The 119,926-nt window shown below is 34.6% G+C and overlaps 4 protein-coding genes and 2 long non-coding RNA genes across 8 annotated transcripts; 3 read left to right on the top strand and 3 right to left on the bottom strand.

Moving 5' to 3' along the window:
- Nucleotides 1-15,234: 15,234 nt before the first annotated feature.
- Nucleotides 15,235-60,009, top strand: LOC127878940 (heat shock 70 kDa protein 12A-like). The gene is made up of 16 exons (XM_052425503.1): nt 15,235-15,254; nt 16,365-16,407; nt 16,675-17,088; nt 18,740-18,889; nt 19,697-19,846; nt 21,172-21,321; nt 22,134-22,283; nt 23,095-23,244; nt 25,156-25,306; nt 54,689-54,837; nt 55,006-55,085; nt 55,597-55,735; nt 55,982-56,129; nt 56,562-56,696; nt 56,821-57,029; nt 57,689-60,009. Exons 3-16 carry the CDS (start codon nt 16,876-16,878, stop codon nt 58,400-58,402), a joined length of 2,688 nt encoding a protein of 895 aa, XP_052281463.1. The 5' UTR covers nt 15,235-15,254; nt 16,365-16,407; nt 16,675-16,875; the 3' UTR covers nt 58,403-60,009.
- LOC127878941 (heat shock 70 kDa protein 12A-like) lies at nt 26,454-32,818 on the top strand. Its single transcript, XM_052425505.1, has 5 exons — nt 26,454-27,074; nt 28,241-28,388; nt 29,108-29,242; nt 29,357-29,565; nt 30,057-32,818. Exons 1-5 carry the CDS (start codon nt 26,940-26,942, stop codon nt 30,768-30,770), a joined length of 1,341 nt encoding a protein of 446 aa, XP_052281465.1. The 5' UTR covers nt 26,454-26,939; the 3' UTR covers nt 30,771-32,818.
- Nucleotides 60,010-61,266: 1,257 nt separating the features above from the next.
- On the bottom strand, nt 61,267-87,031 carry LOC127877906 (Na(+)/H(+) exchanger protein 7-like). Its single transcript, XM_052424225.1, has 24 exons — nt 86,887-87,031; nt 85,129-85,499; nt 81,387-81,428; nt 80,543-80,611; nt 78,030-78,111; nt 77,421-77,448; nt 75,958-76,067; nt 75,544-75,619; nt 75,053-75,123; nt 74,621-74,732; nt 73,646-73,727; nt 73,019-73,114; nt 72,320-72,441; nt 72,115-72,197; nt 71,594-71,722; nt 71,072-71,164; nt 69,905-69,973; nt 68,956-69,065; nt 67,771-67,830; nt 67,053-67,129; nt 66,248-66,351; nt 64,996-65,010; nt 64,039-64,239; nt 61,267-62,867 (listed from the first exon to the last, which is right to left on the bottom strand). Exons 1-24 carry the CDS (start codon nt 86,908-86,910, stop codon nt 62,769-62,771), a joined length of 2,325 nt encoding a protein of 774 aa, XP_052280185.1. The 5' UTR covers nt 86,911-87,031; the 3' UTR covers nt 61,267-62,768.
- Nucleotides 87,032-88,177: 1,146 nt separating this feature from the next.
- LOC127879468 (uncharacterized) lies at nt 88,178-90,810 on the top strand. Its single transcript, XR_008049109.1, has 3 exons — nt 88,178-88,622; nt 89,608-89,737; nt 90,492-90,810. It is a non-coding gene; the product is annotated as an uncharacterized LOC127879468 (long non-coding RNA).
- A 1,806-nt stretch (nt 90,811-92,616) lies between these two features.
- On the bottom strand, nt 92,617-96,410 carry LOC127879467 (uncharacterized). Of its 3 annotated transcripts, none has more exons than XR_008049108.1 (4): nt 96,290-96,410; nt 94,888-94,975; nt 93,441-93,574; nt 92,617-92,875 (listed from the first exon to the last, which is right to left on the bottom strand). It is a non-coding gene; the product is annotated as an uncharacterized LOC127879467 (long non-coding RNA). The 3 variants fall into 3 exon arrangements; XR_008049106.1 differs by lacking the exon at nt 96,290-96,410 and adding an exon at nt 96,078-96,191; XR_008049107.1 differs by lacking the exon at nt 96,290-96,410 and adding an exon at nt 96,123-96,165.
- A 7,784-nt stretch (nt 96,411-104,194) lies between these two features.
- On the bottom strand, nt 104,195-112,137 carry LOC127879998 (uncharacterized). Its single transcript, XM_052427173.1, has 5 exons — nt 112,059-112,137; nt 111,451-111,513; nt 111,126-111,200; nt 110,823-110,903; nt 104,195-110,463 (listed from the first exon to the last, which is right to left on the bottom strand). The coding sequence occupies exon 5, from the start codon at nt 108,337-108,339 to the stop codon at nt 106,924-106,926; it is 1,416 nt and encodes a 471-aa protein (XP_052283133.1). The 5' UTR covers nt 108,340-110,463; nt 110,823-110,903; nt 111,126-111,200; nt 111,451-111,513; nt 112,059-112,137; the 3' UTR covers nt 104,195-106,923.
- Between the last annotated feature and the right edge of the window lie 7,789 nt (nt 112,138-119,926).

Raw genomic sequence — 119,926 nt, 5'->3', positions numbered from 1 at the left:
ATAATAAGTATGTCGTTAATAAGCGGAGTTTCATCGAGAACGTCCTGTTCTGAGCAATTCAGCATGAAAAAACAGGCGAGCGTTCAAAAAGTGAAAGTGTATGTGGGGTAAAACTTAACTGAATGGAACTGCGTCACGAATTCCCATTATTTTTAAGTTGTCCGTTATCAAAAACAATGGCGCGCGAAACTAACCGAATGAGTACGATCCTGACTCAGATAATCCGTGATACAAAACAAGATGTGTAGATGCTAAAAAGGTTGCAGAATGTTAGTATTTAAACATTTTTACACAAATGGTACTTGTTTAAGGGTCTGTATGATGTAATTGATCTTCGTGTGGCACGTTTTTTAAAAACATTATAGTATTGGGAAATGTTTATGGATCTTTTAAGAAAGACACTTGGTGTCCTGGTTCAACATCCGTGCGCTACATACCAGCTTAACATTCGTTATGTCTATTGAAAGCTGATTCTAAGTTAATGCTTATCTTGCTACCATTCTTACCTTTAGAGAAAGCAAATTGTGATTCAGCTCAACATCCAAGAGCAACATACCAGATAAACATGCGTACTATTTAATGTCAACGAAAGCTGATGTTGCTTAACATGCCATGCAACATATTTGGCTCAATACCCTCTCGCGACATACTAGACAAGCTTTCGTTATCTTTATTGAGAGGGTATTCTGACTAAATTCTTGCCTTGCCAAGCATCCCTTATTGACTTTTCATCTCACCATCGTTTTAACAAGTTGAGGTTAATAAATATCTTTCCAGTATCCCTGTGTGAAATTTCAGATATCAATATATGATCCATGCAAGTTGTGTTCTAAACCCATTTGATTCATTGATGTGTATTAAAAAGCTCTGGAATTTGTTTGGCCAGTGTCCGTTGCGTTCAAATTTACAAAGATCTTAAAGTAACTAATTGAATTTAGTTGATTTAAAAAAAAAAGAGAAACAAGCAACTTATTTAAACGATCAAAGTGTTATTGTTGTTAAAAAAACGGATTATTTTCAGTTATTTTTAAAGACGAAACAATATTTTTTAATTTAACAGGATTCGATGATCATGTTACTTTTTAGGATTACCTAATACTAGTTCTTCATCATTAAGGTAGAGTTTGGTCATTCAATTTGCTCTGCGTCTCCACATCAGATATAACAAAAACAGGTTGTATTTTCAGGTATTAATTAAATTAAAAAAATATATATTCACGCTTCAAGATATTGTAACTTGAATCATAAAACCTTGCGTTGTGCCATTTTATACCGTCTAATCATTATTATTAATTTTATCGTCCTCATCAATCATTAGATTTTTATCGTTTGATAAATGTTTTAACGCAACTTTCATCATTCGTTTAACCTCTTGACCATGTGAGCTGTATATCATCTGGCAATTGGAAAAAAATAATCAGAAGTAATTTTGCAGGGGCATAGATTAACATCTAAAGCTGCATCGAGAGCATTCACATCCTACAGAACAGTTACAATCGATGATTTTAATAGTTCTACATGTGCAACATTGTTTTGAGTTACGATTGGAATTTATTGGTCGTTTTCCTGTTTCCATTGCCATTTTGTCGGCATCATATAATGTGCCCATTCCATTAATACCATGATTTGATAATATACGCGTTGGCTACGGAATACCGTTGCATGCGCTGTTGGTGGAAGTCGCTCAGTTGTGACGGATGATTCGGCTGTGGCCACTTTCTCTGTAAAAAAACGTTATGGCTTAGTGATTCTAAGAAATGATAGGGCTTGCCACCAAAGAGATCCACATTCAAGCAGTTGCCAAGATTTTATATTTCCTCTAGAGACTTGCTTTGAAGGAGGAAGGAACGGGCCCATGACTTCATAATAGAAACAGGTTTTATTAATTCCGAAAGATTGACTTCTTTCCAATCCCAAAAACTTTCAAGTAGAACACATGAACTCATTACACAATTTATCTCATAACAGTTCTTTAAAAGGTTAAAATTAAACATATGTGTGTTCCTTCGACTGTTTCTTTACATAAGAGCGGAAGAAGATGGTCTTTTATGCCGGTTCGGAATAATGCAGGAATAAGACGTGCCTGTTCAGTGCAATACTGTTCCAACTCTATTTTCTAAAATTGTACATAAATTAAAAAAAACTTGCTTTTATGTATGCTCTTTGAGATCTAACACATATTTTGTCTAATATCACCACAAAATATCATTTTAATATGTAATTACACATATATGAAATCACATTACAAATTATAAAAAAAGACATAAATCATTATTGGAGTTAGAACAGTGTTCCAACAATAAATTGTAGCAATCAGGAATTTTGGTTTTGTGCAACACTGTTCTAACTTAAATTAGCTTGTTTGGTATTAACATTTCAGCGCAAAACTGCTTCTTGGTTAGGTTTTTGTAGTCTTCTTGAAAACATGGGATTTTTTATGAAAAAACATAATCTAAATAATAAAATCAAAAGTCAAAACATTAAATTATAACAATACTGTAAACATTTTATATCCTTCACTATTAAAGGGATCTTTTCACGCTTTGGTAAATTGACAAAATTGAAAAAAGTTGTTTCAGATTCGCAAATTTTCGTTTTAGTTATGATATTTGTGAGGAAACAGTAATACTGAACATTTACCATGGTCTAATATAGCCATTATATGCATCTTTTGACGATTTTAAAACCTATAAATAATAAAGCGTTGCAACGCGAAACGATTGAATAATTTGGAGAGTTCTGTTTTTGTCGTTAAATTTTGTGAAACTACGAAGATTGCTTATATACGGTATAAAATACATTCTATGTGTACACGGCGGAATAGCTCAGTAGGATAAAGCGTTTTTACTTCAGGACTCTGGCAGGACTCCAGGGATCACTGGTTCGAAACCTGGTCCGGGCAATGTTATTTTCCTTTTTTTAATTTTATTCTTGATTTTTTACTGGAGCTTTTACGATCCAATGTTTACATTTATCGATATAAAGCATTTAATGAATAAGTTAAAAAATGCCAAAATCTGTGAAAAGGCCCCTTTAATAACATGAAGTTGTTTCTATTTGAATTTCATTTATCATATTCGTATTATTAATTATTTTCTTCATATATCTTTAACATTGTTTTATATGAATTTGGAATAAGAGATCAAACTTGCAATGAGCATCATTGTGGTGATTTTCTAAAACAGGATTGTTCATTTCATGTTCTTAATGTTTATTTTGTATTATTCTAGCTATACGTTGAGTACAATAAAAGCATTTCAATGACTTTGTCATTTAAATTGTCGGTAGTTTTTATCAGTTTGATTGTATTTAAAACTGTGTTCATGCTTGAATGGACACAGCTATATCTATTAAGGATTATAAAACTGCATTCATGAAACATCCAGTTTTGAAGTATAATCAATTTATATTACACCAGTCTATGTGTATGTATATATTTTACTGACATTTTATGTTATGATTGATTTATTATTCAAACTTCAAATAAAATTGTGTTATTTCATTCCTTTAGTTTGAATCATTCTTATAGATTCCTCCAATACAGTATTCTGAATATGATTTAGAAGCATGTCTGTAAATATATTGATCGGACAACACACCTTTGACCTTCAAGCTTTTATAGTCTGAAGTGATTCAATCATGTTCAACAATCAATGCTGGTGAAAAATGATTGAACCTAAAAAATATATATTTGCCAAGTGAAATGAAAATGTTTGGTTTTATAAAATACCTGGACAAGCATAATAATATTTCAAGAAACTTATAATTACGTTGAACAAATATGATTGCTAGTTTCATGAACATCAAAATTCTGTCAAAGTGACCAAAAGACATGATGACTCAATATTCAGACAAATGAAAGTCACTGAATTTGGTAAAATAACATAATAACTCCAGAATTGCGGATTGAAAAAAATGTGTAAGAAGATAAATTTCCCCAAATACTGTTTCCAGAAATTAAGACACAAAATGATATAATAGTAACCAATTGCATTTAGATATATTTGTACATATCATCATCTGCTGATGGTTAGCATTTTTTATACTGAAGTATAATATAATTGAACTAAAATAAACAAGAGATTGCCAAGCAATATGTTCCCTACCGGTGAAACTCCACCATTGTCAGTTTTTTTTATTTGTTGCCATAGCAACCAGAATTTTTGACGAAGGAACAAAATGAAATGACGTGCATAATTTCCATATTGCTATCTATCCATGTTTCAAGTTCCATGAAAAAAAGAAGAACTTTTAAAGTTATCGCAGGATCCAGAAAAGTGTGACGGACTGACTGACAGACAGACTGACTGACAGACAGACAGACAGACGGAGTGCAAACCATAAGTCCCCTCCGGTTTATTGGACATAATGATATTGATACTTGTTCTTGAATCGTTGTCTTAAAAAATGATAAAATATGGTTCAATACATTTGCAGCCTGCTTATAACACACTGAGTGTGAACAGGGCATGTTGCCTTAGATAACTGAATTCTGAATTGGTATTATCGTAATTACTTTAAGTCTTCGGACACTAACTTTTCGGACACCCAAATGTTTAGCCACAATTATTATTGATCGTAACTCTAAATTGTCTGACACTTTATGTTGATATGCCATTTTACCAGAATTGTGTTCCGGTGCGCTTATCGGATGACACTTCAATCATGCGTGTTTACAACCAGATTAAGGTCATTAAACTTGGCAGACAATTGCCTATAGGCAATTATGTCAATTTCAATTGGGGCATTGAGTAAATAAAACATATAAAAATTGTAATTTATTCTATATGGAGAGGTATTTTAAAAGCATGTTTTGCTTTTCGTTTTAACGATTGATGCTATACATTTTGCATACCGAATTAATCATCAATTAAAGTTTTTTTTAGAGTGTCTCTAAATGTTCAAACATCTGTATTTTTTTTCTCTTAAAATTTAGACACTTATACTTTGAGTATATTTTTTTATTTGATTTGTTTTGAACACAAAAAAATAATTATCATTTTTAAGTTTCAGAAAACGTAGAATTATTAGGGTTTTGACAAAACACTTTTTAACAAAAGGAGATAACAATTTTAATAACTGAACTGAGATCACACACCTTTTTTAGCGGATTGTTTAAACAATTTAAGTTAAATGTTAAATTTTACAAACAAAAAAAGCAAGCTTTATATTTGGTCACTTTTTATTATCAATAACTTAAACCTTATTTCAAATTAATTTGTAAGTCACACATTTTATTTTGCATATATCAAATATATTTTCTCTGAGGAATTCAAAGATATATGAAGCAATGCCTGGACAATTTTAGCGGAAAACCCATGCATAATGATTAACACAATTGCAGAAGCACCATGATGATATGGCTAGTTGCCTTGAGCACCCGATATTTTTAATGTAAAATTTAAGTGGCAGTATTGCACTGAAAATGTAAGTGATTATGGTCATTTTCTTATGTGATAACTTGAGTTGGAACACTGTTGCACTGATTATAACAGCCCAACTGAGTTAGAACAAAATGCCAACTGGCCCTTTTTGGCCCGAAATTTAAGTATTTTGAATACTGTGTATCTATTAAAACAAGTTACAAAAATGTCATTGTGTACTGTTGACCACTATTTTGTACGAACTTTAGTACAAGCCTAAACGACAAGATCGTCCTTCCGCTTCACTATAGCTTTATTTATCCCCTTCACCCCCTTCCACTTCCAAATAGAAATCCAATCATACTTGGAAATCTCAATCTCCTACTTGCCAATTGGACACAGATCCTGCTTGGCTGTGTAAGCACTAAAAATTCAATCATTTCTGAAAAAAAGACACAAATTAATTGCTTACTGCCCTGATTAAAAACACTGAGATATACACAGAATAGGCCAAATATACTGACACTGTTGACACAAGCTTTAGACGAACAACATGTTTTAGGCAGCATTTAGCAAACGCAGGACTGATATGTTTTAACAATGGGGACCCGTACTTAAATGGTGTCGTTTATAACGCTCATGCTTCAATACCGAAATGGATAGTTTTATTAAAGCGTCCTTATCTCAAATTGATTTTGCTGTGTTATTGACTGTTTCAATTTTGTCTGCTATTTTCTATTCAAATCAAAGGGTGTACTTATCATTAAGGGAGGAAACTTTTTCAAAACTTCTTTTATAAGCCATAGGCTCAGTCTCAAACACGACACATATGCTTAGACACAAATAGAGCAATAGAGTAAGAATCTAACAATTCTTCAACAATATGTGATGTCTGAGAAAAATAAGTTTGTACCAGTGATACTTAAGGTTTTAGAGGGTTACATTGAAATTTTATGTCAGTTAGGCTTATGAGCCTCTTCAGCCGATTAAAACCAGGTTATAGGTAAAGGCCCAATTAGTCCCATTTAGTCTATTTACGCTGAAACGTTTGTCGCCTGGTTGTGTGATGTTGAAAAACATATTGGGCTTACCATACAATGGCTCACTTCTCAATCATCACGTTTAAATCAGTAGGTATGCACTTGTGGTCATTGTGTTAGCGGCCATTTGGACGGCCTGTTGATTTTTATTGGTTTGTAACAGACTAACATAATTTTTAATTATCTTATTGTGTCCTCCACCGAAACTTACGTATAGCCACCAAAATCTTCAAAATTGAGTGGATAGTCACACAGTAATCATCATTAAAAGGTTTTTGCGGCCATCTTGGACGCTTTCTTGAAAACAAATTCTGGTGGTCAGATTTTGGTAAACTTTTGATATGTTATAGAAAAACCCCAACCCTACGAGGATCAGTTAAAATACGTTTTGTAGTAAGTTTTTTTAAATAAATTGACTAAACTAGAAATTGAGCCCAGAATAAAATTGAGAAGCGTAAAAAGATCAAGATATTAGCCACACAAGTTTTTGAATAAAACAGGAACACACAGAAATAAAGCGAAATACCTTAACTAGCAAGATGCGGCTAACATAGGTCAGACTGTTCCATTCGCTTTAGTCACATTAAAGTTATCATCATTTTTTCTACTTGGCCCATACTGTAAACAAAGATTTTCTTCACTCCATTCAGTAAATGACTGAAACAGAAACTCCGTATTGATCAAATACGCCTTTACACTTGTTAAATAAATAATATGTGTTGTCTGTTTTTAAATAACCCATGGTACGATGAATGGAAGCGTAGTGATTAAAAAACGGACTGCGATTCCCGAATGATTCGATGAACCGCATCGTTTCTATCGGCTTTAGGTTACTTGCTAACAAACTTTGACCTAGAATGATTTCGATTCATTCATGGATTTAAACTGATTATAAAATGTCTGTTAAACTGTACATTCTATTTCCTATGAAACTCTGCTCATAATTGTCCGCTTCAGCTGTTCCAGTGATTAATAGTACTCCTTTTCAACAAACTTGTATAATGCAAGTTAAAGATTAAATAGTGCAGCTCAAAAAAGAAAACTGGAAACATTCATATAATAGAAATGCTATTTATTAAGAACTATATACATCAAAACAATGGCAACAGGCATTACTTAAAGTGCACAGTGTATGGTTTTACCAATGCATCTTCAACACAAACCTTGAACACAGGCTTGCAATGATGAACTAGATAGATCTATCGTAGATATACAGAGAAGCATGAATCACAATACACCACGTTTAACATATGGCTTTTAAACTTTTAGATATAAAAAAGTGTGTGTTTTGTGAAAAAAAAAATTATCCTCATGTATTAAAAGCTTTGAGGCTGTAGCGTAGTGGAAAATGTGTCAGCTTAGTGGTCTCGGTATCGAGATAACTGGTTCTACCCAGCAAAACAAGTTGATTGATCGTGTAATTCACATAAAGCTTGCTTAATATGTTGATAATATTAAAAATAATCAATGTACTGTGATGTGTCAAATCAATTTCGATTGACAGGGTTATCAATATATACTTAGAAAGAAAGACATCCGACTTGTTTTCCAATTGAAATATTTCTTTTATACATGTATCGCTCAGGGTCATTATTATTTTATTTCACAAACTTTCGTCGCCTAGTTTATAATTATGTTTCCACTATATAAACAGGCCATTTTGTAGCCAATCCAACAGAGTTTGTCGCCACTAAAAAGCCATTTTTGTAACAATTCATACATCACAGTCTATACTTAGATTGCAGCTGTATAGTTACGAGTTGAATATAGAAAAACATTATGTTATATAATCAATAGTTTTATTTATAATTTCCAATAACACATTCAACAAATATAAATATATCGGTAATTATATTAACGTTATTATTTGGAAGTCATCCTCTTTCAAGGCGTAGCCGGAAATTCTGATTTTGAACTAGCGTATAAAACTCTTATCATTTAGCAACAAAGTACAGCAAATGTATTAATTGCACAATAAAACAGTAAATTATATTAATGCATTTAAGAAACAAGATATTTGCTACTGTTAAGTAATTACACTGCCTTATTAAAAATGATCCCAACATAGTTGTCAAGGTACTGAGTGCTTTTACTTACTTGTGGTAAGTTTTTATTTATAGAATGCACTTTATTTGCAGGCACTGATTGACATAAATGAACAGATACATGAAGAAGATCTTTTATCGCCATCATGTCAATTGCCTTGAAATCTTTAATTTCACAACCTGTTGACGTTTATACATTTAATCCTTATAACACCATATATGGTTTTTGTTTAAATACCCAGACTAATAAAGAATCTTCCCAGTGCTATGCAAGTTAGCATACGTTCCATGCAAGTATATTAAAATAACCAATAAACAAATCACTATGGCTAAAACTGTATTCCTTAGTTCAGGAATCTCTTCTCATTTTTTCTGGAAACCAAAGCCTTAAGTGATGCCAATGGCTTGGCAAAATTTGAAACATGATAAAGAGGTTGTGTGAATGTCTTATTTTTTCATTTGCACAATCTGAAAGAGTTTGCTATGCTATTTTGTACGAAAATGATGTTATCATTTAGGGCTTCTTACCCTCTCTAATTTTCTGCAAGTAATCGAATTTTCAGGTAGAATCCAAAAATAGTATATTAAGGTTTTCTGAGGCATACTCTTTATGTGTAACATATCGTCAACTTTGCATGTTAATGAGATTAGGAAAGAGCGAGCAGACGAAGTGTAAACCAGTTGAAAATAAGTTACAATTCTGAAAATTTAAAGCGGGATATTTTGAAAGGGGCCGTTTCACGTTTTGGTAAATTGACAAAATACAAAAATGTTTAAGATTCGTAAATTTTCGTTGTAGTTATAATATTTGTGAAGAAACAGTTATACTGAACATTTACCATGCTCTAAAATAACCATTTTAAGCAATTCTTTACAATTTAAAAACCTGAAAATTTTAAAGCGTTGCACCGCGAATAGATTGAATAATTTTGAGAGTTCTGTTGTTGTTGTTGGTGTTGTTGTTATATTTTGTGAAACTACGAAGATTGCTTATATAAAAAATAAAATACATCACTGATTGTATGAGCACGGATGACCGGGTGGTTTAAGCGATAGACTTTTACTCCAGGGGTCAGTGGTTTGAGCCCACTTGAGGTTTACGTTTTTTCTTTCTTTAATTTTATTCTCGTTTTTTTTTCTGGAGCATTTAGATCCAATGTTTACATTTATTAATATAAAACATGTAATGAAAAACATCAATACATGCCAAAATCTGTGAAAAAATCCCCTTAAACTTTCATTAATAAACGTGTTTCTGATGGAATATAACGAGAACTTGCGAGAATATTGCTCATTGATACGGGTAAAACTGCTTTCTGCGAGGAAATGGAAATCGGGTCACGAACTTAGAAACGTTAACAACACGCATGGACGCATTTGAAATACCGCGGGTATAGCAATACCGCGAGAAAAGAGATGTCGACTAAAAAGTTAAAAGTTTAAAACTTATCATTTTTTAACAAGTGTTTATTGATGTATAAAGATAAAAATAACAATATGATATGGAATAGATCGAAGCAAATAATTTATTAAGAAAACGGAATAACGGAAATATATTTTCGTCATGTTTACCAAAATTGTGTTTGCAAAACTTATCTCGGTGTGTAGTGAAGCAGTCTATGGATTGTTGCATTAAAACAGGGAAATGGAAATTGAAAGCATACCGTACTTGAGCAAATATCGTTTGTTTGGCAAGGAAAACCATACAATGCAAGAACATTGAGTACGATGCGTTATAAAAATGATTTTCTCGTCACATTTCATACTTGAGGTATGCATAAACATGTTATATAGCATTTGTCTAGGTGGTAATGTTTCTAAAAAGGTCAAGTAAAGTGTATCGCGAAATTATATGACGCGGGGAAAAAATATGTTCCATAGGTATGTCTTATTTTATGTCAGAAAACTCAAACGTTTGGTCGATCAACGCATGCAGCTGCGCTGCGGGCTCTTCTCTTCATCTTTCCTTGAACATTGACAAAGTAGCATGTTTGCCTATTTTTGTATTGTATTGTGTCAACCTGAACCTTTTTACAAGCACAAAAGATAGTACATGGAAGTCGCGTTTTATAAAATAAGCACAGTCGTGCTTAACATTTCTATCGCTTGTACATACACATTTTATCATTAAAGCACATTTGGTAGTAACAGCTAAAGCATACACATAATGGTACTGTCACGGATCAAAGGGTGCCTGACGCTACGTCCTTTTTCTAACTATAATCACATGAATTCTGGGGGTTTGCAACTTATACGTGTTCCCATATACAGGCCTGTATGTGGTCACTCTTTATAATCGTAAAATGTATCCGTGGTTGGTGGCAAGCTTTCTATCGATGGGATAGGTTTTGTCCTCTAATTTACATTTCCTCTGTATCAGGCTTTCTATAGCATGCTTTCGACACACCTGGTCGGTTCCTTCACAACCTCCTTCTTACAAGCTTTCATATAGCCTAACAGGCTGAAAGTTTCCTGCGTTCAGAATATTAAAGCCACACACCATGAAATGAAATACATAATAATCAATACATATAGATGCAATTGGAAAGTGTGCATTGTCATTTAATCTATAGCCTAGTTAGCAAGTTTTTTTTTCCTTATAAAACCGAAACCAGGATTTCTATACGTATACGTCCATTACGACAATCGCGATTATTTTTAAGTTTTAAAGCGCAAAAAAGACGGATTTTTACCTTGTTACCACCAGATTTATTCTATTTGGCTTAGATAAAATTAATTCTATAGCCTAGTTAGCAAGTCATTATCCCCACGCTTTTTGAAAAGCGTGGTGATCTTGTGGTTATCTCCGCCGTCTGTCCGTCCGTCCGTCCGCCCTGACCACTATCTCCTCCTACACTATAAGCACTAGAACCTTGAAACTTACACACATGGTAGCTATGAGCATATGTGCGACCCTGCACTATTTGGAATTTTGAATTGACCCCGTCCGTCCGTCCGTCTGTCCGTCCGTCCTGGCCACTATCTCCTCCTACACTATAAGCACTAGAAGCATGAAACTTACACACATGGTACATGTAGCTATATGCATATGTGCGACCCTGCACTCTTGAAATTTTGATCTGACCCCTGGGTCAAAAGTTATGGGAGTTGGGTGGGTCCGGGTCAGAGATTTTCACTAAATTTTTATGCCCCCGGTATGGTGGGTTCGCCCTAACTTGTGCAATATTGAAGATAGCAACTTGATATTTGGCATGCATGTGTATCTCATGTAGCTGCACATTTTTAATCTTGAAAGGTAAAGGTCATCTTGCAAGGTCAAAGGTCAAAAAAACAAATACAAGGGAAGTAATAAGCTTTAAAGGGAGGTAAGGAATGAACCTGCCAAATGATTTTTTTTAAATAAATCAAAGCGGCGCAGGAGGGGGCATTGTGTTTTTGGCAAACATATCTCTTGTTTTATGTTATTTAACATTAACTTCTTCATTTGAACACCGATTCACTTCCAATAGATACTGAACATCTCTTATACAATACGGTCAATCTCAACTATGCATGGCCTCATTACCACCCCTGGGGTGCCCCATGGGTCAAACATGCTGCGTGGGGATACGCGTCGGACTCTGCCGCGCCATTTCTAGTTGAGTGTATGCAATAGCAGTTAATGGAAATGACGTTCGACCTTTTATATTATGCAAATCAAACGGCCATTAAAAATACAAACGTAGATATAATTTCATTTAAAGTGTCTACAGGGGCAGGATTTTGCTTCTACATGCGCTAGATTTAGCTTCTTTGGGGGTGAATTTTATTATCCCCACGCTTTTTGAAAAGCGTGTGGATATTGTGGCTATCTCCGACGTCCGTCTGTCTGTCCGTCCGTCCTGGCCACTATCTCCTCCTACACTATAAGCACTAGAACCTTGAAACTTACACACATGGTAGCTATAAGCAAATGTGCAACCCTGCACTATTTGGAATTTTGATCTGACCCCCGTCCGTCCGTTCGTCTGTCCGTCCGTCCTGGCCACTATCTTCTCCTACACTATAAGCACTAGAATATGAAACTAACACACATGGTACATGTAGCTATGAGCATATGTGCGACCCTGCACTATTTGGAATTTTGATCTGACCCCTGGGTCAAAAGTTATGGGGGTTGGGGTGGTGCCGGGTCAGAGATTTTCACTCATTTGTATTCTCCCGGTATGGTGCATCGGCCATATCTTTTGCTATATTGAAGAACTTGATATTTGGCATGCATGTGTATCTCATAGAGCTGCATAATTTTGAGTGATGAAAGGTCAAGGTCAAGGTCATCCTTCAAGGTCAAAGGTAAAAAAAAATCAAAGGGAAGTAATAAGCTTTAAAGGGAGCTAATTAATGAACCTGCCAAATGTTAATATTTTATTTTATTTATTTTATAACCGAAAGTAGGATTTCTATACGTTTACGTCCATTTCGACAAACGCGACTATTTTTAAGTATTAAAGCGCAAAAAATACGGATTTCTACCTTGTAACCACCAGATATATTCCAATTAGCATAGATAAAATTAAATCTATAGCCTAGTAAGCAAATAATTGATTACTTTTCCAAATGTACCGCTTTAAACACCGAAAGTAGGATTTCTAGACGTATACGTCCTTTATAACAAACGCGTATATTTTTAAGTTTAAAAGCGCAAAAAGACGGTTTTTTACATTGTAACCACCTGATATATTCTACTTTTTTATATTCTACTTGACATAGATAAAAAAAATCTTATTTATACTTAAATTTACTTTAAGGTTTGTGGCTTTAATAACTTTACCCTTACCAAAATCAATATTGATATGCAAGTGTGTTCTTCTTTAACGTCAACCGTTTACCTTAGCATACTAATTTCAGCTTCTTCATGGGTTGTTTTTTGTCAGCCCGAATGATTATGACATATTTGTATATTTCAGTGGGCGTATTCTGATCTCATTTTACGACCAACTTGTGTGTTAAAGTGCACATTATTTGAAATTATTTTTGCATAAAGCTTATTTAATCAGGGAGCTCAGCTGTTGTTTGTTATCAGTGCCACCTAGACCAACATTATGAGGTGGTAGTGACATGTCACCTATAAGTTTGTACACCCTTGAGAAATTGTATTGTCTATTTAATTTTTGTGCTTAACTTCATGTATTGGTCAATCACTAATTAAATATCACTTTTTTATTCAGTTTTTCTCCAAGATTTATGTTGTCAATGAACTAATGTGAAATTTGGGCCATATGTCAGGAAATGATATACAGCACAGCAAAGCAATCTATTACTGAAAAGGGGATCTGGTAATCAGTGTGACGCTCAGAGACTTCTACATTTTAATTATGTTTAATTGGTTCTGCTCATTCAAGTTAGATATTCTTCTATCATGCTGCAAATATGCAAGCTCAAACTTAAAACCTTGATGAGTTTTGCTTAAAGTGTTGCACCTATTAACAACTTCTAACACATTTCCATATACCATTAAAGTTGTTTCTATGAACAAGTCGCTTAATTGGACATTCCATACCCATCGAACAAGTATCATGACATGCTCACCTTTAAAGAACTTGTCTTCGATACTTTCATAGATTTTGTCCGTTTACAGTTGATCATAGAGGACGTATATTTTGTAGAATGGGTGTGCATCGACAAAGAAGCATGGTAGCATCAGCTTAACTGATGCAAAGTGCAGCAGCAAAGTACCTTCTCTTTCTTCTTGAACATAAAACATTATACGGAACAAGTGGTTAATTGAACAATCCACATTAGTTGAGGCGTACGACTGGCAAATGAAATCTTGTTACGATATATTTCTAGATATTCAAAACCTAAAACCGTACATTCTGTTGATATTTCTTCTCATTTAGGAGTTATGGGACCCCAGCCAATGTTGACCAAACATTGACCAGATATTCCAACCCAATATTTGCCATAAGCGTCCCCATTGACCTCATGAGAGAGTACATACCCCAAGACGTAGTATTACATAATTTAACTTCTCTGGGAATGTTCATATGATATTGATCGCATCTTTTTATAGTTTTAGATTACTTGTACACAGTACACAGAACACAGTACATTTATGACAATAGTGTAACGATAACTCTTTTGCCTTTGCAGAGGTGTCAGTATCGTGTTTTGGTATGCGTGTTTCTCATCCATAAGTGGCAAATAATCTACCTTTGTCTTGGTTCTGGCTGTATGCCCCTGCTCTCGGACAACCGCGTTTCATATCCAATGTAGTCATAACATGACTCTGTAGTTAGTGTATCTTGAAGAAAACCAAAGTCCGTTTACTTTGATTGGTTTACGGACGCAACAAACTTTGCTAGAAACCTTCAGTAGAATCATATTGATGCTGTAAATGTTCATTTTTTACTTGTCGATTCGAGTGTACATTTTTTAAATTCAAGTAAACTTCTTTAACTCTCAGACCCACCGGAATGACACGCATATATACAAAGAAGTTATACCGTAATGGAATATTCGACAGTGAAAATTAATGGACAATTTCAGTTATGTGGTTAGTTTACAACGATTTAACATTGTAACACACACGTTTAAATATTAAGTAGAGGCTTTTTCAGTTTTTCATTTAAAATTCGTTTTCAACGGCACGCAACGAAAAGTGATGAAAACACGTCATTGTAAATGTGATATCGATTATAAATGTACGGGTAACATGACTGCTTATTTTTAATGACTGCAAAGCGATGTACCAGTGCTTGCCTATTTTCAGAAATGAAGACAGTCCTACGAGGAATAGATAATAATATACTTCAACCTAGAGTACGCTTTTTGCGTCATTGAGGTCGTGACTGGGTTTCGGAAAGGTAGGAACTTCGTTATCAACTGCTTTTTGTCATACTACCAAATGCGCGCACGATTTTATAATTAAATGTTAATGCCGTTGATACGCTAGCATGAAATTAAAAAAAAATTCAATCCGTCGTAGGTTGAATATCGAAATAAAGTGTAAAGCATATTTACAAAATTGCAATTTCTTGCTTGAAGAGAATGATTTATAGTAATGTATTTTTGGATAATCATCAGTTTCCGTTTTTGCTAGTATTTAATCAAATCTGTAACAAACTGCAGTTTGTTATTTTTAGTTCAAAATGTTTATTTGTTTTACTAAAATGACGTAGCCTTTGATTTGGTAAAGTAGTTATTTCACACTCTCGTTGTGTCTTACTTTGGGGTGGATAGTTATCGCTCTCCTCGAAGTTCAATATTTACTAGCCCTCTTAAGTAGCTATGATTTAATAATATATAGAGGATATATATTTTGGATTCGATGGAATATCGATTTTATTTCACGAGTGATCATATAAAATAATATTTTCCCGAGTGGCGCAGCCACGAGTGAAAATATGCATTATTTATGATCACGATTAAAAACGATATTCCATCGAATCCAACACAAAAAAAATTATTTTATGCTTTTTTTTTTCACCGTTGATTTACATTGTAAAAGAGTTTAGCTGGATGTTTTCGCTGGATTTATGACGTCATAACGTCGAAAAATTGACGTCATTTCACAGTTAAACAGTGAAAAATATCTGTATTTTTCACTGTTATTTTTCACTGTTTAAAACAGTGACATACCAGTTTTATTTTACTGATATTTCTCTATAAACCACCGAAAAGCATAAAATAAATTTAATATTATATGACATGATATGTTATTCCGTAGTCATCGATGTACCATCGCAAACCATAGTGTTCTTATTACTGTTAAATTAACATGGACTATATTTTATCACGCATTATAATATACTTTTTAGCAAACACTGTGAATTATAAGCAGACATTCGTAACATCACGTTATTAGGTTAAACGTTTAATCAATAAGCACGCTGTCACCGGTGCTTAACTACGCAAATAAAACACACACTATAATCTTCGATCAATAGATAACTTTTGTTCTCAATATTTTACAGATCGAATAACAAATAGACGAAAAGATTGTACATACAATAAGATGTACGGCTAACGAAAAGATGGTATTTGTATAGCGACAAAAATATGTGCTTACATATTGAACATGAATGACAAATTGTCCTATTTAAGATAAAATTTGGTTTTTACTACTATGTGATACAAATATATGCTTCACTAAATTAACGTTGAGTAAATGGTCAACATTATTACTAAATTTAGTTAACATGTAACTAGGTCATTCAATTGAAGGCGACGTGAACATTGTATTCAAATGCACATTTCTCATTAGCGTGTGGGAACAATTTTAAGGGAAGAAAGCGACTTGGACGAAGCAACTGCATCGCAAAGTGATTTGCAGGAGAAGTTAGAATTGCTCGAGTCGTCTCTGTTGGTTACTTTCAGAGTCAGAGTGAAGGTCGTTCATATCCCTTCCTTCGTAAACAATACGCAAAGCATACTTATATATAGAAACGCGCAGAGGTTCATTTGAACGTTCATCAGCCCAATCAAATGGAACGTACAAAGCAACCAAGCAAGCACGAAGAAACTGGAATTGCAAGGTTTACACAAGGCGGGAGAGAGAGAGTACCTGTTCCGTACATTACGGAACTAAAACGACGCTTTGCAAACCAAAGAAAGGAGGAAAAAGATCCATTCTACCTGAGTGTGGATGATACGACTGAAAACAAACAAGGTCCATGCCTTTCGTTTATGACGGAACGGGTATATTGTTTGTTCTTTTACAAAATATATAAGATACGAAATATATCGGCTGTTATAATGAGAATTCATTCGTATTATGACATTGTGGATTTCACATTAATGTGGAACGTGAATCATTAATTAGGGAACATGTAAATTTATTTTGCAAAATACAAAACTGTTTTAATCAAAATAATTTACAAAATATCTAGGCTAGCAATGTCCATAATAAGTTTCAATAATGAAAAAGCGATTTTACGCCCCCGCTCTCATGGAAAGAACAAACAGATTCGCTGATATCTGTCCGTCCGACCGACCGATCGTAGATTAGTTTTGGTTTTGTGTCGCAATTAACTAAACAGTTGTAATCGCTAAGCTAATGGGAGCTGATACACATATCAGCATATTGGCTGGTAATGGAGTATTTTGATATAGTTGTGTTTTTTGTAAAATATGGGAAATGAAGGCTATTTTTTAACAAATACTTTCATTACGAACTAAATTAGCGTATTTACCATATTGTGAATTATTGCAACAAAGTATTTTGCACTTGTAGTCTAGCCGTCTGTCCGTCAATCTGTCCGTCAGATTTTTGAGTGGTGTGTAACTCTATATAAAATAATAGCTTCTAAACTGATGGACATTGTTTTAACTGAATCATCAACATGACAGCAACACCAATAAAGTTTATCACATTGTGAACATTTTCATCCGGGTACACACTTTAATTGCATATCTGCTGAGTATGAGCACAATTTTTATATTAATACTTGACTAAAACGAAATAAGCCACAAGCATATTACTATCAACCGATGGAGTTCATGTGGGATTAGGGCTCAATTGCTATCTTATCAATAGACTTGTGTAGGGGGTGGTCGATTTCGCCATGTTTAATTTGTTAGGATTGTTCTTACAAAACACATTGCTTGATTGAAGAAACTGGAAAAACCGCTGTTTGAAACGACGAAAGAGAGAGAACCTTTTTACGCTTACACGACCGAACGTAAACAAAGCTATTCACACGAGCCGAAGGAGGAAATAGATCCATTTTACCTGAGTGATTATGATACGACTGAGAGCAAAAAGATAAGGGGAAAATAAGATTCATCAGATTACATTTTTAGTATGGTACAAATATTGCACGTGCAGAATTTATTATGCAACTGGTATATTTTAGTTTGCAAAATACAGAAGTGTTTTAATCAAAATAATATACGAAATAAATTGGCTGTTATAATACTTTATAACTTTCTATTGTGAAAATGCCGTGTCTTGCCCACGCTCTAAGGTAAGGTAACTATTAGATTTACCGACGTCCTTACATACGTTCGACCGTTCCTTCGTTAGCTGGATGTTTGAGTCGCGTGTAACTCAAAAAATAAAATTGCGAAGTTGACGGGACTTCGTAAACAAATTCACCAGCTCGTGTTGAGTTATAACTTTTAAAAAAGCAAAACATATAAACTGTTTACATTAATACTTTCCTTTAACGAAATAAGCTACAGGCATATTGATATCAACCGAGAGTGTTAAGGGGGATAAGGGTTCAATCATAATTTAGCTATGATCTCATCCATGAAGTTTTGCGGGTAGGGTGTGATGAATATCGATTTGCCCAAGTTAGACTTGTGTGGATTTTTTACTCCAAAAAGTATAATTGCTTGATTTAAGAAACTGGAAAATCCGATGTTTGGAAAGACGAAAGTGACAGAACCTTCTTACACTTACAAGACGGAACGTAAACAAAGCTATTCACACGAGCGGGATGAGGAAATAGATCCATTTTACCTGAGTGATTACGATGCGACTGAGAACAAAAAGGTAAGGGGAAAGTAAGATTCATTACGATTAGATTAGAATTTTAGTAAAAAGTTTGGCAAAAATATTGCACTTGTAGAATTTATTACGCATCTGGTATAATTTTGTTTTCAAAATATATAAATATTTAAATCAAAATAATCTACGAAATAAATTGTCTGTTAAAATCCTTTATTAGTTTTATTATGAAAATGCCGTTTTATATCCCCGCCCTAAGTAAAGGTAACTATTAAATTCACCGACGTCCGTCCGTACGTCCGACCGTTGCTTCGTTAGATGGATGTTTGTGTCAAGTGTACCTCAAAAATGAAATTGTGAAGTTGACGGGGCTTCGAAAACAAATTTATCAGCTCGCGAAAGTGTGCAACAAAGTATGTTGGTGCATACTTGTAGTCTAGCCGTTCATCCGTCTACGTGTCTGTCTGTCCATCAGATGTCTGCGTCGCTTGTACATGTAGCTCGATCAAGAAGAATAACTGCTGGGGTGGCGAGCCTTGGTTTAATTCAATCGGCAACATTAGAACACCACGGAGAATGATTATCATATTGTGAAAAATTTTAACCAACGTATATACTTTCATGGCATATCTGCTGAGGTACAGCTTTTAGAAAAGCAAAACATGCACACTTTTCACATAATTACTTTCCTTAAACGAAATAAGCCACAAGCATATTACTATCAACCGATAGAGTTCATGTGGGATTAGGGCTCAATTTCTATCTTATCAATAGACTTGTGTAGGGGGTGGTCGATTTCGCCATGTTTAATTTGTGTGGATTGTTCTTACAAAACACATTGCTTGATTGAAGAAACTAACAAATCCGCTGATTGAAACGACGGAAGAGAGAGAACCTTCTTACTCTTACAAGACGGAACGCAAACAAAGCTTTTCATACAGGAGGAAGGTGGAAAAAGATCCATTTTACCAGAGTGGTTATGATACGACTGAAAGCAAAAAGGTAAGGGGAAAATCCGATTCATCACATTAGATTTTTAGTATGGGACCAATATTACACGTGCAGAATATATTACGCAACTGGTATATTGCTGTTTGCAAAATACATAAGATTTTAAATCAAAATAATATAGAAAATAAATTGGCTATTATAATCCTCATTAAGCTTTTATTATGAAAATGCCGTTTTATGCCCCGCTCTAAGTTAAGGTAACTATTAGATTCACCGACGCCCGTCCGTACGTCCGACCGTTCCTTCGTTTGTTGGGTGTTTGTGTCGAGTGTACCTCAAAAATGATATTGTGAAGTTGACGGGGCTTCGTAAACAAATTTATCAGCTCGTGAAAGTGTGCAACAAAGTATTTTGGTGCATACTTGTAGTCTATCCGTTCATCCGTCTACGAGTCTGTCTGTCCGTCAGATGTCTGCGTCGCATGTAGCTCGATCTAAAAGAATAAGCGCTAGGGTGACGAGCCTTGGTTTAATTTAATCACCAACATTAGAACACTACGGGGAATGATTATCACATTGTTAAAATTGTTCACCAAAGTATATACTTTCAATGTATATCTGCTAAGTGATAGCTTTTAGAAAAGCAAAACATCAAAACTTTCTACATGAATACTTTCCTTAAATGAACTAAGCTACAGGCGTATTACTATCAACCGAGAGTGTTCAGGGGGATAAGGGTTAAATCAGATTTGAGCTTTTATCTTATCCATGAAGTTTTCCGGGCAGAGTGTGATGTATATCGATTTGCCCATGTAAGACCTATGTGGATTATTACTCCAAAAGTATGATTGCTTGATTGAATAAACTGGAACAACCGCTATTTGAAACGACGAAAGATAGAGAACCTTCTTACTCTTACAAGACGGAACGTAACCAAGCTATTTACACGAGCGGAAGGAGGAAATATATCCTTTTTACCTGAGTGATTACACGTGCAGAATATATTACGCAACTGGTTTGCAAAATACATCAGTTTTTTTAATCAAAATAATATACATGTACGAAAAAAATTAAGATGAATAATTATCACATTTTTAAAATGTGTCACCAAAGTACATACTTTTATTGTATATCTGCTGAGTTATAGCTTTTAGAAAAGTAAAACATGCCAATTTTTAACATAAATACTTTCCTTAAACGAAATAAGTTACAGGCATATTACTATAAACCGAGAGTGTTCAGGAGGGTTAAGCGTTTAATCAGAATTGAGCTTTAATCTCATCAATGGGGTTTGCGGGAAGTGTGTGATGTATATCGATTTGCCCATGTTAGACCTGTGTTGATTGTTACTCAAAAATAATAATTGCTTGATTTAAGAAACTAACAAATCCGCTGATTGAAACGACGAAAGTGAGAGAACCTCCTTACTCTTACAAGACGGAACGAAAACAAAGCTTTTCATACAGGAGGAAGGTGGAAATAGATCCATTTTACCAGAGTGATTATGATACGACTGAAAGCAAAAAGGTAAGGGGAAATCCGATTCATCACATTAGATTTTTAGTATGGGACAAATATCACACGTGCAGAATACATAACGCAACTGCTATATTTTTGTATGCAAAATACATTAGTTTTTAAATCAAAATAATATACAAAATAATTTGGCTATTATAAACCTCAATAAGCTTCTATTATGAAAATGCCGTTTTATGTCCCGCTCGAAGTTAAGGTAATTATTAGATTCACCGACGCCCGTACGTACGTCCGACCGTTCCTTCGTTAGTTAGATGTTTGTGCCGCGTGTACCTCAAAAAGTGATATTATGAAGTTGAAGGGGCTTTGTAAACAAATTTATCAGCAAGTGAAAGTGTGCAACAAAGTATTTTGGTGCATACTTGTAGTCTGGCCGTTCATCCATCTACGTGTCTGCCTGTCCGTCAGATGTCTGCGTCGCATGTAGCTCGATCTAAAAGATTAATTGCAAGGGTGGCTAGCCTTGGTTTAATTTAATCACCCAAAAAAATAACATTACGAGGAATAATTATCTTCTTTTTTTTTAATTTGTCACCAAAGTACATCCTTTAATTGTATATCTGCTGAGTTATAGCTTTTAGAAAAGCAAAACATACAAACGTTTACAAAAATACTTTCCTTAAACGAAATAAGCTACAGGCGTATTTCTATCAACCGAGAGTTTTCAGGGGGGTAAGCGTTCAATCAGAATTGAGCTTTAATCTTATCTATGAAGTTTTGCGGGAAGGGTGTGATATATATCGATTTGCCCATGTTAGACCTGTGTTCATTGTTACTTAAAAATAATAATTGCTTGATTTAAGAAACTAACAAATCCGCTGATTGAAACGACGAAAGTGAGAGAACCTCCTTACTCTTACAAGACGGAACGAAAACAAAGCTTTTCATACAGGAGGAAGGTGGAAATAGATCCATTTTACCAGAGTGATTATGATACGACTGAAAGCAAAAAGGTAAGGGGAAATCCGATTCGTCAGATTAGATGTTAAGTATGGGACAAATATTAAACGTGCAGAATATATAACGCAACTGCTGTATTTTTGTTTGCAAAATACATTAGTTTTTAAATCAAAATAATATACAAAATAATTTGGCTATAATAAACCTCAATAAGCTTCTATTATGAAAATGCCGTTTTATGTCCCGCTCGAAGGTAAGGTAATTATTAGATTCACCGACGCCCGTACGTACGTCCGACCGTTCCTTCGTTAGTTAGATGTTTGTGTCGCGTGTACCTCAAAAAGTGATATTGTGAAGTTGACGGGGCTTTGTAAACAAATTTATCAGCTAGTGAAAGTGTGCAACAAAGTATTTTGGTGCATTCTTGTAGTATGGCCGTTCATCCATCTACGTGTCTGTCTGTCCGTCAGATGTCTGCGTCGCATGTAGCTCGATCTAAAAGATTAATTGCAAGGGTGGCGAGCTTTGGTTTAATTTAATCACCAAAATAATAACATTACGAGGAATGATTATCAAATTTTTTAAATTTGTCACCAAAGTACATCCTTTTATTGTATATCTGCTGAGTAATAGCTTCTAGAAAAGCAAAACATGCCAATTTTTAACATAAATACTTTCCTTAAACGAATTAAGTTACAGGCATATTACTATAAACCGAGAGTGTTCAGGAGGGTTAAGAGTTTAATCAGAATTGAGCTTTAATCTCATCAATGGAGTTTTGCGGGAAGGGTGTGATGTATATTGATTTGTCCATGTAAGACATATGTGGATTATTACTCCAAAAGTATAATTGCTTTATTAAAGAAACTGGAAAAAACGCTGTTTGAAACGACCAAAGTGACAGAACCTTCTTACTCTTACAAGACGGAACGTAAACAAGGTCATTCACACCCGAGGAAGGAGGAAAAAGATCCGCTTTACCTGAGTGATTATGAAACAACTGAGAGCAAAAAGGTAAGGGGAAAATTAGATTCATTACGACATTAGATAATAGTTTTAGCATGGCACAAATATTGCACGTGAAGAATTTATTACGCAACTGCTATATTTTCGTTTGCAAAAAACATAACTGTTTTAATCAAAATAGTATACGAAATGAATTGGCTGTTATAATCCATAATTAGTTTCTATTATGAAAATGCCGTTTTAAGCCCCCGATCTAAGTTAAGGTTACTATTAGGTTCACCGACGTCTGTCCGCATGTCCGACCGTTCGTTCGTTAGTTTGATGTTAAACTTTGTGTCGCGTGTACCTCAAGAAATGAAATTGCGAAGTTGACGGGACTTCGTGAAACAATTTATTAGCTCGTGAATGTGTGCAATAAAGGTTTATGGTGCATACTTGTAGTCTAGCCGTTCATCCGTCGATATGTCTGTCTGTGCGTCAGATGTTCGGGTCGCATGCAGCTCGATCTAAAAGTATAACCGCTAGGGAGACGAGCCTTGTTACAACATGAAGTGTAATAATGACATGAAATGTAATAAACTTTAGTACATTATTTCAATTGCGTGACAACCTGACTTGCTCCAGCAGCTGGAGTTTCACTTCTTTATATTGTAATAACGCTCAAAATGTAATAAACTTATTTTTTGGTTTAAAATTGCATCTGATCGCAATTTCAAACACAGATATAATAATAATATATAATTATATAATATACGAGGTTTGTTGTTTTGTAAAAAATATTTGTCATCATGATTAATCATACCTCAATTTTAAAATTACAAGCTGCGTAATTGATTGTTTAATGTCACAGTTACTAACATAATCATGAGCAGCTATATGTATTTAGCGATTAATTTCAATATAATCAGTTGGATGACACTTCTCACAGGACGATGCATTCTATTCATAATTCATGTTTAGATCGTATCAGAGGTTGTTATGTGTTCTACTTCGAAAAAGATGTTCTACATTATTTTTTCTTTTATTAACCAAAATAAAAAGTTACACTTAAATCTGATATAGAAAAATTCTATTTCTAAATGACATTATCCAGACAATCCCAAGATGCGCATCCGTCCTCATATTGATTATAAAAAAAAGTGAATATCAAAAAAAGAATTTTATTTATTTTCTGAAAGATATATATGTTGGTCGATGAAAGAAACAAATTCGCTCCTGCAAGAGTTCGACCATGTGTTCTCGACATTATAAGACCACAACGTAACCGCTCGGTCATTTTGTATTTTTCAACTCATGATAACTCATCAACAATATAATATACGTCTATACCTTTTATGTCCGTAGTGTTTATTTCGTGTTTTGTTTTTCATTATACTGTTCTTCTTTTAAACCTGTAGTTACAGTTCGGTATCTCGTTAGTTCTTTGGTCTGTGAACAGGAACTTTAAATTGTCATATTTGACTTTGACTTTTAATTTTTATATATTCAGCAATAATTATTATGATTGTGGTTTAATAAAATTAATTATATAACTATATTATCAATGAATTCATTTGTAGAAAGACTTTTTGCAAATGTTAGCATATCCTGAACGATTATCTGATATCATATAAATTGAACTTTTCCTTACATTCAAAAATATTTTCACAAAAAAATGAATCTATAACTTAAGGTGATATTTTTTTAGTTAATGTGCAATAGTGGGTTTGTACCTAATAATACAGTTTCCGTAAATCAACGTTCAGTGTATTCGGCAGCAGTTTACGGAAGCGTTAATACCTGATTTACTGTATTTTGTTCCGCCTTTAAATTTTTAGATTAAAAATTTAAATATTTGTGAGCATGTTTATTGCTGTATTTAAACGTATTTTGTTTCCCAAACGTTTTATATGAATATTCAAGGTAAAATAAAAAGAATCGAATAAATATGGTTGTGTTATAGAAGTTTGTTTTACATAGGCTTCAAAGCAAGGAGCTTTAATGGTTGCCGCCATAGACTTTGGGACAACCTACTCTGGTTGGGCGTTTTCATTCAAACATGATTACGAAAGGGATCCAACCAAAGTTTCTGCAAAAATATGGAGTGGAGGCCAGCTAACTTCACAAAAAGGTTAACGCATGTTTTGATGTTTTGCATTGATTATTCCAAGTCAGCAATAACAGTTTAAACAATGTTATAAGCTGTGTGTGTTTGCCGTTGTTTGTATTAACCTGCCGGTATAGACACATTCTCACTTGACTTTGCCAACGAAAATTGAATTGATGACAAAACTCTCGCTACTGGGATTGTTCACAGCCGGGTGCTTAATATTTAGTGTTAATTAGTGTTCACCTGTTTGTCATTAAGTATTATGAAGCATTTATTTATAATTATATAATCTATGTATGTGTACGTATATTTGCGCGTGCGCGTGCGCGTGCGCGTGTGCGTACGCGTGTGTTTGCTTGTGCGCGTGCGCGTGCGCAAGCGCGTGCGCGTGCGTTTGTGTGTGTGCGTGCGTGCGTGCGTGCGTGTGTGTGTGTGTGTGTGCGTGCGTGCGTGCGTGCGTGCGTGTGTGTGCGTGAGTGCGTGCGTGCGTGCGTGTGTGTGTGTGTGTGTGCGCGCGTGTGCATGCGTGTGTTTGGTTGTTACTGACTCATGTTACACTTAAAACTGAATGCAACACTATTGTGTTGTACAGGTCCGACGTGTATTCTGATCAGACCAGACGGTGAGACAGTTGAAGCGTTCGCGTTTGGCGCGGAGACTCGCTACAGCGAATTGAGCGAGAACAATGAACACAAGAAATGGTACTACTTCCGAAGGTTTAAAATGGCAATCTGGAAAAAGGTAATTCGTCAGAGAAATCTGTCGAGATACGGATGTGGATCGTTGTAAAAAGCTCTTGATACACGTTTTTCATAAATCAGCGGCAATTTCTTGGTGCGATGAACCGCATTGCAATAATCCACTAGCATTTCACGTTATTGAGCATTTCAAAGCGACGTAGAGAAACTAAACGCTCAGCATAATATGACTGTAACCATTTGTGTTCTTTTTATTTCTAGTCCATTCATAACGACACTATGTTGGAAGACGAAATTGGTCGAAAGCTTCCAGCGTTGAGAGTGTTTTCATTGTCAATCAGGCAGGTTTTGTACATGGCTAAATTTTGTTTGATTAATTATAATGTATCAACGTATATGTGTAATTAAACATAATGCCCATAAAATATACAACAAAGTGAAATTAAACCTACAACAGCAAACATTTTAAATAAATTCCATCGTAACGATGTATACAAAAAATTAGGCGTTTAGTGTGCTTAGAACATGTGTTTGTCCAGATTTGACTTGATCCAATTTCGAACTTGGCATTGGTATTGTCAAGATAAATATTTAATAAAGTTAAGTCAATATTGAATCATACATTCGGCCTCTATAGTCCAAGTTTTTGAAGGATTTTACCATGTGACTCATTTTGGCTTACTTAACTTTAAGATTGAACTTTGTTAAGTCTTAATATAAACATTCTTATCATTCTGAGCCTGTTTTATTACGATAGACAGATTAATGTGGGTCAATAACTGGCTACAAAATATCTTCAAATTTTACATGGTGACCTTGTTTTTAACCGAACTTTTACCAAATTCGGACCTGATTTAGATGTAGATAATATTCTGACTAAGTTATAAACGCGAGTATTTTTTTCGGGTAATCAAAATAAAGCATGTATTTTAATAATTGTATCGTTGTATAGACATATGAAGGAAGATTTGACAAATATTTCTGAAAGTCAAGTAGCAGGATTGAAAGCAGACGACATTCACTGGGTTTTGACTGTGCCTGCTATCTGGAATGATTCAGCAAAACATTTTATGAGACTTGCCGCCGAACAGGTATGTTGTAGACATCTGTACTTGAAATTACAATATTAACACATCTGAATCGTTTATTCATGTATGCATGCCGCATAATAAAACGATCACGATTATTTTCGAAAATTTAATTATTCAAAATTAAAATATTTTGATGCCAATGATTGCCATAAGTCTCATAAAAGATTGGATGGGAACGGCAGTCCGGGATCCACCCGGATCAAGAATCGGAACGATCCGTGAACGTTTTAGGATTTCTGAGCGTCGACGGTCTTCCAACGACCATCATCCCGCATACAACACGGAATGACACGGCATCAACACAGCGCCCACGCGGACTGTCCCAGCTACGTTCTATCACGGACCAATACGGCAGACACACGGATGGCCCCGGATAAACACGGAACAATACGCCATCTACACAATTCATCCAAGACCATTAAGCAATCGATAGGGAGAAACACGACCTGACCCGGACGGACAATTACTCGTATACAATCAGGTTTAGTTTCGTTGATTCCAGCATTCTGCAATCAGATCTCGAAGTTGTAACATCAAACGCTCACGTCTTTCCTCATTGAAACGTGCTTTGTATGTTGATATGACACTTTCTTGCATAGTATGATAGGTACCGCAATGTTATTGCTGACTAAATGCAAGCTATCAGAGGCTTGCTGTAGTTTGACTTCTTCGAATTGATTCTGTCCCTATGCTTGTCAGGATGTCTTAATATATCTGACGGTTTGGGGTTAAAGAATTGTTCCCGGGCTATCCATGACGCACACGGAATACTAAAGCATAAGTATGGTTGTCGCCGGACCTTATACGGCTTTCCTCTGACCGTATACGGCAGCCACATGGACCATTCCGGATGCTTCCATTAGCCTTGATCGTCAACGCGGCGGTTTTTAACTCCCCAAAACTGCCATGTTGGCATCCCGGAGCCTCAGGGACATTCCCGGACTCGCCATGACCTACAAGGATTGATACGGCGCTACACAGCGGCTTCACGGTGCACATGCCGGATCGTGCTGGATATGATCCGTGGTGATCCCGCATATGTATGGGACTTGGGCTATAGGGTTCACAAATTATCGTTATGCATTCTTCTGGAATCTACATTACTGTTTGTTTTTAGTTCAGACTGCAAACCAATCTTGATTATTGTGTATTTCTTATGATTTTAGGCTGGAATTGCATCGGACAAACTTTCCCTTGCATTAGAACCAGAGGCAGCCTCTCTTTACTGCAGACACCTGCGCGTGCAGAGAGAAGGGGGATCAAGTATTTCGACCTTGCGAGTTGGAAAGAAATATTTGGTTTTAGATGCGGGAGGTAATGTGTGCGAGCAGTCGCCTTGTATGAAGAAATTTTTTCAATCAACTTGATACCCATACCTTTATTGAATGACTGTCAGAGAACCTTATTTGGATCCTTTTGGCGAATGTTGCAGATTTTCTTGTCAAGATAATAGATGTTAGCATTTACCTGTAATTCTATATAGACAATATTTGTCAAATGATTTTGTCCAAAGGTTCAAGGAAACAGTGAATGAAAAACTTGTTAAACATCATACGACTTCATGAAAATAATAAGTATGGAGTCATTGTACGTCGTATGCGTGTTTGCTGTTTACAACAAACATATCAATCCTTAAACTACAGAAAAATATTATCAAACGATGAATTCGTGTATCGAAGGAATGTCGAAAATACAGCTAAATGAGTACTGCGAGATGTTATTATTTGTTTGTTGTTGTTGTTGTTGTTGTTGTTGTTGTTGTTGCCGGCGTGATGCGGATGTGAAAGCGTTTTATATGCTAGCCACTGTTTTCTATTGTTGTTTCTTTGAAATCAACGTTCCTGCCTTTATGTTTTATTTATTTACAGCAAGCATTGTTATAAATCACAAATGAATCTGTTGATTGCAACTACGTTGAATTATCAATGAATAAATTACTGCTTTTTATAATTGGAAGATCTTAACTGAAGAAACTAATCGATGAATTTCAATTTCGAGGTACATGTAAATATAATACTAATAAACTTTTGCAGGTGGAACAATTGATATAACGGTCCACGAGGTTTGCGCAGGGGGAAACCTCAAAGAGGTCCACAAGGCTAGTGGCGGTGACTGGGGAGGAACAAAGGTAGATGCAGAGTTTATGGACTTTCTGGGAGAGCTTACAGGTACTTGCAATATATATTTACTTCATTCTGATAAAATTAAATTATTATTATAGTGTTAGATTGAATTATATGACATAGACTTAACTCATGTTATTTTATTGTATGTGTATGCAGATACATCAGTTATGCAGATATTCAAAGAAGACCATATGGAAGATTACATTGAACTTCTTCGTGACTTTGAAATCAAAAAGAGAGCCGTAGATACCACAAATGGTGGTAAAATTACAATTAAAGTACCAGTATCCTTTCTTGAATGCGTGCAAGATACTACGGGACAGTCAATGAAGAACAAACTACAAACAACAGGTTACGGAAAAAGGGTAAGCATTTTGTGATGCTGATCAAGCGTTATTTAAGACACACAATTTTTTTATCGGTAGCCTAAAATGACAATAGACGTAACATCGATTCTCGACTTGAAGGCCATTTGAGTCCGTTGGCTGAATGACTTTGACATTTTTTCAGAAGGCACATCAACAGAGCGTTGTATGATCAATGCTTAAACTGAGCGTTGTATGATCAATGCTTAAACTACAAATTTCGATTTTTGTATAAACCGTGTTGGTAATTTATTTTTATTAGACTATAAGATTATCAATGGTAATTGTTATGCATTAAAATCTGCATCTTGTTTTCACTTGTGCTCGGAAGTTTGTAAAAACATTAATCAAAATAAAGAATGAAAATATGTTTATGTCACACTTTACCTTAGGTAAGATTAAACACGAATACGTATTTGTATAAAAGTTCTTGTAATGATAATTCTTAATATGCTTTGATTGTATTTGATATGATACTTTTGTAATTTTAGATAACCATGGCCGGTGATAAGCTTCGCTTGGATGCAGATATCATGTCTTCCTTCTTTACCACATCTTTATTGAATATTGTGGAGCATTTGTCTGATTTGCTTCAAAAACCGGAATGTAAAGGCGTGGAAGCCATACTGATGGTTGGAGGCTATTCGGAGTCTATACTTCTCCAAGACGCGATCAAACAGCAGTTTCCGCATGTGAAAATCCTCGTGCCACCAGAAGCGGGGCTTGCTGTTCTTAAGGGTGCAGTTATTTATGGCCATTGTCCGTCGGCTATTACAGAGCGTGTTTCAAAGTATACCTACGGTATAAGTACTACAGAAACATTTGACAAGAATAAACATCCATGGTCTAAACGGGAGGTCTTTTCCGATGGAACAATTCGATGTGTAGACGTGTGGTCCGTTATAGTTACAGCTGGCGATAAGCTTGTCGTCGGAGAAGCCCAGAACGAAAGGGAGTACTTTCCTGTTTATGAGGATCAGGAGTTCTTACATCTTCCAATATTTGTTACGAGTGACAAAGATCCTAAGTTTACAACAGATGTTGGTAGCAAAAAGGTTGGCTCTGTTACCGTGCCAGTGTCCGGGAGTGGTACTGATAGATCAGTAGGAGTTCGAATGATTTTCGGCGGAACCGAAATTACAGTTGAATGTGTGGAAAAAGCAACAGGTAAAATCACACAGTTGGATATAGCCTTTCTGATGTAATATGTCATAAGAAAATAACTGTTTAGGGGGGCGGAGTACTTTGATACCGCTTTGACCGTTATGGTTTAATGTAATAGATTTTGCGCGTGTATGAAACATATATCTCAGAAAACTCATCTTTCATACTCGATGTTCAGTCCGGTTTATTCTTGATATTAAGCATCCCGTATGGTTGAATATGCCCATGTTGTCATTCCGCTCCTATGCTTTGTGAATGAGGTAATGAACTGTGATGAACAATAACGTTTTGTATAACGTGTCTTTTATGCTCGTATTATCCTTATTCGATAAAACTGTTAAGTATTCTTATTAAGCGGGTATGCACATTTTGTCGTTCTGTTCAAATTATTTAAGGGAGGTAACCAATAGGACTTGTTTAAAAGCGTTTATACGATTCGCATATTGACAAAGAATTGTCTCCAAGTGAATATTCATAAGTCTATTGTAAGTTTTTTTCATAACAACCTTTACATCCCCAATGGGCAAAGCTCATATCCACTTAAGATATAGACAATTACAATTCAAATCTAGTTTATAGAATATACAGTTTCGAAACCTAAGGAAGTAACGTTATTTAATCTACGTTCCTTTAGTAAATGGATTAAACTAAGACGTTTGCAGAGACAAATTGAACCATTTTATATCAAAGCATATAACATCTAGTATACATATATATTTAACAATTTAAGGCATAGAAGGATTTTGAAATAACAATATATTGGCCAGAGTATAAACTTTTTCGATAAATTGTGGTGTATTAGGCAAATTTCCGACCATTAGGCAAGGGTCACACTTTGAATTCAAAGGTGTTGGTACACTCGTTCACCATTTTAAGTCGCGCCAAAATATATGGCTATCTTTAAGGTTAGAGTCATGGATGACATTTGTTAGTTTTTTTGTCATGTCTGTCAATAAACACTGTTTGAAAATATTGACGCTGTAATTGTCTGTCATTCAAGTAATATTTAAAGAAATTGTTGGTTCGATTGGTTTTGCATAACACATGTATATAGAGTTGTTTGCATTTGTTATCAGTTCGCTCTAGTGAAGCAAGTTTTTATGTCTGACATTTTGCCACTACGCAATGGAAAAACAATTGTCACACATACCTTCAATAGTATAAAGACTTTTTCTTGTTGTCGATGTCTTAATAAAACATAATTATATGCCCTCTTGGTGTTCTTATGTGATGTCTGTGTGTGTCTTTTGAATTATTATTCCAATCTGTGATGTGTTGATGATGATAGTGTTCATGTATGTCTATCGGTTCGTCCTTTCGCCATTCCTATGTTTGTATAGCAACGATACCACATGAAATACACCGAGGCAAATACTCCTTTTTAGTTTTGAGTAATTAATTTTTTATCAAGTAATTAATGAATACAAGCATAGCGAAATGTGTACATGGCATAGTTAATAATGTTATTTAATAAATGTAAAAGCGGGTATTAACGATTGTACACACACATAACTAAAAAAAAAGAATACACTATCCAAAAGAAGTAGTACAACATAATGAGCAAAGGTATAGTTTTATTCTATTGCAAACAATTTTCTGCAGTACAGATAATCCCTTTTGTACAATGTTGGGGAAATCTCCATTAATCTATGCAGATTCGTTCATACATCACATATACACACCTTTAGTTCCTCAACAAATAAATGTGTCGGAATCGGTATTTACTTATTCAAGATACATTTTATTGAAGAAAACTAACAAACATGATAACTAGTACAATAACGATTGCTTATTAATATCAATAACATGCATCGTTCATATTCATAATTATGTTGCGAAGAAAAACTTGATATTAAAATCGTGTATACCCTTTAAAAGATATTAAGAATGTATTGATGTTGAGAAAAGTCATATATTCAATTGTTATGTTAATATAATTAAATATAATATAATTTGAAAAATATATCTTGGCTGTGTACATTTTTATTTGTTATTCAATTTTGCATGAGATGTATGTTAATTAGTTGCAATTATATATGTACATGTTCCATTTAATGATTAAATCACTAAAAATGCTTGCAAATTTAAATTATTCTGGCGAACAACGAAAATAAAGAAATAAAAAAAAAGCTCAATCAAATACATGTTATGTACACCTAGGCGCTTAAAATACAGGATGACACTAATTAAAGATGTACTTCGAAAGTGTATATTATATTGTGTACACTATTGTACGATTGTTCTTCAAGGTGAACAAATAGTCATTTTATGAAGACGTGGTGTGCTTTACAAGTAAAACACACATTTAAATGTTGTAAGAATAGTTTTGCTTCACATCTCATTACGTTTTGTTACCAAGTATTTGATCTTTTATTTAAGCTAGACTATTTTATCAGCAAACGTGATTCAAGAATGTACCAAACGTTCGAAATGCGGCCAAAATCTCACCGAACATTTGCAACGGCTCAACGGCCAACTAAACGGCCATGGACCAGCCAAACAACAGCTACTAGTATATTAAAAAGATGGTGTAGAATCCAACGCGTATTCCTCTAACAGATGAACTTATATCAATTAAATTATTTACGTGTAACTACCGGGTTATGAACACTATTTTACAGAAGAAGGATTAAATATATGCTTTATAAAAAAGGTATGAGAATTCGCTGTATTCATAGTAATATTTGTATAATAGGCTAGACTAATCGTGCTTAACCACAAATGCCAGTGCACTATTCGAAAATGGTCGAAGAATGTAGAATAATATGAATGCACTTCAGACAGAGATGCCCAGCTAGAATGCCTAATCACAATCTACAGTGCAGTGTTTGCTAGTCACCTTGGATAAGTCTGCGTTTCTTACCGGTTCATCTATTTTTGGCTAAGTTATGGACCTTGGACTTAAGAATTTTCTCTCGAATAACCGTTGTCCAGATAAGGTTTTCACGCAACTGTTTCAGTTATTTAGCTGATTGTCTTTTAGTATGTGTCTCTACCTACATGGCATAGAGATGGTTGTGAAATTCGCTCCGGTCCATTGATATTTTACGAAGTTTTGGATCTTGGACTTAGAATTTTTCTCTATTATAACCGGTTTCCGGAGTTTTTACGCAACGCAGTTCAGATGTTGAGCTTATATTTGGTTTGGGAGTCGACATACATGACCGGAAGTTGAAGAGAAAAATTCGTTCCAGTTCGTGTTTTAGCGAAAGTAAGGGTCTCAGACGAAGATTTTTCCCCTATAATAACCGTTTTCCGGAGGGGTTGGGGTTGTAACGCTTTGAAATATAAGGCTGATTTGTGGTATTTGAGTCTACCTACATGACTTACTGATTAAGTTTGCGATTCGGTCTTGTCGATTTCTTTTTGGCGAAGTATTAGGCCTTGGACGAAACAATTTTGGTGTTTGAGTCTACCTTCATGACTTACAGATGAATTGTGAGTTTCGTTCCGGTCATGTATATCTTGCTTTTTTAATAGCCATTTGTTAATATTTGCTTATTTAAGACCCTTTGTACGCATCTAAAAAATCTGTGTTTTTATAAGTGTTCGAAATAGTTGCTGTCGTCTAAAGTTCCATGCATGAAAAGCGTGCGTGTTGCAACATACCAGGTGCTTTACCTAAATAAAAACGTGCAATTCAGTACAGTAAGTATTTTAGGATTAAAATTTAAATTGGAATAAATACACACAATGAGAATGTATTGACCCATTGAAACTAAAAAAAAATTCGTTAATTTACGAACTAAACATTGCAGAATACGGAACGTTAATACAATATTGGCGACGGGTGGTGTAGAGGAGTTACGCGTCAGTACATGAAAATGAAAAAAATGAAATGGAAACACATACAATGAAACATTTAATTTCAGTCGAAAAATATTTACTATTATGTGGTTTGATTGAGAATTTAATACATTGCTCCTTGATACCAATACATTTATTATTATAATTATTTTGTGGTTCACTCTTTGTAAGACGCACATAATTTTCCTTAGCGCCAAATTAGGTATACATTGAATTTCTTTTTTTCGTATTTGGAATCATAAACCTAACCTTTGTAGACAATTAAAAGTAAATAAAATTTGTGTTTGCATGTTTCGTTGCCGTCCGATTTGCCTACGTTAAAAGGTCAAACGTCATGTCCTGTGACTGTAAGTTATATTAAATACGTTCAAAGAGCGAGCAACTGCGGTTCCTTCAGTTAAAGTTCTCTCCTAGATAAACCACAATTTGTTACACAATGCAAAGTTTATCACGTAAAATGGATATCTCATCGATATTGTAAAGAACACACAGCATATGAAGTTTACATATCAATAAAATATATACATTATAAACATAAAATCGAACTTTTAAATCTAAATTTCATTAAGCTCCCGAATGTTTTGTTATCGCCTCGTGACGACCTTGAACCGTTCCGAATCTTAATTGTATCGATACTTAAACCCACTGAAACGTTTCTCCCCTATTCGTGCGGTTAACATACTATACACCACAAATGACGCCTTTTATTTTATTTTCCAACGTGCCATTAACCTGAAACTGAACATTTGAAACATCATTGAGGATTTAAGCAATGACAATTAAGCATACAATAAACAAAACAAAGCATATGGCTTGCTACCTAACCCAAATCAGGGCAATTGGTTAGTTCTCTTTATATATCTTCGCCATTTGTAAAAAATGGGGTATCAAAGTTATTATATTTATATAAAAATAGATGATAACACATTTCAATGTAGAGGTGGTGCAAACAGAAAGATACTGTGTGGATGCAGACATTTCTTTTACCCGAAAGTTTAACTTTTTTTAAGAGTTTGAATGAGTAAATTGTACACGCTTTTTCTTAATAATTATAACAGTTGTTATCAACATTGAATATTCGGGCATGAATCATCACTGAATATATTTTACATAGATATTAAGAATCAAATAAAGATGCATATGTTTGGTGAATGTATACCATGCCGATGAAGAAGAGGCGATTGTGGTTCAAATGTTTCGAAACAACAACAACAACAAATAAATGACAGAAATACATTTCAGTTTCTATTCGTAAAATGTAAGAAATTCGTCGTCCAAATTACATTTCAGGGGGCGGGGGGGGTCAGTACCATTACAAATAAGATTCGGTACGGCCCCAGGTCGTACCGAAGCGATACCAAAAGATTCGGGGGGGGGCCTAATTAAATTTAGTTATTAAAGTTCGATTTTATTTTTATAATCTAAAGATTTCATTAATATGCAAACTTCAAATGCTGTGTGTTCTTCACAATATCGATGAGATGTCCATTTATCATGATAGACGTTTGCATTGTGTAACGAATTGCTGTTAATCCAGGAGAGAACTTAAACAATCAAAGCGCTGAAGGCACTGCAGTTGTTCGATCTGTGAACGTATTTAATATAACTTACAGTCACAGGACATGACGTTCGACTTATTAACGTAGGCAAATCGAACGCCAGAAAACACAAATGTAATTTACTTTTAAATGTCTACAGAGGTGAGGTTGTGGAAAATTATCTAGAAGGAAAATGATTCATTTACAATCTTTCATAATTTTATACAAGACTCACACAAACTCCACTTATGATTAGACAAATGAAAAAAACAATTCAATGTATCTCTAATTTGGTGCTAAGGAAAAGTCTGTGCGTCTAGCAAAGAATGAACCACAACATAATTCTAATAATAAATACATTGGTATCAATGAGCAATGTATTAAATTCTCAATCAAACCACATTCAAAACATATTTAATATTTTTCGCCTGAAATTAAATGTTTCATTTTATGCATTTCCATTTCACTTTTTTTATTTTCATGTACTGACATTAACGCGTAACTACTCTACTCCACCCGTCACCAATATTTTTATGAACATTTCATCTACTGCAATGTTTAATTCGTAAATTAACGAATGTTTTTCTATAGTTTCAATGGGTCGACACTTTCTCATAACGTGTATTTATTCCAATTTAAATGTTTTTATCCTAAAATACTTAATGTACTGAATTGCACGTCTATATTTAGTTACAGCACCTGGTCTGTTGCAACATGCACGCTTTTCATGCATGGAACTTGACAGACGACAGCAACTATTTCGTACGAAGGGATTTTATTCAGCAAATGTTAACAAATGGCTATAAAAACGCGAAATATACATGTACTGAAATTAAATTGCTACCGCGTAGATTCTTTAAACGTTGTTGTTTTCACAACTTACTCGCCATTATTCAGGTGCTCACCATTTGCTTTTAACTTTTCATAAGAAACTATTGTTTACAGTATAAAGGTGTGAGGATGATGCCCAAAATTGTCTTTAATGTACTGTATTAATTACCGTGTTATATAACGTAAATTGTAAAACTGTAACCGACCGACTGATTGACCAACGTCAATAAAAAATAATAGTCGCCAATTAATACCGTCCTCATAAGTTTTCTCGGAACCGATAGGACGGCGAAAATAACAGATTGGCGACTAGAAAGTAACCTGCGAATTTCTCGTGACGCATCTTTGTCAGCACACTTGGCTGTAATGTTGCTTGTAAAATTTACCTCGGCTGCCCGGGTATTAGCCAATGAAATAAGTTTGATCCAAATAGGCCAGTGCATGGTGGCAAATGACACCTTAATGTGCACTGGTAGACAATTTAACGACAAGTCATGTCTGGATTCCCTTAAAAGGACAAGGTTACTCTGCCAAGGGAGCGCTGAAAATAAAGAAGATCTCCTCGCTCCTAGCGCGCTGCGCTGCTTGTATGGCCTCTTTAGACGCCACAAGCTGTCGACTCGAACCCAAGAACGGTTTCCCCAGCACGTTAAGCGTACTGGGTACCGCCGTCTTTCGACACTTTCATTATCTTCATATGGCCACCCTCTCGAAATCCTGGCCTGTATATCTGCCCAAGGTCCGCCACGCCCGTTCTCTACGCTGCCACCGCCGCTGTCCCCGTTCCTCTTTCGGCGATGTAGTGAAACAACTATCTACTTACGGACAATTACCATTCCGCGAAGCGATCCTTCCAAGTTCTGGGAGTCAGCGAAGTCAGCAGGAGAGGACATCCGGGTCGAGGGATGACGGTACTTGATTAACAGAACCCCCTGAGAAAGTTCCCATATTCGACCCTCCTCAGGCGATGTAGTGAAACCACTATCCTCTTACGGAAAATTACTATTCCGCATGGCGATTCTTAGGAGTCTTCAAGGTAACCTTCTGCGAGTGACTCTCCCCGGAGTTATGTTAAACTAATGAATACTATATCATTTATAGAGTTACCTTGATTTTTTGGACAATATTCATTTTCTTTTACATTTTCAACTTTAATCGCGAGTTGACAGATTCAGTTGCCATTGACGCTTTTGTCGATTGGAAACGCTTAAATATAATATCGTTACTTTGAAATAAAATTAGAAAAATATGCTTTAAATAATTTAATTAAACAAAACGATCTAAATTGTTGTTGCTGCTTTTTGTCACTTGTTTGACGCATATTCGCTGTGTACTCAAACCACACGTAAATGCTTGTAAATCAAAATTATAATACGGGAAATCACATCATTTGTGTCCTCAAATTGCTTATTATGAGTTTATGTTTTCACCATCGAAATATATGGTATTCAAATATTTGATTAGCATGCAGTTTTCTTTCGACATGCAGTTTTCTTCCGACACATTCAAAACATACTTTTCTAGCCGCGATATGCGAACAAAGGTCTTATGGCGCATTGGCTAGCGTAGCTAAAGCCCCGTCTGCGGAGTTGCGGCACTGTCTGCGCAGTTGCGCAATGTTTCGTGGTCTCATTATGTATCTCCTGACCTATTGCGAGATGCGCAGGCTGGACCATAGCTACGCTAGCCTATGGCACAATACCCATTTTCGCATGACGCGGATCTATACAAATATCTTTGTTTCTTATAAATGGAACATCTTAGCACAATACTTTTCTATAGGAAATTGAAGTCACACTGTGTTCTTTATAGCGAACTGGCAAATTGCGGTAGTATGTGAGTCTTTCAAGAACGACTACCATACCAACTGAAGAGTGCGGCAAACATTTGTGGTTAGATAATGAAGCGATTCCTTCTTATCATGACACTATATTTTTCGGTAGTTTTTGTTTCTCATCTTGAAAGCAATACTGTGTTATCAACGTTTATCGATAGTCCATGGTGTCTTCCCCGGACGATTTAGTACCGAGTCAAAATGCAACATATTATTTAAACATATATCACACACACAATAATATCCAAAATGATCAACCCAAACAGTTTTGTTGTTTTCTGTTGAGTTTTAGCGAAAGTTGATAAGTTATTTCCGATTGTCAAAGAACTAAAATTATCAGTATTGTGGTGGTGGTGGTGGTGGTGGTGGTGGTGGTGGTGGTGGTGGTGGTGGTGGTGGTGGTGGTGGTGGTGGTGGTGGTGGTGGTGGTGGTGGTGGTGGTGGTGGTGGTGGTGGTGGTGGTGGTGGTGGTGGTGGTGGTGGTGGTGGTGGTTGTGGTGGTGGTGGTGGTGATGGTGGTGTCGGCGGCTGCGGCAGTGGAGGTGGCGGCGGCGGCGGCGGTGGCGGTTGTGGTGGTGGTGGTGACATAGACGAACTGATAGATGAACTGATAGACAAACATTTACACTCACATCAACAACACATAATTAATTTTAACAAAAATACGTAAGGCACAACATTTAATCACATATATAGGTACAGGAATAGGTCCTATAACTATACATTTATTAAAACATTGAAATCAACAGATAGCATAAATATTATTGACAATCTATGTGACAAAAAAGGTTGCCATTCTGTAGTGGCAATATGCCGGTCAACTTACTACAACAGGATGTACTGATGGGGAAATTTACACTTATTTCCAAATTATTCACTGCGTGTAAGGTTAAAACAACGTTTTGGGACAGTTATATCAACAGACCACATCTCATGGTTGAAAAGGAAATAAAACAACATATCATTTTCTAACAGATTGCTTATAGCAACAGCTTATTTTTATAAACAGCCAGAGTATTATTCATATTGTATTATAAAATGCAAACCACTCGACACGATATTTACTAGATGGTATATGATTAGATATTACATTCACCAATATGACTCATGTGTGCCTAGGCAGGGTAGATAAAGTCATTTTACTACCTTATGTTCACGAGTGACGAGGCTACGAGTGAAACTATATATTCTCTTTGATCACGAGAGAATTGAAATCGATATTTCACAAAATCCAACAAAATTTCTTTTTTATTTCATGCTTTTCTCACCGTTTATATACATTGTAAAAGCGTTTAACTGGAGAATTTCGCGGGAATAATGACGTCATGTCGTCAAAAAATGACGTAATTTCACAGTTAAAAGTGAAAATTATCGATAATTTTCACTTTTAATTTTCACTGTTTAAAACAGTTAATGATCAGTTTTAATTCACTGATATTTCTCTATAAACCGCCGAAAAGCATAAAATCAAAGAGTTTAACTGGAGAATTTCGCTGAAATAATGACGTCATTTTGTAAAACAAAAATACGTCATTTCGCAGTAAAATAATTATCAATAATTTTCCCTGTTAATTTTCCTTGTTTTAAAAAGTGAAGTATCAGTTGTAATTCACATATATTTCTATATAAACCACCGGAAATCATTCAATAAAACTCCATATATGCAAATATGCGAAAGGTATAGACGTTGCAAGAAGACTTGAAATTCGCTGTTTTTATACGGATCTCAAATGGCATTCAAAAACATAATCTTTACCTGCCTAGAAATCATTGGAACAGAGCGACATTATGAACATATTGACTTATTAAGGATGGTGTACAGTTTTATCGAATTAGGATAATACGAGCATGAGATTCCACGCACCATGGGCAAATTATAAAAACAGTATTTTATTGGTAATCAAAGTTCATAACCGTCTTGAAAATAAACAAAGAATGGCATGACAATATGCGCATGTTGACCCTCACGAGATAATTCATCAATTATCACAAAATTTAAATATGAGATCTTAAGCCTTTGACGAACGGACGGATGGAATAAACATCTAAAATGATGAATTAGTTTTTCTGGGATATTGGTTTCACACACGCGCACAATCAATTACATCAAAACAGACGGTAAATGCGGCATCAATGTACTCCACACTTTAGTTTCTTTGTGACATATTACATCTGAACGTCTATTATCAACTGCGTGATTTTACCTGTTGCTTTTTCCACACATTCGACAGTAATTTCGGTCCCGCCGAAAATCATTCGAACCCCTACAAATATATCAGTGCCAGTTCCGGACAGTGGGACAGTGAGTGAGCCTATCCGTTTGCTACCAACATATGTTATAAATTGAGGAGATTTGTCACTCGTTACAAATATCGGGAGACCCATTGACGTCTGATCCTTAAAGTATACAGTTCGAGTTGTTAACAATGAGACACACAAGTGAAACAAACTCACTTTTAAATTAAGGCGAAAATCTCCTGACCAATGACGTGTACTTCCTTATAGATGAAAGTAAATAAAACCCAATTCATATGTACGTGTTTATCACACAGGACTGGTGTTCAGATTTTAGATTATTTGTCACTTTAAAATATCTGCTTAGCGTAATACTATAAATAAAAATAGCAATATATTGTCATATATGTGTTACTATGTGCAACATGCATTTATATATACACAATTGGACCATCTTGATTATCGGCTTCATTTATTAGATTGGTATACGCGAAAACTAAAGTGTTGCAATAAATAACAACGAATACATTTAGTTATAACAGGAAGACAATCCGCTTGACAAGACGATGTGTTAAAAGTATGTGTTTAAAGAGAGAATGAGAGACGAGTAAGCAAACAGTTTGATTGCGATTATTTATCTATGCGTCGAAATTATGTGTTGAACAGACTAACAAACTGTAATTGCATGCACAACTCTCGTTTCTTTTTAAACAATTAGTTAGCATGATATTCATAAGATCGTTATAACAGCGATAAGTGGTGCCAAACATAGATTTATTTCGAGTATTGCGTTACTAGGAAATTCAGATATATTATTTCCGCCTAGAGCTTAGTCGGGGCGCCATTGAAGCCGTATTCGGCTTTTGATATGGTACGTATATATTGGTTTTGTTTTACCTTCAAATGTTGACTGCTACTCTCCGTTGTAAATTTGTAGCCAACGTTTCTTCAAAATTGTTTAAGATTATCAGTTTATCAGCGGTACGATGGTATGATTCGATTCTAAGTATTGTTATATTAATGTCCGTCACTCCGTTTTATACCACAGGATATCGAAACTGCATAAATGGAAATTCTTAAAACAAAAAATTACCGGTTTTGAGGAAAAATTGAACAACTATTTATTTATTTCATCCATTAAAGCAATGTAAACTTATATTAGTATGCCACATTTTGTTCTTAAAAAGCTCTTCTTTTCAGAACCATTGACTGCGTTGTATGAGCATGGTATTTCAGTGAAATGCATATAATTTATTAAATTAAATATTATTTTGTTAACATAAACAACTTTACATTTGGCCATTCCGATAGGTTAATATGAATACACAAGTAACTCTTCAAGATGTTTTGCATTTAAAAAGAGAAACAATTTATACATGTTAATGATGCAAACTATTAGTGTTCCATTTATGTATTCAGTTGTATTCGATTCACGGTGATAACCACAACTATTCCGCTCACCGTCTAAATTTTATACTTCTGACAAAAGCTCCGTATCCTTCTGTCAAAAATATGGCCGCAAAATTTTTGGCGAGTCCAGACATCAATAAAAAAAGAAAAGAAGGTAAGTTGGTAATAAAATGATATGCTATCGAACGAAGTTTATATTTTACATCTAATTGCCGTTTATCGCATCAAAATTTGGTCGCTATTAACTTCAAAATAGTGAAAACAGTTTGAGCATGTCGTAAAAGAAGTGACTTTCATGACGCGAAAAATCGTATTTTTGCAGATTTTAAACCCTTTAAATGATTTTTTTTTTGTTAAACAATATTTTATGGTAGAAGAATCAATTTACAATACACTATAGCATGCTTTATTGAATATAACTGTGATTTTTACATTAAAACGTGTTAGCAAGTATGCACCGCTCAACACTTACATTATAGAAATATGAACACCGCTCAATAATGTTCGTAAAAGCACCGCATCTTAATGATTTTTTGGCACCGCTTTATTCTGATCTTTTTTCTTTCAGAAGGAAGAGGCGTTCAAATTTATGTTTAAACAAGCCAAAGAACAAGAAAATGAGACTTTTACTTCCCGGTGCTTGATAGTATGATAAAGCTATTCTAATTCGAAAAGGGGTAGTAGGTTTGGGGTCATAATTGTTAACAAATATAAAGCAAAATATTAAAACAATGTCAAATAATGGCTTCATAATTTGAATCACGATGTTAAACAATGGTACAAGCGGTTTCAAAGCAATATTACAATGTACTTTGAAAATATTTGGTTTTCAATTGTTTTTTTTAATACTTGACGGAAATAACTATATATGATTTGAACCCTTTACATCTCGTTAAAACGGACAGCGCTGTAATGTCTTATCTATGGAGACATGCACTCACAAGCTTCTATAGACAGTCTCAAAATAGTTTTGTTATATAATTGTAACCCCTTTGTTTCTGATATAAGTAGTCGAGAGCATATTTGGTATATATCTTTGGTTTTGACCACAAATACCAAGTTCATATTTCAGTAAATTAACCAATGCAACATCACTTTGTACACTCTATACATAACTAAATTCATTAATTATTTCGGTTAGTTTTACACCAACATTTGCTTATACCTTTCCATAATCGTAGTTGGACATCTTTCTTTTAATATTGATACGGATTATGAATCTGAAAAACAAGAAATAATAGTTATCAATAATGATTGTATTTTACCGCAACAATAGATACATTGAAACATTAGACTTAAACATGTGCCCTCCACGTACTGGAAAGCAAGACAATCAATCCTGGTTAACCTTTTCGGTGCAAGCATGCCATCATTTTCAAGATCAATTCTGGGACATGTAACTTTGATAAATGGAAGATTATAAATTCATCTCACGATGGCTCGTTCTAGCACATCATTTAAAACCATGTGCAGAAGTTAGCGGTGTCACGAATTTCAGTGACACGGAATATAAATACGGTGTTTATAATCAGTGTTGCGCGGTATATCAATATTTATGTAAGTGATGTATGTTTTCAACAAAAAATTAGGCCTTTAACAGATATTGAAACAAACAGGTTTATAATCAGTGTTGCGCGGTATATCAATATTTATGCAAGTGATGTATGTTTTCAACAAAAAATTAGGCCTTTAACAGATATTGAAACAAACAGGTTCGTATGGCATGTTCTTTTTATATATACACTGATTTAAGTCTGTCACATCAGGTCTGACACATCGACAATCATCTGATTATTACATTTTTCTCACAAGTACGAATGGTGTCGAGCGCGACACTACTTTTTGTAAACAGTATTTCAAAGTTATGCTAAATATTTGACGACTGGTATACTTTTAAATAGACGACATATTGTTTCAGAAATTCGATGGAGTGCTTCGCAAGTGGCAACATTTTGCAGTGTCTTATGATAAAATATTTTGTCACCCGGTTACCTTATATTGCTATGTCCGCCATTTTTGTTTCGTCAGAAGGATACGGAGCTTTTGTCACAAGCATAAAATTTCGACGGTGAGCGGAATAGTTGTGGTAATTGCCCTATCACCGAGGTATTTTATTACGGTTTTGCTGGATCGAAATATAGTGCAATGCGGGTTTGCCTTATTAGTGATCTCATTCAATCATTGGGCGGACATTCTTCCACTGTGACCATGATTGTTCTTTTATCAGCAAGATTTTCATACAATGAAATCAAAACATACAAACGATATTGTAGTCAAGTGTGCTGTAATCTCTTTAAGAGTTTTGATTGTTTTGAATTCTTTGTTAAAATGCCCCGAGCTTCAATCTTAATTATTCTAGCATTATTAAAGCAACATAACGATTTTAGCACAAGCTTTCATTCCAATAAATATTTTTTGAATAGGATATGACCGATGCACGGATAGACAGACTGGTGGAGCAGCGTCTGAAGGGCGTCTTTAAAAGTACAGAAACATGTTTTTAAAAAAAGTAATATTAGCCGCGCAGTAATTGCAAAGATAACACTTTTGTAGGAATAAATCTGGTGTTACATCCTAATGTCCTATATACATATAGAAGCCATGCATTTTTACAGGCTATATTCCATAATTGTGAACACTTCCTTGGTGATATCCCATATTCAATTAGTTTGTGTTTGTTAACACTCTTATAACTTTCGCCCCTACACACAATTGGCAAATTACGCATGTCGTCGGATAGATGCGACTGGTTTTGTGTATGCGGTAAATGTCACTTCATAGAACGGGCCACGTCTATGTGGTGCAAATGCAAATTAGCAGCGCATAGACGGTATCAAATACATGAAATCTACACAATTTATGTTACTTTAGCACCGTTAAAGTTACGGAAGATAAAACTATCGCAATTAAACTTCCTTTTAACTCATCTCTCCGTCCGTTAAAGTGTGTTTTTTAACACAACGCCGAAGGATAAGAGAAGCATCGTCTCTTCCATGTGAATGTCTTACTTTTTATTTACCGCTCTTAGTGATGTTGGGCATACGCAAAAGTAAAAAAAGTTTTATCTCTAAATGTATTCGTTGTTTGTTATTGTAATACTTTAGTTTCCGCCAATCTAATAAATCAAGCCGACAATCAAGATGATCCTATTTTGTATACCTGAAAGCACGTTGCACATTATAACAAACATATATGACAATATATTGCTCTAGTAATTTAAAGTATAACGTTAAGAATATGTTATAGCGAAATACTAGAAATGGCGCGGCAGAGGCCGACGCGTATCCCCACGCCGAATGTTTGACCTAGGTGTGCCCCAGGGTTGGTAATGGGGCCATGCATAGCTGAGATTGACCGTATTGTCATAAGAGAAGTTCATCATCAATTAGAAGTGAATTGGTGTAGAAATGAAGAAGTTATAGTAAAAGGCAATTTTGGGTGGGTGTGACATATGTGGGCAGGGCGCCCCAGGGTTGGTAATGGGGCCATGCATAGTTGAGATTGACCGTATTGTCATAAGAGAGGTTCAGTATCAATTTGAAGTGAATCGGTGTAGAAATGAAGAAATTATAGTAAAAGGCAATTTTGGGTGGGTGTGGTCTATGTGGGCGGGGCGCCCCAGGGTTGGTAATGGGGCCATGCATAGTTTGAGATTGACTGTATTGTCATAAGAGAAGTTCAATATCAATTTGAAGTGAATCGGTGTAGAAATGAAGAAATTATAGTAAAGGCAATTTTGGGTGGGTGTGGTCTATGTGGGCGGGGCCCCAGGGTTGGTTATGGGAACATGCATAGTTGAGATTGACCCTAATGTCATAAGAGAAGTTCAGTATCAATTTGAAGTGAATCCGTGTAGAAATGAAAAAATTATAGTAAATGGAATTTTTTGGTGGGTGTGGCCTATGTGGGCGGGCGCCCCAGGGTTGGGATTGGGGCCATGCATAGTTGAGATTGACCCTAATGTCATAACAAAAGTTCAGTATCAATTTGAAGTGAATCCGTGTAGAAATGAAAAAATTATAGTAAATGGAAATTTTTGGTGGGTGTGGCCTATGTGGGCGGGGCGCCCCAGGGTTGGGAATGGGGCCATGCATGGTTGAGATTGACCGTATTGTCATAGGTGAGGTCCAGTATCAATTTGAAGTGAATCGGTTGTAGAAATAAAGAAGTAAATGTAAAATAACCTAAAAAAATGAGTGATAATTTCTGACGCGGCCCCACCCCAACCCCTATAACTTTTGACCCAGGGGTCAGATCAAAATTCCAAATAGTGCAGGGTCGCACATATGCTCATAGCTACCATGTGTGTAAATTTCAAGGTTCTAGTGCTTTTAGTGTAGGAGGAGATAGTGGCCAGGACGGACGGACAGACGGACAGACGGACGGACAGACGGACGGACGGACGGCGGAGATCACCACAATATCCCCACCTTTTTTTCAAAAAGCGTGGGGATAATAATCTAACATCTGAACACGAGCCATGTGTGGTAAACACGTAAACATGAATTGGGTATAATTTACTTTCATCTATAGGGAACTACACATCCTTGTTCGGAAGGTTTTCTCCTTAATTTGAATTTGAGCTTGTTTCACTTTTGTTACTCATTGTTAGCATCTCGAACTTTGTAACTGTATAAGTTTAGTTTAATGTTATCTTAAATGCTTATAAGAGTCCTAAACGTACAACAAACTTTTAAAACTCGAACACAACAATTTATTCCAATTCTAAGTGTTAAAATAGCAAATCGGTAATTAAATTGACAAGTGTTTCAACCACTTATTTATGTTTGCCACGTTAATAAATACATCTAAACTAGTTGGTAAAAACGTAATGTATTTCTTATTTAAAAGTGAATGCTTAATAAACTTATCAATGAACACTTTGCAAGAAAAGAGATACACTTAAATCGAATATAAGATAATTCTCTTTCTACATGAATTTATCTAAACATCCACAAGCTGTGGTTATAAAGTACAAAAAACAAAGTGAATTTCAAAATAAGTATATTTGTATTTAGTAATACATGTTGGTATATGCTAGATCATGTAATTAACATATAACAAGCATAATATGCACTTAAATGGAGTGTTCAACACTAACGGGAGTCCGGTAGTCCGAGACTCGTGGAAATGAGACTTGGACTCCTTGTTTTTGTGTCAAGGAAGTCCGTCGGACTCCTTCAAAATCATCTGTTTATTATAAAAAAAATCTCTTTGTTTATTTATTCGATTCTCTAAATCAAAATGTCTGCATAAATAAATTTTTACTCAGAATAGTTATTGTCGATCACTGTCTATAAAAAATTTCAGTTTCAATCGTTTATTGTCACATTTCAATTGTAATAATTTAATGTTCACCCTCTACATACCGCAGAAGAAAGTTTTTTAATACCTAGTCATGACCTCACACTTCAACCACTGTTTAAGAGCTGTAAGAGTTCTTCTTAACAAGGAAGATTATAGACAACTGGTCTATTGTTAGTGAGAAGTGTTCAATCAAAACCAAGTGATGTTGGAAGCATATAGAAAACAAGAACAATACAATCATTTGTACTATGCACTTGAATAAGTATTTTTCTGTTTTCCTATGAAAACCCCTGTCTGGTCAACAAGTTTGTTGTCAAAAGATGCATTTTGTATACTTATTATTGTATTATTATCATGAAAATGCCTTGTCAATTTAAAAGTGTATGTAAGCGAAAAAAGGAAATTCCATTTAAGAGTATTAATCAAACGACTTGGAACGCAAAGGACCACAGTCTATTAACAAAATCACAGTGCTCGGTCATAGCTTACACACATGTACCTAGCAAGAGTCCATTTTAGATCAAATGAGAACAAGTTGCTTACATTGAGCTTTTGTGATTACATTTTGCCGATTGTTAATAATCGTTCCTGCATTGTCCGTTGTCAAAATGTACATTGTAAACACTCTAGAGAATATATTTATTTCCAACATACACGAAACATTGTAAGAAATCTGTCTTAATGACAATTGGGTAAATTACAAAACTGCATTCAAAAACTAGGTTTCTTTGTCAAATTAAATAAAAAGTTTCTGAACTTTTCAGAAGTTACAGGTTTACCCAATCCTCACACAACTTGATCAGAACGCTTTTTCTAATGGTATATCTACTGAGTTTGAAAACGGTCCAGGTCTACTGAGTGCCAGTAGGCTAAGACATTTTCCTTATAAAACTTTGTGAACTATCTAGAAATAAAATGATTTGCCAAATCATAATGAAACTATCATAAATTGTGCTTATGATATTTTAACTGAATTCGATTTGTTTCAGTCCGTTCCAAAAGACGATTTAAGGTGAAAGTAGTTAAGGAAGGGATTATATAGAGGTCTTTCTTGTTGATCGTTCGGCTCGTCCGAAGTTTTAAAAAGGGGTTTAAAATAATCCCCTGGGTTGAAAAGTGGCCCCTCCCTGAGTGTTTCTTGCATTATATGTTTGGAGCAAACACTTTAAACATTTCTTCTCTTAAACCGTAGGCTTAGAGGTTGGGTTTTTGGCATGTATCATTTAATTCTGGTCATCTACAAAGATTTTTTAATATCGTCCCTTCGATAAAAACTGTCCACCCCAATGATGAAGAAATGTATGAAGACTTACATATTTAAAAAAAATTCTCTCAAAACAATAGGGCAGGGAATTAGTTTTTGTTTAACATAACTGGTCCTGTAACAACTATGTTAAAATCATCCCTCTTGGGTTATAATTGACCCCGCCCTGTGCGATCTGAAACCAAATATGAAAGACGATTTACCAATTTATGGTAAACATGTGTAATTACCCCCCCCCCCCCCTCCTCCCCCCCCCCCCAAAAAAAAAAAAAATACGGTTTATAAAAAGTGTTTTGGACTACATGAAGTATGGTCGGACTCCTTAATTTCAGAAGAAGGGAGTCCAAAGAACTCCTTACTCAGAATAGTTAGCGTCGAAAACTGAAATGGATGCCTATCATAACCAGTAAAATACATACAAAAAATAAAACAATTTGCTCCCGCATAAATTTGATTATGGTTTTTATTCACCATAAGACTTCTTGTAAACCACTTTGTCATTTTGTATCTTTCAACTCATGATAACGTATAAACAATATAATAAACGTATAGACCTTTTATTTATGAAGTGTTGTTTTCGCTTTTTCATTACACTGCTCCTCTTTTGAATCTGTAATTATGATTCGGTATCGAGTCACTTCTTTGATCTGTGAACAGGAACTTCTAATTCTCAGCGTTTACTTTGACCTTTAATTATATCAAGATAGCAAATATGAATAAATTAAATTATATATACATATGTTATCCATGAATTCTTTTGTAGAGCTGTTACGTGTTTTGCAAATGCATGCATGTTTTGTACGATAAATTGATATCATATACATAAAAAATGTATATCAAAATGAAATCTAAATCTAAAGGTGATATTTCTATAATTTTGGTTACTTTCCAACAGTGGATTTGCACATAAAGTACATGTATACATTTTTTTGTAAATTGAAGTTCCATGTATTCGGCAACAATTTACGCAGTCACAAATACCTGATACATTTAATTTAATTTTGCATGTTTATTTTCAGATGTACAATTAAATTTATGGGTAAACATGTTTATCGCCATATTTAAACGCTGTTTTTCTCCAAAACGCTCAGGGTAAATATTAAAGTTTGAAATAAAGGAATCTAACTAATATGGTTGTGGTATTATGTATGTATGTTTTAACATACTTAGGCTGCCAAACAAGACGCTTTAGTGGTTGCAGCCATTGACTTTGGCACTACCTACTCTGGCTGGGCGTTTTCATTCAAACACGATTACGAAAGGGATCCAACCAAAGTTTCTGCAAAAACATGGAGTGGAGGCCAGCTAACTTCACAAAAAGGTTAATGCTTACCATATATATATATACGCTTACCATATATTAAGTCCGATCTTGGTTTAGTGCAATTTTTTATAACATATAATATTTACACAAAGTCCTTAAAGCACACTTTCTATGTGTGTTTTGTAGTTATAAAATTATATCATTCTCGATTCACTACGTTTGATGTCGTTAGTGTCTATGTCAGAGGTGTATCAAGTATTTTGTTGTATTCTTTCTAAGATTGTTACTTAAAAGTTTTGATACTAAAATTTGATTTTCCACCGTTTACTTTCTTCTGTGTTTTATGCTATGCCGTCGTATGTATTTTTCTGACGGTATAGGCCTTGCTTTCCTAACGTACTTAAGATGGATGGGACTTTGGCTTCAGGGTTTAGTAAACATGGCGGCATTATATTTAACATGTTTTTCATTTAATGTTCATAGTGCAATAATTTTTTATTTTACAATATATATATATATTCTATGTATATACAGTTTGTCAATCATTTCCGATATTAAGCAGTTTCGGTTAACATTTATATTAAGTTTAATATATGAAAACAGATTTTATAAATAATTTTAAATTAACTATTTACTTGCGAAGAATGGCTATTTTACTGTATGTTTACGCAATTTTCGCTTTTTGGTTCATTGTTTACTTCCGATCAGGCGCCTATTAAAAAAGGTGCATGCAGACGCTTTATTGTAAAAAAGGCACATTGCAGACGAGAACTTTTGTGAAGTTGATCCATAAATTGACATTAAATGGCCCCTAAGCGAAAAAAGGTAATACACATAGTCTTGTTCTGTTATAAATGTACCGGTAGAAGAAAACACATTTGTAAATGAATTTGCTTTCATGTTGTTAAGGGGTTTGCTCAAACTGATTATTTTAATAAAAGTGTATGTTGAGTAGCAATTCATAATATTTACATTATGTAAAGAAGTGCTTTTTGAAGATATTTTTCACTTTAAAGGGTCTCCTTTTGTTATATCTTATTACTTCAGTTGTACGGAATAACTAAGTTAAATGGGTTAAAGATGTATGTTGTTATTTTTTTATGATTGATTGATTTCATGAAAAGGTACACTTTTTTATAATAATAATTCTAAATTGTTATTATATTTTTTTTTATTTAGATAACATTATGGACTAGCCCACTTGTCACGTCTGCTGATAAGGTGAAGAAGAAATACAAAAAGGTCACAACGCCCAGCAAAGACAAAAGAACAAGAGCACGACGTGCATTATATGATATTGAAACTAAGAAGGTATCTATACGTAAAGCTTCGAATGAACATAAGTTGAGTTATAGTTACCTATTCAGGCAAGTTTCATGGGAGATAGAACTTGAGTCTAAAAATGGACCAGCAACTGTATTTTGAAAGCAGGAAGAAACTGAACTAGCTCAGTATCTCAGTGAAATGGCTAAAAGGGGAATGGGGCAACGACCAGGTGATGTTTAAGATCTAATAAAGATATTGTACGGAAAGAAAGCAGAACAACACTATTTACCAATGGAAGTCCGTCCTATGAATGGTACAAGAAGTTCATGACTAGAAATAAAGACATAGTAGGGTTACGGAAAGAAGTTTTGCTTGAAACTTCCAGAAGCCGATTCACAAGTGAAAGCCTTGACATGTGGTATTCCAGTTTCAGAGACTTCTTAGCTGAAAAAGGTTTTCTTGACCAGCCTGAGAGAATCTGGAATCAAATGGGGAGTAGAGCAGGCTACGTGATTGGGCCAAGCAGGGAGAAATCACAAACACAAGTACCTCTTCATATGTCAGAGTCATCAACAAAGGCACGCTTGACTGTCATGTTTTCTGCTAGTGCAAGTGGTTCCATGATGCCACCTGTTTATGTTTATCCTGACCCTCCACCAAAAGGACTTTATCCATTGAATTGGATATGTGGCCTATACAGAATGGGGATGGATGAACTCAAGTGCATTCATGCAATTCCTTTAGCATTTTTCTACACATATTGTTACACAAAAAAACAGTTGTTTTGTTCATTGATTCAGTTGGCTCACACATCAATCGCATCATATTCACTACGGCACGGGCCACGGGGATCTAATTGTATAGGATAGTGCCAAACGCTTCACACCTTATGCAGTCCCTGGACAAGGGTGTGTTTGGACCACTGAAAAAGACAGTGGTATGCCACCGTTAGGAAACACAATCGAGAACAAACAGAAGTGCTTATAAATAAAACGAACTTTGCAGAAAAGTTAAAACATTGCTTCAACGACTTCTACAAACCAAGTAAAATTGTAAACAGCTTCCGTTCAGCGGGTATCTATAAGAGTATACCAATATAGATAATATATTTGCCTGCTAAGTGTGGATTCCTGAATTGGATTCATTTTTAAAGGCTGCACTTGGAATGACTACTGATGAAAAAATACATTTAAAGCTTGAAGATGTAGCTGGGTTGCCAATCGGTCATGCTCCAATGTCATTGACACCCTTCTTCAGAGGTATTATTGACACAAAGGAGGCAAAGTGTTTTCAGAAGTAAATCGGTGCACCTGTACCTAGCTACCCACCATTGCCAGCTCAGCACGAAGAAGGGGGTGGAGTTGTTCTACCATGCAATTACATCATTTATACCCCATGCAAAGATCACATCAACATTATTTCTGATTTTTTAAAGCAATACCTGAAGGATCTGCAATTGATATTGTCATGGATGCCTAGATGATTTAATGTTTTATTTAATACAAATAATGTTAGTTTTAGTTTTATTTATTCAAAAACAGTACATCAATATCTCTGATTAAATGGTTCATAGCATGAGAAATTTGATGACTCCTTCTAATGACATCTTGCTTAAACTAACTCCCAACTGACATCACTGTGGCTCAGCCAACTCCCATAAAGCTTAAACATACACATTTGTACGTATAGATTTTTATATGTAGAAAGTGTGCCTTTAGTGGTTATTGGCACACTTGGTGAGTTATTTGAAAATAAACACCAAGTGTGCCAATAACCACTAAAGGCACACTTGCTCCATATAATGACCTGTTTATTGCATATGTTCATCATGTGTATAAATATGTCGTGTATATCGGAATTAAATAATAATTAATATCTTGTATATCGTAATTAATAATTAATATCGAAATTAAAACATAATTTAATATAAACGACACGCTTACCTCAATGACAACTTTAAATCAATATTTATAGCAATGAAATTGAAACGAGTTGCACTTACATTTTTGATTATTCCATCTCTTTATCGAAACTTATTTTAAACCACACTATTTTATTGTATTCCTATCGAAGTTTACAATTAGATCTATGCACGATAAACACGCAAAGCGAAATACGTTTTGCATTTGTTCGATGATATAAACAAATATTTTACTGTAAAAAAACAAAACGTCCAACATGTCCGTAAAATCCAGATAGTTTAACTCAAACTAGTGTGTTTCGTCAGAGAAATTACGTCATACAACATACATCATAAGTTGCATGAAAAATAAAGTACGGAAAGCCGGTTTTGAGAACAAAATCGATTCCAAAACCTGTTCATACGCCATTTTGTTTTACCGCTCCGTTCGCCAATTACGTTACGTCAACGCGTGCCGACGATCTGCCGTTGCTTCTTGATAACCGGAAGTTTGAAAATAACCGATTTTGGCACAGTGTGCCAATTACCGTTTATTTGCACACTTGCTCAATACCGAGATTTTCACGAGTTATTCGCGGAAAAACGGCCAATTTTGTTACTTAATATATTAACATATGCAATAATTTCAATTATTGCACTTAACAAACAACAAAGAAACAGAAATTACATTTAAGTAACAGTTTTAACATTTTGCACAAATATAATACATGGAATATAAATACATGTAGAATATAATTGATAAACATATCTCTGTATAGGCCCCTGGGTAAATAAACTGTCCTTGATATAATGATCATTTATATATATATATAATATATATATATATATATATATATATATATATATATATATCAGTACTGGTAAAAATTAAAGACAGTACTTAAAGATAGCAAAATTAGCCTCCAAAAGCATACAAACGCTCTAAAATTTGTGATCTGTCAAAACAGCTGACCATCTGTCAAATCTGACAGTTAAAATACATTTTGAGACGACCCCATTATGAATAATGGAACCACCATTAATAAACCGAAAGTGGTTAAATATGTCATACAAACAAAAGCGTCATTGGCAAAAAACATACGTGCTGGTAATAAACTCTTTGCAGGTTTTGGAAGGATATAGATTTTGTAAATCATCAAATAACATACAAACATTATCTTCATGAAAAAAGATTACATTAGATTTATTGATTAATCGGAACTGGTTGACAAACTGTATGTGAGATTAATGTTATTTACAATAATAAAGAAATGCGAAAAACGTGTTTTGTTTTTTCGTACAGGTCCAACGTGTATTCTGATCAGACCAGACGGTAAGACAGTTGAAGCGTTCGCGTTTGACGCGGAGACTCGCTACAGCGAATTGAGCGAGAACGATGAACACAAGAAATGGTACTACTTTCGAAGGTTCAAAATGGCACTTTGGAAAAAGGTAAATCGTCAGAAATAACCTAACAAAATAATGATGTGGATCGTTGCAGAAAGCTTATTGTTAATGGACATTTGTGAAAGCGACTTAGCAAAAATAAACGCACTGGAAAATATAACTTTGTTAGTTATTGCATTTACAAAAAGACTTGCGTCTTTCATTTATTTCTAGTCCATTCATAAAGACACCCTGTTGAAAGACGAAAGTGGTCGAGAGCTCTCAGCATTGACAGTGTTTTCATTGTCAATAAGGCAAGTTTAAATGGATACATTGTGTTTTATTTATTATACGCTATCTTTGTACATGTATAATGATATAATTTCCTTGACCATAATTATATTCACACAGTGAAACATCAGCTGATTTATACAACAGTAAGGCTAAACTTCATCTTAATCAGGTACAAAAGAGGAGTTCAGTGTTCTTATGAAAATAGTGTTCAAGATTTGACTTGATCCAAATTTGTGCTTGGCATTGATTGAAATATTAAAAAGTAAATATGGCTTTTACAGAAGAACCAAGTTTGGTTTTAGCAATGACCTACTCGGACTCTGTCTAGATAGTGTCAATATAAACATTCTAATCCAGTTGCGTTTCCTAAAAATTAAAGTATGTTTCCAATATTTTTTTGGTGACCTATTATAATCCAAAATTTGAAATTGGTTTAAATATTATTTATATATTCATTCTAACAAAGTGCCCGAGTATTTTCCGGATAATCAAACTAATGAATAAACGGAATTGTGTCTGTTTTCCTATTAGATTTATGAAGGACGATTTAACAAAGATTTCTGTAAGTCAAGTAGTTGGATTGAAACCAGGCGATATTCACTGGGTGTTGACTGTGCCTGCTATATGGAATGATTCAGCAAAACATTTTATGAGACTTGCCGCCGAACAGGTATGCATCTGGATATGAACGCTATGCTCATTTATGAGTTGTTATGCTTATGTATATGTCACATGATGATACGAAAAAGCTTATTTTACAATATGACATGATTCAGTATTAAAATATTTTGATGACAATTTTTTCCATATTGTTCGTGAATTCATTATATATCTTTGTTTGGCATCTGCAATACTGTTTGTTATTTGTTTAGACTACAAACCAAGCTTGATTATTGCTTATTTATTATAATTGAAGGCCGGGATGTCATCGGACAAACTAACCCTTGCATTAGAACCGGAGGCAGCCTCTCTTTACTGCAGACACTTGCCCGTGCAGAGAGAAGGGGAATCTAGTCTTTCGTCTTTTCGAGTTGGAAAAAAATATTTAGTTTTAGATGCAGGAGGCTAGTTCTGTTAATAATCTCCTTTTATAGAGGTTTTTATTAAGTTTGAATACTCATGATATTATTGATGATGCTAAGAAAACCTATTTTAAAAACAAATTTGGGGGTGTTTCAGGTTTTTATGTAGATCAAATACGTGTATCTGCATGTAACACTTACCTGGTATTCTATAAATGTACATGTGTCAACTACCGTTTGCCTTAGTTTGAAGCAAAGAGTGACTAAATACCTAGATAAACATCAAATGACTTAATGCAAATGATAAATATAGTCATCATTATGCGCATATGGGATTGTTATTTACAACAAACATGTCAATTCTAAAACTATACAAATTTATTGTTTCACTTTTTTGTCGAAGTTTTAGACTTTAGAAACCGGTCGAGGAATTTCAAATTCGAGTTAAAACATAAGACAAATATATTATTGCAGGCGGAACTATTGATATAACGGTCCACGAGGTTTGCGCAGGGGGAAACCTAAAAGAGATCCACAAGGCGAGTGGCGGTGACTGGGGAGGAACAAAAGTGGATGTAGCGTTTACGAACTTTCTTGGAGAGCTCACAGGTATTTGTTATATAAATTTACGTAATAATAATACAATAAAAGAATAATAATGTTGTTATTTTATCTTGGATTGTTCTGAGAACAGCGATATTTATTTATGTTATTGTATTGCATGTACATGCAGATAAATCAGTGATGCCGAGGTTCAAAGATGAAAATATGGAAGATTATATTCAGCTTCTTCGTGACTTTGAAATAAAAAAGAGAGCCGTAGATAGCACAAAAGGTGTTAAAACTACAATTAAAGTACCAATATCCTTTTTTGACTGTGTGCAAAATACAACAGGAAGTTCGATGAAGGACATTTTAAAAACATCCGGTTACGGGAAAAAGGTAAGTGTTTGTTAAGTTGATTCAGCGTTATTATAGATACCAAATTTGTCATCGGCAGCCTATAATGACAATCAACGAAGCAACGATACTCGAATTCAATGTCGCTGCGTCCGTTGGTTGAATGACGTTAAAATTAATTACTGATCATTCCAACATAGCGTTTTTATGATCAACGTTTACATTACAGAATTTCGAATTTTGTATGGAGAGGCGGCCTTGTTAATTACTATTAGAATATGATAGTATCTACATGTATTTTAATTGTTTTGCATTACAAGAAACACCTTGTTTTAATTAGTGCTCGGGTGTGTGTAGAAAAAAACAAAATCAGCGTGGTGTAATGGATAAGGTGTCCGCCTAGCGACCTGGAGTTCATGGGTCGATCCCCACTGTGGGAACGTTCGTTAGATCTCCCATAAAACCAAGTACTGGTTCTATGCCCAGGAAACGGACTCGAGAGCATTTCAATAAGCATGAGGCTTTCGATGCAATCAAGCTAAAACAAATAGGTTTAAATTAAAGTAAAAACATCAAAATAAAGAATAAAACTATGTTAATGTCACATTGTATCCGAAGTAAGATTTAACACAAATTTGAATTCGTATGTTTATTTTTAATATGCTATGATTGTATTTGAAATGATTTTAATTTAATTTTAGATAACCATTAAAGGAGATAAGCTTCGCTTGGATGCAGATATTATGCCTTCCTTCTTTACCACATCTTTATTGAATACTGTTGAGCATGTTTCTGATTTGCTTCAAAAACCGGAATGTAAAGGCGTTGAAGACATACTGATGGTAGGAGGCTATTCTGAGTCCATGCTTCTCCAAGACACCATCAAACAGCAGTTTTCGCATATGAAAATCATCGTCCCACCGGATGCGGGGCTTGCTGTCCTTAAGGGTGCAGTGATTTATGGGCATTGTCCGTCGGCAATTACAGAGCGTGTTTCAAAGTATACTTACGGTGTAAGTACCACAAAACTATTTGACGAGGACAAACATCCATTGTCTAAACGAGAGGTATATTCCAATGGAGAAATCCGATGTGTAGACTTGTGGTCCGTTATTGTTACAGCTGGCGATAAGCTTATCGTCGGAGAAGCCCAGAACGAACAGTCTTTCAGCCCTGTTTTTGAGGATCAGAAGTCGATGGATCTTGCGATCTTTGTAACAAGTGACAAAGATCCTAAATTTACAACAGATGTTGGTAGCAAACAGGTTGGCTCTGTCAATGTCCCATTATCCGGACGTGGTACTGACAGATCCGTAGGAGTTCGAATGATTTTTGGCGGAACAGAAATTACTGTTGAATGTGTGGAAAAAGCAACAGGTAGAATCACGCAGTTGAATATAGACTTTCTGATGTAATAAGTAAAAATAAAAAAACTGTCTTAAGGGCGGAGAACATTCATGCCGCTTTGACCGTTTTGATGTAACTGATTTTTCGCGTGTTTGAAACCTATATGCCGGAAAATTCATCCACCATACTCGAAATATATAATTAAGATATAATATCAAAGTGTTTTGATACTTTATAAGAAGCATCCTGTAAGGGTGAGCATGCCCATGTTATCATGCCGCTCCAATGTTGTTGTTTTTTTTTCAAGGAGGTATTGAAAATTGATTAAAAATAATGTTTGTTTTTATAACGTGTCTTGATACGTTAGCTCTCACCCTCTTACTATTCTTATTCGATCAAACTGTTAAGTTTCCTTATTAAGTGGATATGCGAGTATTTTCGTTCTGCTCAAATGATTTTAGGAAGGTAATCAATTAGACTTGTTCAATGCCATGCAAGATCCATATTATAACCAGCACATTCAACGACTTGTGCAGCGTGTATACCATTCGCATATTGGCAAAGAGTTAACATCATGTGATTATTCATAATTCTATTTTAATTTCATTTCCGTACAACCTTTACCGTCTCCCACGGACAAAGCATTATCACTTAAGACATAGACAATTACAATTCAAAACTAATTTACAGAATCTACCGTTTCGACACCAAAGGAAGTAAAATAAGTTGATCTACTTTACTTAGGTATATGAAACATGAATTATTTGAATTATTTTAAGATTGTGTAGACGTTTGCAGAGACATATTGGTACATGCAATATCAAATCATATACCTTATAGCACAATATATGTCGGTTGGTATTCATTTTATCATTAAAGATGAATTAAATTCGGGTGATTATTTTTACAAATAAGCTGTTGCTATAGACATTCTTTTAGAAAATGAGATGTTGTTTCATTTCAATTTCAACGCAATAGATGGGGCATTTTGTTCTCGAAAGTTTACTGAATTTTTACTTCACATGCATTGAAGGATGCATAGTCAAAATAACCATCTATTGGCCCGAGTATAAACCTTTCCGATACAATGTGGTGTACTTGGCGACTAGCTTACCATTAGGCACGGATAACACTTTGAATTAAAAGGTGAACACTTTGTGTCAAAATATTACTTGTTTACTCTTCACAGTGTGCATGCATTAAAAGATTTTTAAATGTTTGGCATACAAGTTCACCAATATAAGTCCGCATGAAAATTATATTTAAGGTGAGAGTTATGGAGGACATTGGTTTGCATTTGACATGTGCGTCAATAAAAACTGTCTGAAGATATGTATGCGTTTATTTTAGAAAATGTTAAGACGATTGGTTATAAATCAAAAATGTATTATCTAACAAGCTCACCCGATGTTTGCAAGTTCAAATGGCTAGCATATTGCCACTACAAAATTGCAAAAAAAAATCACATTTTATAGGGACTATTTATTGTTTTCCACTGCTTTATAAACACAAAGATAAGGCCATATTGCTATACATATGTAATGTATGTGTGTCTTTTGAATTATTATTGCAATGTGTGATGTTTGTGTTGATGTATGCATATCGGTTCGTCCTTCAACCATCCTTTTGTTTGTATAGAAACGATACGGCATGCAATAAACTAATGTGAATACTCGTTTACAGGAATTCGTTTTTGTTATCAAGAAATTTATAAACATAAGCATTAAGAAACTATGCACAATACAAAGTTAATCATGTAATTAAATAAACTGTTAAAGCGGGTTTATACGAACTTACAAAATACAATAAAGATTGATGAATAAACAACTAGAATAAACTTTCAGAAGAAGTATTACCACATAATAAATAAAAACACATAAAAACACCGTTTAGTTATGCAACAAACAAACGTGTCGGAAGCGGTGTTATACTTGATTAATGTTACAATAACGTACTAAGATAGTACTTCATCAAGATTGCGAATTAATAAATTTTATAAAACATTCCTCGTTCATAAAAATGGCATTGCAATCGTTTTTTTTTAAAGATATTAGATTTTATTGATATTTAAACATCATGCACGGTATGTTATAATGGCGAAGATATGTGCATGTGCGATGATATGCGTTAGTATTGTGATATAAATTTGGATTAGTTGTTAGTAATGAGACCACCTTAATTAACCATCGTCAGTTAATTATTAATCGTAACCAGTTTGAATGAGTTTTTAACGCGAAACCTTGAGTGGCGAAAATTGCAACTGGTTAACGATTAAGGAAACGAATCGTACCTCAAAAAAGAGATTTTATTCAAACGGTCACGATCTATGTGTATGTGCTACTTCTCCTTTAGGTAGTTTATGTCTTATTGATGCATGCATTACAATATTATACATCTTAATACACGGTATCTAGTGACGCAACCAAAGGGAAGCACATGATAATATATGAGTCTTAAGTATGTTCGTTATGTGTTTCAATACCACTACTGTATCAGAGTCTAAGTAATCTACATGAGACAAAAGATGCGAAATATTTTAATGAATGTTCCTTATATAACAAGTATACTATGTATCTCTGTCAAGCATCCAAAATTATTCTATATTTTGTGGACCGAAAATGGATGCTATATTGAGACACGTCATAAATCTATATTTAAGTCTCACAGTCAGTTTGTTTAACGAACACTTAGTTTAAAAAAATAAAACGGATATCCGCATCTGTGTTAACAAAGGATGGTAACATAATACAATAACGATGCATTTCCTGCGTGTATCAGTTACATCCTGTATTTCAGCCAAGGTGGCAAGGTCGTACTAGTTCGTTAGGGATATACTATTGCTGTCCTGTATGTGTCAAGTTGACAGTATGTTCAAATCACGCAGTTTAAAAGGTCCACAATATATACTAGAAATAAACCAGTAAACCAGTCGCGCAACTGTGCTTTTTATTATATATAATCTGTTATCTACTTTGGCGTGCTTTACTCATGCAGACAACTAAGAGAAATCTTAACGTTGTTTGATTAATCCTATAAGACAAACGAATGCACGTACACTGTGCACCAACTATACATATCGGAAAAAACATAAATGTTAAATAAATGTAACTGACATTCACAACCGCCATCAGCATCAGTTATTAATACCTGTGTAGTATCGGTAATTTACATTTCCAAAAGTGTTTTGAAATAAAACTGACCATTTTATGAGAAGCATTTATTCAAGCTACAAACGTTCCATACAATAACACAACAAACAGTTAAGTTATGTTTTGCAAATAAAATATTAACATCATTTAATAACACTAGATTTGAGCAGATTGATTTCCGAATATAACAATATGTACAAGCATATCACAACACATCACAAGTTTGTCTTGAATATGTCATATATAGTTATTAGCAATGTAAATAAACCATAATATACAAACATCACAAACATAATAATAATTGATATACAACCATGGTACGAAATGTATACTTAATATATTGTATTAAAGTAGACAAAATGTAAGTCTTAACCGTCGTCGTAATCGATCAGCTGTCGTTCCTCATACAACGGAGCATTAAGAAACCCTTTCACGTATTTCTGTTTTGCTTTTACCTTTTTTATGAATACATGTTATTGCCGTTAATATTGATTGGTTTACCAAGGACTAGACCGTTCTTTTAATGACATAGCAAATTGTTTTATAAATATTTGTCTGTAATGTACACATGAATGATTTAATACTTTTTGTTTGTACATACAGTCTCCAGTTAAACAGCCTGATACTTTACCAGACAGAAAACAGTAATTTATTAACTTAAATAAGTTCGGATGACGTACACTTCGCATATTTGTTTATGGAAACTCATAGGGTAAATATATTATAAATTATATATATATATATATTGTAAACAATTTTAAATGACGTGTCAATACGTTAAATCATTATTCACAATAGTTGAATTTATGTGAAGGGTTATTGTAAAAAAAATAACAAATACAGTTTTGCGTAAGTTATAAAAAAAGTTATCCTTCGTGAATATTACTTCATAAAGATTCAACTTAAATAGAGCTATAAATTATTGACACACAGGCGGTCACACATATCACAATACAGTTTGAACAAACTTTTGAAGTAAACATGAATACGTTCAGTCTACAAATATATTCTGCAATAATTGACCTGAAATCCCGGACACCGAGTGTAGACTATAAGTCACAAAACACTTTTTATATAGTGCTCAATCATTTCTTTTGATTTCTAGATCCACCGTTTGAAACACACTTAAACCGTTATTGGAGAAAACATGATGAATCACGTATATTCAACTTGGTTCCTACACAAAAAACAACCGAGTGTTAGTATTACCTAAATTGTAACTATTACAATTTATGGCTTACATGGTACGTTCACCATCTATAGTTCGAAAGTCACTTTTTTCTATTTATAGTTCAAATACTACTTTGCCGTTGGAGTCATAGCCCTTGTTGTAATAGCCATCGGTTCCCTTGGTTTCATCTTCATGCGTAACTCTAAGCTTCGCCTGTAACGTGAATGAGAGCATCTGAGCCAGTGACAGTCAAAATATTAAATGAAAGAAAGGAAATGGCCTATTCGCAGTTTGATAAATTGAAACAAGAAATATCTTTTAAAAAGATATACGGCGTTGATCACAACGTCGTTAGTGTTGGTGAAATATAAAGAGTTATATCAATAAGATCCATGTTAGCGAATGCATATACCTGCAAAGTTGTTAGATGCATCACACGCAAATCAATTCTATAGATACAAAACAGAAATACAACAGAAGAATGTAAATGAAAACATAGATTGCACATTTTCTATTGCGAACAGTTTCAGGCCTACTGTCAGAAAAAAGTATTCAAATTTCATGGGGCGCTTATAAATGTCAGCTATGGCGAAACGCTGGGTTAAACAGCCAGGCCAAAAATACATCAGTAAATATAGGCAAACTGCAGAGGTGAATATGTGCAGGGGGGTTGTGTAAGGCGCTTCAAGTCAAGTAGCGGCGTAAACAACATTGAAGAAATCAAAAGATATAGTATATTATTCTCAGGATGAAGACACATCATAGTAATGCTCGATTGGACATTGTCGCCTCGGGTACTACGTACATGTACCCCGGGTACTCTTAAGTATACTTACATGTACCCCGGGTACGGTAAATATACTAAAACGTACCCGGGAATTTTAACGTTAATTCGGTCGTTGTCGGCTATATTTTTTAATTAATTATGTTCACATTTATGTCAAGTTTCTGTTATGATCTCTGTATTATCGACACTCATACTAAAAAGCATGTTGATGCAGTTTTTTTAAAGAGAAGTTTGTTAATGATAAACAATATCGTTGTTCGGTTATCGGTAGCACGTTTTACGACATCGGATTTTGGGCGGGAATACAACGCGGGTACATCGACCGGGTACGTCTAAGTATATTTACCGTACCCGTGGTACATGTAAGCATACTTAATAGTACCCTGGATACATTTAAGTAGTACCCGTGCCGACAATGACCAATCGAGCCATAGTAATAGAGATCGCGACAAGAAGTTCTGAATAAAGTAGTGCATCGAAACGGTAATAATGCAAGAAGTTGAACATAATGATCTTAACAAATCTCACATCTCTTTGGTCTCTGTGAAGATAACAAGCATACATATGAGACAAATTTTAACCTAAGTGCTAACATACCTGACTTGATGTCCTTTCTTCTAGGGCATTGCTGTCGTCGATGTTGAAGGAGAAGCTTATGGGAATCGCCGCCTTTGATCCTTCCGACGCGCTATGCTTGCGCATATCTTGCAACGCCTTGTTCTTTTTGTGCTTCTTGCGCAGAAAGCTAATCATGCTGGAGCGGCCACTGCTCGACGTCGCGAGGTTCTTATCGTGAACCTGTTGTTAATTTAAAAATTGACTTAAAGTACTGCGGCCACTATTTATTATTTAACAATTAATAAATTAGAGCAAATTAGATCTTTTGCTATACAAGTAACTCAATTAGTATGAATTTAGTATTAACACAATATTCTTGTTTTTATAAAGACAGTTGCTACTAAAGTTTCATTATATTGCAAAACATGAACAAAATGTCAGAATACCAGCAAATATAATATGTATTTTTAAATGGTCTAAATACAAAGTATACTATAGAAAAGAAAGCATCCATGGTTGTGGCGATACAATTGGAATAATCTCGTGTATTTAAATGTGTAATAGTTTCCAAAACTTGCGGAGATTAAGCGGTCCATCGCGAAAAACTGTTATATTTTTAAGAATATAATAAACTTGTTCAAGATACACCCATATCGGTTAATTATATATTATACGTTTTTGGCCAACCCATTTAGTGTGAATATACAATTTACGTATGTTCACCATTCTAATTGCATATATGTTCATGCGATTACAATTAGTATGTCCATTGCTGAAAAGGTGAAAATGAACGTGCAACTTTGAGATGTTAGTAAAACATGCAAGTTCAAGATGTAAGATGCTTGAAAATAGTTGTAAGAAGTAAAAAATAGTTAAATGTTTCAACACGAGATGCTTTTGGTTGCCTTTCACACATGCTACACATTTAGTTACACGCTATATATATGTGTTAGTGAAGTTATGCACACTTATGATATATGATACTTAGCAAATTACATCTTGGTGCATCTGCTGTAAAGAATACAAAACAACAAAACATAAGAGAGTAAATCAACGTAGCATATCTTAGTGGAGCATGGCAATGTGTAATAAAATGACGATAAAAACACTGAACTAAAGTTAAAAATACTTTACAAAAGGTTTCACTCATTTTCAATCGTGAAATTCCATGACGAAAACACAGTGAATACTTATATTATAACGAAGCACATTTAGTTTGGAATTGTATTAAGTTTTCTTTAAAGGATGCAATCAAGGAAAAAAAATGACGAACATATCTTGCAAACAACAACAAAATACTGTATATTGCAAAAATATTCATATAATGATAACGAAACGAAGTAGCAAATATTGCCTCATATCTCTATAAAACGCCATTATCATTATACCTGAAGCAAATTTTGCTACATTACTCTCTTAAACGCCATTATCATAACACCTGTAGCATCTTACACACGACGGCGCGAATAAGTAAAATAAAAAAGTAACAAAAACATGGCGAAAGAACTTTCGGTTTACCAAATATAATAAGGCCATCTTTTCATGTGTTGAATGTAAACATAACATAAAAAATAACACTTTTTTCTTTTCATAACATGATCATAGATCATGTTCGCCATTCGTGAGCAGTTTTTCTTACAGCCAGTATTGATATCTATTCGTTTTAAGGATTGTTTGTTTCCATTATCCGGGCCTTCCGTTATTGTTGTGCCGACCTTAACTTTGTTGTTGTTATTGTTTGATATTCCAGGTTTGGTTTTCGATAAGTTTTGCTAACTAAAGTGAAATAGCTATTAGTTTTGTGATCAATTTTCGCTACATTTGACGTCTCTTATTATAATTAACTAAAATGGTTGGGGAAAATAGTTTGTGTTTTATAATAGATGTCCGCCTGTCATTGAATGTTTTTCCGCCGGACACTGCACTATTGTCAATTGGTTATCGCAAAAACTTAACTTTGTTTAAGGTTTCTAATTTGTTTACAGGATCTACCCGCTCACAGACGGTAGTAATGTGTTATGTAACAAAATATGATATCAGAGAAGAAAGATTTTAAAAATGAAGTGATATTCGACAACTTAAAAACAAATTCGCCATAAAAAACAGCACAATAATATACGCAGCGTTTAATTTCTTTAAATGTTTTATAAAATCAACTTTAAAGTCATAACACGGTATCTTCCATGTGTAAAACCAGCGCTTGATGAGGTATTGCACTAAGAGCAGTACTTAGGAGAAAAAAACTTACGTTCCGAACGGAATCGAGCGTCGTCGAAAAGAATTGTAAGTTGTCGACCCCGTGTCGCCTGTTCTCCTCTTGCATCTCTTGTTCTCGTCTTACGACGGTCTCGTCTGAAATAGATTTAATTCCCCAGTCCACAAATTCTTTAAAACAACTCACAAACGTTTGTGCTGATTTTGACGAGTATCTCTCTGACAAGAATATAAAAAATACGCATTACTATATGTCGCAAAATGAAGATTTGGCAAATATTCAATACATCGTTTTATACACGCGATTTGTATAGGCAATCAGGCTATTCTAGAATGCAATGATTTAGCCACGTCGTGCGAAACTGGGCATCATTTTACATGCGAATTCAATCGTTCGGGTCAGTGGCTGCCATGTCCTCTATGATATCACGCGAGGTTTTGTGGTCTTAAAAGAGGATATAACTAATCCTCATCGGAATGTTCAGATGCAGAAGCGTGTCGGGAGCTAGACCGTTCGTACATGTCCTCGCGACTTTTTTCGTACGACGCGGCTAAAACTACTTTCGATGGACAGAGACGTTAATATTAATTGTTTTTAACAATAATGTATTCAGACAAGTTTGTAGTGTCGATTTTATTTTGAGCAACGCAATATAATAAAATGTACATTTTTATCAATATGTTACTGATAACATACGGATGATTACTGAAATTATTAATATGCTTTTACCATACACTAGCAATACATACTGGTTCGTAACATTAACGCTCCAACGAAAATCGAATCCTATATTTGAAATGAACATGTGCCATACGATATAAGAAAACGGGCGACTTACGCAGATTTTCAGAGGACCCTGACTCCGATGAGCTGTGTGCAAGCTTATCCAGGGCAATTTCGCTGTCCAAGTGACGGCTGTAACACAAATCGGCCTCGCTATTGAAAAGCCGGGCTTAATGCGTATGCGTAAAGTGTCGTCTCAGATGCGCCGGTGCAGTCCACACAGGCTCATCAGGGACGACACTTCCGAATAAATTACATTTTCGCTTAGAAGATTCTTCCTTAAACCGAAAAATAACATTAGCGCGGAAAGTATCGTCCCTGACAAGCATGTGTGTACTGCACAGGCTTATCTGTGACGACACTTTTCGCACATACATTAAGCCCCGTTTTTCCAGAAAACCGTTTCACGGCACAAATGAAATAACACTATTTAGAGTTTTTGACAATTACTGCGAACGATTTGCAGTTTTGTAATTGTTAAATATATTCAATATAATGTTATTTTCACTTACAGCTCATGTTATACAATGTTTATGTGTTTTTCTTTTACTTTTAGTTCGTGTGTCAATTTAAATCGGTGCGTGATAATTCATTGATTCGCAAATGAAATTTTCAGTCATCGCAGTTTCATATATTTTGTGCATAGGTTTTAATTTGTGTAGTCCTTTAGCTTCCGGTAAGACGTATGAATTTGATAACCTGCAAGTGTTTCTCAGAATTGAATGACAGTTAATTGATTTATTTTTCGTAAAGTTGATACCATGGTAACTTACATTGCTGTCTTCACTCGCGGCAGTTTGGCTCCACTCAACTGCAGATTCTTGTAGTGTTCTCTAAAATATATCATACCATATGTATACTGTTACAGATGTATTATTTGTATGATTATTTACTACCTATTAAGTTTTGACACAATTTTCGACAATCGTTGCAATCAAACTAATACATGTGTGTCGGAGGCAGTGAAAGCGACCCGTGCGCCTCGCCCCCACCCCTCTAAACCCGCCCCCTCCCACCCCGCCCCCTTTGAATTTTCCAGCATGCGGTATTTCAAATACTCATCCTGCATCTTCACACGATGATACTCGCTTCATCACTTACTATCGGTACTCGTAATAGTGAGAACGACCAGCACGCTATGTTAAATAATCGTCCTCATAATACTTACTTCACACCAAACTTTCGTTACACAATACTTACTTCATCACTAAACTCCCGTTACACAATACTTACTTCATCACTAATTCTCGTTAAACAAAACTTATTTCCTCACTAAACTTTCGTTACACAATACTTATTTCAATATTTAACTCGTGCTACACACTTTTTTCTTCACCACTTAACTTTCGTTGCTAACTACTTATTTCATCGCTTAACTCGCGTTACACAATACGTACATCTTCACTTTACTCTCGATACACAATATTAACTTCATCACTAAACTCTCGTTACACAATGCTTACTGCATCACTTAACTCTCGTTACACAATACTTACTTCATCACTAAACTCTCGTTACAGCATACTTACTTCATCGCTAGCGTCTCTTTACACAATACTTACTTCATCACTTATCTTTCGTGACACAATACTTACCTCACCACTACACTATCGTTACACTATGCTTACTTTATTTCTTAACTCTTGTTACACAATACTTATTTCATCACTAGACTCTCGTTAAATAATGCTTACTCAATCACTAAACTCTCGTAACACAATACTTACTTCATCACTAATAACACGTTACGCAATACTTTCCTCATCACTAAACTCTCGTTACACAATACCTACCTCATCACTAAACTCTCGTTACACAATACTTACTTCATCACTAATAACACGTTACGCAATACTTTCCTCATCACTAAACTCTCGTTACACAATACCTACTTCATCGCTAAACTCTCGTTACACAATACTTAATTCATCACTAAAATCTCGTTACACAATACTTACTTCATCACGAGCGTCTCGTAATACAGCGAGAAACTATCAAGCTTCGTGGTAGTAGCACTTCGCACAAGCCTCGGTCGTACAACTGCATCGTCTATTTGGTATATTTTGTTCTGGAGATATCATGAAGACATAATATAGATGTTTAAGGCATACTAGTAGAGTATTGTGGTTTTATTTCAGCATCACAGTGTATTTGAGTCGCGTTCTGAGAAAACTGGGCATAATGCATGTGCGTTAAGTGTCGTCCCAGATTAGCCTGTGCAGTCCGCACAGGTTAATCAGGGACGACACTTTCCGCTTTTATGACATTTTTCGTTTAAAAGAAGTCTCTTCTTAGCAAAAATCCCATTTGGGCGGGAAGTGTCGTCCCTGGTTAGCCTGTGCGGACTGCACAGGCTAATCTGGGACGACACTTTACGCACATGCGTTATGCCCAGTTTTCTCAGAACGCGACTCATATAGTCAGTACAGAAACGTTACCGATTTCGAAGCAATTCAGTGCAGTAATATCGCATACACGTCATATAGAAATTCGGGAGATTATTACAGTACATTTGTTAAGACAATGCAGTTCTGAGCGACTTGCATAAAACTATACGCACATTACAGTGGTTTTGAAGATGCAACGCAGTTCAGAGCTAAAACTGAAGCTCTACATTGAAATTCACAGACATTTTAGAGTGGTTCTGTAGAGAAATGTTGCGATATTGCAGATGTACAAAATAGCAATCGAATACAAATTGCTGTGTCATTGTATATATGACATACACTACCATTGAATTAAGTTATTTTTTGTAAAGTTCACGTTGTTTTTATATGAGTAAAATTATATAAAAGTCTAAAAGTTTAATTGTATGTTTTATATGAGTGGATATTCAACTGGACTTCAGAATTTTTATATAATTTTAGTACATACTTGGTTGGGATTCAAATGGACTACATATCTTACCTTAATACGATATTGACCTGTAGTGTATCCCACGATGTCCTCAATAGCCTTACACATGTGATCAAACACCTAATGACGACATAAACAAATCAGGGGAAATAACATTACATGTTAGGCACACTATAATCTGCACTTTTCGTATTTATATGTTTTGCTTAGCACATCTTTGATAACGTTTCTAACATTTTACGGAGCGTAAGCTTAAGCAATTTCTATTTTAAAATAGGATTATTGAAATACTTAATAGCGTTATATTAAACAAATAGGTTCGTATTGGCTATCGAGCCCTTTGCCAAGAATGTCGTTCATTTTGTTATGCAGTAAACATCAGAGCATGACCATTAGCTTGTCGCGCAAGACAGGGTCATTTCACTCAACAGAAGCGACACAGTGAACAAGTGAGGCGTGTATTTAACCCATTTATGCCTAGTGAACTCTCCCATCCTTCTAAATTCGATCAATTTATTTCCAAAATTAGGGATGTCAAGTATATTCATTTCTATATTTAGAATATTTCTTGCAGAAATTCCTTTAAGCAAAAAGCGCAGACCCTGATGAGACGCCGCATCATGCGGCGTCTCATCTGGGTCTACGCTGTTTGCCAAGGCCTTTTTTTCTAGACACTAGGCATAAATGGGTTAACAAACAGTTGCATGCTGAATCTAATATATTTACAAGCTGTGTTTGGCCAGCATTTTAAGAGTTGACCTTAAAGCATGATTTTAACAACTGAGCTGGGACACATGCATTGCACGCAACTCGTTTTATCAGACCGTGAACATTTGGGGTAATTATGAAATTATCCGATGAGCTGCAGTCTGAACAAGTTTTATCCTTCATTAATTGACTGTTCACCTCTAAGTTTGACCGTGACCTCTGAGACAGAGACATGAATAATTCGACACGCTATTTACACGTGCGAAAATTTTAGGCAAGTTATTTTTAATTGCGTAATGAACGATGGAGTTACAATCCGGTCGAGATGTGTTTGACTAACTTGACTTTTGACCCTTGAGTGTGACTTTTACCTTTGAGCCACGGACATGGGTCTTAAACGTGAAACGCCGTCCCAACATGGAGAACTTTATAGTAAGAACATGACACCTCTTTAATAACAGTCTGCACAATGATAATATTAAGATAATACTGTGACAATGTTCAACGTACATGCTGAGACAGTTCTTCGGTTATGCGCATTTCCTTGCTGGTCTCCGCCATGGCGATACGCAATTTTTTCGTGAGCCATTTGATGGTCCCACCCTGAAATCAGTCAGATTATAAGTATCAGGATGGTGATGATGATTAAGACGATTATGATGATAATGATGATGATGATGATGATGATGATGATGATGATGATGATATTATTATTATTATTATTATTATTATTATTATTATTATTGTTGTCATTTTTATTATAATAATAATAATTATTATTATTATTACAATCATCATAATTCTTATTATTAAAATTATTACAATTATGACGATGCCGATCATGCAAATTATGACGACGCTGTTTCGGCTGATCATGATGATGAGGCGGAGGAGGATGAAAATGGTGCGTATAATGAAGCGAAGGAGTGGAAGAAGATGAGGATGCTGAACCTTTGGACGAAGAAAGGTGGCAAAGCAGGACCAAATTAAGACACGTATGATAACTATGATAATACTGAAAAGTCTGCTGACCTGAACGAACACGGTGAAGAAAATCACGAACAACGTAGCTGTAACGAACAATTTTTTCGCTGGAATCGCAGTCTCACTGATTGAAGCGGCTAGGGAAAAGGCTATGCCCCCACGCAGTCCGCCGTAGCTCTAAAAACATGAAAAAATGGAGTGCAGATGGAGGAGCATGTATTCGCATTAGTTTGTGTTTGCATGTGCGGATTCAAACTTTAAATTTAAGTATACCAGTTCTGATATTATAATTTTTAGAAGTAATAGTAAAAGTAAAATATTAATAGAAGCTGAGTAGAAGTATCAGTAGTAGTAGTAGTAGTAGTAGTAGTAGTAGTAGTAGTAGTAGTAGTAGTAGTAGTAGTAGTAGTAGTAGTAGTAGTAGAAGAAGAAGAAGAAGAAGAAGAAGAAGAAGAAGAAGAAGAAGATTAAGAAGAAGAAGAAGAAGAAGGAGAAGGAGAAGAAGAAAAGGAAGAAGAAGAAGTAAAAGAAGAAGTTGTACTCACTGTAGTATTAATACTTATACATACTATCATAAACATTTCCATGTAACTAATTTTCCGGACCCGAGTAGTTGCATAACGATTGACGAGAAGGGACAAGACGTAGGTTACTAAAAATAAATAAATAATTATGTATTGCATTTTTATGTTTGACAAATTATCATCGAAATTTGCATAATTTAATTCAAAGATGAAGATGAAAATAATAAAGGACCAGAGCATATCCACTCACCTACGAATCTATACACGACACACAAAAATGTGGCCCATAGAATGAACCCTGTTTGCCAGTCGTGGTCTTGATCCACGGTAACCAAACCGATAAACATGAAGATAATGATCTCGCAAAGATTCCTGCAAAATATGATAGACGGTTGATAAGTCATTCATTAAAAAAGTAGCGACAGTTTAGATTTTTCTTAAGACATACATATAAACATAGGAAAAACTGAAATAATTACCTGAGCGGAAAAGTTATTTTGTGTTAAAATTGGCTACACGGACTCTGATAAATGAAAATTTTAATGCGCGAAAAAGCATAATTGTTTTTATAAACGTAATCATTTTTAAGAAGATTTTAAACTGAGAAGTATGCTTCGATAGTACATGGATCGAACACAGGTATTGGGCGCGGGGCCAAGTCACTTTAACACTATCAATATGTCATAAAACAACTTTTTTCATAAAAAAATCTGATATAATATATATATATATATATATATATATATATATATATATATATATATATATATATATATATATATATATATTATATATTATATCTGATTTTTTATTATTTTATATTATATATTATATCTGATTTTTTTTGATTTATTTATGAAAAAAAGTTGTTTTATGACATATTGATAGTGTTAATGTGACTTGACCACGCGCCCAATTCCTGTGGGATCGAAATGCGAAGCAAACTTACGCCATCACTTTCGAGATGAATTGGATCGCCTTTTTGGACTTCTTGGTCACGTTGTGGAAAGAATAGTGTACTAAGACTACACCGGCCACAATAATACTGAAATCATATCAAACTATAGTTAGTGTTAACCCATGTATGCCTAGTGGACTCTCCCATCCTTCAAAATTGGATCAATTGTTTTCCAAATTTATGGATGTCTAGATTATTTATTTCTATATTTAGAATATTTCTTACAGAAATCCCTTTAAGCAAATAGAGCAGACCCTGCGGCGTCTCATCTGGGTCTACGTTTTGCCAATGCCTTTTTTCAAGACGCTAGGCATAAATAGGTTAACGTATAGGAAACGACAAATACAAAGATATTACAGTAAGGGAAGGGAAGTAACCGCTTCAAATAGTATGGCGCTTTCAGTACATTGTAAGAACCAGACGACAACGCCCGAAGGGTTCTTTCGCGAAAAAACAAATCCAAATCTTTATCACGAATTCGTCTCTGAATGTCTGAACATGTTTTGCCTTATAAAATATAATACTTAAATGATTATTTCAGAAGACATGTCAAATTATAGCATGTTATGACACATTCATTCATAGTAGCAATAATATTTAAACAGTACATGTGATTACCTGATGATTCCGGAAAATTGGAACATTTCGGAAAGCAGGTACGACACGTAAGCAAACCCGAACACTATCATGGGTTCAACAACTGAAAAAAACAGAAAATCAAATGAGTCGCGTTCTGTGAAAACTGGGCATAATGCATGTGCGTAAAGTGTCGTCCCAGATTAGCCTGTGCAGTCCGCACAGGCTAATCAGGGACGACACTTTCCGCCAAAATTTGATTTTTGCAAAGAAGGGACTTCATTTAAACGAAAAATGTAATAAAAGCGTAAAGTGTCGTCCCTGATTAGCCTGTGCGGACTTCACAGGCTTATCTGGGACAACACTTTACGCACATGCATTGTGCCCAATTTTCTCAGAACGCGGCTCCAATAGTAAATCAACTGGCAAAGAAACGTCGGAATTATTTTATTCAGTGATCTCTACTTTTTGCGCACGTTATAGCTTTAACTTGGTCACGCGATGAGTGAAGTAGGTACGCGACAACTATGACATGCGCACGCGATAGCTACATGTATGACGCACGCGATAGCTATAACGTGCGCACGCGATAGCTATTACGCGCGTTTGCGATAGCTATTACGTGTTTACACTTATACTAATCAGATATGCCATTAAAATATACCAATTTGCTGAGTGCGCATGTAACCAAAAGGATGACATTTTGAAAAGTTTGAACGTCAGATTCTCAGACTAATATGATTCTCTTACAATACAATAAACAGATTTTCTGACAATAAACTGGACTTATTAAATCCATTCAAGTCTACAAGAATTTTCGTGAACTATAGTATGGCTTACGGAGCGCGATATTAAACAAGAAAAATATATATGTATTGACCATGCAGCAACTATATAACGTTTCATGATTGAATTGCTGTGTAAACCAATACAACTTTAGAATCAATGTCAGTAGATATCTTCCGGAATAACTTCTGCGACAAAAAGGTCAGCAATTATCGCTTGAAATAATCTTACCTTTGACGGATCTAGTGAACTTTGTTAAGAAAGAACCAATCAGTCCGCAGACGAGACCGATACATGTGGCCACCGTACAGACGATGCAGAACTTGGCCACGCCCATAAAACACTGAAAAGAGTAATTAATATTCACGAATTAAGTTTCATTAGTCACGTGATTATACATTCAAAACGGAACAGACCATACAAACAATTTGATATTGTTGACATATTGCTTACATGAATGGCCAACTGATTACACCTTCTTATATGTACATTGACAATATCTTTTATGTAAAATCAATTTCCCGATAATGAAATTTCAAAATTATGTATAAGTAGTCTTCATAATTGTTCTACATTTGCTTCAGAATGTTGTATACATGTTCCGTCCGTGAACCCACTGCAACAGTAATGACTGACAACTCTGAACGGAGATTTCTTACTCACCTGACCAACCGTGATAGTTTCGAACCCGTTAAAGACCTGCATCACGTTATACATCACGACCGTCACACCGTCTGAAACATGGAATGGCATGGCAATTATAAATGTATTTACTTTAACAGCATTTGATGGAATCTCATCAAGTATAAAATATGATTTCGTACATTAGGGCCAACACAGACAAAAAATGTTATTGAAAAGTTACTCCACTTTAACCCATTTATGCCTAGTGGACTCTCCCATTCTTTTAAATTGGATCAATTTATCTCCAAAATTAGGGATGTCTAGTATATTTATTTCTATATTGAGAAAATTTCTTACAGAAATTCCTTTAAGCAAACAGTTCAGACCCTGATGAACGCCGCATCATGCGGCGTCCCAACTGGGTCTACGCTGTTTGACAAGGCCTTTTTTCTAGACGCTAGGCATAATGGGTTAAGTTCGTTTGGAGAGATACCGGCCGGTCTCGCATCGTGTTTCATCTGTCTACATACCGTTCAACAGGGACTCTCCAAAGACGAGGAAATAGAGCGTGTGGTTCACCCCTACCTCCTGGAATACTGCGAGCACCTGAATTATACACGCAGAAAATACTTTTCATAAGCATACAAAAACATAGATCGATCCTAACCATTTGTTAACGGTTGTTTGTCTAGTGGTTTGAAGTATTAGACAGTGGCGCATGTATCTCAACATTCACATATGAATGCGAAAAAGAAACACAAAATTAGAACAGTCCTATATAATTTTCATAACAAATTACAATTTAAGTCGATCAGATCTTAATTTGAAGCTGCATAAAGGACGCTCAAAAGAGCTATGAGAGAGGATCAATTGTACTGTATCTGAACGATAAATGGCGAATCATATACCACTGTTTGACACTCCTGTTTCGAACTGCAACTTACCGCCACGGGGTCGACGGCAACAATCAAAGAGCTGAACACGAGAACCTGAACGAACGTGAAATTGATATCCTCCATGGCGCCAACTAGGAAGAGACCCCATAGCGTCAGACCTGAATATTCACATAACTACAGTACATTAATACACATGAATGTTCTACCAGTGATCTGAAAACATATATGCATGCACGTTCAGTTTGGATGTGAAAGTAATACGTTTAACAATAACCAGCGTTAGGCAGTTTTAACGCTTAAATACAAAGTAAGCAAAAAACATATCAAGCGGCGTGATAATTGGTGTTTTATAGCTACATCGTAAAAATATGAAGCCACCGTGCAATTAATCTTCCATCACTATATAACACAAATATAAAACGCCACATTGTAACAAACACACTACCGCACTAATGAAAACCTTATTTAGCTTAATCTACGGCTTCATAGTTAACGTCATTGCAAAGACAAATTCTGCTGATATAACTAAAAAAAACTGCCTCATGAAAAAATATGTATACCGCTTTAACCAAAAACATGCCTCATTTAAAATAAAAATCTATCACTGCAACACAAAAAAAAATATGTTCAATTGCAAAAGATTATACAGTTAGAGCAGCCTCATTACAAAAATAAAGCTGCATCGCAAATAAAGTATGTTCATAGCAAACCAAATTTACCGTTTAAGCACAAACATAGTGTGCCTAAGTGCAAATAAACCTCTGCCACTACGGCGCGATTGGTCATTATCGGCTCGGGTACTACTTACATGCACCCCGGGTACTGCTAAGTATACTTAAATGTATCCCGGGTACGGAAAATATACTTAAACTTACCCGGGAATTCCAATGCGAAATTTGTCTTTGTCGATTGTTGTTTGTTTTTTTTTCAAATTAACTTTGTTCATATGTATGCCAATTTTCTGTAAAATGGTCTCTATATCATAGAAACTCCTCAAAAAAGCATATCGAGGCACGTCATGTTAAAAGAGAATTATGTTTCGTATCCCGTGGCGCGTTTTACGACATCCAACATTGGACGGGAAAAAAACAACTCGGGTACAGTCTTAAATGGCCGGGTATGTGTTGGTATATTTACCGCAACAGGGGTACATTTAAGTATAATTATGAGTACCCGGCGTATATGTAAGTAGTACCCGAGCCGACAATGAACAATCGAGCATCACTACAACTCTAGTATTTTTAGATCACATGGCGCAAAAACATGTAAAAATTCAATGCAACGATATGTCTTAAAATAAACCTAAATTACTTCCTAAATACAAGTCAATAAGCCAAAATATTTACAGCACTACTCTGTAAGAAAACAACATTTGAATGTTTCAACATTACTTGAGTTAGCTAAATTATTTATTTAATAACATGATTTTATCACTGCCTTTTCGACATCTTTGAAAAGTATAGTTTTTACATTTATAAAATGTAATTTAATGTCTGAAGACCAACACTTACCTATGAGGAAGCAATTGAAAATTGTCCCCTAGAAAAAAGGAATAGCCTTGTTATTTATGCTTATCATACGGGTTCAGTTAAATTAATTGTAAAAGAAAGATTTATACGACCCAATGCATCACATGAACGGACAAAGTGCACGTGTCTTTATAGTCATCATCATCATCATCATCATCATCATCATCATCATCATCATCACAACCATACCATCATCATCATCATCATCATCATCATCATCATCATCATCATCATCATCATTATATCGTCATCATCACCATCACCATCATCATCATCATCATCATCATCATCATCATAAACACCACCATCAGCAGCAGCAGCATCATTTTCTTCATCAACTTCTTCACCATCTTCATCATCATCAGCAGCAGAATTATCTTCTTATTCTTAATCGTCATCATCAACAACATCAGAATATCCATCATATATCATCATCATCAACATCTTCTTCGTCCCTTTCCCTTTTCTTGTCTCTATTATTATTACCCCTCACATTAATAACAAAATCTTCATCATCAGCGCAATTGTTTTACTTTTATAAAAGCATCATCATCATTTCAATAGCATCATCCTTAATATTAACGTACTTACCCATACGGCAAACAGCAAGACGCCACCAATGTTGTCGACAAACGTTCGATCATACAAACTAAATGCTGACTCCAATATAATTCTGCAAAAGAAAAAAAATACATATAGGAGAAACACATAGGTGCAAAAATGCAATTATTGTAATGAACATTGTACATTAATTTAAATCATCATTTTAATTATTTTTCATCAAATTTACGAGTTCGTTTCTAAAAAAAATACATCCGTTGTCATTATTATTTTAATAATGTAAATTAAAAAAACGTCATTCCTTACGATATATATTGTGCATAAATTGTTGCTACTATGATATATATGGAATGACGATTAACTGATTTTTAAACGGGTTTTTATTTTCTTGTTATTGCCGGTGTATTGTAGGATGTGGCGTGATAAGTTCAACAAGATCATCACATCTATTATATACGTTATACCACCCGGTGAAATCCAGTATTTACTAAATACCACCCATTCATAGCCCATAATGGTCCAAATTTCACTTGCTTTATCGGGAAAATTCAGTTTACATAAGACGACACGATCAAAATAATATTCATGGGTGCTGCCACGCAATCATAACCATTTATATGAATTAATGCCTAACTACACGTTCATAAAATTAAAATTCAATAACCGTTTATTTCAACTTACTATGCGTAGACACTCTCAAACAATATTTACAGTTTAATGGCCTTCAAAAAGTATAAGGAAAATTTCGTATTCATATGCACGACAACAACATGCACGGTTAAAGGTACATAACGTTTAAAACGCAAACTTAATTTAATAAAGAAAACAAAGTATACTGTGCAAAATAGTTTAGGTACTGTTGATATATACTAGTAGTTTACGAAGGTCTCGAATCGCCACCATTTCGAAAGTGTCTTGTTAGTTTCCGCTAATTTAAGACGTTTATACCAACAATTCTCCGATAAATGCCTACAATCTGTAGTTTTAACAATTTATCTAGTAAATAGGCGCATACTTCGTCATATATCCAGAACAACGACCCCTTGAAATGTTACATGTTGCGTGATTGAAAAAATATCATGTATATACGTCTATACGTCATGTCTATACTTAATTCTGAGCGACTTAATGTGAAGTTCTTCTAGTGTAAACGTCTTAACCGAGGGGAAACCATTCGAAACACATGTGTCAGAGTAAAGCTTCCTCAAGGTTCAAATTGTAAGAAAATATAATATAACTATGTATTTTATCCGTCTCGCAAAAAATATTTACAAACGATGCGATTTAAAGTATTTAGCGCTTTATGAATACAAAAAAATTTACTTTTATATCGAACCGTTTTCAAAAAATAGATATACAAATATTCAAAACACAGATGGAAATATTAGAGACAAAAAAGGTGTACGGTAATTTAGAGACACTCTAAAATAGTGCATGTATAATCGGATACGGGTATTCGATGTTTGTAGCGTCAAACGAACGAATAATAGCACGAGCTTGTAAAATACCAGCCCGTTTGGTATAAATTACCTTTACATACGTTTCGTTTTAAATTGTTTGGTGAAACCATCGTCTATTACCGGTATACATACTTATTTACCCAATGACGCAAATGTAATGGCCATTAAAGTGGCCTTTTCACAGATTTTGGCATATTTTGAAGTTTGTCATTAAACGCTTTATATTGATAAATGTAAACATTGGATATTAAAAGCTCCAGTAAAAAAAATCAAGAATAAAATTTAAAAAAGAAAAAAAAGTAGCCGGTACCAGGGCTCGAACCAGTGACCCCCAGAGTCCTGGAGTTAGTCTGAATTAAAAACTCATTTGCTCTCACGGCTATTCCGCCGGGTTTACACAGTTTAAGTATTTTATAACTTATATAAGCAATCTTCGTGGTTTCGTAAATTTAAACGACAACAACAGAACTCTCCAAATTATTCAATCGTTTCGCGTTGCAACGCTTTATAATTTTTAGGTTTTCAAATCGTCAAAAGATACATATAATGGCTATATTGGACTATGGTAAATGTTCAGTAATACTGTTACCTTACAAATAGCTAACTAAAACGAAAATTTGCGAATCTGAAACAACTTTTTTCAATTTTGTCAATTTACCAAACCGTGAAAAGATCCCTTTAAGGCATTCGTCTATTGGGTTGTATGACATTTATCTGTAAAAACGCGTGATCAAAGCGTTATCCGATAGCCGCAACAGGGCAGCCTTCTGGTAAAATAGAATCGGTAAACAAACTGACCGATATTTAGTCATTTATTATGAATGAAAACCCGCATGTTATAAAATTTAGATACCGAAAATAAGTTATTTTGGTTAAAAACAGGCGATGTACGCAAATTCAAAGTGTCCGAAAACTTAGTAATCACGATACTATCGTACTTTTGGCATTACGGACAAAATACGTAACTCGTACAACGACGTTACTTCCTCGCCAGTACGACTCTTTGTCGTGTTAAAAATTCTCCCATGCTTAAAAAATGGCCAGGCGTGAAAATATCGTCTAAATGGTCGAAGTCGTACTTACGGTGGAAGTAAATACAAGAAGAACTCGTGTGGCGCATACAGCGTTATCTTGTCTGATGTGTTTGTAAACCTGAAAAAAAAATAGACTCAATCACCGTCATATTACCGCTCGATTGGTCATTGACGACTCGGTTACTACTTAAATGTAACCCGGGTACTCTTAAGTATACTTAAATGTACACCGGGTACGGAAAATATGCTAACGAGAACCATGCCAATTTAGACTGTACCCGAGTTTTATTCCCGCCCAAAATCCGAGGTCGTTAAACGCGCTACGGAATACGGAACACAATTCTCATTAAAAAGAAAACGTCATCCACATACTTTTTGAGCAGGAGTTTAGATTATAGATAATATTTAGAGGCCATTATACAGCATATTGACATAAATATAAACATAGCTAATTTCAAAAAGATAGCCGACAACGACCAATTTAGCAATAAAATGCCCATGTATCTCAGTTTATTTTCCGTACCCTGGTTGCATTTAAGTAAACTAATTATCACGTCCTTATTAGCTTATTTAGAACAGCCCTTTACCAAAATGCTGCACGCATTAACAGTTTATAGGCCCCTCTATTCTTAATGTTTCCTATCCCGCTGTGTGAAAAGTAGTCCACGTGACGAAACTTCAATATTTACTTATCGGTATAAACCGCTTTTACCATGTTGGGTACAAAGGTGAAACTTAAGATAGTACCCTAATAAGGGAAATAAGCAAAAGTTTTAAACTTATTGTTAGTATTTCGTTACTTGCAGGCAGTTAAAGCAGTCAAAGCCAGCCAAGCTGTATTCGCCCTGCATAAGAATGCTGATCTTAAACTAAACTATTCAATTACAGCTTACCTCAGTATGATACCGAATATGACGCCGATCATTATAAGAACACTGAAACAGAAAAATAATACCTCTTCTAAGTTGTCATTAATCGGTTTTGTAGGTAGCACATGTTTATAATATGTTTGCTTTTTTGAATGTCAGTTAACATAGAAGCTAAATACATCGATAGTTACTGACAAAATTCGTAGCCGTGCATAACAGGTTAACAACTACATGTCCATATTTCTCAATGATATCAATTTTCGATGCATCACCGCGGCCGTAAACTATTTAAAACTTGATATGCGATGAAGAATTTATTTGAACAAGAACATTAATAACTAGGTATTTAGAACATTGATTATTGTGTTTATGATGTAAAATCAAAAAAAGAGCACGAGTGGAATTTTAATCTGCAACTTTTAAAAATAATATCATTATTTCGTTTTGATAACGTCATATTTTGATCATGCTTTTTAGGTGTACCGGTACATGTTAGGAAAACATGTTTGCTGTTTTAGGAAAATCGGTAAAAAATGAGCGTGAACCAGGGTCGGAAATGGCTTCGAAAAGAATATTTAAATTGAGTTCGTGCGATGTAACCCTTAGGTTTTTTTTCATACCCTAAATTTTGTGTACTAAAATTAGAATTAAGACGGCCATTTTCTTACTTTAGTATCACGTGTTCGTGATTCCATTTTTTTATTTGACCTTTTCACGGAAACGTTCACTATAATCTCGACAGTTGTCTTTTACCGGTCTAAACGGACAGTACTAACTGGCAAGCTAATTATTGAAACTTATAAATGAAACTAACAAAAATTATTATTTTAAGATATTTCTAGTTGTGAAATTAAGTTGACTAACTTATAAATACGCTGGTTTGATAGGCATTAGATGTTAATAGGTTTCTAAAGAATTAGAGGTAAAAAAGGTACTTCTTTATTGTTTATTTAATGGTTATCTTTATATATTCAACTAAAATTGAATAACATCGGTTCAATGCACCTGTATTAAACAATGATTAATGGTAAGGAAGAATCATTCAAATCCGTTTTGGGCGTTTTTTATTTAAACATTTATATACTAATTGATAAATGCAAATATCATAACACAAATGTATAATTATAGTAAATAGGAATGTTATTTTGAGACACTATTTATTAACACGTTCAAAAATTTATTTAAATGTAATGGTTTTCCGACTGCGATAAGGTCATGAAAACCTGTCCCCCCTGAAATACAAATATGCATGGATTCAAGAGCGGATTATGGTGTATTTTATTATTTATTGCGCGTTATTATTCAGACGACATCATAGTAAAGCCAACTTAAGTAAAACTATTTTGTAACATTGTCAGAGGGGGTAATAACTTGATAGTCAAGATGGCGACGTTCATGCCGAGGTAGGTATTTTCGCCGTTTTGTACCCTTCATTACTTGTAATTGTTGTTTAAATGCCGCAACTTTCCAGCCGTTCTGGAAAAAACTAGTATTGTTCGTTGTATGGCTATCTAAGTAGAATAAAAAACATTTTGGTAAGATTTTCGAATACATTCATTAACCCATTCATGCCTAGCGTCCTGAAAAAAGGACATTGCAAACAGCGTAGACCCAGATGAGACGCCGCATAATTCGGCGTCTCATCTGGGTCTGCGCTGTTTGCTTAAATGAATTTCTTTATGAAATATTCTAAATATAGAAATAAATATACTTGACACCCCTAATTTTGGAAATAAATTTATCCAATTTTGAAGGATGGGAGAGTCCACTGGGTTTAAATGGGTTAATAAAGTCTCACGTTGATCAATGCATCGTTTTTATGACGCGCCACCAGATTTAAGATACGCACAAGCGTCTTTCCCTGAGGGGCTTCTAGGTAAGATAGTGAAAGCACGCGGTTTTATCAAGAATCTCTTGCCCATTTATCCGTGTAGAAAAGGCTTCTACATAAAATATATATCCAGAGGGGGTCATCACGAGAAGATCAAGACGGCGATGTCCACGCCGAAACAGGTATTTTCCGCCGTTTTAAGCCCTTTATTACATTTTTACTATTTAAATGGCGTTCACTTTCCGGTCATATCAGCAATCAAGTGGGTAGCGATCATTTTGTATTAATATTTTCTTTATATCTCACATTTACTCGCTAAATGTCTGTAATTGTGTGATCCATATGATCAGGTGGACTTTAACGTTTAATGTTCATTAACTGTGAAGGATCTTGAGCAAAATGGGCAAATAAATCCATCTTTTTGTTAAGGACTTTGAGGCCATAGGACCAGCAGTTTGTGGTTATAGGGTCTTTATGAAGCCTTATTTGTTATATGTTTCTGAAATTCGTTTAGAAATAGATAACTTATTTGTTAAAAATAGTTTACAAAATAAAAATAACCAGTTATACCATTTTGATTTCTGTTTAGTATTGATGCAGATTAGAGAAGACCTAGTTTTATTAATCAGTGTCTGTTGTACAATGCACTATTAGCACGTTTAGAGCAATGCTGGGCCTCTGTTATTGTTGATTTTACATTCTATAAATTTGTTGTTGCATATTTTAAGAAAGTGTGTGCGCGCATTCAATTGTCGGGTTACACCGTATAAAATAGTGTATTTCCGTGACTGATCGTAAAAGGTGGTTATTGAAAAACGGTAGTCGGGAATTCATGTATGTTATATCATATTCATGTCCATCAGTCAATGAGTATGGTCAATGAAAGTGAAATTTCATATAAAAATGCTTTATAACTTCAGTCGTCTAAATACAGATAAAAAAGTCACCAGACTGCAGGATTTTACGTTCTGCGTACGGGCCTGGACATGAAGTGCGAGTAGTACAACGCGGTCCGAAAGTGCGAGTAGTTGAACGTAATCTTGCAAAGACTGGTTAAGGCGTTATACAAATACGTGCGAATATGGGGAGCACGATCCGGAAGAGCGAGTAGTTGAACGTAATATTGGCAAGACTCGTAGTAGCGTTATGAAATTAGGTGCGAGTAGTAGAGCACGTTCCGAAAGAGCGAGTAGTTGAACGTAATATTGGCAAGACTTGTAGAGGCATTATGACATGAAGTGCGAGTAGTAGAATGCGGTCCGAAAGAGCCAGTAGTTGAACGTGATCTAGCCAAGACTCGTAGAGGCGTTATGACATGAAGTGGGAGTAGAATAACGTGGTACGTAAGTGCGAGTAGTTGAACGTCATCTTGCCAAGACTGGTACAGGCGTTATACACATACAAGAGATCAAAATGAAACAACTAAATACAGCCATTAGATTATTTACAAAGATAAGTAACATAACTATAGTATATATATATATATACATATTTGTTAATTCCTAAGGAAAATAATTAAATTGAAAGGAGATGTCCCTTTTCTCAGTGTAATTTATTCGCAAAGGATATGTCTTAAAACGAAAACGAAAATAAATACATAGTATGCGAATATACTTAATATAAGTCACAAAGTTTGCCTTCCATGGAAAACTGCTATATAGTGTTTAGAAGCATTATGACATGAAGTGCGAGTAGTAAAACGCGGTCCAAAATAGCGAGTAGTCGAACGTTATATTACCAAGACTCGTAGAAGCGTTTTGACATAAAGTGCATATTTGTACGTAATCTAGACAGGAATCGTAGAAGCATTATGACATGAAGTGCGAGTAGTTGATCGCGGTCCAAAAAAGCGAGTAGTTCAACGTTATCTTGCCAAGACTCGTAGAAGCGTTTTGAAAGCGGTCAGAAAGAGCTAGTAGTAGAAGGCGAACTTACCAGGACTCGGGGACTTTAGATGACAGGAAGTGCGAGTAATGGAACCCGATCTTGCTTAGGCCGGCGATGATGACAACGAGTGTAAACACAAGCGGGGCCTTCACGTGCTCCCAGTGGACTTGAACCAGCTCATAGGTTGAGGAGTGATGGCTCGCTTCCGGCTCCTTGGGGGTTGCAGAGGCGTCTGTCTGGTTGATATGCGCCGGTTCAACAGGCAGATTTGAACTGGCGTGGTTAGTAACATCTGATGATGTTGGGTTTGTCACATTAGACAGCGAGGTCATGGCGGCAATCGTTGACTGATGAGATCCCCGAAAGTGAACGACGATCAGCAGTAAACAAGAAAGTTGCCATGTTGCTGACATGCGCATCTGAAAATGGTGGAAAGAACCAATATATTTTAAATCCCCGTCCGCTAAATAATAAATGCAGTTGAATGAGCACACACAAATATTCTTATATAAACCTGTATCGGAACGTTTTAATCACTGCCTACAGGCTACTAAGGGTATCACGTTTACAGATTTTTCTAAACGTTTAAACGAAATGAAATAAACGAAACGATAACGTTTAAACGGTATCCATACGTCCGTTTTAAAAGCATCAGTGCCATCACATTTCCAAACTGAAAGTTGTGATTATTTCATAGTTCATAACCCATTCGCACAATGACGTCATATTAAAACCAACTGTTCTCGTCGTTGTCTAACCATTGGGTTACGCGTTTTCTACTTACATGCCGTTATATTTTGCAACAAAGATGAATTAATATTTAACCCACATTTCGTCAATAAGAGTACACCGGTGTTATTTTTTTGTATTGTTTTACTTTACAAGATGTACATCAAAACGAGTATCTGTTCATTAAATCAAAAATGAATGCCGATGAATAAACGGCGGGAAATATTCCTCATGCACTTCATGCCGACGCGCGTTGAATGTTCAAGACGATTAGGGGCATGATCATTCAAGAAATAGCGGGAAACTTTTCCCGAGCACTTCGTGCCGATGCGGGTTAAATATTTAAGACGTCTAGGTCGTACAGGTGTATTGTTATGTCTACGGTACTGTGAATAAGGGCCATCTGGCGCACGTGATACAAATACGAGTCTTTTTCAGCAGCTTTTAATGAGTTTTGCAACATCGTAATGTAATGAACTAAAATGGATTCTGTTGACATTGACTGTCGTTTAAACGTTTACTGTTTTTGTAAACGTTTTTGAGCAAAACACGAAACGCCATCGTTTAAACGTTTAAACGTGATACCCTTACAGGCTACCATTTTCTTTTAAGAAAAAAAATACGAGTCAATTTTTTTTTTAACTTCTCGTTAAACACGCACTGAAAATACGCAATGCATCCTTATAGCATACAATTTGCAAAACAAGTTCTATCAATGTCAATACTTTTAAAATGTTCTTTTCTAAACAGTATGCTTGTTTTTTTATAAATATATATCACTATTAATTTAATGATTTGTTTTAAAAGTATAACACACGTTTAATGTTTTCCTATAATAAAAATTATGACTGAACTGATTGATATTAAAGATATCAATAAATCGAGTTGCTAGGGTACCTTCCTATAATTGTCATGTAACGATGGAAGTCCCTGTTTTTTAAATAATTATTTTGCACTCTTTATGAAAATACACAACGTATTTATTTAAATGTATCCTTTGTGTTAAAAGTGTTTTCATTTACTATAAACCTCAATTAGACTCGATCTGTACTTAACAGTATATATATATACACAAACCTTTTTCCGACAAAGTATCTCCATTTCTGTCTGATATAAATCTTAAATAATATTTTTTATTATTTAATATATTGGTATAGCCCTTTATAATGTCGCGAAAACAAGCGCTGGTATGTATAATATCGCCGTGCGAGGTACACATCACTAGAGGCAATCGTACTGTGACCAATATCTACATCCTCTGGGATATATTATTGCGATGACCAAACGATATCTAACCGGTTCGTCGCAGGTATGAGCGGTCAGTAAGACCGGTGTGTACACAATGGCGGAATAAAGGAAACGATACTATAGATTTAAAGAGCGGTTTTAAGCAGGTTACCATATAAACCGCCAGTATACAATGTATATCCGGTGACAAAGCGGTACACTTTGGAATTTGTATAAACTCTTAACGATTACATTATTATAATAACATAGTGTCAGCATAAAAAAGTTGTTTCAGATTCGCAAATTTTCGTATAATTAATGATATTTGTGAGGAAATAGTATTACTTAACATTTACCATGCTCTAAAATATCCATTATATGCATCTTTTGACTATTTGAAAACCTGACAATTATAAAGCGTTGCAACACAAAACAATTAAATAATTTGGAAAGTTCTGTTGTTGTCGTTATAGTTTGTGAACTACAAGGATTGCTTTTATAAGTAAAAATTAAAGCGCTGAAGGCACTGAAGATGTTCGCTATTGCATAATTTAACAGGCAATTCATTTTTCAAAATCATTCGCAAGTTTGAAATGAACACACGCCATTCAACTTTATAGAGTGTGTCATAGCGCACGGGTCGAGTTTTGTGTGCACTTTTTATCATCCTTATTATTTCATAGAAATAACTTAGACAAAATAAAAACAACATGCTTTTTGGACGTTCTGAAAGCATATAAAGTATGATGAAAATGGTAATGAGAACTTAATATAAAGAAAATTTGCAGTCACCATCATATTAAAGGAATATTTTTTCTAATATCAAATAACTATCTCACAAAGAATATAAATTCATAATGAAAGTTCCGTGTACAAAACTTTTGATTTTTGACACCATATACAAATTCAAAATATACAATAATCTTCGTATCTTGTATATGGAGGAATAAAAGTATATAAACATTGCTGTGTATGCTTTACTTGTTACCCGAGCAGTTCACACGGTGTCAACAACGCTTACATAAACATAGGTATAGAGCACTAATGCGCTTTTAGGCGTAGCTGTTTTACTCAGTTTTCATATTAGTGACTTTTACATAACAGACACTCATGAATATTTTCGAATATTTAATAAGCTGGGGGCCGTTTCATCAATAATTACGTATTTTTATACGATCGTAAATTATGTATCGAGATTAATGTAGTCGTTTACGATTTTACATAAACTCCGTTTCATCAACGAAATCGTAAATGCAACATACATAAAATACGACTACTTAAATATACGTATTTTGTAACCGAAAAAAATAGTGACACAGTCTGAAAAAATGCATGACGTAATTTTCGCGCGTTCTGTCAGCTAAGGCAAACATCGCACAAAAAACATACTCCTATAAATATGAGGTCGATTTACGTCTAATTATTTGGACTAACAAAAACAATGGTAGTTGTGAATCAAAACAAAAACAAACACTGGAAAACGACGTGTAGACCGGTGTGGAAGGCTACCGATTGCTGTTTGGCCGACACTCTCCTTCCGTTACTAAACGCAAAAAGAAGTTATTTTGGATGGAGACGGTTGAAATGTGAGTTGAGAACTTGTTGGTCATGAATGAAGACAGCTGAAATAATTCGCGTTCAGGATATATCTGAACGCGAATTATTTCAGCCAAGTGTCTGCTTAAGCAAAAATCATCAAAAGACTCTAAGGCGGCAATTGATATTGACAAGAATGAAGATTATTGTTTGCTTATTTTCTTTATCCATGAATAAAAATGTATTGGTAAGATTTATTGTTTTGTTCTTTCTATGCAGAAATGTGACTGTGGTTTAGATCAATTAACAGTTAAATAATATAATTTAATAGAGACCAATCGGAATTCAGGCTGACAATAACAAGACATCATGGATTGAAAGTTTGTCATGTCAGCATTTTTGTGTTCAATTATCAAATATTTTATTTCAATAAGGTATTAGATTCACATGACACAACATGTTTAGTAATTACAAATGTCATATCATTGAGAATGCTATTTGTTTGTCCATTATATAGAGGATATTTGTTGGATTCGGTGGATTATCGTTTTTAATTCACGAGTGATCATAGACAATGATATTTTCACAAGTGGCACAGCCACGAGTGAAAATATATATTATGATCACGAGTGAATTAAAATCAATATTCCACCGAATCCTACAAAAAAAATTTTATTTTATGCTTTTTTCGCAGTTTATATACATTGTTAAAGAGTTTTACTTAAGAATGTCGTTGGGATTATGTTGTCATTTTGTCAAATAAATGACGTCATTTCACAGTAAACAATGAAAATTATCGATAATTCTCACTGATAATTTTCATTGTTTGAAACAGTGAAATTATCCGTTTTAATCCACCGATATTTCTCTATAAACCACCGGAAAGCATTAAATAAATATCATTGTCCACAATAATTTATTATAGTGTTGATTCACAAGATGTAAATAATCAACATTGATTTATATTGCTTTCTCTGCAAAACTGTGTTACATGTAAAGATCACAAATGCAGTTTTCATTTCTTTGTTTTTCCAGAAAACAAAATGTTATTACTGGCTGAAGGACCAAAATTGAATGGACAGAGAACACGGTTGTCAAAACTCAAACAGAAGTTGTGTCACTCAGCTACATTAAAACATAAAACTGAAGGCAGAAGCAACAAATAGTAATTTTTTTTTCTCTATAGATTATAGTAAAGCTGACTGCTAATTATTTCCTACAATGTAAATGTAACAATTTATGTTTTCAATTTAAAGCTGGGCTGTTTTTGGAGAAAACCCAAGGTATTGTCATAGCCAGCGTGTAGTGTCGTCCGCGTCATGCTCAAACCATAACATTTTGTCAATGTATTGAACTTTGGCCATAAAATCAAAGTGCTTCCACCTATAACTTTGAAACTTCATATGCAGCTCCACCTTGACGAGTTCTACACACCTCACCCATATTTGGGTCACTAGGTCAAAGGTGAAGGTCACTGTGACCTTAAAATAATTCTGACAAGCTTTTATTCGTTAAAAAATGCACCCGTAGCCGAGCTTTCACACCTGTTATGCGGTGCTCTTGTATTTCATTGTTCTCTGTTTTATGGGGATAAAGTATTGCTGCATTTTTTCATTTAACTTTATTACCGGTAACCTATTTACCAGGGTATGAACTTGTGTGTCAAGGTATTTTTTATTTAATTCTTTCGACATCAATGTACTTAAAAAAGAAATTGGAATGTAGAGCATTAGTGTCACACACAAATGTTGAGTTTAAGTTCAGAAAGCTAGGTTAATTTTGCAATACAAAAACCAACTTTCAGAAACAAAACCAGGTCATGTAGGCATGCTAACTTATTATGACCAAAGTGTCATATGTTGTGTATTTAATATTTAGTTCTGTTAAATGTATAAACTAGTAAATTTATCTGCTTGCAGCAACATGTGAAGAATGAAGCAACAGCGTAATAAAACTCGGGAGGAGATGCTGATGGCGTCAAGGGAAAGATATGCCATTCAGAGGGGCATAAGCAATAATCATGAGGAACTGGTTTCTCTTTAAAAAAAATTAAATTCTAAATTGCTCAATTGTTTCTGGAACTTTTAATTGATTTTACATGTGACGGTGTTCAGTGAGTCTATGAAACTTATTATTACACATACTATCATGTAAGATATAAATTGTCATATGAATTATAATACCATGCCCAGTTAATATATTGTACTTCCTGATTAATAATAAATATTTGTGAATGTTCTTTGTGTTTTATTCATTGAAAACTAGTTTCATAGCAACTGTTATCAAATACCATAAATATTATTATCAAAAACATTTCAATAAAAATACAAAACAAGAAATAAGTCCACAGGACACAGATGCCCCCAACTGTAACTTTGTCACTACATAAAAGTATAACAGTGTAAACGCTTGGTAGAAGTTATTAGTTTTTTTTCAAATCCTAAACGCAGATTTCGAACCTAAACGCGGATCCTAAGTTCAATGTCAAGGTCACAGGGGTCAAAATTTGTGTGCGTATGGAAAGGCCTTGTCCATATACACATGCATGCCAAATATGAAATTGCTAACTGAAGCGACATAGAAGTTATGAGCATTTTTCGAAATCTAAACGCAAAGTGTGATGGACAGACGAACGGACAGTCCGATCACTATATCCTTCCCATCGGGGGCATAAAAATGTCTTAGAATATCAAAATACATCAGAAAGCCACATAAACTAGAGAGCGGACAACATGCTTAATCCTTGGAATGCACTAAGTGACCCCTTGAACTAGTTTTTGACCCGGCATGACCCATATTCGAACTTGACCTAGATATTGTCTGGATACAACTTCTGACCAAGTTTGGTAAAGATAGGATGAAAACTATTTGAATTAGAGTGTGGACACGAAGTGTGACCGACCGACCGACGGACAGTGCGAAAACTATATACCCCCTTTTCTTCGAAATGGGGGCATAAAAATTGCACAGGTGAACAACATTTTTTAACGGTAGATGACTAAATAATTGAACAGAGAATCATGAAGGGGTAAAGTTTAGTAAATACATTCAGAAACAATCTAATATACTGGAAAACTTCTATTTTTTTATGACAATAATATCCATATTTATAGACAGCACACTTATTATAATAAAGTACCAATACATTTACAAGCCCACTTTTTATGCCCCCCTTCAAAGAAGAGGAGGTATATTGTTTTGCTTGGTCGGTCTGTCCACCAGATGGTTTCCGGATGATAGATAACTCAAGAAAGCTTAGGCCTAGGATCATGAAACTTCATAGGTAGATTAATCATGACTGGCAGATGACCCCTATTGATTGTCAGGTCACTAGGTCAAAGGTCAAGGTCACAGTGAGTCGAAACAGTAAAATGATTTCCAGATGATGAATTAAAAATGCTTACGCCTAGGATCATGAAACTTCATAGGTACATTGATCATGACTTGCAGATGACCCCTATTGATTTTCAGGTCACTAGGTCAAATGTCAAGGTCAGGGTGACTCAAAATAGTAAAATGGTTTCCAGATGGTAACTCAAGAATGCTTACAGCTAGGATTATGAAACTTCATAGGTACATTGATCATGTCTGGCAGATGACTCCTATCGATTTTCAGGTCACTAGGTCAAAGGTCAAGTTCACAGTGACAAAAAAACGTATTCACACAATGACTGCCACTACAACTGACAGCCCAAATGGGGGGCATGCATGTTTTACTAACAGCCCTTGTTCAATTTACAAAATTTAGGAAAAGTTCCCTTTAAAATAAATATTAAATCAAGCACTTGGTAATACCTAACACATTACTTTTTTTATTGGTCCTCAGAACATTTACATTTTTTTCTTTCACAAACCTATAACCTTGAAGTAAATATTAGACAAATTATGCATACACAATTATAAAACATGCAAACATCAGCTGTTGTAACTATTGTGTCTAGACGACCAGGAATACCAATCCTTCCAAATCAGCTATGACACAACTTTACGCCATTTGGCTGAGTAGTGTAGCTCTGCCTACTCAGAGAAGACTCAAGCTATCTATCACTTTATAACATTTATAACTATAAATTTTTAACATATTTTATGAAACAGTTTGATCAGCTGCTGCCTCTGATCACATGCTGCTCGATGTACTGGTGTGTTGTTCATAACTTCCGGTTCCATCACGTTTCCAACCAATTCCTCTATCAGTGGAACGTTTGAATCCAGACACAGGTTATGCAGGGGCATGTACACAGTTGATATTTCACAGCACTTATTGGACTTGAAAGGCCAACATCCACCAGTGGCATGCAGATATCTAAACAAATATCAAAAGTATTTCTTTAACATAGACATTTGTCTAAGTGACTAAATTGTCCTGATACCATTGACATTAATTTAATTTCAATATAAATTATATATAATATATAGCCTACAAAACACTTTATTTGTGCCTGTATTCACTATTAATGCACAATATCATTTAAATGCACTAGTAAACAATATTTCATACATAGAGTCTAAGGATAAGCAAAATGAATTTTTAAGATTTAAAATAAAATGAATAAATCATCAGTTTATTTAAACGGACATTTTTTTAATGAAACATCATATTCACACATACAAACAACCCTCAGTTATTATAAAAGTTATTTACATATAAATTCTAAAATTTGATAATTAAAGTTGTACGTTATCAAGCTTTAGAAGTTACGTTTGACTTAAGACACTGTGAGGCACAAGAAAGAGATTGGCACTAATACTTCATTTAAATACTGTGTGGTAAGTTGATCTCGCACTAATAAGACTTATATTTCCCAACCTATATAATATGTTACCAATCTCGTGATTTCAACACTCCAAATGCCCTTTCTACTACCCACCCTCTACATAGATGGTCATTGTAGGCCTGTTCCGCAGCATGGGAGGGATGAGGTTAAGGGGTCATCAGGTTAGTCCTTAACGGATACCCACTATCTCCCAGCAAATGACCCTCATCATTGGTGCTCAGATATTGCTGTAAATTGAACAAGGGCTGTTTGTAAAACATGCATGTCCCCCATATGGGCTGTCCGTTGTAGTGGCAGCCATTGTGTGAATACGATTTTTGTCACTGTGACCTTGACCTTTGACCTTGTGACCTCAAAATCAATAGGTGTCATCTGCAAGTCATGATCAATCTACCTATGAAGTTTCATGATCCTAGGCGTATGCGTTCTTGAGTTATCATCCGAAAACCATTTGACTATTTCTGGTCACCGTGACTTTGACCTAGTGACCTCAAAATCAATAGGGGTCATCTGCGAGTCATGATCAATCTACCCATGAAGTTTCATGATCCTAGGCATATGCGTTCTTGAGTTATCATCCGGACACCATTTTACTATTTCGGGTCACCGTGACCTTGACCTTTGACCTAGTGACCTCAAAATCAATAGGGGTCATCTGCAAGGCATGATCAATCTACCCATGAAGTTTCATGATCCTAGGCGTATGCGTTCTTGAGTTATCATTCAAAAACCATTTTATTATTTCTGGTCACCATGACCTTGACCTTTGACCTAGTGACCTCAAAATCAATAGGGGTCATCTGCAAGTCATGATCAATCTACCCATGAAGTTTCATGATCCTAGGCGTATGCGTTTTTGAGTTATCATTCAAAAACCATTTTACTTTTTCTGGTCACCGTGACCTTGACCTTTGACCTAGTGACCTCAAAATCAATAGGGGTCATCTGCGAGTCATGATCAATGTACCTATGAAGTTTCATGATCCTAGGCCCAAGCGTTCTTGAGTTATCGTCTGACAACCACCTGGTGGACGGACCGACAGACCGACCGACATGAGCAAAGCAATATACCCCCTCTTCTTCGAAGGGGGGCATAAATATTTTATTGGGCAGTTGCTTTGTCTTTGATAAAACAGCAGTCCACAGTTAATATTGTTAGATTAAGGTAGGAAAGCATCTCAATAAGTTTCACAAAACTAGCTTAAGTATTATCAAATCACTATATTTTAGTTACCTAGATGAAATAATGTAACTTAAGACAATATTTAAAAATAATACTGATAGCTGCATTGGCTAACACATAAAAGAACAAAAGCTTGATCACACAGTGCTAATGGTGCTTATTGTGGTAGTTAATGATTTTTGTGCATGTACGTAACTTATTATTATTAGATGTCAAAGATGATAAGCATTACGCTTATTTCAACCTTTTATGGTATTTATCTGCTTTTATACCAAATTTAATGATAAGGTAATGAATCATACCTTAGGTTACCTTATATGGTTTACCATAATATCATAATACTGTATTTACATTTACCTCATGCTGGCGTCAGCAACAGCCTGCACATTAATGGCATGGAATCCTCAGTAAACATCTCCCTTGGCAATATGCAATATGCCAAAATCTATAAAAAATAAAAGTTATTCATTAACATGAAAGTGCTCATCATTTCATGTTCACATTACCAACACAAAAGGGAGGAATGCAGAAAAGGAGTTAATAAATAAAAAAGCCCCATCAATATGCACGAAATAATTTTTTTGGATGGGGGGGTGCATATTTATGGCACTGCAGAATTGAACTTGACAAATAAATAAATTGTAATCAAATGAAAACAATATAGAAATAATTAAGGTAATTGTTCTGCAATTATTAAAGACATAAGGTACAATCTTCTTTACTCACGCTCGATTGGTTATTCACAGCTTGGGTACTACTTACTGCATACTTGCATGTACCTCGGGTAAGGTTAATATACTTAAAAGTACCCGGTCCTTATTAGACTGTACCCGAGTTGTATTCCTGCCCAAAATTCGATGTGGTACAGTGCACTACAGATAAATGTAAAGCCATATTGTTTATCTAAATTAAACTTACCTTTTGAAAAAACTGCATCAACATGCTTTTTGAGTATAAATTTCGATGATATAAAGACTATTTGAGAAAAAAAATGACATTAATGTGAACATAATTAAAAAAAAATTAAGCCTACAACAACCCATTTAGCATTAAATTTCTGGTTATGTTTAAGTATATTAACTGTAACAGGGTTAGCTCTACATGTAAGTATACTTAAAGAGTACCCGGGGTACAGGTAAGTAGTATCCGAGCTGACAATGACCAATCGAACAACATTGTAATCAAATGCGAACGATATAGAAACAATTAAGGTGATTTTTCTACAATTATTAAATACATAAGGTACCATTACTCAGCATTTACTTAACTCACCAATACAATAAACTTGTTTAAAAATAGCAAACACAAACAATATCATGATGTCATATTCATTTTCATGATCACGATGTTATAATAAAAAATTTCGAGGTAAAGTATTGTTCAATCATAACATTTAGAAGTAGAACAACTGCAAGTTCAACATTAGCGGGTGGGGTAAATCAGTCTGCACTTAAAGTCATCGATAAGTACACGTCGACACAAAATAGAATGAGTTTAACATAAAGTCATTTGTAAAGAAACACAACAATAAATGCTTAAACTAATACCGGTAATAATCGAATGCTTTTATTAAGAAAAGATACAACAATTACTTGTTCCTCAACCATTTTGCAAAATCCAAGTTGCCAAATGCTTAGTAAACAAAGGGCAACTACTCTAAAGTTTTTGGGTTAAATGCTACTTATATGCTATTTGAAAATAAATAAATTTTATAATTATACTTGTTTAAATCAATGATTTCTTCGCCTTATTTACATACCTAAGCGACGGAATGAAAGGGATGAGCTCGCCGGCAAGTTGGTGCTATGTCTTCCCCGATCAAAACCAACAATCGCTCTATTCCGCCCTTACTTAGACGATATATCGAAGCAATGTTGTCATCTCTTAGGTTTTCGAGAACAATTCTCTCCCTAAAAAGCCTTGGCATTGGTAATATTTGTCTCCTGTCATCGTGGATGACAAAAACGACCGCCATTACGTTAATTTACGGGTGCCCTTACCCAGTCGTATATTTATGTATGGAATTTATGTAATTTTAATTTACGATTTGCTTGATGAAACGCGATTTCATTGAAACATCGTGATTTATGTAAATCGTAATTTACAACTAGTCGTAAATCGTTGATGAAACGGCTCCCAGTCATCGTCGATGAGAAAAACGACCACCATTACGTTTATTTACGGGTGCCCTTACCCAGTCGTATATTTATGTATGAAATTTATGTAATTTTAATTTAGCCTACGATTTGCTTGATGAAACGCGAATTCATTGAAACATCGTAATTTATGTAAATCGTAATTTACAACTAGTCGTAAATCGTTGATGAAACGGCTCCCTGATTCGAGATACAACCTCTGAATTTTTGCTACATCACTGCGTATGTGCTCAATTCAAAGGATGTAGCACTGTTCAGTGTAAGGAATTCCGGACTTCTCTCTGTATGCTCAAACGAAACAAATTGTGGCCCTGTTACAATTACGCGTTACAATCCATCTCGCAGAATTTCACTTTCGCCTCCAAGATGAGAAAACAATCATTAGCGAAATAGTATAGTGTCACAATAAGAGAAAATCGTTTAATTATCATACCACAATGTTTGCCGTACTTGGTCAGCACGTCTGGAAATCATTCCTTAATGTGTGGATAGGCTGCCACGATTAACAAGTTTGCTATTTTGAATTCAATTTTGTATCAAAAAGCATTGTTCTTAAATGTGGCATTTTCAATTCGCAATTAGATTTGTAATGACCCTCGTCATGCGAAAATGGGTCTTATTCCATATGCGCCCATCATATAAATAGCCCACTCAGCTATCTCTCCTTCTGGTAAGGAGAAACATAACGCATTGAGTGATTTTTATAGCGAACAGCATCGCCTATGGCCTGACTGCGCAAAAGCACATGTTGGGTTTAACAAACGCTTGCCGAAACGCATAAGACCCATTTTCGCATGACGGCGCTATTGACGTGGGATTTAAATGTGTCGAAAGAAAACTGCGTTTAAATCAAATATCAACATACGATATATTTCGATAGTGAAGAAAGATACTCATAACAAGGCATACGAGGACACATATGAAGTGCTCTCCCGTAGTATATTTTTATCTACCGGTACTCACACTAATGTGTGGTTTGACAATGCTAATACACATTTCATGCGGTGAATATGCAACTTACAAGTGAAAAACACAACACAATAGTTTAACTTTTGTTTAATTGTATTTATTTATTTAGAAAAGTAAATTGCAAACTTTATTTCAAAGTCAACGTATGCGCCGACTACATTTTTAAAAGATATTTATTGTTATGAATATATTTAATATAATATATTTAGTTGTTTTCGGTTTTAGCGATTATAAAGCATTTTCGAGGTTTCCTATAGTATGCCTGTAGTAATTGATGAACTCATATCCAACTGTCTATGCATTGAGAACTGTGAATAAAAACAAGCTAAACCTTCTACTAACCTTCTACTATTGCGTTGCTAGCACCCGTAAATACAAATGATCGCCGCTATCTGTTGAGAACCAAAGAACGTTTTCCTGAAATATCCGCTGTAGTAGCATGAACGAGGTTACGAAACAGGCCATTCGTATTATTATTATTATAAATTGTTTGTTATATTCGGGTTAAGCGATTATGAAACTTTTTTGTTTTGTTTTTGTCAATCGTATCGCTGAAGTTATTGTTGAACTTATGTTCAAAGTTTTATAAATTGAGAATATAAATAAGCCTTAACTTTTCCCCGAATCTATTAATAGCCTGTACTACGTCATTGAGGTGTATGTGAGAGCGTAACCTATTGCGTTGTTATCGCCCGTGGACTTTCCTTTGTTTATCGACATGCGCATCTATTAATAGCCTCATATTATGAATGGACTGAGCAAAAATACTACGTAAAAAGCGACCATCTAAAAAAATATCCAAATATTGCATGAGAACGGATGGTCGAGTGGTCTAAGCGGGAGAGATTTTACTCCAGGACTCTAGGGGTCAGTGGTTCGGGCCCAGTTGATTTTTGTTTTAATTGTATTATTGTTTTGTTTTACTCAATATTTATAGGTCAAATGTTTAAATTTATCAATATAAAACATTTAACAACAACCTTCAATACATGCCAAAATCTGTGAAAAGGCCGCTCTAATAACAGCAGTTTGATCAGATCCGGACAAGAATGATTTCTGTGCATGTTTCTTTCATTAAACATAATCGGGTGTATTCATCGATGAACTTGCAGCAGGCAAATAAAAAGTGGTACAGAACCGGTTCAGGAAGTGTATATTATATTACCCTTAACATAATAATTATCACACAATTCGTAAAATCCGCTATTGAGAACAAAATCCAGACCCATCCTGTACGATAAGTTGCTTATATTTGGGCCTATTTGTGGACAAGTTTTCTTTTTAGTTTAAGACCACCACTCCGTTTAAACGTGATATAACCAGTCACGATTATATCATGGCTGGTTTGATCATTCGGTCTTGCGAGTTCGCGGGTTTAAAGAAGGTCGACAAGACGCCTACACAAAAGACGAACAAATGTTACAACGACAATAAGGGCGAAAATACGACAAGTATGGCAATTTTCGTTCTTGCTTTGTACCATGTTGGCGACATTTAAATTACAAAAATACGCCACCATGGAATACACTTTGATAGTGTACCCGTATGCATTTCGGTGTGGTTATTTAAATGAATTTTGTTATAAGCATTCAGATAAATATATATTCTGATTCTAACTGCGTTTATCTTTTAATTGTTCGGTGGTACGTACTATTTTTAAACCTGGTTAAGTATAAGATTAGGTTATCCATACAACCGGTTAAGTATAAGGTTAGGTTATCCATTCAACCTGGTTAAGTATAAGGTTAGGTTATCCATACAACCGGTTAAGTATAAGGTTAGGTTATCCATACAGCCTTGTTAAGTATAAGGTTAGGTTATCCATACAACCTAGTTAAGTATAAGATTAGGTTATCCATACAACCTGGTTAAGTATAAGGTTAGGTTATCCATTCAACCTGGTTAAGTATAAGGTTAGGTTATCCATACAACCGGTTAAGTATAAGGTTAGGTTATCCATACAACCTAGTTAAGTATAAAGTTAGTTAAAATCATGTTCGGGGGCATCTCACTGCATCTCAAGGTACTGTCAATATAAGTGGTATTGATACGTGATATGTTGGATGTACTAGGGCAGACAACCTGAATACATTATGCATTATTTATGAAGTAAAATGATTTATTGCATTATCCATCATTTTCGCTGTAAAGTGTTGTACTAAATGTCTGTCAGTCTTATATTTCAGGCCACATTGGTCATGAAATGACATAATTAAAAATAATCTAACATAAAAGGTATACTATTGTGTACACAACATACATATATTAAGTAATTTTACAAACTATGTTCTGCAAAAAAAGACGTTTACTGATTAAAGTCAGGAAAAAGTCATCATAACGATTGAAAGCTAGTTTTCATATTTAATATACTCAACCGTTTCAATTGTATTATCGGAAAATAAAGTTTAAAAAATGAAATTATAAGAGTTATTACACGTATGCCATGAAATAAACAAGATACGCATGCAAACAGAAAACGCGTATTACATTCTTTATAATATTTAGAGATCTTTAAGTGAGCACTGACTTTGAATGACTGCTTTGAGTAAACCCGTACCGTGCATTTGTATGACCAATTACCAAAATCATACATTTTTAAGACCACTGGCCAATCATATGAAATAGTTTATGATCATAAAAAAATATAATGATAAAATACTTTGTAATAATGGTCGCCATGGCGTAGTGGGCATGGTGTCCGTCCAGCGACCGGGAGGTCCCGGCTTCGTTTCAGTGTGAACGTTCTTTAGATTTACCCTTGAGACACCAAGTACAGGTTCTACCAAGGAAACGGACTCGAGTGCGTTTAAATGAGCATGGAGCTTCCAATTCAATCGAGCTTAAATAAATAAATTTAAATAAATAAAAGCATAGAGTTCCATTTCAATCGAGCTTAAATAAATAGGTTTAAACTAAACTCGATTTGTTATTCATAATACTAGCATATGGAAAATCGAGTAAATGAATGTGTACTATTTAAAACATACAAATCATTATTAAAATATCTGCAATCCTTGTGTTTCTATAACACAGTTTCAATGATATAAAATGGTCCATTCGACAATCCAAATGCATAAAAGTCTTCTTCCATAACCTTGCATTCAAAACTCTTCTTAGTATTTCTGAATATAATATTATTTTTCTAATCTGTGTAATGATAGTGTGTCATTAAATTATAATAAATGATACAATCTACACGGAAAATTTAAAACAAGCACCAATAGTACTTACCTTCTGTGAAGTTAAGTATTTATTGATTATATTATAGAAACGTTGTATTACCCATCCTCATATTTTGCTGGTAAAGCAAACAAAATAATGAAATAGGACTCCAAATCGTTGGTTGTCGAAGCATGTGTGATATTATTCATTCAGGCGATTGACTCTTTGTTTAACATATGTAGTGCGCGTAAAGGATTCTAAATTTATAGTACATAAAAGCGAATGTGGATAATAGAGTTTATAAAAAAATGTCAATTTTCATTTATGAACAAACTAGATTTTCAAGTAGCACAATTACTTCTCAGATTTGGCATGCTAATCAGATTAACCTTGTTGTACCCTTTCTCTCTATTAAATAATTATTCTTAAAAAGAAAAACAACATTAAAATAAAAACGTATTCTGTCTATCTTCAATTCTTCAATTTAAAATAGCATACTGTTGGAATATACAATGAACACAATTTGAACTACATTCTTAAAAAGAAAAACAACATTAAAATAAAAACGTACCAATTTATTAACATACAGTACGGTATTTGCAAATGAATGGTTAAGAAAGTTATTAAAAATACGGCATGTGTCCATATTTATCTGTATACGCATTTTATTGTCTGTCTATCTTCAATTCTTCAATTTAAAATAGCATCCTGTCGGAATATACAATGAACACAATTTGAACTACAAAAAAACTGAATGAAATTCTAGACAGTAAATCATTTCTTTGATACGACCCCGTCTCAATAAAACAGATATAGCGGAAGTGGGTAGGGCGGTCATTACAAAAACAGTCGCTGTGCGATTGTCATGCTAAATGGGTCACCCGACCAATACAGGAAGAGAAAAAAATACGCATATTAATATCACAGATATATTACTGACCTATTTTACAGTTTTTTTTTCCTATTTTAATATTTAGAAACTAGGCTGGTTGCCATTATTATACGCGATTCATCAAAACAATGATTGGTACTGAAGGAGCTTGTTGTCTCTTTGTTTATACAAACAAGTGAAACATGTATCGTTTTTTTAATGTTTACTTTTCACGACCTTATTGTACAAACATGTAGACTTTTCACAACCTTCACTGAAGTTCCACCTAGTGTTTCAGAACTGGTAGAAAACCGGACCTGATTACTGTAGTAATTGCCTTTACCAGGTGTCAAAGAAAGAGAAGTTCCGTATTTCATCTGAACAAAAGCACGACCCACCGTTCAATTGCTATCATGGCGCATGTATTCATTATAAAAATTAAATATACCGTTTATTTACCAACCGACCCAATTAACCTTTCATAAAAGAAAATACAGGACCACGAATATGTGTGCGCCTGGCTGTATTGGTCTTTTATCGGGCACAATGACGTCATACGGTTTTCAGATTCAAGAATAAATGAGAAAATGTCGGCTGCTCCAGACCCTTGAAATTTCACTGAAGAGCCTCGGAGTGATATACAGACAACATCTAGAAAAAAACTAAATTATCAATTAAACTCTTTTAATTTATAATAATATTCACTTTGAATGTAATTCTATACTCAAAAATAGGTAAACATAAAACATGGTTTAAAAAACTTAAATATTACATGTGAATTTTTAAATATTAGTTCGTAGTTCGTACCCAACAAGGTACCAGCTGATAGCATGGCTTGGTTGCTTTATTTTTTTACGATATGGCTTGGTTGCTTTATTCTTTGCCCATTTCGTTGACTTTTTATCACTGAAACGTATGTCCACACCGTTAAGCAACAATACGTTTTAAATCATTTAAATTTAGAAAACTTCATACAATGATAAAACAAATTAAAGAGTACATTTTCCTTTGCAAGAATACAAAACGCAAACGGCTTTGCTATTTCCACATCTTAAAACAACAATTAGTATGAAATCATTTTCAGTCAAGATGTTAAAACTCATACCATGATAAAACTAATTAACGAGCATTTCCCTTCGCAAAAATAAGCAAACGTCATGTGGGCTGTCATGTTTTTTAGTCACTGGTTGAGACGAACAATAGACCGAGACATTTTAGCTTTTATACGACAAGCAATCATGTGCAGCGGAATAGCGGTATTGGAATATAGGCAAGTAGTGGATATGATGATAATGTTAACTAGTTGCAAAAGTGGACTTCCTTCCATTGATGTGGAGGTTGATTTTAAATTTGGTAAAGATTGATTTACCTTAAGATGGTCAAATACAGCTATGAGATTCTTCGGCATCAGACTGAATGTGTCAGGATTCAACCACTCCGGAATCTGAGTGTCAAAATACTGAAAATAAACCAAATACATTAATTGCTATGTATGTGACTAAAATTATCTTTTAAATATGTTTGGGATGTTATATAACTTGTTGCCATGTACTCAAAGACCCGTTTTGTAACCTTAATTTAATGTGGGTTTTTTATGCGGGATTCTTTCAAATTTAATCGTTGTAATATTTGTGAGAGTGCAGTAAGTTCAACTACAGCTTTGTTAAAAATGTCACTAATACCCCTGCAGCGCTTTACTCTTCATGCTCATGGCGTACTTTACATTTCTGTGTAATCCCTAAAAACTTTTTTAAATAGTTCGCTCCACAAAAAATATGATGAAAAAACGATCTTACAACCGACACGTGTGTGAATTTCAAAATTCATATCTTATAAACTTACTACACTCAGCAAAATTGCGACGAATATGAATCAGATTTGAAATTTCTAACTTTTTCTAGATTTTAGATTTCCAATATTTATTTCCTTGTGTTGTGTGTATGGGGGGGATACTCGGAGGTATGGTGATCACCTTCCTTGTGTTGTGTGTATGGGGGGGATACTCGGAGGTATGGTGATCACCTTCCTTGTGTTGTGTGTATGGGGGGGATACTCGGAGGTATGGTGATCACCAATCAAACTCACTTGTTTAGGACGTAAAGACCGACCGACAAGAGTGACTTTTATATAGCACCTCTAGTCCGAGAGCCCACGGGTGTTTATTGCAAGTTTTGAGGCCAATATTTTTTTTTGTATATTTGAAAAGGGTATTTTATATCCTTCCAGAAAACCCATTTCTTAAGTGTCACAGCCGTATATATCTATGATTTTTTTGGTAAAATCACTCAAAATCGAAAGTTTTTCTGCTGATTTCTGGAATAATTAAATAAATACACATTTTCAGTCATGCGAATTAACCCAGGGTTTCCGTTTTGGGGTTTTAAAATAGGTATCAGAGACCTTTTCGATAATTCAGTGAAAAAAATATAATTTTCCAGGTATTTTTTTTTTTTTAAGTTAAAAACCACAAAAATTCTCTCTTTTTTTTAGCCGAATTTGCCCATTTTTCAATTTTTAATTCTGCAAATTCTTTTTACAAAGTTAACAATTTCCAACATATTTGTCTAATTAGTGTTTTAAAAACACACATATGGCCTCCTTGTTTCATTCCAACAACGACTTTTTTTGATCAGCATCTATTAGTGATTTTGGGGGGAAATGAATAAAATCACTCACAAAACTGCTGATTTCTGGAATAATTTGATTTAATTAGATTTATAAGACATGTGATCATTATAACAATCAAATATTGTTCGCATATATACAATTGCACTCTAAACAAACCATGCAATAATCGCAGAGTGGTTTTAGGTTAAAACCACTTTTTTTTATAAAGTTTATGTAGGTTAAAAACCACTAAATTTTAACTAGTTTAGCTGTTTTAGTCCATTTTTCAGGTTTTAGTTCATCGAATTTTTACTCTACTGAAATAATTTTCAACATATTAGTCTAAATACTGTATTAAAAACACACAAAAGGTTCTCCTGATTTAATTCAAACATGTACATTTGTTAATGAAGACTTTAAGTGAGATTTCAGGAACAATAAACGAAATCAAACACAAAACTGCTAATTTTTGGAATAATTTGATATAGTTAGATTTAAAAGACATGTGATCACGATAATAATAAGCACTATTCGTCTTTGTACATATGCGTATAACATAGCTCAAAACAAAACATTCCAATGAGTACAGTGTACTTGAAGGTTAAAAACCACTAAATTTTTAATATATTCTTTCTTTTTGAGTCATTTCACCTGATTTATTTCAGCGGTTTTCATACCCACTGCAAATTTCGAAATTTATCTGCTGACATTTTAAATGATCTAACATTGCTTAAATATGCCCTTTAACATATTCAGTATTTTCAGTTAAACATAATCTAATGTATTGATATTAGTGTTTATAGGTTGAAAAAGGACCACTTGGTCCTTTTAACGACTTTCTTGATTTATTACAATACTTTGTTACGGAACGCAAAAATCTGTACTATATGTTATACATTTTCAGTATCATTATAAACAAAACATTTACTAACATTTTATGTCACACAACTGTTACATGTAACACCATTTGGCATGAAAATCAAACAATTATTTAATTTCATCTAGACATTAACCATACTTTATGTACATAATAAATTATTATATTTCATACATGTACTGTTTTTCATGTTCACACATCTACTAGAATTTATCACGAACAATTCTTATCAACATGAAACAATAGTTTAACTACGTATACTTTATTTTTTTTATTTTTTTTTAACAACATTTGTCACGAAAATCAAACAATTATTTAATTTCATCTAGACATTAAACATACTTTGTATACATGATAAATTATCATATTTTATACATGTACTGTTTTTATGTACACACATCTACTAGCATTTATCACGCACAATTCTTATCAACATAAAACAATTGTTTAACTACGTATACTTTCAATAAATATATTTTTTTAACTAAAATGTATTTACAAAGTAAATAATGACAAACATTATAATTGTCATCCGGCCTTGTTATGTACTAAGTATGTGTACATCATAAATCTTTCACATGACTAAAAGCAACCATTTCCATATTCATCTATGTGTAAGTAAAGTCATCCAGTTGTGCTAGTACATTTAAGCAAATGCCAAAACATGATTATTCATGCTAATATTTCATTGTTGTATTAATCAGTATTTGAACAATCTTCGTCATCACCATCGATATCATCAATCTCCAACTCAACTTCATCAGTGTCATCTGGCTCATCAACGCTCTCCGAAAGCACACGTTCAATGTCTGTAGGTAATTGTGGTCCAGAAAACCACTTCAACTTAAAGTATCCATCATCTTCCAACCATCCATTTTCTGTTGGATCCAATTCCAGAGGGACTGCCTTGTGAGCATGCCGCCAAATATACGACACCAAATTTGTCCGTAGTAGCTTTTGGTGTAAAACAGGTTTTGAAGGAGGTAGAAGAGTGGCATCTTCACCTTTAATTTTACCGAGCGGTTGTGCTTCATCAGTTTGTGCAAACTTTGTTCGGAAGATGGAGTATCTGACACTTTCAACATCACATAATCCTGGCTTCCCATACATCGCACAAACAAATGACTCAATAGTACTCTCTGTTTCTGGTGTAACTTCCTGACTTTCTCCAAGGGCAGCAAATGCTTTCTGGAATAATGTAGACTTCTCGACAAGAGAGAATGGCCTAACCTTTCTCTTGCGGACAAATGCTGCAGTGTAATCGCAGCCTGTAAAAGCATGCACTGCAGGTAAGGCATCACAAATACTTTTCCCAAGGACGGATCCGAGCTTGTTGACTTCAATATATATCTCTTGTTCTTACTGCTACTGAGTCCAACATCCATCCATACATTCAATGAATACTTTCCTGCATAGTTCAAAAGGATAACCAAAACATCGGTGTCACTACAGCGTATGACTACATTTTGTGAGTCTTCGGTATGTTGCGCAATGTGATGAAGGTGCCAGATTATACGCGTGTCTGCTTCTTCGTGTTTACAGGCCAAATCGCCTATTTCAATGCGACTAACTGTTTCCTGGTCTGACGTGAACCTGTAGCATTTGTCTTCAAGCCCAAAATAGAGACAATGGTCCTTTAAAAATGGTGCATATTCATTTCTCGCCCACTCTTCTGACAGGAAAACCAAAAAAGAGGTCTTGAATGACTCTGATCGCAATTCTTTATGAAATTCCTTTGGTCTTCTCTGATCTCAACCAGACACAATGAATCCACCAACAACTGCGCTACGCGATGTCCTTTCAATGTCTTTAATGGATGGATGTCTGTACGTATCACACACAAAGTCCACACGGGAAGATAAGCCGGACAATCGAGAAATTATCACCTTTGCTATCTCGGCAAATGTACTCGGCAAAGCGGTCATTGTCTGAATCAAGAACATGCCGTCAATGATAGTTGCGTCATTTCTTTGGGGTGGTTCACTTGTTATTCTGTCTTCTAGAATCTTCATTAATTTCGATTTATCTGTTTTCATTACACTCCCATCAACATGTGCTAGGGAAAGTGGCACTGGCGTTAGAAGAAACGAGAAGATTTTCTTCAGATCTATTTCAATTGTTGTGGCCAAGTATAGCAATCGACCAAACAGATCTCTTGAACAAGTCAGTTGCCTTATGGTGTTATCCTTTCTTGTAACAGCCATTTTAATAGCACAATCTGCGAAATTCTTAACCTTCCTTCTTGGAATAGGCTTTTCTAATCGTGAGGAGTCGAGAAAGCATCCACTTGCAAATTGTTCCATCCAGGCACTTCCCTGTTTCTCTATCGTCAATAAATCATCTGCAATATCTTTGGAAACAATCTTGCCAGTGGAGATGCAAATAAGTTCATCATTTCTGTAATCACTGCTAAATGGATTCATTCTGGTCTCGATTCCAGACACCAGCTTTTGCAAGTCGTTATTGTCGCGTTCAAGATGTGACTGTTTCAGCTCTTGTGCAGGACTATCGTACGATATCATTCCTGATTTTGTGAGAAGACTATTTACAATAGTCCTTCTAGATGTCTGTGTAAGCATCCAACGTCGACGAGCACCTTCTTTAGTACTGAATGACGAAATCCCAGTTAATCTCGAGGCGGCATCTGCATTTATCGACTGCTCTAGTACAATATCTACTGGAGAACGTGAAAACATCTTTGATGTCCGTCGAATCGTGAAAGCCCCTTTCTCTAGTTTTGGTCCTATTCCAGGATGGGTTTGGTCTATGTTAATAAGATCAAGATGGTACCGGAACATACATCTGGCGTAATTTGGACGATTTGTCGCAAAAAAGACCTTCACCATTTCGCCGAGGCAGTATGTAAACAGCTTAATGTCGTTTGTATGACACGCTCGACTGAAGAGCAAGTATAGCTGGACTAGATCCATGTACATCATCCAATACTGTGCTGTTTTCCCATGTTCCCCATTCCTGGTCTTCTGTGTAAAATCTTCGTAAGAGCACATGAATTCCGAATATTCTGCGCTGTCTTCAAGCTGATCTAGTGCTTCGGTAGATCGTGTCTCACGGAGCTGTTCCATTGCTCTTATCATTTCAGGTTTGAAGGCACTGATTTCATGCAGAAAAGCCCGTAAGTGCAGGATTTTGAAAGCCTGGTAAAGCATTGGATGTAACCGCTTACATCGATTAAAATGTTTCCCAGAAATGAATCCCGACAGTGACCCACTGCCAAGAACCTCTGTGTCTGTGAGGATTTGTGGTCCACCTGACTCGTCCAGAATATGTCCCAATGACCCAAAAAAGGCTAGCTGTATGTGAAAAGGGCCAAAGCATGTGAAGATATTGTCGAATCTAGGAGATTCTGCTTGCTGAATCTGTTTGGCAGGTTTTGCAATTGCGAGATCATAAGTGACAATTGCATAATCCTCTTGGCATTCTTCGGCAACCTTTTGAGATACCCTCAATGTTTCTGCGACTACGTCAAGACGGGTAGGCGGGAGTGTTCATGTAAGCGATTGTTTGTTGCAGTAGAGGATCATTCTCAAATATGGAATTCCATCCTGTCCACATAGGTATATGTGCAAATTGATTGGACATAACAGCCCATAGTATATCACGTCTCTTGCAATTCTGCAAATTGTCAGGGGGGTCTGTGGTCTTCAAACTGTAACTAAATTCAGAAATTTTAGGCTTTTTACTGTAGGGCTCAAGTTCCGGTATATCTGAGCTATCAAATGTACGACTTCTCTGTTTCCCTTTTTTCTGTCATCGTTTGTCATTTCACGAGATACATTGCAAGCAGATTCTGTACTGATGTTCTGGTAGCAAATCCCGACAGTGTCGTGAAGTGTTCCGCTACCAGATAAGGTCTCATTCATCTCGTCATAATTTTCCCAAGCTAAAGCTGTTGACAAGTCTGGTATTTTCAATATTCCATCAGGTGTTGCATGACCCTTTTCCGATACTGACATGGCTAGATCTGTTTCAAAACCTTCAACTGTATGGTAACTGCAACAATGGCCAAGATGATTTAATACTTCAATGACTTTCCTACTTCCAGTCATGCTTTTCAGGCCCAATCCAAGACTGACATGTTTCAACCATCCTTTCGTACAGGCGAAGAGACAATAATCCGACACTGATTCTACATAACGCTGGACTCTGTCATCCGGTTTATTGTCTGATCCTGTAAATAATGTGCGGAAAAATTTCACAAGCAATTCGGGTGGTTGTGCCTGCCCTTTCAATAGATCTTCAGCTGATAGAGGATATGGAAAGTCCTTGCTTGAATTCTTAATGTCTAATATCAATTTTCTCATATGGACAGCCACTTCTACAGTTTTCATTTCAATAGAATCAGCCCTTTGTATAGCACATTTGATTGCATCTTCTTCGCGCATGCTAGATGAAAAAATAACGTTGCCTTGACGATTACTTAATTTCCCAATCTTCAGTTTTCCAGCATAGTGTTGTAAAATTTTCTGCCCAAAGAAATACGCGTTTGTGTTATCACTTTGACAAGCAAGTTCTATATAGTTCATAAAGTGATGTCAGTATTTCGGGGTTTTCCTGCATTATGATATGCGAGTCAATGTGTTCTTTAATTTTGTTGAAGACATGGTCCTTGTTTTTTTGCGGTTGCATAGACTCAGGTGAGTTGATAGCACATTCTGTTTTGACTATTTTCCTCTTTCTGTCAGATTTATTGATATACTGTTTCCTACAACTATGATGGTATCTAACCTGCCTTGCAATAAAGTCAACACTCCCAACTTTTGCCATCATCTCCTGGTCATGTAGAACTTGTGCTGCCTGCTTGATATTCTCCTCAGCTTCGTGATTGTCACAGCATCCGAGCAGTTCAGGGAGCTGACCTCTTCGTTGTATTTGCGCACGTCCACAGAAGATGCAGGTGTGTGGAAATTTTCCTCCAGGATCCGTCACCGGATGATCTACAAGAGACCTAAGTAACAAGCTTGATGTACTTAACGATTTATGCAACTGAAATGATTCAGAAATGGCAGTGAAATTTTTATAACAAGTAGTATGATATCCATCAACACAAGAGAAACTGTCCGGTAAACACGAACAGACTGCTGAATACTTTGATAAATTCCAGTTAGGTTTTGATTTTCTTATGTGAAATGCTTTTCTAACTCGTGTCCATGATTCCGTGTCAAACAATTTGATCTCTTCAGACACAATGAGAGGACCTGCATGTAGCACACACGGCGGTTCGGTACTGCTAGTCTGGTTGATGTTATTGTTATTCGATGCCATCTTTACACCTGAAAAAGTTTTGCAAATGGTAGATTACAAATGTAATTAACTACTTGACTATTTAATTTTGTTTGTTTGTTTAGTGTGTCTGTTCGACCAAGCTTAATTGTTTACTTCTTTGTTTAATTGATTGGTTTTATTTGATTTGATCTGATCTGGATTGATTGATCAATTGATTGATTGATTGATTGATTGATTGATAAACACTCTTGGTTAATCGGAAACAAGATATTAAACAAACAAAACTGATGTAAAAACAATTTGACCGAATGACAGACTCAAACTGTTTGTTCTGCATTTTATTTCATTAATAATCGCTAATTTATTGCGACTTGAATAAAATAGAATAATCTTTAAGTTTAAATACCAGAAAGTAGAAGTTATTCAGGCAGTCTAATGAAGCACAGGTCATCCATCAACATACTGCTCACTTCTTCTCTGTTAACATCTGAAATGTATTTTCTAAGTATTAAATTGTATTATTGACTTGTAGAAATGCAAATATCATCATTCAGCAAAGTATTCTTATCAGTCAGATTGAATTACTGAACTCATTCCATTGAAACATTACTTGTGTGACAACATTATTTTCAACAGTCCTACATTCAGGAAATGTTATTTTCATATTTCCAGGCCTTTTGAGTGATTTTCAAACATGTACCATCCTTACCCCCAAAACTGGTACTTGCATGTGAGGGTTTGAGTTGTCAATGCACAACCAGTTTGACGACCTAGACAGCAAGACCTGAAATATACAATACATGTACTGTTGTTGTTATTGTTGTACTACAATCAATTTATGGATGGATAATTAAACAATAACATATTTGAATAGTAATGAAGAAAGATAAAAACAGAGTAAATTGAAAACATTTTTAACATAGTAATAAGACTTAGAAAAATAACTTTTATAGGGCAAAGGCAGGTAAAAGAATTTAGAAATTTGGTGGTTTTTAACCTTTTTTAATAAGAACTAGAAACTTCATTCAACCAACCTGCATAGTTTGCTTGATGCTGATAAACATTGTTACTGTTCCCTTTATATCATTCAAACATTTCTGGAAAGAAAAAATAACTCTGTAGACCAAATGCATTTTTAAATTCAGAATTATAAATGATTATCTTGGCGTACATTATAGTTTCGCTAAAAAAGGCAGTCTGTCACTGGGATTTGTTATACCGTGATGATGTGAAAGATTATTAAATGACACAGACAGCCTCATAGTATGACTAACGTTCAGCATGATGCCCGTAACTTTGGGAGCACCATTTAAAGTAGAATTTATCCGAAAATGTGCATATCCGTATACTATTACACTTTCTAAAAAAATTGAAAATGACCCTTCTGTACACTTTCTCTTTTTTTTTGTACAATGCTATTCTAACCCTTTTGTTGAAGTACTTATAGTACTGTTTTACCAAGGTATGCTGAGTTAACATGCACAGATGGTCAATATGAACTGGAAAAGTCATCAACATGTCATACACAGGAACTGTTCGATGTTTAAACATATTTCAAACAAACGGTTAAACTATATAAAATTAAGCCTATAGTGTATGAAGTTTGAAATAGTACATTAATAGATAAAAAAACATTACTTACCTGAACTTATACTTGTAAATCTAGGCAAGTCCTTCTGTTTTTCATAATTTTATTTTGACCTCTGCAAACCAATCATGGCGTGTTTAAATCAAAGGGAAGCAACTTTTGTAAAAGTGGTTCAAACATTAAACAGGTCAGTATTGGTCTATTTACAGGATTTTAAAGAATATATATATACTATGTTACCAATGTTTGGACATAGAATTGATTGCAGTTTTTTTTATTGTAATTAGATTAATTTAATCATATCACAAAAGGCAAAATTGTGTAAATTTCATTTTTCTCAACATTAAGCGGTTTTTAACCTATAAGCAAACTGTGCACACAATCTTGGCATAATGTAAGCATTTGATTCAATATTTTGTTTTGTGTGATTTTATATACATATGTACATGAATGAACAACATTTGACCATTTATAATGATCACATGTCTAATTAATGACATTTTGGAGCAGAAACCTGCAGTTTTGCGTGTGACTTAGGTCGTCCCCCACTCCACACCCCCAATGACTTAAAAAAGACATTAAAAAAAATTATGCACTAAAATAGGGAGACACTGTGTGCATTTTTAGAACTCAAATGAGACAGACATATTGAAAATTGTTTACATGGTAACAAAGACCGAAGAACTTAAGCTTGGAAAATGGGCAAAAACGGCTACAAATGTTAAGAATTTATTGGTTTTTAACCTATAAGCACCATAAATGTATCGGATCTTTTCATAAAAGTGATGTTATACATATAAATATATCTATATAGACCTGTAAAATAAATATGCGAACAATATTTGATTGTTATAATGATCACATGTCTTATAAATCTAATTAAATCAAATTATTCCAGAAATCAGCAGTTTTGTGAGTGATTTTATTCATTTCCCCCCAAAATCACTAATAGATGGTAATCAAAAAAAGTCGTTGTTGGAATTAAACAAGGAGGCCATATGTGTGTTTTTAAAACACTAATTAGACAAATATGTTGGAAATTGTTAACTTTGTAAAAAGAATTTGCAGAATTAAAAATTGAAAAATGGACAAATTCGGCTAAAAAAATGAGAATTTTTGTGGTTTTTAACTTTAAAAAAAAAACAAAAAAACATGGAAAATTATATTTTTTTCACTGAATTATTGAAAAGGTCTCTGATACCTATTTTAAAACCCCAAAACGGAAACCCTGGTTTAATTCGCATGACTGAAAATGTGTATTTATTTAATTATTCCAGAAATCAGCAGAAAAACTTTCGATTTTGAGTGATTTTACCAAAAAAATCATAGATATATACGGCTGTGACACTTAAGAAATGGGTTTTCTGGAAGGATATAAAATACCCTTTTCGAATATACACAAAAAAATCTTGGCCTCAAAACTTGCAATAAACACCCGTGGGCTCTCGGACTACTCCTTGAGGGGCTCACAGTGCTAAATAAATTTTAATCAACTGAATATTAACTCCTTTTCAAAGCAGTTCACGTTTCCAGAATTGCTGTATCTGCTAAGCAGTTTTGTTGGTGATCTTGACATTGTAAGTTTAAAACCTACAAATTACAATGCAGTACAATGGTAAATTCAAGAGGCGTATTTACTTATGTGTTGTTCATACATATTTCAATATTATCAAAGTAATCAATATGACCTGCTTATTTCACTTGATCCATACAAATATACGAACAAGCTTCAAACGTCTAATTTTGTCACGATCTTTAGGACTAATTTGCTGTAGGCCACCAAGTAAATAAAACTTGGAGCCAGTAAAAGTAGTGAGTGTATAAGACATTGTAGCCTGTAAAAGTTTCGGGACATTTGCAGAGATTACTATAACATTTATAAATTATAATATCAATTTAAAAATGTGTGACTTTAATCATGGGGGTAAATATCAACTTTGGTCATAATAGTGTTCCTTTCAAATACAAATCCTGTTATGACCCTTAAAATCGTTTTAATCTGTTTATTATTAATGTTACTGTGATAATTTCAATAAGTTGTATTGCCCGTCGCACGTTGCCATTGTAATTTTTGTCCATAAAAAAAACAGTCAGTTGGTGAAAAACGCCTTTGGGTAAAACAGGACGAACCTTTAAACCCATCTAAACCAGGAAGTGCATACTTACAAATTGAAGTTATATGTAGTTTTAGCTAGTCATTTGAAGTCCTTCTTACACCCAAACATATTTGTGTTTTGGCAGGTTTTATTGTGCATAAAAGATGACCCAAGTGGGCTAAAATCTTACAGTATATAGGTAAAAAAACAACATTTCGTGTCGGAATCTTTATATCAGATGAATTAATTAAAATAAATCGATGTTGTTTACACATAAATCTGTTGAATAAGCGAACAACGATTTAAGAAAAGTAATGCATCTACATACCCACTCTGCGCTCCAAAATGCTGCCCATTCAGAAAAACTGTTCGTTATCCGTATATTCACTTTGAGAGTGAAGACCATCCGCCTAGTGATACCAAGCCTAGCATATAATCAGAATTCACGTAAAACATCTTTCATTAAATGAGAACAGCGACATGTTCTATATATCAGCATATTAACAATAATGTAGATATCGACTTTCCAAGAATGTTGAAACACAAAATAATGATTTTACTTTCATGTGACCAGTGTATCCAATTTTATTAATGCGTGTACTTAATTTTGGTCAACATTTATTTAGTTATCGTTTGTTCAGATATTAAATAGTGCAACATGAAAAATGAAAACAATCAGCATGAACTTTATACTTGTAGTTATTCCACTATGTAGCGTCTCATGATTGTAAATGTCATTCACAACGTCATGTTTTTTATCAATACCCCCTCCAAAGACTGCAATTATTCGGACTTTCATTAAACACAATTAATAATTGACAGGTGACGTCACGCGCAACTGCGAAGCATAAACTACTTTCAAATTTCATTGTGATCACTCAAACGGTCACTATCCAATACTTTACAAGTGGACCAACAGGAACAAGCAAACACTAAACGACTTGTTAAGAAGGCTTATTGGTATTACATTGAAAACCTGATAAAAGTCGGCGACGCAGACCAGTCCCGGAAACCAACAAACAGAATAGGTTCTTTAACTGTATTGAGTCAGAAAGGACACTCCGGCTGGTCCCTTGTAAGACAGTGGAAGGCTCTACAGTGACATAGTAGACAAGGCCATCATGCTGATTGCTAGACCAAGCATACCTATTCATATTACATGTCAGAATCTAGTCCTTGGAATTACTAATCCCAAAATGAACGATTTAAACATAGTATGCATAGAGCTTAAACGATTTGAATGTATCTTTCAACGTCATAGAAAAAAACAAAATCCCTTCAAAGTATTTAATTTTGTATAGATGTACAATATATATACTTAATTAAATTATATATATATATATATATATATATATATATATATATATATATATATATATATATATATATATATTTTATGAAGAAAAATATTGTACTGACTTTCTCCGCTGTTAAGTTATTTTATTTATTGTAAACCTAATTGAAACTTCTTATTTGCCTTTATTACTGTCGGCTTTAAATAGAGTTTAAAACGAAGCAAGTATTATTGTTTTTGTTTCCCACAAACAAGGAACATTCTTGTTTTCCCTGTACTACAACTTGTCAATGTTTTCGTACCTGCTAACTGTTGAATGCGATACACAGCGTGCGATTCATAACCTTCGCACATACTTATTAGCAGTGCGCATACACTCTGTTGTAAAATGTTCGCTTAAATTTTCAAATTCTTTGCGCGCATCGTACAATGTGTCCAAAATTGTATAGTTCACACAGTGTAATATAACGGTTAAACGAAAATCCGCGATCTATCACAATGTTTCCCGATAGTTTGGACGTGAAACCGGTTTAATAATCATTAAAACGGCATTTTCTACCGAAATTAATGATAGAATATTTTAAATATGTATTCACAAGTAAATTGCTATTGAAAACGAACAATTTATTCAATTTTCAATCATTCATATCTTGGAAGTGCTTTGGCAGATTTCATAGAAACTTGGTATGAGTACATATATTGATAAGAGGATGATGCACGCCAAATGGCATTGTACACCATCGAATAATAACGGAGTTATGGCCCTTTGTTTTTTGAAAAAATGCTTTTTTGTGTGTCCGGAGCCATATCTTGTGTTCAGAAGTATAATGGCGGGGGATATCAATTCAACGAATTTACTTGGTTTTACTATGAACGAACTATTGTACAACTACTGAAGCTGGGCTATTTTATATACGGATTAGTGAATACAAATTAATTGTGTGATGAGCCGTTAGTTTTCATGCAGGGACTCTTAATATCTTAATATAAGGGCAGCGGCCTTAGAGTCTTTGCTATGTTTAATTAAAAATATGTACAAAATATAAATCACAATATACTTGTATATACACAATGCTACTTATATTAATTTAAGATGCAATACTTTATCATTTAATAAACATGCACAATTTTACATAAATAATGAATCAATAAATTATGAACACAACAGAACAGAACAGAACAGATAATTTTTTAAGGCTTGTACATAGTACATCGTCTTCATAATATGTGTGCATAATATACAAAAGGTTTTGTGTCAACATGGTAATGACAATGTTAGTAATACGTGTGTAATCTTATATATTCAAATAACTAAATTTCAGTAACAATATACACTTATAAAGAAGTAAGGAAAGGGAATGTAATCTAATATATTCAAATAACTTAATTTCTAATATATTTAAATAACTAAATTTCTATAACAGTATACATTAATAAAGAAACAAACAATAAGGATGAACAACAAAATACATTTATAAAGTAGTTAGCAAAGGGGATGTAATCTTATATATTCAAATAACTAAATTTATATAACAGTATACATTTATTAACAAATAAGCAATGTGGATGAACAAAAAGACTATTGTGATCCCTCTACAATATTAAAAAGAGTTTTTCGGAGAAACATAGCTTCTTTGATGTATAGGGAAAGTTTGATAAGATCTTTTCTTTTAAACGATTTCATAAGTTCTACAAATTTAAATACATATGGATTTCTATGATATTTCGCTTTGATGTACTTTTTTCTAACTGTTGTGAAACTTGAACAAACAAGTACAAAAAAATGATATTCGTCTTCGATGTCCCTTGTGTTACAGCAAAGGCAATAAAGTCTTCTCGCGGGAGTCGAGAAACCTCCCGGTTTGTATCCTTAAAGGATGTACCAAGAGTCTGAGTCGACTAAAATAAAATCGTAAGCTTCTAGGTATAATATCTAAATATGTTTCATATTCAAAATTTAGTTTATATTCCTTATATAACATCAAAACTGGACTTTGTAGCGAACTAAACCACTCTTGTTTAAAACAATCAATAACTCTATTTTTGAATTCACATGAAAACGTTTTTTCATTGATACAAGCGTAGTCTTCGAAAAAAAAAGTAAACCCAAAATCATTCAAAAGTTTCTTTATATTTGTTACCCAGTTTTAATAACCTTTCTGGCAATCTCTAAGTGCATCATAATACACTGTGCGTAAAATAATGTTGTCACGATTGACCACTTTTAACCTATATTTCAACAATCGTATATATCTTTGAACATACAGCGGAAATCTACCAAGTTCACCGTAAACACCTGCTGTACAAGTATTACTCCTAACATGCAATATCCGTTTACAAAACTTAAGATGAATGCGCTCAACTTCTTTTGATTTTGTATAGCCCAATATTTCAGAAGAATAATTGATGATAGGGGACACAAATGCGTCAAATAATTGACATAGAGTTTTATGCTTAAGATCAAACTGTTGACATTTAAATAATAAAAGGTTTAAAGCTTTTAAGGATTAACCAATGAGATGTTCAATATTCAAACCGAAATTTCCAGTATAGTAAAAAACACATCCTAAATAGTTACAAGAGCTGTCAGCGGTCAGCGCGCTCTACTATTCGAGTGCTTGACATTATAACGTAAGCCATCATGGAGAAATTGTTCATATTCAATAATTTATAAGACGATCTTTCAAAAAAAAAAGGAAAACAATATTTATTTATTTTTTTTGGGGGGGAGGGGGGTTGAGAGGGGGTATAATGTGGGGTTTGGTCATTTATTAGACGATCTTACAAAAATAAAAAAATGAAAAAAAAATTTGGGGGGGGGGGAGGGTGGAATCCATTGTGGTATTCAGGTAAGTGTTGTTTTGTAAAAGTAATAATAAAATGTGATCATAAATAAAGAAGTTATGGCAATTTAAGCGAAATGTTCAATTATCTAAGTGTAAAAAGGGCCATAATTATGTAAAAATGCTTGATACAGTGGTCTGCCCTTGTTTATAGGTTGGGGTCATGTTGGTAAACAAGTATGCAACATATAAAAGCAATATGTCAACGGATATAGGAAATAGTTGGGGTAGAACGCAAACTTTAACATTGATTTAGCAATAATATGCATATTCTAAGTATAAAAGGGGCAATACTTATGACAAAATGCTTGATAGAGTTGTCTGCTCGTGTTTATAGGTTGGGGTGATGTTGGTATACAAGTATGCAAAATATGGGGGCAATATATCAATCGACTCAATCATCCCGATCACCGAAATTTCTAGACCAAACCCGACCAAGCTCGACTAAAAAGGGTATACACGACTTCTTCTCGACCTCTTGTCGATAACACACGACCCCCACACGACTCATTCACGACGTCCACTCATGTTTCAGATTTAAGAAAAAAAAAAAAATGTCGGCTGCTCCAGACCCTTGAAAGTTCACGGAAGAACCTTGGAGTGATAGAAAGACAACATCTAGAAAAAAACTAAATTTTTTATTAAACTCTATTAATTAATTAGAATATGCACTTTGGATGTAATTGTAAACGCAAGAATAAGTAAACAAAAATAATTGGTTTGAAAAACTTTAATATTACATGGGAATCGTTAAATATTAGTTCGTACCCAACAAGGTATCAGCTGAAAGCATGGCTTGGTTGCTTTATTTTTTGCCCATGTGGGTGACTTTTTATCACTGAAACGTATTTCCACGTCGTTAAACAACAATACGTTTTAAATAATTGAAATTTAGAAAACTTCATGCAATGATAAAACAAATTAACGAGTACATTTCCCTTTGCAAGAATACAAAAAGCAAACGGCTTAGCTATTTCCACATCCTTAAACAACAATAATATATAAGAATTTTAGTTAAGAATGTTTAAATGCATACCATGACAAAACAAATCAACGAGCACATTTTCCTTCGCAAAAACAAAAAAGCATACGGCATGTGGATCAGAGCTGTAACGATTCATCAATCATTCGATTCGATTCGATTTCGATACCAAATGGTCCGATTCGATTATTTTCGATTCGATTCAAATAAAACTATTTGCTGCTTATTTGCAAACTATTTCATCTTTGGTTCGTCCAGGGGAACAATTAATATGTTTGGTATTTGTTATTAACTTATTATGGTGTACATTTAAAGTGTTTAATTTTTTTTAATACAATTTAAAATTTAGAAACGCAACACTGTTTTATAAAAAGCAAATTTATTGAACAAAACTGCCTGTTGAGTTATTCTTAAATAACATAAAATGCACAATGTATCACATCTGAAATATCAACCGGGTGTTTTCTCTTTAATTGTTGCCTCAATTTTGTAGTGCTTCTAGATATAGTGTAACTTACGCCAAAAAAACACGTTTTGACAGTTGCCTTTTCAACCTTCGCGAAACCCGAAATGTTCCCATACTTTTGATTTTAATTTCGACGGTGCGTCTTTCAGCGCGGTTGAAGAAGCCATTTTACCGGCTGATGTAATGCTCATCATGTTATTCATTTATTCATTGGATGCCATATCTGCTACTGACCAATCAC

The sequence above is a fragment of the Dreissena polymorpha genome, chromosome 4 (genome assembly GCF_020536995.1).
Source record: "Dreissena polymorpha isolate Duluth1 chromosome 4, UMN_Dpol_1.0, whole genome shotgun sequence".
In the NCBI taxonomy this organism is placed as follows: domain Eukaryota; kingdom Metazoa; phylum Mollusca; class Bivalvia; order Myida; family Dreissenidae; genus Dreissena; species Dreissena polymorpha.
The sequence above is the reverse complement of the archived record's forward strand: the minus strand, read 5'-3'. Positions and strand labels throughout refer to the sequence as shown.

What these genes read in the sequence shown, in the direction of transcription:
- LOC127878940 (XM_052425503.1), top strand. Translation starts at nt 16,876, where the DNA reads ATGGAACGTACAAAGCAACCAAGCAAGCACGAAGAAACTGGAATTGCA. An exon ending in TTTCGTTTATGACGGAACGG is followed by an intron (nt 17,089 to 18,739) that starts GTATATTGTTTG and finishes GCTTGATTTAAG; the next exon opens with AAACTGGAAAATCCGATGTT. An exon ending in ATACGACTGAAAGCAAAAAG is followed by an intron (nt 22,284 to 23,094) that starts GTAAGGGGAAAT and finishes GCTTTATTAAAG; the next exon opens with AAACTGGAAAAAACGCTGTT.
- LOC127878941 (XM_052425505.1), top strand. Translation starts at nt 26,940, where the DNA reads ATGAAGGAAGATTTGACAAATATTTCTGAAAGTCAAGTAGCAGGATTG. An exon ending in TTTGGTTTTAGATGCGGGAG is followed by an intron (nt 28,389 to 29,107) that starts GTAATGTGTGCG and finishes AAACTTTTGCAG; the next exon opens with GTGGAACAATTGATATAACG. An exon ending in CAACAGGTTACGGAAAAAGG is followed by an intron (nt 29,566 to 30,056) that starts GTAAGCATTTTG and finishes TTGTAATTTTAG; the next exon opens with ATAACCATGGCCGGTGATAA.
- LOC127877906 (XM_052424225.1), bottom strand. Translation starts at nt 86,910, where the DNA reads ATGGAGATACTTTGTCGGAAAAAG. An exon ending in TCTAAAGTCCCCGAGTCCTG is followed by an intron (nt 81,429 to 85,128) that starts GTAAGTTCGCCT and finishes TTTCTGTTTCAG; the next exon opens with TGTTCTTATAATGATCGGCG. An exon ending in TACGAGACGCTCGTGATGAA is followed by an intron (nt 67,831 to 68,955) that starts GTAAGTATTGTG and finishes GATATATTTTAG; the next exon opens with AGAACACTACAAGAATCTGC.
- LOC127879998 (XM_052427173.1), bottom strand. Translation starts at nt 108,339, where the DNA reads ATGCTTTACCAGGCTTTCAAAATCCTGCACTTACGGGCTTTTCTGCAT.